Genomic DNA, 120,379 nt, shown 5'->3' on the forward strand with positions numbered 1-120,379 from the left:
ACACGATTTAAAAGACTTAATAGACTCGAAGTACGAATCTCCTCTGGCAGATTATTCCAGAGTCTGGGTGCTGCTACTGCAAAGGCCTGATCTCCTCTATGCTTCAATCAAGACCTTAGTTGTGCTAAGAGCATCTGGCTAGAAGATCTCAGTGCTCTTTTGGGGTCATACATGTTGAGGAGTTTGTTTAAATAACAGGTGCCATATTATTTAAAACTTTAAAAGTAAGTAAAAGAATCTTAAAATCAATACAATATTTTACAGGGAGCCAGTGTAAATTTGCTAAAACTGGAGTGGAGGCATTCATACATTCTAACACCTGTTAAAAGATGTGCAGCAGCATTTTGGACTAACTGCAAGCGATGGAGAGATGAGTGTTGAAGACACAAATAGAGAGAATTGCAGTAGTCCAGTCTAGAGGTGATGAAGGCATGAATAAGTGTTTCTAGATGTCTTAGAGGAAGATAAGTGCTATGAAGTGCAATGGTTAAACGAGACCTGTGGAATTAGCATACAGAAACCTGGTATCCAGTCCAAGTGGCATATTTTATTTAAAGTCAGAAAGCCTATCCAGCCAGAATATATGAAAGTGTCTTGACTGAAAGTGCTCTGTGGTCCATGACTTTCTGCTTCAAAGAACAGAAAGAAAAACATTACATTCTGCAGTCGACCCAAATCCTGAAACACACTGTTTATAATTGGACTTCCAAAGACGGAGCTTGTTCATTATAAGTCTCAGATCTGCATTGCATTCCTTTGAACCCATGGTCTCCATTATCCGCCCAACAACCTCCCTGCTTTTGACTTTGACTATATCAAAATAATTGCATTCTTTAATCTGTGGAAAATTCACCTCAGCAGCAATTCTTGGTTTGTCTTATAGAACAGTTGGTCAAGGTGACACGACTCTTCTTGTGGGTCTTTTGGTTGCTCAGAAGCACACAGATAATGATGCTCAAAGACAACTCTGGGTAAACTACTTGATCTGTTGAAACACTGAAAGTTTTTCTGTACAATTACTCCACCATCTCATTCTAAAGAAGTTGTTATGACCCAGGAACATCTGGGTCATATATGTGTGTGTGATTCCTCTCTCTCCTCTATCTCAGGTGGGACATGGGTGTGTTTTGATCAGTGTTGGGGAGTAAAGGAATACATGTACCGGCATATTTAAAACACAAAATATGAGTATTCCATTGTAAATAACTGTAAATAGCTTTGTGAAATAGGGCATTTGTAACCCGTTCAATGTATATATTTATTATCTACTACAGCAGTCTTGTAGGAGTGAGAAGCTTTTTCTGTTGAGCTCAGTTTTCTCCTGTTTTTCAAAGTAGAAACATTAGAAAAGCAAATTGTTTTTTGGTTGACGTTTGTTTGGTAGGGAAGCTTAGGGACCTTTAGAGATAAATAATCGATTAAATAGCATTTCAAAAGAGAGAGATTGCTACAGTTTTGGCTCTTTCTTGGGTGGTGTTGGAGAGGGGGGCCACGTTTCTTGGAATGTTCAATTTACCTAAGAACATAACACAAGTATACGAGTATTACATATGATGCCTGTAAGAACTGGTGCAGTAATAAATAATGTAAAGTCTAGAATATAATTACATTTTGGTAATTTTATACGTTACGATTTCCATTTCATATGAATTGGCTTTGACCTCAATGTAATTAATTTGTATGTGTTTACTGTTACTTACAAATCTCTGTTATTTGTGCATTGAGAAAGAACAGAATTGTGTGAAATACAAATAAAATCACTTTTAAAATGAGTGACTCTCAGTCAGCCTTTAATAAAGAGCTCAGTATGACTTTGATGTAGTAGAGTAGAAGCTCTTTGGTAAATGTAAAATACAAAACTGCGACTTTGTGTGGTTTCATTCTGATTAAAAAAAAGACACAACTAAATAAAAACAGTATTTATTTATTTGGAAATATATAGAATACAAGTGTCTGTAATTCACAGAAAACAAAGGATAAAAGACAAGAATACATCAAATAAAATATTCAATACCCTCACCTTGTATAAAATTATGCAATGGAAGTTGCGGAAAATGAATAGCACCCATAGCTGCCACTGAATATGTTCTTTTGTGTCTTGATGGAAATCAGGAGTGTACAGTAGCGTACTGTATGGACTGTATATTTATGGAATTCTGATTTCTGACAAATGTCATGTTGTCAAAAAGTGTTCTCTTGCACACTGTCCTTTAGTAATTTAGTCGCCTATACTGAGAGACACAAAGAAATTCAGTGGCAGATATTGTAGAAAACTGACAAATCCTGCTCCATTGACATTTACAGCCAGAACTTTTTGCATTATAACTCAAAAAATGTTTTTGTTTTGTTTTGTTTTCAGCCCACCCCTTCCCTTTCTTATTCCCCCATGTTATCATATTGATTAAGTCCATAGGAGGCCTAGTAATGACTAAATGGTGCAGTCTCCTTCAACTCATGGTACCCCTGGTGGTTTGGCTCTGTAAAGAGACGGAGAGGGCAGTTAGGACTAGGAAGTACCACAACTCTATAACTACCTATCTATCGATGCATCTATTGATGTAAGCATAAGCCAGTGTTTTGAAAAGACTCTTTTAGAAACGTAGGCGCTCTGCTGTGGTTACATACAGGAAGACAAAAACCAGTGCAGTTTAAAACCACACAGAAAAGTTATTGTGACTTGGATTCTTTAGTTGCCACTGCTTATCAAACTGCTTCCTTAAAGTCCTGTTGGACATGACCTTCATTTCTATGCAATGAGCACTGTGAAAGACACCCTACTATATATGTAAAACATTTGTTATTCCCTTTTTAGAACCTGTGTATGTAGGTCACTTAATGATTTTCTGTACATCCCAAATGACGTAGACAAAAATAGCCACTAGCAGAAGGCGTTTGAGTGTGTAGATAAGTGTTACGGTACCGAGACTCATGTTCTCCTCCACCAGAGGCCTCTTCTCATTGCAGTTCACCACTCTTCCCTGTGCTGCTCCCAGAATAGTCATGATGTCCACTAAGTTGAGTTTCCCTTCCTCCCTGGCCTCCCCAACTTCCTCAGCAAGCTCCTTTGCTGCCTCTTCACGCTCCTCTATTTCCTCTTGGGTCAGCATTGCATGTAAACCTTGTTGTGCTGTGGTGTTTCCCACCTGTGGGGGTGCCAGAGAACACAAAGCCCTCACCTGCCCATAGGACTTCAAGTGAGCTATATTGGCACGTAAGAAGAGCAAGAGGACATTGAGGTCGTTCAGTGGGCAACCTAGCCGTCGTCTGTTGATGAGGTCCAGCGCTGGGAGGACCTCATAGATAGAAATGAAGGTGGTATCCCAAACAAAGAGTCGAAGGAGGCTGAAGAGGACGATAGGTGCCAATAGGATATAGATGGCACCATTAGCAACACTTATCACCTGAAAGACTAACTGGCCAATCATTTTACACTGAACCAATTCAGGGATCCAGTTCTGATCTCGCAGCATCCCTGTGCGTACGAAGCAGCTAAACTCATCCTGCAGGAAGGCAGACAGATGGAAGTAGGCCAGGTACAGGCAGGCAGCAGTCATGAAGATCAGGAGGAGGAAGCCCCGCAAGAAAAGCATGCTAACAAGAAAGTACGAGTTTTGTTTGCACTGCATGTGTCTCTCCAGAAGGGGGTACTCAAAGTACCGTTTCTTTTTGGCCCTGCAATGACACAAGAACAAACTCAGCATTATAACCATAGTCGTACTGCTACAAATACACACAGCTGCCACCCAACACAACCACAATGTTCTACTTTTGGCTCCTAGCAGTTCCTGACCACAATACCAACAGTACTGAGACTGCTGGTAGCTAAGTGCTTTGCTTAAGGGTATAACAAAGGTAGTTGCTGTGGGAGAGGAAGCGATTCCTCTTAGCTTTCCTAGTTTATCAAGAGACAGAATAGCATCACTTTTGTATCCTCTGAATGATAGATACTTTTTACTGCTGCTGCAATGACCTAGTTTTATCACAGGAGTCCTTGGAGATTTATACAACTAGACATGTGAGTGAATCAATATTCATACGCTGAAGCTACTCAAAGCGTATGAACACTTGTGTTTACAAACTAACAATCATAAGTCCCTTACCGCTGCAACTCAGCCTGAAACGTCAGCGGGTTCTTAGTGTTCTGGCGCATATCCAGAATGTTTTGGGCCATTCGGACTGAGCGGTTGTAGGACTTGTCTAGTTCATCAATTATGAAGAGCAGGTCTGATCCCAGTGTGGGCATGACAAGCTGGCGCCAGATTAGAGCTGGGAGGTACATCAGCACGGCCATGGCCAGAAGAGAGTAAGGGAACATCTGGACAGACAATGACAACAGAAATTAGGAATAAATGGAGAAGAAACACCCAATCATATAGATGAAACAAAAAAACAGCCAGTCTCACTACTCATCTTTTATTAATAAGTCAGTATTACAGATGAAGAAGCATGAATGATTTGTAAAGGGTTTTTAGAAAAAACTAAACTAAATCAATCCTTAACTCAGAAATGTGGTGCACTGACATTTTTGACTGAAAATTTTCAGCGGTTTATCATCCACTCTAGGCAGGAATAACATTCAAGAGTGCTTGATCAGAATCTTTGAACTCACTTTGTGTACCCAGAGGGAGCGCTCCTCGAAGTTCCCATCACTGTCAAACTCATGATGCATGAGAGAGTCCCAGCAGTATGTGTCTACATAGCTGGCCTGCTTCACAGTGAAGTTACTGGGAGGAAAACAGCTGATCTGAGGCCCTGCAGAATATACAAATATTGATCTATAACCTGATGTGAAAATGTGGAAATTTACTTCATGCAACATCAGTTGATTCTGTTTTGTCTGTATGCCTGTAAGCCACTGCACAGTAGCAATCTCTCTCTCACACACACACACACACACACACACACACACACACACACACACACACACACACACACACACACACACACACACACACACACACACACACACAGAGTTTTCCATCCTAAAAGTCCAATGCTAGACACATGCTGTACATCTGAGGTGCTGCATGCCCTTTCCCTTTCACTGGAATAGATCTCTGTAGAAATCATATGTTTCCAAGTGGCAACATGGCATTTAAAGGAAAAAGAAAAACTCTGGGTGACTGTGTTCCAAATTTATGCTCACCCACCTTATATTTAGTTCACCTTTATATTACCACATATCGTCCACCCACACCCATCTGTCATTTCTCAAGGGTGCTCCACCCTTAAACAGAGAGCTAGAGTTAGAAGACATCAAAGTGTGCCCCACCTACTTGCAGCTTTGCAAGAGAAACGGTCTGTTTTATCCTTGCACCCTCCACATTTGGCCAGCTCTCTATAAGTACAAATATGCTGCCACTACTCTACTGCCAGGATATAATTTCTCTCACCACTCCACCTCACAATATAGTGCATGGCCCACTTATCTCATGGGTGTGCATATTTTTGTAATGTATTTCAGTCCTAGTTAAGTGCTAAAATTAAGAACCCAAGCAGACATGGGGAGAACATGCTCCACACAGCCACATGGTGGATTAGAACCCAGGAGTTTTTCAATTCAGTTCAATACAGTGTTATTTATACAGCGCCAAATCACAACAACAGTCACCTCAAGATACTTTATATTGTAAGGTAGACCCTACAATAATGCATACAGAGAAAAACCCAACAATCATTCGACCAGGTATGAGCAAGCACTTTGGCGACAGTGGGAAAGACAAACTCCCTTTTAACAGGAATAAACCTCCGGCAGGACCAAGCTCAGGGTGAAGCAGCCATCTGCCACGACCGGTTGGGGAAAGAGAAGGAAGACTGGATAAAAGACATGCTGTGAAGGCATTATTATAATTATTATTATTATTTACTAACCATGCCAATTATGGTTTCATGCAGCTTGTTACATATTGCTAAATAATTCCTAAATAAAAAAAATATATAAACAAAAACAACAGAGCATGCCTTCTCATGAAGTCTTGTAACAATAGTTTCCCCTTCAGTTCCCTACCTGTGCAAGCCATTTGATAAAATGAGGGAGTTGAAAAAAGTTCTGTCCCTGCTTCTATCACCTCCTTTCAATCCTCACTTAATATTGGGAGATCGCCTCCACATTTGTGCTTTAAACAAGGCTTCTTGGCTAGGAGCAAGGGGACAAGTAAACCAGGCTCCAGACAACAATACACTCAGGCACTGTTGTGAAACTGACAAGCCAGCAGATAAGCAGCCAAGATGCAGCAGATGAGCTGTGAATCTCAGGACCATGTCATGTCCTACACACACACACTCCCCATCCCCTCCTCTGGTTAATCAACACATCCTCTCATTTGACTTAAATAGAGGGGAGCTGCTAGAGAAAAACTTTGGCTGGTAATTACAGCTTGCCACCGTTAGTGAACACTCCTCTCAATCATCCCCTGTTTCAATTAGTATCAGGCGCATCAGGCTGATTGCACACCGGCTCTGTAGAGAAGACGTTTCGTTCAAGGTCAAGGCAGTCAGTCTCTGCAGCAATACACTTGTGGACCTGCCAAGTATATTTATGATTGTCAGCTGTGCTCTTTTTGTTATGAATGGCCGGGGATATAGTATCTGTGTGCTTGTTCCACTTAAATTATTTTTTTATTCTATTTTCCCATCTGACAGCAGAAGAAATGGCAGTAAAAACAATAAAGTGCTGAATGGAGTTTTAAACCCTTTGTTATTTCTTGTTTTCAGTAATTTCATGATGTCTTGTTAATGTTGTATAACATGTACTGTTGAGGCTTTGAGGGGGTCTTAATGGAGTCAGCCGTTACAGTCCTCCTTTTATGACAGATGTTTAAATCTTTCCTCTTCCTTGACTGAGTAATTAATATCTTTGTTTTACAGTTCTTTATATTAAATTTCCTTGTATACGTATTGTAAGAGGGAATGTGGGATAAAACTCTGTTTTATCAGAGATTAAAAAAGTTAAGAACCCTATTAAGGAGGGGGAGGGTAGTTTGAAGAGCAGCAGAACTATTAGTAATATTAGAAATATTAGGTCTATTTCGCTAAGTATGAGACTCATCCTTATCATGAATTCAGCTAAATGCAAATGAATAAAAAGACATTTAGGAACAAAAAGTACAAGATTAGTGTACAAGGAGGACTATTAACAATGCTAAAACAAGGACCACAAAATCCAATAAGAGCATGGAGAAAAAAAGACCTATAATATTCATGAGGGTATAATTAAGGGCAAAAGCAAATGGAATACAAAACAAATGTCCTGACATAGTATTTAAAAAACAGTTGCTCACCCAGGGAGATTTCACGGGCAAATGCCATGCACACCAGCATCAGCGGAAGGCCCACAGACACAAACTTGATGACCTTGTCAAGAGGAAGCTCCAGTTCCAGGTGGCTGATACGGTGTATCCCAGAGTCATCCCGCAGCAGGGCATCAGATAGCATGGCCTTGGCCGCTGCCTGGGCAATTGACATTTTGAACACCTAAGCAAGAAAAAAAGATGACGTTTTTTTTGTTTTGTTTGGTTGTTTTGTTTTGTTGTTTTTTTTACCTCATATATGACTGCTTTCCTTAATCTTATGTTCACTGCTGTTCTTCACTACATGTGACAAAATACAGCAATAATTCTGATAAATCTTTAGTAATAAAAGAAATCCTCTAGAGTAACAAATCAGAAATGGAATTAACATTAACCAAAGTATATTATCCAAAGACATCTGATGAAAGCTGTTACCACCTTACCTCAAGTCTTTCTGCTTGCTCTGCTGATGTTATTTGAAAATGTCGTTGCAGAGAATTTCCATAAAAATCTGCACGGTGCTGGAAAGCAGCTTAAATAGTCAGGGAGGGTCTCAGCCTGGACCAGCCCAAGATCCAGCCTCTCATTTACTGACTCTAACTGTAATTACAGAGGGGACATCTGGGAGCATGTACTCTCCCATGGCACTGACTACAGCAGACCTCCAGTTCTCAACAGCGGGTCTTACAGCTGGTGTGTGTGTGTGTGTGTGTGTGTGTGTGTGTGTGTGTGTGTGTGTGCGTGTATTTCTACACTGGCTGTAGCCCACTTCAAACAAGTGAACCATCACCAGTGGCTTTTTCAGCCTCTATCATTCAGATTCTATTTTTTACTGCACTTCAGCCCAAGAGCTACTGCTAAGATACTGTTGCAAATAACACACCAGATGGCTTGTTTCTGTCCCTGGCAAGCTGTACATGCTGTACATTGTGCAAAACTTCTATTTGACTCCATGGAAGTGACAAGAACACTGTGATAGGGTTTTGTACTCTAAATGTAAGAAAGCAACAATGCTTTTATTTTACTATAGATGATTTGCTCAAGTGGTTCACAATTCTGGCACAAAATTCCCATAACCACACACAAAGCAGCTTTGGTCATATGTTTGAATTCCTTAAGCATGTGCTAAGCTTTAAATGTTTGTTCTATCATGCAAGCCCACTGCTAGAATTCAGCAATGAAGGTTGGTATGTGTTAAAGCTCTATTATAACTGAAATCCTTTTTTTTTTATTTCATACTTTATTTAAACTAAGTTCTTCAATAATTTCAGTTCAATTCAATTTTATTCATATACATCACAACAACAGTCACCTCAAGGTGATATGATCAAGCACTTTGGCAACAGTGGGAAGCAAAAATTCCCTTTTAATAGGAAGAAACCTCTGACAGAACCAGGTTTAGGGAGAAGCAGCCATCTGCTGTGACCAGTGATGACGGTGATGAAGGGAGAAAGACAATAAACATACTATGGAAGACAGCCAGAAAGTAATGCTAACATGTGGTGAGTGAAAAGAGTTCAGAAGAGGAGAAACGTTTAGTGCATCATGGGAAGCCCCCAGCAGCCTAACTCTATTGCAGCTAACTAAGGGTGGCTTCAGGATCACCTAACTACAGGTTCTGTCAAAAAGGACAAATCCAAATCCAAGCTGGGACCTAGTTCCACTGAAGAGGGGGCTGAAAGCTGAAGGCTCTGCTTTCCATTCTACTTTTAAATATCCTAGGGACCACAACTAAGCCTACAGTCTGAGTGCTCCACTGGGGTGATGCAGTGCTGTAGGGGCTTTAAGATAAGATGGGGCCTGAGGAGAAGAATTTTATATTTGATTCTGAACTTAATGGGGAGGCACTGAAGAGTAGTAGTAGTAGTTGTTGTTGTTGTTGTTGTTGTCAGTAGCCTACAAATAATGAATACATGAACTAATTTTTCAGACAAGGTATTTATAATTTTAGAGGTATTGTGCAAATAGGATAAAGCAGCCCTACATATTTAGTATGCACACTGAATGACATATCCTAATCAGACACCATATTTCTAAGATTTATAAGGAGAAAATTAGAGGTCATCTGAAATTAGTTTTACACCAGATATAACAGGATGCATATCTTCCAAGAAGTTCAGCTTCATGTCTTGACATTTTCACAGAATATTGTCCCAAAAATCTTGTGAATAATCAAGATGTTGTTTTTGGTCATCAGTGGTTTTCTCCTTGGAGCTCTCCCATGGATGCCATTTTTACATGGTTTCTTTTGATTGTTGGATCATGATTCAACAATCATTCAAGTGAGGCCTGCAATTCTTTAGAAGTTGTTCTGGGTTCTTTGGTGAGCTCCTGGTTTTCAGTGTGTTGATGCAGTAATTTTGGTATGCCAGCTACTCGGCAGAAGGTCCACCACTATTCCAAGTAGGGATGGGTACCGGTATCCGGTGCCATGATGGCACCGGTTCTGACATAAACGGTAGTAACCAGACCGAAAAGCAGCGCACATTTCGGTGCTTCATTTCGGTGCTTTTTTTTTCTGAGATGCCATACACTTTGAATTCTAGCCAATCATTTTACGTTTCCGAGGATAGTAGGCGGGCCCAGGTACGTACGTACTTTTAGAGCAGAGCTACAGATTAAAAATGCCCAAGACGAAGCGGTCAAAAGTCTGGCTGTACTTCACAGCAAAATATGCAAACTCAGCAGCCTGCAACAAGTGCTTTAAGCTGATACTGTGATACTGTCAAAGGAGGTAACACCTCAAATCCGATGAAACACCTGGCGACGCATAGTGGTTTTTTTTAAAGCAGAAAAATGCGCCGTATTTGATAGCTTGCTGCGAGACCTCACACCGAGCGCATCTACTGCGGGTGTGGTGGTGACGGATGATGATGGCAGCAGCAGCCGTTCTTCTCTGCGTGAGTAGCTTCATGTTGTTCGTGTGCAATTTACGTTGAATAGGCTAACCACGTTATTACATTAATGCATGTAACGTGAACTAGCAAACACTGTCGTAGTTACATGCAGCTGTCTTCTTGTTTGATGGCAGATACTCCCTTCACCCTGGCCAAAAAGGCTAAAATGACCAAAGAAAAAGTGGAAAACAGTTAAACATGAGAGGTTTTTGGACAAAGTTTGTTTTTTCCATTGTTTAAGCACTGCTTCCAGCCAAGAGTGATATCATATATGCCCTATAGCTGCAGAAAAGGCTAACATTGTTATCTTTTTACAATAAAAACAGCTGAACATGAGAGGTTTTTGGACCAATTTTGTGTTCTCCATTCTTTAAGCACCGGTTTGAGCACCGTTTAAGCACCGGCACCGTTTCAAAAGTACCAGTTTGGCACCGGTATCGGATAAAACCTAAACGATACCCATCCCTAATTCCAAGTTTTTTGTTTTTTGTTTCATTTGTGGATAATTGTATTCATTACATTTTGCTGGAACCCCAAAACTTTAAAACCGGCTTTGTAACCCTTTCAAGCCTGATCGGATTTACTAGCTTTGTTTCTTATCTGGTTTTGAGTTTCTTTAGAGCACGGAATAATGTGTTCCTCTTTGAGATCTCTTAGCCTGTTTCACTTTATCAGATAGATTCTATGTAGCTGTTGATGATCTAAAACATTTAAGTGTGACAGATATCAAAGAAAGCTAAGAAATTAAGAAGGTGGCAAATACTTTTTCATAACACTGTAACTGAGACTCATAAGTAAATAAGTGATGTTGATATGAAGTTAATTCACACGTTTCACAAGTTGTAAAAAATATCTTCAAATTATCCATATGTGTCACTTTAAAATATTGGACATTTAACTGGTGTTGTTCCAAAAGGCATAAAACATTCTCATACCCCCTCTGTGAATCGCTACCTTATCTGGATGGCTTTGTGTGTTCCAGGGATCCAAGGTGTTATGTTGTTAGGGGGTTTCCCATGGCAAATTGGTCCTGGGTGAGGGAGCAGACAAAAAGCAAATCAGAAGACGCCTATGAGTAAAAAGTCTAGGGAATAGTTCATCCTGCCTGAATAGGGTTACTAGGGCTCTGCCCTGGAGCTGGGCCTTGGAAAGGTGCCCAAGGGCGAGCGCCTGGGCCCCTTTAGGCAATGGGGCCCAGGCTGGCGCAAGAAGAAGGGACATGGGCCCACACTCCTGTAATCCTGAGGCGCTGTAGGGGTCAAATACAGTGTGTGCCAGGCAGCAGCCAAGGGGGAAGACCGTAGCAGGCTGATCCCGGCTACTGAGGGTAGCGACTGGGATGTGGAATAATTCTGGGACCAGTCTCCTAGAGACTGCTGCATGTACATTCAGGAATGGTTCCGGTGGCTGTATGTTCTGGATACTCGGTGAAGAAAGGGGCTGAGGTGTTAACTGATCACTATCTGCTGGTGAGTTGGATCAGGTGGTGGAGAAGGATGCTGGACAGACCTAGCTCACCTAAATGTATATTGAGGGTGCACTGGGAATGTCTGGTAGAGGCCTTGGTCTGTGAGATCTTCAACTCCCACCTTTAGCAGAGCTAAGACTGCATTTCATGGGAGAATGGGGACATTGAGTATGAATGGACCATTTTTACTCTGAGTCATGGCCAAAAGCTGGTTGGTACCGACAGGCCAAGCGGAACGTGGCTTGAGCAGTGGCTGAAGCAAAAACTCGGGTGTGGGAGGAGTTTAAAGAGTCTATGGAAAAAGACTGTAGGACTGCGTCGATGAGTTTCTGGCAAACCCTCAGGTGACTCAGGAGGGGAAAGCGGTGTTCTACCTGCACAATGTATGGTACAGGTGGACCGTTGCTTACTTCAACTGAGGATATTGTCAGGGAGTGGAAGGAATACTTTGAAGACCTCGATCCCACTGACACGTCTTCTGTAGGGAAAGCAAAGTCTGGGGACAAAGGGGACAACACATCCATCACTGGCGATGAGGTCACTGAAGAAGGTAAATAACTCTTTGGTGTATGAGGTTTGCCCTGAGTTCCTAAAGATGCTGGATGCTATAGCCTGTCAAGGTTGACACGCCTCTATAATGTTGCGTCGAGATCAAGGGCGGTATCTTATGGTTGGTGGTTCCCCTCTTCGCGAAGGGGGGCCAGAGGCGTGTGCTTCAACTACAAGGGGATCACACTCCTTAGTCTCCCCGCCCGTTATTTGAACCTCAGATACAGGAGGGTAGGTGCAAAACACTGCACCAGCTCTTTACCCTTATGAGGGTACTTGAGCATGAATGGGAGTTTGCCCAACTAGTCAACATGTGTTTTGTGGACTTGGGGTAGGCATTCGACGCTTGGAGAATTCAGTGAGAGATGCTTCGGGAGTATGGTGGTTGGTACCGACAGGTGTCTGTCAGGGCGGTTGCTCCGAGCCATTGGATCCTTATACAACTGTTGCAAGAGCTTGGTACACATAGGAAGTAATTAGCCACACTTGTTCCCGGTGGGTGTTGGACTCTGCCAGGACTGCCCTTTGTTCATAAAAATTCTGAAGAATTGGTGACAGAATTTGGTGAATGGCTGCCACTTGGGTGGTCTCAGAATCTCACCTCTACAGAACTACATCATCTGCAAAAAGCACAAATCAGGTGGTGGCCTCCAGCTCACTGGAGTGGTTCACAGCCGAGTGTGAAGCGGAGAGAGGGCTGAAGGTAAAAGTGAAGCTCTTGACTTACCAGTAAATCTATGCCCTGGTCACCTATGGTCACCAGCTTTAGGTAGTGACGAAAAGAACAAGATTGTGGATACAAGAGGTGGAAATGAGCTTTCCCTGAAGGGTGGATGGGGGAGTTCAGCCATCTTGTAGGGGCTATAAGTAGAGCCGCTACTCCTTCCACATTGAAAGGAGCCAGTTGAGGTGGTCCGTCATCTGATATTCCATGCCATGTAAGGGAGGTGGCTAACAAATGCACCATTCTGTAGTCAGTATCTAAGCCATTCTTATTAATGATCTTACTGAAGAGGGAGGCCTATGCAGAACAACAGTGGGGGTAGAGCACTTCTTGTTCCTTGTCATTTGATGGTGACTTGTGTTATAGGCTTGAAGTCCGCCTCTAGTGTTGTTTGCCACATCCCCATTGAAATCCTGATACTCTAAGAGTCCTGTTGATTTTCTATACTTCTAAATGTTCCCGAATCCATGTATGTGCATTGAGTTGTAGTTGAGACTTTCTTGTAGTCAATCTAGGCAGTGCACAGGTTGGTCAGTCTGGTCTTACAGTCTCAACCAACTGCTCACTCTACCAGTTGCTGATGTTTTGCTCCTCTTGCATTTCTGCCAATTCTCTTCTGTGTCTTGTATTAGTATTGACCCATGTGCCAGTTCAACTTAGCCACTATGATGGCTGAAAGGAGCTTCCATGTTGTGCTGAGACAGGTCCCTTCTGGGGAACCTTAGGGATCAGGACTTTTGGGCTTTTGGTTAGCAAAGGCCCAACACTTAGCAGCTGGTTCATTTATCCATGGAGAAGGAGAATATGTAATTTACTCATTGGAAGGTTAGCGGTTCAATTGCTAGCTGCTCAAGTCTGCGTGCCAAATATCCTTGGGCAAGATACTAATCCACTACAAGAGAGTAGAAAAGTGCTATATAAGAATCAGTCAATTTACCATTACACCCAGATTGGATGATTGATTTGCATATATGGACTGTTACAGGCTTTCACCGCATATACACTATACTATGCATATACTTCTACTGTAGCTATATCCATCCATTCTATGATAAATTCAAATGAATCTATCCATACATACTATATGGATAGATTCTTAAATACACATTTGATTCCACTTGCTCTCAAATTGGTATTTGCACTGTTCAGAAAAGACCTCTGGCTATTGTACTCATCTAATGTGTTGCGCATGAACTCCATGCAGAATAATTATTGAACAAATGCTATAATGTCTGAAGCACTTTTTTATTAGACCACTTGTGTAAATATGGCTGTGTCTTCCCTCCCACATATTCCCTCTCCCATGCATTTTGACCATTGCTTCCTCAAAAAAAGAAAAGTCAAGTAGCTAATCATCTCACTACATGTTACCTCTGCTAAGTAGGTCCTATGTGACTGCTATAGTTCACATTTCTCGTGCCATAAAATATGGCTAAAGGTGGAGTAACAAAGGTGAACAATAACAGAGATTTAAGTGATGCAATTAGAGTTTGACCTTCTATGGCGAGGTTGAAAACAATGCAGGAAGGCAATTACATATATAAGCCATGTCAAAAAAAAAAGCAATACAGTGATTTACTCAAAGAGGCCACAATTCAGGAGATTGTGGGTTTGTTTATGGTAGCTGGCTGAGAAGATGGGCGAGCATTTGGGTGGGCATTTTCCAGCGAGTTAAATCACAGGCTTGAGATATAACGAGTGGGTGGAAGGCTATACATGATAGGACAGGCAAGTGGGAGAAGTTAACCAATAATTAGACTACTAAATTTGTAATCTGGAAATTATTGTGAGGATGGTGAAGAAATGTTATACTCTCTTTTGTAAAAATGATTTACATGTTATTGTATCAAAATATTAATGAATCAAACTGCCTCCCTCTATGAAAAGTCAGAGCCCTGCATGTGTTTGCTCAGCTCAAACAAATGCAGAACTTCCACGAGTCAAAATCAGTACCTTTACATGTTTAATTATTAAAAGTGATCTATTGAAACACAATAGATTATGACAACAACAAAGTTTACAAATGAAACAGAAATATTCCCCTAGTCTGTTGCTTGCTCTGGAAGATTCATTTAAAACTTTTTAAAAAGTTTAAAAAAAAAAAGAAGAATAACAGGAAACATACTTCACAATGAACACTCAGAACATTCAATATAACAGTTTTTTTCTTTTTCTAGACATCTTCACATTAGAGATGAGTGATTCCATTTGTTTTAATACAAAACAGGGGGCTGAAATCGATTCACAGCTTCTTTAAAAGCCTTCACATAAAATGGAAAGATAGGTTACTACTGAGTCTCTTCCCTTTTTTATGTTTTTTCTCAAAAATGTCTTCCATCAAAAAGAAGTCAGTTCAGTACATGACATTTTTTTCCAAAGTCACTAGGCATCTCTGCGTGATTTCTCTCAGTGTTGAGTCTGTATGACCGGCACGCTCTTGATCTCTGACAGAACTGATCAAGGTCACAGAAATACGCAAGTAGTTTTCAAAGAGTTGGTGGTTGGAGTTAGGTACATATGTGCATGGCCACCTGCTTTTTCAACACCCTTATCCAGAAAATGTCATGGACAACATGAAGTCTGAAGCTACACACAAAAAATTGAATAAATATGCAAACCCTCAACACCAGAATACAAACATAGGAAAAATCCAATATACATACTATATGTGCAGTCAGTATACACTGGTTTAGTACAGCTGTTTTTGCTCATGGGAAGAGAGAAAATAAACCAAGAGTGTTGTAAAAGTCATGCGGCAGCAGTAAGTCAAGTGTTTTGCTGATGAGGAAGAAACATGTCAGATGAGAGTGCTGTTAAACCTGAGAACCTATGAGTCATTTAAAACGTGTGAATGATGTCCCAGAGTGGAAGCCAGCAGTCACTTCAACAAATATTTGAAATGTATTACACACACATCCTTTCTCCTTTATTTTGTCTTCTCACTCTTATTTTAGGAAGTGAAATGACACATTAGCTGCAAAGTGAAACTGTGGTCTGTCAATTGAAAACAAAGGGCACTTTCAGATGAAAAAAAAACTGATAAAAACGGCTGCAGCCCTTTTAGTAACTAATTTCAGATGACAAAATATTACATTCAATTAAGTAGTTGCTAAAACATACAGTCAAAAGAGATTTTCAGTTCTTTAATGCATGTAATGCTTTTCCTCATTGTTTGTTTAAAAGAATATAAGGATCAGTTCCTGTAAAAGCACCAAACATCTTTAAATGCTGCTTTTAAACGTACTCAATTTCAAACCTTTTAGTTCCTGTGTCATTCCTCTCCATAAATAACCAGAGCTATAAAAATGTGCTACTCTCCAGAAAGTTCATGAGTTCACTACATAGGAACATACTGTGTTAAAATGCAATAACACAATTCAGCATTAAACTAATATTTTTCCTATAAACATGATGGTCATTGTGTTTGATTAGAGTCTGTGGTAAAGAACTAATACGTGCGTATATGCTCTCTAGAGTCACTCAGCATTAGAGGCGTACTATTTGAGTTTCAATGAGGCTGTATTAAGTTCACAACTGAGATCAGCGTTCATAAAGTCTGTCAGTTGCCCCTGACAGACTACTCCAGTTCCTCTCTGTGCTCCATGCTAAGATCTCTCCTTCCCACTCCCTGGCTGGACAGCTGCCTCCCCCTGTCATCTTCCTCCTCTCCATCCTCTTCCTCATCGTCCTCCTCTATGCCTTCTTCCTCCTCTTCCTCCTCCTCTTCATCCTCTTCCTCAGTGCCGTCCATTGAGTCATCGGCTCCGAGCATGGCTTGCTGCATGGCCAGGGTGGCTGAATCTGAGGATAGTGACTGGAGACTGTCCATACTCAGTGGGTCTGAAGCGAGGCCAGAAAGAGGGTAGGGAGAAGAGGGGTTATAATGTGACAAATACATTTAAAAAATAATAATGTAGGCAGAGGAAGATAGACCTTTTTATTTGTCTGTGCATGCTTCAGTATTATTTAGAAATTTCACTTAGCCAATATTCAGAGTGGCTACAGGGCCAGAGACTCAATTTTGGGAGCCACCTGTAAATGGTCTTTTCAAGGAGCTGCAAGCTTATACCATCCCATATGGAAAAGATATATATATATCTTATAAAGTTTGTATCTGTCTTGTGTGAAACTTGTATGAAAAGCATACAAGAGTGAAAACAGATATAAGATCCATTGAAAAATTATATAAATGAAACTTGTATGTTTTGGATACTTACTAAAACAATATCTGAAAGTAATGAGAAAGTGGTCACTTTCATGAGTAAATTATATAAGCCTTATATAAGATTCACTATATGAAGTAAGCCAAATCTTATGCAAGTCTTTTATAAGTTTTTTCTATTGCTTTTCCATATGGGATCCTACACACCAGTTTGATCAATTTTACCTTGCAAAACTTTACGTAGACTTTGTCTGCCACTGAAATTAATTCTTACCCTGCCTTTTATCTATATTTGCACTCCAGTAGGTAAGCTTTCTTTTACTTGTGTATACTCGTACCAGCTGCAGTACTGTGACAGGAGATAACAAATTGCATCAGTAACTGAGGTCTACAACCTACCATGTAGCAGTAAAAGAAAATCTAGGCAGTCCTCGTTTTCTTTTTCTAACTATTCCCAAGAGACTTGTTTGTACACATGAGTGCAGGCTGAGCTATTGATTGATTTAGGACACGTTTTTAAAGAAACTGATAGTCTAAAAAAAAAATTAAACAAAAGAGTGGTAATAGTGCCACCTAGTGGTTTGGATTCAAGCAGACACGCTTTTAGTTTGTTTATTTTTTTGTACAATGTGTACAATTTTACCGTTTATCAATATTCCCTCCAAATTCAAGTACATATCATAGCTATAGTGATCACTGTAGGACAAACACATCATAGTCAAGCAAGCAAAATCACAGACATTAAATTTAGACTGTATCCCATAACAGCCACAGTTGACGGCTGCTGTGTTTCTGCTGTTTGTTTTTACTGTTTCTACGACTATAATTGATTGATTGTGTATAAAAATATTTTTCCAAACACTATATTTCAACTATATTTTAAGAGATGACATGTAAAATTTTAAATGTTCATGTAAAGCTAGAAAGAGCTATTTGTGATCTTTAAATTACAAGTAAGCATCTATGGCTGGTAAATGGTAAATAGTTCTTATATGGCACTTTTCTACTCTCTTGGAGCACTCAAAGTGCTTTACAAAACAAAAATCAAGAAGACATTAAAGAAAAATTAAAAATTAAAGGATTATTTAATGCCCAAAGAAAGCTGTTTGCTTTTCTTTTCTTGGAAAATGTAACTGTTGGCATACTGTCTGAGTTGCTTCCTGTCTGAGATCTGTGCGTCTGCAATACACCAGCCACAATAGAGTCGGGCCAAAAGCGCTGTGTTGGACGATGCTGGGACTTCATCTTCTTCGCTTTAGGAGCCGGGTCAGGATTACTGGCATCTAACATAGGCTGAAGGATACGTCGACGAGCATTGATGAACCTGTGAAAAGACCAAAGAAGTCATATTAGGAAAAGTAACACCTATGAATCCAACTTAATTACTCTGCATGTCTTTCACATATCTAATTAGTTGTACTAAAAAGTACCGAGATTTAAGGAAGACATAAAATGAAAAACAAGTACATACAAAACATTGAATATGACCATCAACACTTCAAAATGTTATCATTTGATTAAACCATACCCTAGTGAAAATTTTTAATGCATTTTTATATCAAATTGTCTTTATTTTTTTCTCTCTTTCTCTCTCTCTCTCTCTCTCTAAGGATAGACTGAAAGTCAACAGTATCATGGGAAGATAGAAGTGGCTGACACTGTGAAATTCTTCTCTAATTCAGAAAGCTGGACTGAAAGATAGCACTAATCATGGCAGCACAGGAACAAGTTCTAAGCACAAGAGCCATAGAGGCTGGGGTCTATCACACCAGAAAAGACCCCAGGTGGAGGTGTAAAGATGCTCCTGAGACAATTCTGGACATAACAGCAGGGTGTAAGATACTACTAGGTAGAGTATACATGAAATGCCATAACTAAGTGGCTGGCATTGTATAGTTGTACATTTGTGCTGAGTATGGACTCCTCTATATCTTAGAAGGTTGAGCAAAGATCCTGCGGGATTTCCAGATACAGACACACTGGTAATGACAGCTGTAGTGATAGATATAGCGATGCCAAGTGGTAGCAGTATCAGGAAAAAGGAACACAAGAAACAAGAAGAGAGAGAGGGAGAGAGAGGGAGAGGTTGTTCCACATGTACTTGGTGTATACAACCAGGAGATGGTGCCACTGTATCAATGATGTACTCGGATATGCCAGCATAGTCAAGTTCAATTTAAAGCTTAACATTCATGCTCTGTAGAAGAAGGGCCAAAGTTTGTTTGATCTGATGTGCAGGCTGAGGTCTTTTAGTGTATGTAGGACCTTTTATGACACAGTGATTGCTACTCCAAGCTTTTATATGGTTGTCTGCTGGGGAGAAACAGTACATGGATTAAAACACTGATGAAGAGAGCCAGTGCGCTAGACTCCACAGAGGAAGTGGGTGAGAGGAGGATGTTAGTCAAGTTGATATCTATTATGGACAATACTTCTAAAAGACTGTGGGGACCCTGAACAGGTCCCTCAGCAGTAGGACAGATCACTGTCACAGGTCCTTCATCCTGACAGCAGTCAGACTATATAATACCCACACAGGATAAATACTGTTTAAAAAATGCATATGTATACATTATCACTTCCACTGCTTTTTAGCTATATATATAAATGTGTGCATATAATAGCATTTTGGCTTTTTTTGTACACTATTTTTCATATATTTCGATTAATAATTTTCTAAAATATCTCTAAAATATCTTCACAAAACAAATTTCCCTTGTGTCGGATTAATAAAGTGTATATGCCTATGTCTAAAGAAAACTTTGTCTCACTTTTTTTTAAATAGGAATATGAAGCCGTGTTTTGCTTTTACACATGCACATGAGGCCTTTTTTGGGTTACAAAATCTTACCAGTTGTTTACTTGCAAGAGAGTCAGACTTGTTTGTGCTGCAATCTGTCTTTTCTCATCTTCTGTTGGATATGGGTGCTGCAAGAAGTAGGAAACGACATTTCAGTTTTCAAGCAGTTTCCAGCTGTTAAAATGGAATGTGCCGCACCATAATTATGTTAAACACTGAAAAGTCTTGCCCTCAAACACAGTGTAAATGTCTGCCTGCGTCTCACCATGAGATGCTGGAAGAGCCAGGAGCGCATGATGTTGGTGGCGTGTTTGGGCAGGACTCCCCTCTTATTCTTAGACTTCTTGTCTTCACTGTCCAACAAGGAGGACAGGTCCACATTTACCTTTATTCACAGACAACATAAAGAAAAGAAAGAGGAGGAAAAGAAAAAAGGGAAAAGACCATAGGGCTTAGTTATTGTTGCCACGGAAACAAACTCAGACTACCAATTACCTTTTTTTTCCCTATGGCAAGGGCAGAAACACCTCCTCAAGTGTCACCATGGTAACTGAATTTGAGTAATGATACTTAAAATATAAAGAAGCAGTACCCGTGACTAGTCTGTTATATGTGTGGTGCTTGGACTTTGAGTTTCACAGTTTGGCGTCGGTGAGCTAGAGTGACGCTGATGCAGAGTGGGCCTGTGTTTGCTTGGATTTTCATTGGTGTTGACCTGTAGTACACCAGCCTTTGTGTTCAGTGAGAAATCATTATTCAGATGTTACTGTTTGGAGTGTGAGTGCTGAAGGACGAGATGCTCTCAGACTATTGACAGTCTTTGACAGCCTGCATATGGATGTGTGTGAGTATGTGAGTTCATGTCTGGCTGAGACAACTAACTGCAAATATTTTTAACTGTTGTAAGAACATTTAGGTTTGCTATTTGGCGAAGAAATCATTTTTATCACAGTCATGCTTAAGATAAAGTTTGCACATGGCTTATTAGATAGTAAAGGGAAAACATCTAGTGATAATTTTCATTATTATGTTCTAATTAATGATAACTAATTCGCTATTTCTAATTAAAGCATAACTTATATTGTTTTGTGTTTTTTCTTTTTTTTCCCCCGTGGTAATTTGGGGCTTTTTAATAATTTCTTTGAACTGTTTTATTTATTTTTTTGTTTTTTGTTAGTTTTTTTTTTTCAGGATGACTGCACAGCATATAAAAAACAAGTATTTAATATTTAGGCTCAAACATTTACATACATTCACTTAAATCTTAAAAAGTGGTGCTCAGGGTTCCATCCATCCATCTTCATCCGCTTTATCCGGGGCCGGGTCGCGGGGGCAGCAGCCTAAGCAGAGAAGCCCAGACCTCCCTCTCCCCAGCCACCTCCTCCAGCTTATCCGGGGGAACACCAAGGCGTTCCCAGGCCAGCCGAGAGATATAATCTCTCCAGCGTGTCCTGGGTCTGCCCCGGGGCCTCCTCCCGGTGGGGCATGCCCGGAACACCAACCACAGGAGGCGCCCAGGAGGCATCCTTGTCAGATGCCCGAACAACCTCAGCTGGCTCCTTTCGATGTGGAGGAGCAGCAGCTCTACTCTGAGCCCTTCCCGGATGGCCCAACTTCTCACCCTATCTCTAAGGGAGAGGCCAGCCACCCTTCGGAGGAAGCTCATTTCTGCCGCTTGTATCTGCGATCTCGTTTTTTCGGTCACTACCCACAGCTCTTGCCCATAGGTGACGGTAGGGACGTAGATCGACCGGTAAATTGAGAGCTTCGCTTTTACACTCAGCTCCCTCTTCACCACGACGGACCGGTGCAGCGTCCGCATCACTCCAGCCGCCGCACCAATCCGTCTGTCGATCTCCGGCTCCGTTCTCCCATCACTCGCAAAAAAGACCCCGAGATACTTGAACTCCCCCACTTGGGGCAGGAACTCATCCCCGACCCGGAGTGGGCACTCCACCCTTTTCCGGCTGAGAACCATGGCCTCAGATTTGGAGGTGCTGATCCTCATTCCCGCTGCTTCACACTCGGCTGTGAACCGTTCCTGTGCGAGCTGGAGGCCCTCACCCGATGAAGCCAACAGAACCACATCATCCACGAAAAGCAGAGATGAGATTCTGAGGCCACCAAAGTGAAAGCCCTCCGCCCCTTGGCTGCGCCTAGAAATCCTGTCCATAAAAATTATGAACAGAATCGGTGACAAAGGGCAGCCCTGGCGGAGCCCATCACCCACCGAACACCCACTCAACAAGTCCAACCTATTGCCGGCAATGCGAACCAAGCTCTTGCAACGGTTGTATAGGGATCGAATGGCCCGTAGCAATGGGCCAGACACCCCATACTCCCGCAACACCTCCCACAGGACACCCCGAGGGACACGGTCGAATGCCTTCTCCAAGTCCACAAAACACATGTAGACTGGTTGGGCAAACTCCCATGCACCCTCAAGTATCCTTGAGAGGATAAAGAGCTGGTCCAGTGTTCCGCGACCAGGATGAAAACCGCATTGTTCCTCCTGTATCCAAGGTTCGACTAGCAGATGAACTCTCCCTTCCAGTCCCACAGGTTAACCAAGCCCGATAGGACTCCTTCTTCAGCCTGGTGGCTCCCCTCACCTCTGGTGTCCACCATTTCATTCGGGGATTACCACCACGGCAGGCACCAACCACCTTGCGGCCACAGCTCAATGCAGCAGCTTCGGCAATGGAGACGCTGAACATGGTCCATTCGGACTCAATGTCCCCAGCTCTGCTGGAGGTGTGCGTTGAAGATCTCGAGGACTGGGGCCTCTGCTAGACGTTCCCAGCACACCCTCACTACGCGTTTAGGTGCAGTAGGTCTGTCCAGCGTCCTCCCGTGCCACCTGATCCAACTCACCACCAAGTTGACAGCTCAGCCCCTCTGGACCCATGTCCCCTTTACGGGCTGTGCCCAGCCGGGCCCCATGGACTAAGGCCCGGCCACCAAACGCTCGCCCTCGGGCACCCTCCCTGCCCTGGCTCCAGGGCAGGGCCCCGGTAACCCTATCCCGGGCAGGGTAAACTGTTCCCTCGATGTTTTTTTAATAAGGGTCTTCTGAATCACTCTTTGTCTGGTCCCTCATCCAGGACCAATTTGCCATGGGAGACCCTACCAGGGGGCAAAAGCCCCCAGACAACATAGCCCCTGGGATCCCTGGGACACACAAACCCCTCCACCACGATAAGGTAGTGATTCATGAAGAGGAGCTCAGGATTCTACAGTGTATTTTAACTTAACAAGGCCAAGGTCATTTGGGGGGATTTATTTGACAGCAATAAATAAAGAATTGTAGATTTACACAAGTTGGAAGGCCTCCTGGGGTCATTAGGTTATTAATACAAATTATTTAGATCTATCAAATGAGAGGAAATTGGCTAGGATGTTCAGAAATAACACAAAACCCATGAATGCTCAAGTATACCATGAACTGAAAGCATCCCCAGAGCCAAAATGATTGATCATTGCTCTGGAGCTATTTTGCTGCTAGTGCTACATTGCACTTTGGAATAATGAAGTACTAGGACTACCGCCAAATTCTAAACTTCACCCCAAAGGAACAGTTGGATGGTTAAAACTTGGGCACAGTTGGCTTTTCTAATAGAACAATAATCCTAAAGATAGATCAAAACTGGTTTTGAAATACATGCAGTAGCTAACATTAAACTTCTGGAATGGCCTGCCCCAAACCCTATTCAAATCTTGTGGACTGTGCCTAAAAGCTCAGTCAGTGCCAAGAAATCAACCAACCATTTTCCTAGTATCATTCATTCCTACTATTTGGAGCCGTTTCAGTCCCCAAGACAGAGTATATTTTGTATATAAATGGGACATTGCTTGTTTTTTTCTATTAATAAATCTAACACCCCCCATGGGTTAATTCCTCCTGATTAGGTCCCCTCATTGGTCCTCTAGTTTCATGTAAGTTGTATATTTTGTTGGAGGGAAATCATTATGCCCCACTATTATTAGGTTCCACGCAGAATAGTGTGGAAAGAATCCACAGACACGGAGATGCTGACCCTCACCCACCTACAACCCACATAATGCCCATAAATAGGCATTCACACAGATCCCCCCTCATTCTCCCAACACAAAACAAGACTCATTACAGTTGCAGCTGTGTGTCACGTGGCTCCTTCTGTCCTGGGAGTGTGTGTGTTCCAGGAGAAAGCGAGGTTAAATTAATTGGCAGCACCGAGCCTCAGAGTGTGATTACTCGGGGCTTGTCGGCAAAGTGGCGAAGGGGCTGTGTTCAATTCCCAGCACGCATGTAGAACTCGGCACCAGCTGGGTCACTGTTACTGTCACAGAATTACATGAAACTGAGCCGCTCTTCAAACCAACACAGAACACTGTTAAATTTCTCTGCCCCATTTCTTTTCTTTTTCCCCCATTCAGAAAAGGCAAGTGTACAGCCTGTTGATTGGCTCTGCTTGGAGCCTTGGTTCCAGCATGGAGCTGTTCTTTGTCATAAATTTGTTTGAAATCTCCACAACAACAGAGTGGGTGGAGATTGTTAAAGTAAACCTTAAATTCCAAACACAATGAATTTGTAATAATTAAACTGCTGTTCATACAGATCAATATATAGCCTCTTACATCCACAACAACAATCCATAACTAGAGTTATGCTATGAAATCATAATCAAGGTTAGATTACTGCTAATGCCAGATACACAATTTATTAAGAAACCACATTTTTTTGTTCATGTTTTTATGTTCATCCAAATTTCATCCAATATATTTTGTCTGTTCTTCAGCTGTTGGTGTCTTAGGTCTTTGTTGTGACTGTATCTTGTACATAGAAGTGCCTGATGCTCTATGCTTTAGAGGAGCCTTTGTACTCCTTCCCAAACTGAGGTGAGGTGCTACACAACAAAAGAAAAGTCATAAAGGTTTGAAAAGGTGATAGTCCTCTCTTACGTAAACCACTCAAAAATTAGTCCCTGGGTATCACTCCTACAGTAAAATTATGATGATAAAGTATTTTTGCATATATAAAGACTATTTTAAAAGTCTTAGAGAAAAACAAAATGTTATACAGTATGAGTAATTTGCCAGCTTGTAGGAAGGCTGATACTGAAGGCTACTAAAGAACCTAATACTGAATGTCCTAGTCTTTTATATACGTCATAGTCAGTGGCTTTAGTAGTAGTAGTAATACTGTCATACTGTCTGCTTTGTTTATAACTACTTTGGTTAATTTCTTGTGCCTCTCTGTATTTTTTCTTGTATATTATGTGCTTCTGTGTCTATTTTTGTAGTTGTCATTATGTTCTGTCTTATTTTGATACTTTTCTTGAAACCATTTTGTTATTTTGCCTTCAGGCCTTGCCTGTTTTCTCTCTTTGAGTGTTCTCTAATTGTTGCCCTGAATTTAAGAACAGTAATATATTACTGGCAAATGTTAGGATATTCCTTTCTCAGAATGATTTGTTGATTCAAATGCTACGGTGAGGGTACTGACAGAGACTAAAAAGAGAAATCATTGTTAACTTGTTAAAGCAAATATCTAGTCAGCCATACACTCAGTGGCAGCAACTCAGTGCATTTAGGCATTTGCATTTGGGTATGGTTGTGGAACTTGTACAATTGTTTCACACTTGAACAATTTCTCAAGGCGTTCCAACTTGTAGAAATCTGCAATTATCACATTACTGATTCAATGTGAGGTAGATAATAAGTGTTTTGTGACTTGTAGACTAAACTGACTTCCAAGGTGCACACAGAGTCGAAAGAGGCTAAAGCTTTGGCAAATTTAAAACAATTTAAAAAATCATCAGAGTAAAAAACAAATTTTTAAATAATACATTTTAAATAAGGCTAAAAAATAAGATATCCCTAACACAAACATAAAGGAACCTATAATATACATTTGCACGAGCCCTTCTTGTCTAAAATACTTTATCTATTAATCGCAAGGCGTTTTGTCCTAAACATACAGTTTGGCTAACTAATTTGACACATTGTCTGTATTATTCTTATGTTATTTACTGTGCATAACAGCAAGCTTCACTGTTAATATTCCATATGATATTCATCACTATTACTGTGTGGATCATCTGTTCACTTTTTGGCATTCACTTTTGAGTCAACACACCCTTTTTTTGAAGGTTCTGTTGCCTTCAGAGTAATGATTTTCTAAAATAAGTATCCTCATATTTACAACAAACCAACAGTCACAGAGCAGGCATACAGCAAATGTCCCAGCTATTCTAAACAATCCCAGAAGCTTTTTGACAATCTAAATTGAACTAAAATACTAAAACCAGAAATCTGTCCCTGTGCAATAAAAAAACCCAACAAATTCAGTCATTCATACGAGTTTCTAAATCTTTTGGCGATAAAACATTTGTGATCCTAATATTTCCTGTTCATAAAAATTCTGAAATATTTTACTTCTGTTCTGTTCACATCTCATCTCAAATGTCCTGCACTTTTTGTTTTTAACAAAAGGTTTTTGAACAATGAAAAATGAATGACTAAATGAATTAGTCTTTTGTATGAGATCCGAGATTTATTTCTTGTATCTACCTAAATCACATCATCCACAAATTTGTCTTTAACTGATATAAGTCCTCGTGCGATTTTCATCTGCAGTGGCATGGTATCACAAAGGCTCCCCAAACATCAGGGGAATAAACAATTTCTATTTTGTTTAGCAGCAGGGGGCTATGTTCAGACAGACAATGAAAAGACCCACTGGGGAGGTCTGAGAGATGTAAAGAACAAATTGAGACCATAGGTGGTGAGGGCACAAGGAGGAGTGACAACGTTGGGCAGAAAGCATTGTGGTTCAGACAGCTTTACCTGTGAGTTCTGGATCTGAATGGTTCCCGGAGGCAGCGCCTGAGTTAACACTTGCCCTTGCGATGTCACCATGGCAACTGGCTGGTACAGGGTCCCACCTGAGGGGATAATTTGCTGCCATGAGTATCAAGTGTCTTCAGCAGCTACTAGAAGCCACATCCTACACTAGCACCAGAGCTTATTAACTGCTTGTCAGCCTTGCAATCAAACACACAGCAAACAAGAGACTAAATGATAAATTCAAAGTGCATTACTGCCCTTTAACCCAGAAAAAAACCACAGAGAACAAGGAGAAGGAGGAGTGTGTTTTTGCTGCTGGCTTAATTAGCCTTGATCAAGACACTCTTATCACATTCTGTTTGAGCTCTTCAGTATGTCGTGATCAAAGGGAGAGACATTGATTTATTTTGGGTTAAAAGGGTTTTCCAGAGGGCAGGATTAACATTTCACTGTACAGGCTTGACATTACAAGAACCTGCCAGCCAAGCTCTCTGTGATGGATACTTATCATGACCCTCTGATACCAGCTATACAAAACACAGCCACAAACATGTAGCTAATGATATGTGTATATAATAGCACATGCGGCCACATGCGTGTATACTGATTGATCAAAAGCATGCTAATGACTATTTTTATTTGTCATTATGCTCAACAAACAATTGAGTTTTATACTAATAATATGAAAATGCTTTATAATGATAACCCCAAAATGACGCAAAGAAAAAAGATCAAAGTCAAACTGATAAACACAATGCAAATAATAAGAAAAGTATTCATTTGAATATGATTAAAATAGTTATTAAAAGTCGGGAAATGGTGCTTTGGATAGCTGGTGTCAAATATTTCCTCTGATCAGAACGAGAGAGAAAATGTGGAGTACTATTTGAAATTGTTGAGAGTGATTGGGCTAAGGCTCAGGTAAGTGTGCAGAAAACAACAGAACCACCTATGCGATTTTATTTATTTATCATTAGCTGTATGTCACTGACTGTCCCAAAATCTATGGAGAGCCTATTTAGAGGTGGTAGTTTACTGAATAAGTTACACTGAGTTTTACATTTTTGTAGCGCCTCTTCTTCACACATTGGGTCATAGAGCCATATCGAAAAAAAAAGGTCCATAGTGTCAGGCCAAATTTTGTTTTATAGTGCTCATGTGAATTGACACGCTTACCCGAGACCACTTGAGAGTTGATGGTGGTCATGGCGACATTCCCCTGTTGCAGCCCTCCAGCAGGCACCACAATCCCTGAAGGGTTAACAGAGCTGGAGACAGAGGTCATGGATGGAGAGGAGGTCTGAATTAGTTCCTGGGGGATAACAGAGGGAGACACTGGTGAGCAACTCTAAGGGGGGGAAAGCTATTGCTTGTGTGTGATAACCAACAGCAAAATTTACCTGGTGATGAATGGCGTATCAAGGGAAACACTACATTACTGCATTATTACGCTAGGTACCGTTAAGGAACTCTAAGCTCCACGGTGGGTCCATCACTGACCTGCTGCATGCTGAGACTGGTGTGTGACGGAGAATAGGGCCCTCCGAGGTCATTACGGAGGAGGTTGTCGCTGTGCATCTTGGTCTTGAGACAAGTGATGTAACGGTTGCAGAAGTCCTTACAAAGCTCATTGACCTTCTCTAGTTCGAGTAGGTGGATTCGCAACACCTGAATGGCCTTTACCATCTGAGAGCAGCAAAGACAAAATATGAAACAGATCACATTCACCTTCTAAAACACTGATGACTTTTAGCGAACGCCTTACTTTTAAAACACCAGGTTAACAACCATGAACAGAAGAATACGTTTGATGTTGGTCTCCTGGATATTGCTGGTATTTGGTTTTATTGCAATTTATGTTACAAAGATCTGTAACGTCTAATGTCAAAATCAAAAATCATTGGTAATGGTATTTACAGCTGCAGACTGCTGGCTGACCTGCATCACTGATCCATATATATATTAATACATTTTGGAATAAATGCAAATCTTCTGGTTTCTTGTTGTAATTATTTAACTTCTGGTACCCATCCGTAATGCTGGGTAATGTCTTTAAAACTGAGTCCAGGTAACAGATTAAAAATCCTTAATACGGAAGACCCACGGGGCACCTGAGTGACTCGATAAACATTTGGGAAGTGCATCACATTCAGTAAAACAAACTAAAAAACATCTGGAGCCTTTCCACTCAATGTCTGTGGACTACAAAGGTTTTTACGTTAAACATAATCATCACAGTAGTGTGTGAGTGAAGTGTATGTGTTAAGGCTGTCAAGGTTTTGTTCTAATTAGATTAGTTAACAAGCTGCCATGTTCTTCGTGCTCTTCTAATTTTACCAAGACATGCACCAGTATCAAAGTGCATACTGCACTCTGGCTGTAAGATTAAGTTTTTCTTGGTCTGCAACTTTGCATTACATTCCTATACAGGGTTCTAGTGGCTGCGCTTTTAAGATTACATCTCCTGGCTAAGTCATTCACCAGTGTCTTGGCAGTTGTTTTGGGGTCTTTATACACATCTCACTATTTGTCTTTTCAGACTCTTTCACTTGCTAACTCTGTCATGTTTGGTCTGTAATTTCTTGATGACACATCTCACTCCAATCCTTGGCACTTGGAAATGCTGTGATAACGTTGTATATCCATTTCTTCCTTTGTGAGCAACTATTTTCTCAACTGTGAACTCATTTTGTTTGTTTTTTGTTTTCCTTGTCAGGTGACAGTTCAAACCCTTGCTGAAGTTTTTATACTGTGTATGATTTGGAAGATAACCCTCGGGTTTAACTCGATTTTACAGCATTACAAATTTAAAGTGCACGGTGGTTGGTGCTTAGTTTTTCAGGGTACTCATAATATCGACCCAGCTAAATTTTTGTTTTTAAATAGTTATATTAATCTATGCAAGTAGAAATACTGTATGCTTTGTAAAGAAAATAATTATATTTAGACGTTCTATAAGAAGTATAAGACTTTGAAAGTCATTTACACAGTTTTCAATAGACCAGTGTCTAATATTTAACAACTCCAATTCGTTGCAGTTGTGTTGCTAAGGAACAGCCTATTAAAGGATAAACTGCTGACAGCTACTGACAAGAAATGAGAAACATGTTTTTTGTTTTGCGTTGTTTTTCTACTAAGTTATGATCTGTCATTGAGTGAAATTTGGTTTGTTGGTTTGGCTGAAGTGACAACAGGAATCACTGACAATATATATATCATCAGCTGCCTGGCTTTTCTTCACTCTGTGTGATACAAGATGGCACACCTTCAAAGTTGCCACCCAAGGTCAACAGAATGGTCAGAAAAGTACTTGGCCAAGGAGGAGATAAATCAGCTAATTAAACTGCACTTGCTTAATCAAGGGACCAGTAACTCTTGTCCTCATCGCAGCCAGTCAGGCCCAGCGTAGCATTACTGCCCTATGGAAGAGTTAGTGTCCTCTGGCAGAGACGCCTATTCCCATTACCTCATAAAACACACAGATGCAGGGTTAATTGACTGTTCAGCACTTGTCAGCCTGCCATCCCAAGTACTGTAATGAGAAGAGTGCACTTTTTTTCCTAATTCCTTGTCTGTGTCTTTGTGTCTGTCTGGCCTCAACTCCTCCCCCTCTTTTGTCATAGAAGATTATCAGCTTCCTCCTTCTCTTAATTTATAATTATTTTTAGCTGTTGTGCACAGAGAAGATCGGAAAATTGCTTTAAAAAGGACTGAATACTTGGGAATAGCAAAAATGGGATTCAATGCAGACAACACAGAGCCACATCTGTTAAGATTTATGTTACAAAAAAGAGGTTCAGGAACAGAAAAGTTGGCTGCCAGTAGGAAGACAGGCAGTAGTTGCTTGAAAATACTTAATTTTAGTGAAGTTTTTTATTAGTTTTAGTATTAGTTTGAGTCTTTAAATTTTATTGTATGATTTAGAAAAATCAGTAGAGGCCTTAGAATACATTTTTGTTGCAAAACAACAATACAAGTTGTTGACTCAGTCTTGTAGACATCCAAAGTCTCAGTTAACACACCCATTAATGCCTCATCAGGCAAGCTGTAATACAATTTTTACCAAAATAACAAAAAAAAGAGAAAGAGAATTTTTTCTCTTTATTTTTATATTTCACAAAATCATTTCATTTAGTTCTAGTTTTATTTGAGTTAAATAAAATGTTTTTTTGAGTTTTTAGTTTAGTTTTAGTTAAATAAAATAACCTTGGTTATGGCATCAGTCTGCACTCTGTTTAAAAGGAAAAGAAATGGGTAAATTCAAAAATATATTCACAGACTATTCATACAAAAGCATACAAAACACAACAAGACAGAATAGCTGTGGAAGTGACAAACTAAAGTATTCTTAAAAGAAGTGGAGGACTCGTCGGTGTGTGAGGGAGGAAAGGTTCCAGTTAATGTGTGTTCTGTCGCATGGTTCATATAATACTGTAGCTGTATGTTTGTGATAGGTTTTTAAATCACCTCTGTTGAGTTTTCTGAACTTTTTTAAGAGTTTTTTTTCTTTTTACTTCCATTGTTCTTTATTCAACCTTTATTGTGAGCATCTTTCCATTTGCTGGTGTTTCCTGAAGTTGCAGTACATGCAGTGTATGACCTCTTAGGGCTACTGCAGTTATAGTTGTATATAAAAATATAAAAGGCAGCTGTGGCTAAGAAGGTAAAATAGCTCATGTACTTATTAAGGATAATAAAAAAAACTGTACTCAGAAGGTAAGAAACAGTAGAAATTACTGGATTATGTATTAATTACTGTTACATACTCATTTGCAAGAGCAAGAGCATCGGTACTAACGGTGCCATCTTCAGACACGCAACTTCACACAGCAGGCACACTGACCTTCCCCTCATTAGGAGCTGTTTCTCACAATAACACCTTGTGAGTAATTTTGAGAGGTCACTAAAGCTCCCATTTGAACAATATTAAAGTTTGACCAGCATATACACTAATGTTAGCTTTTTAAACTATTAGCAATTACCTGATAGCAACCTTAGCCATCTGTTATCATTAAAATAGCAGCTAGCAACTGGCTAATAATAAAACCTTAACATTAGTCTGCAATGTTAAAACACTGTGTTAGTTTAACAGGATAACACCATTATTTGTATCTAAAAAGTTCAACATCAACTGAGAAAAGTTTATCAGATACTCCAACAGCCTACTTTATACATGCTATTGGATCTGGACCTGGATCATCATCTGGATCAGCAATGTAATATACATAAATATATATAAAATATAAAAGCCACCACGATCGTGGCTCAAGAATTGGCAGTTCGTCTTGTAGTCTCAGTCGTTGTGTCCTTGGGTAAGACCGTTGCCTACTGGTGGTGGTCAGAGGGCCCGATGGCGCCAGTGTCCGGCAGCCTCACCTTTGTCAGTGCACCCCAGGGTGGCTGTGGCTACAATGTAGCTTGCCATCACCAGTGTGTGAATGTGTGAGTGAATGGGTGAATGTAGTGTAAAGCACTTTGGGGTCCTTAGGGACTACGTAAAGCGCTATACAAATACAGGTCATTCACCATTTACAGTGTATAAGGCAAAAATAGAGTCTGTACAAATAGTATAGTGAGCTTGAAAATTAATATTTGGAATGACAACCTTTATTTTTCAACGCAGTCTTTGGTTAACTTTCTTGTACTTAAGGAATTGTTCCCCAGGTTCTAAAGTTCTTCTTCATGCTTCAGTAATGTTGAGTGCTGAATTCAGAGGACACCGATTCATGACTGATGCCATTCCACGGTGTCTTCTTTTTTTCCCCCAGTACTGTATAAACCTCACAGTTACACATCATCTCATGCTAAAAATGAAGCTGTTCCCAAATCAGACACTTTCCAGACAGTATTGCATGGTGGATCAAAATTTGATGAGATTGTTTCTGCATTCATAATTAAATCAGTTATGACAGGATCCCTAACAACACTTATCAAAATTCAACCCTAAAGCATGTCAGTACCTCCACCATCTTTTAGAGATAGCTGTCGACATTCACTATTTTACCACTATTTTGCAGAAATGAAGGATGGCGCAACACTTTTGTAAATTACTGTATACACAGTTATGCTGTGTGTTAATTTGATTTAACACATGTGATATGTTGACTTACCAAGTTGTCCAATTCTGGATCTTCGCTAAAGAAGGGTTTATGTTCTCGTTCCTGCTGGTGCACAAAGTTTTCTATGTCCACATCAAAGCTGGCTGACGTGATGCATTCAGATCCCTGTGTGGCCTGTTCACATTTCTCAAACAGCAATGCTAGCAGGGGAAACAATGGATGCCTGAGGAAAAAAGATAAAGAGGCACAGTAGGTGTCAGTTTCTAAAATTGTTAATATTATCTTTTCTGCTGTGAACAGAATCTTTCTATAAAGATCAATATAATTGCTTGAAGGTGAGGTCAGTGCTAAAGAGACTCTCATTTCTACCACTCTAGTTGTTAAGGATGTCTTAACTACATAAAAAAAACAACTCTAATCTTCACTTAGTCCATCATTCAATCAAATTTCAACTCAATTTAACCTATATAACGCCAAATCATACCAACAATCACCACAAGGCACTTTATATTGTAAGATAAAGATCCTATGATAATAAAGCGAAACCCCCAACAAATAAATAACTCCCTCTGAGCAAACATATGGTGATAGTGGAATGGAAAAACTCCCTTTTAACAGGAATGGACCTTGCAAAATTTTAGACCTTTAACTTTAAACAAAGTGCTTCTGCTATTTTGCTTGTACTTCAGCTACTCCAGGCTTAGCCACATGACAGCTGTGTGGTCACCATGCTCATTCTCACGTTCCTCCAAACTGCAACAAATTATCTGTGATTCATTGCTTTTGCTCTGATGAAGATAACTGTTTTAGTTACAACACCAACAGCATGGTTTAATTTTAGAACCGACTTACACAACAGCACCTGCATAATACAATTGAAAAATTCAATTTGTGTTAATTTCAGTCACTTTATCTTACATCAGCTTGATAAAGACGTTTTCCAGTCAGAATGCGGACAACTATCAGTTGTAACACCTACAAGTTTGTCCCAATTCAGCCCCATGCCCCATAAAATAAATCACCCCCTGTTATAATCTCTTACATTGAGTGTACTACTGCCAGCTCCTCCATAATCTCAAACTCTTTTGTTATCCCTCATACAAACATAAGTGACAGGGTTGTGTCACAGACATAACAGCCTGTGTTCAGAGTCAGGAAGTCTTGCTCTGACTTGATTTTGACTGAGTACCAGTGTGAGGGTGTATACTGGGTGTATTTCTAGGTTGACCCACGGAGACTGATTTAGGTGCTTTCAGTTGGATATATGTTGAAGTCAGTACCCTGGATTTCAAACACCATACCTTTCCAGGTGTGGCTTAGATTTAATGACTAAATCACAATCTGAGAAAAAAATTTACATTTAACATTTAACATGAAATGTTGTCACAGCACAGCACAAGCTGCATATAAAACATTACTTTAAAAAAATAATTTGCTGCACTGTACGCTTTGACAACAACATTATGAATGAGGAAATGAATAATCAGCTAGTTCAGGTGCAGCAGGAGAGAAGGAGTTCGAGAAAAACTTAAAGAATATCTGACAATCAGTAGGTTTTTGTAGAGTCTGCTACCTCAGTAACTGACATAAATTGAAGTTAAATGTCTTTCTATAGCAGAAAACCTGGAGTTGCCCTCAGCCCTGGGCAAACAAACTCTGTGTTGTTTGCTAATCCTACTTCCTGGAATAGGGCCCAAGTGTAACCCAACTAGAAAATTGTTCTTTTTCATAACGTCATATTGTTTTTCATGTTTCATAATCATAATATTTTCATAATGATAACTGTGTGCAACAAGTAGAGGTAAGGCATTAATTTGGCACACCAATGGAAAATAGTTTTCAGTAAGATATGCCCATGCTTCTTTGCTCATAGCTACTCCAGGGTGAGGTGGCAGCACATTGGAGCACCGTAACATTAAAGACATGGAAGTCACTTTAGTTTATCATCAACAGGTAAGAAGAGACCAATCAAATCTCCAGAAATTAACATTACAATTTCTAAAAGATCCCTCAGACCTCTGCAGGGAGCGTAGGAGAGTTTTTCAGCCACGAGTTTTGTCTTTTTCTAATGTCCATCAGTAACAAATATGGATTTTTAGATTTTTTTTTTCTGTTGGTAGCACCTATGTTTTAGAAGAATGCTTGTTCAATCACTAAAATTTCACTTTGATCTGCAAAAGCTAAAGCGATTTATATGTCTTCTATATTTTGCAATGGGACAGTATGTTTTCATGTTTAAATGGATCCAGTTTAAAGTGTCATAGTTCTAATGTGCAGCATCACTGCTGAAAGAAACAGCGACACTGATAGTGATATGCACAGTGATGTACTGGAATTTAAAAAAAGGTTTATTTTATCGGTCTGTGCACTTTTGTTCTATTTACAACAGTGTTACATTTAAATGTATGTTTTTTTATGTTCTTCACAGATTTTTAATCAGCATTTCATAACATCTCTGGAGTAGGTGATTCATTTTCTGTGTAAGAATAGTCTGTAAAATCCTTTTAAAATTGATTTTACATCCTGTAAAATTGATTAGACTGTAGATTGCTAAGTGGTTAGTTATATTGTATATTGTTATAAGACCATACAATAATACAGAGAAACCCCCAACCCAACACATGACCCCCTAAGAGCAAGCATTTAGCAATCTGCACAAACAACGCTAATGCAACTAGAAGCGCAGAACCCAAGAGTGATGTCAAAGCTAAGTCTGTCCTGACTGTAGCCAAGCAGCTAGAGCTTCCACTTCAACAGAGGACATCACTACTATCATTGCAATAGTAGTCATGCTTGATTTATTTCAGCCTCCATTTCTATCTGTAACTGGTTCTACAAAAGACTAAATAGTCTGGTTCTTATATAGTGAGCATTCAAAGCACTTTATACAACTTACATCATTCACACATGTGTTTTCTAACATTCACACTATGAATGCATCAGAGAGCAACTTGGGGTTCAGTATCTTACCGGAGGATACTTAGAGCAGGTCTTCTATGAATTGCAAGGTTGGCGAATCAATATCTGCTCCTGTTTACAGTCTGCAAACCTCTCTTCTAAGCTACAGTCAGCATGGCCACTACAGTTTTCTGCGATGTGCTCTTTGATGAAGTTTACAGGTTTACACTGTTAAACGGTAATTACATGACATCTCAGGTCATGTTACAATGTCCCCCAAAAAGGATGTATGCAGCAGTGTGACCTGGGCTCATGGCCAACTAACTCAAATGGCAATTAGTCAATGGTACCGTGAACAATTTGCCACTCGATACCACATACGCACACATTAGACTTGTCAATAGGGACAAGAATTTAAAATATATTGTAATATAAGCTGTACTCCAAGGACTCCTAATGCCCTTGTCCTACTTTTAACAGTGTGGTAGCTCTGTGAAGTACTTGTAGTGGACAGGATATGGTCCAGTAACGGCACAGGGCTTCAGAGAGTTATCCAAATTGTTCCATTCTGTCTTTCACAGAGAGCGACATTTGGATACTGTACAAGGATCTATAGCGTGCTGCTGTATACAGTACATGTTGCATTATTGAACACATCCACTCGCCCCACTTTGATTCCAGGGGTACTTGGGAAGACAAATGGATTATAACAAAAATTTTGTGTAGCTAATTATACAATCCTGAAAGCTGCTTACACACGACATATTTTATATTCATATTCCATGGCTTTAAATGTACAACATATATGTGAAGGCTTGGAGGAATGGTGATGCGTTTATCGTTTTAAAATACGAAAAGGCATTGATTTGATTGATGGTGTCTTGTATTTACTACATGCATAATAAATACTGCTTGGAGCTAAAAGCCACATTTAGGAGGGAAGAACTTTCATTCTTACATTTAAGCACATTTATGTAGAATCTGAATGTGGCTGTATAACTTTTAAATGAATACTGATTGCATAAAGTTTTGTTTCATAAAGACACAATGATGGTGAAAATTGATGCAGTATACTTTTTAATTCCATTCAACTGTAAACCATACAGGCAAACATATAAATCACAGATCCTATCAGCTTTCACATAATGATGTAAATGTTGATGTCCCTCTGGGGACAAGTGGCAAAATTTGGGTGGAGACATCTAATATGTTATTTTTAGTATTTTCTTGATTCATACCACAACAAGCAACTACTCGGGAAACTTTATAACAGATATGCAAGTTATAAAAAGTTTTCATTTTAAGCATCATCAGCAATGTTATAGATAAAGTTGTAAAACAATAGTAATGGGATTAGTTATTGTTGCATTTGACTTAGGAGATGCTAATATGCAAAGTGGTTCACTGCTATGACTTACAGAAGCACTTAATCACACTCATTCACTGTCTGTATAAGTCCATCATACTTCCTGTGTTAGCTTCTTTTGGTTTACTTTTATACTTTCTCCCTTCTTTTCCTATCATTGTATAAATGACTGTATTCAATATTTTCTCTCCGTTCTAATACAATTTGCAAATTCTGATCAATTTAATAAATGTTTTAATCTGAAAAAATATACAAACACACCGTTCGGCCTTAAAGGTGAAGTTGTTAATGTTTTGTTTTTTAACCATCACTGGTTGAAAAGTAATAACTCTTGAGAATTAGAATTCAGTGTCCTTAGCCAAGGAGCCTCATACTGGAAATGTTTAATGTATTTCTATCTGCCATTGAGAATCACACAAAACTGGCACTCCACATGGAGTTCCTCTGGAGTCAATTAGTGGTCGTTTGTTGTTTACTTTCAATATAGAACTCAGGATTGCGGTTTCACCAACAAAATACATTATGGGACTGTTCTTCATGAAAGTCTGAGTTGATGGATTAGTGGAACATACCAAGATAGAGGTATGTAAGTCTGATGTCATTAGCCGTTTCTGGGTCCAAACTCCTCTTCAGCTCTGAAAGTCAAACGAACACTGCGGCATCACTGAGAATTACAAACTGTCTAAATTCTTTCATCTTTAATAAAGTGATCAGTGTGGCTGCTCTACCAGGTGTAACAATTAAGTTTAAAATCCAGGTATCCATGAAAACGGAATTTATGAAATTTATGAGTTAGAAGTTAGCTCACTACTTTCCACCTAAACATAATATAGCATGTTCTGACTGAGGGATTTCTGAAAAAATTAAAACGTACAGCTCTGCTATCACTTCTGACATAAACGATGACAGGAAACTAAACAGCAGTGACGTTTGTAGGGTTACTGAAGTTGAGCTAGCTGGTATATAATGATGTGGTACACGGTGGCTAGCTACACACCTATAGTTAGCATGGCTGCCCCACATATTAGCATAGTGAAGCTGGAGGATGAACGCTAACTTTTTTCCACTCAATAAAAGTAAACGCGAGGTTTCCCGATGGTTAGGGACAAATGCAATTGTATGGTAGGATACTGTAAACGGACCAAACTTCACTCAGCAGAACAAATGAGATCATCCAGACACAATACGAGGTTAGTTATTAATTTACTGCTGTTACATTGTAAGGTTTTAAAAAATGAGCTTTAAAATTAATAGTGGTAATAAAAACCGAGAGAGGCCGACAGTGATCACTGATGCTTTTAGAACAAAATGCCACATATTTCTGGCAGAAACACACGCATATATACACATTATTGTGTAACTGGAGTGCAAGTGTGGAGCAAGCCTTCAACTGAATACACCTCCAGGCTGGTCCCCCTGGTGGATACACAAGACATTACCACTAGTATTCCTAAATGCTGCTTAGGGGCGTTACTACTCATGGTTGCATCGTCCATGTCACAGGCGGGTCATCTATCAGCCGGCAATCGATCAGGATTCCACTAGGCATCCATCATTGTCCTGTCAGGGATGAGGCAACTATTTTAAGTGACTGTAACTGTAAATCTCAAAACAAGGTGACTGTTTCTGGTGAACACTGTGAACCTTTCAAACAATAAATGAACTGATTCTTACATATCGCTTTTCTACTCTTCCATAGCACTCAAAGCCCTTTATACAACATGCCACATTCACACCCCTTCACAAAAGCACTTTCTTAAGTGCTTTTCAGTGCTTCCCAGCTAACATTCACACTCTGATGGCTGCATTGGAGAGCAACTTGGGGTTAATATCTTACCCAAGTATACTTGGCGTGCAGACCAGGATCAAACCACAAACCTTCCAATCAGTAGATGACCTGCTCTACCTCCTGAGCTACAGCCAAGTTAATAGGATTTTAGTTCAGTGAGTGAGAACAAATGCAGTCAAACACAAAGCTTCTTTATATAAAGATTCTACAGTTCCAGTTAACTGGATAGCAAGCTAACCCACGAGTTTTGATGAGAATGTCCAGACTGATTCGAAGACTGCACTTTTGTTGCATTTCATTTGCCTTGGAAACTGGATGACAGATCTGGGAGTGATGCTACTCCTTGCTAAGCATGTTCCAGTAGTAAAGTCAGAAAGGCAAAGAAAAACAGGATTTGTTTTGCTCATTAGCAAGGCAGAGACATTCATACATCACTAGCAATACAACACTGCCAAAAGAAAAACCTTAAACGCAGCACTGCAGCACATTCACAGACAAAGCTGTGCACAAATACACAGTAGTCGCAGTGTAGATTACAAGTTCTTCAGTTTTACTAATGTTTACACACACACACACACACACACACACACACACACACACACACAGAAGATGAAACAACTTTTGGTTTCATACTATCTTATTAATAAATATGACTTGTTTTTCTGATTGTCTATTTGACTTTTACAATTCCTTGGCTGGTTCTTTGCTTAATATTTATTGCTATTATTTTTCACTTTCATTCTATAGACTATAAACGGTAAATCGACTGGAACTTACGTAGTGCTTTTCTACTCTAACTGAATGCTTTGAGCACTTTTAAAATTATGGTAGGGAATTGTGGTGGTATGGACCCTACTCAGGCTCTAACCCATGGCTCTCATTTCTAGCCCTTAATAGTCAACTATATTATACTCTAATCTCCCTGATCCCAATTTAATACTGCTCCCTCAGCCTACGTGCCAGGAATATTAAACAGGACGGTCACGTGCACACTGGAGAGATGCTGCATTTTTTGTCTGATATCTGCTTGAGTTGGGTTGGAGAAGAATCCAGGTGGGGGAGAGAGAGGGGTTTATTTAGTCTTAGATGTAGTGTTATTTTTATTACACAATCTGATCAATTTTGACAATTTTCTGAGTTTATTTAAACTCATATTTTTACTAAGCTCCGATATCTACTCAAAGATAACGCAAATGACATATTAGCCCACAAGTGTCAGCAAACTGATACTTTCCTTGTCTTATTAGACATGCCGTGTGATTTATAAACATCAGACACAGAAAAAAATACTTGACTGCATCTATTAGCACAGTGCTGTCAAGGAGATCTGGCCTTACGGGGCTTAAAGCCTCAGGAGCATTGTGGCGAGAGCTAGAGAGTACACAACACCTTTAGTGGCTGGTAAATAAACAGGCAAATTGAAAGAAGTGATAACAGTAGGCAAGCTAAAAACAAAGCAAGCACGCCACTTAAAAGTGTTAACCAGATGACAGCTGAATTTCTTGCATGTCCAAGACAAGAAATTTAAATCACTTTGAATCAAGCTAGTTCTTCACATAACTTTAATACGATAACATGAGAGAAATGTTTGATTTTGATCTCTTTCTATCGGTGAATACTTTAATAACAACTAGAATGTGATTATGTTTTTGTAAGGAGCTAAAAAAAATAATTGTGTCAGTACCCAAAACTATAAGCGGTGTTCCATCAGGAAAAGGAAAGCAAGCAATGCCTGCCTTATCAGATCTAAAAACAGACATATTGTTTTAACTGACATTAAAACGTATCACAGCCTTTCATTTCTTAAAGCTCCTAACCTGTTTGCATCCATCATTAAAATTACTGTAATCTTGTGACTGCAGCTGGCTATTATTACTGAAAGCTCCGTTGTTTTGTACTCAAAAGAATGTAGTAGCTGTCTCCATCTCTTGTTCGCAATGACCGGGGTGAGCAAGCTAAGAGGCCAGCAGCTTTTTTCTGGTGGTTTTGCGCATGAGCATTGTGGATAAACCTTTGGTCTCTCTGGTAAACTGATAGCAGGCAAGCAAGGCAGAACAGTACAAATGCAGACCACAAAGTGGTACTACCACTTTGTACTGTGTACAAAGTGGTCTGGAAACAAAATGGTGTGGAAACAGAGCAAGCACTCAGTTATTTATCATTGTAACAGATCAGTTTCGTCTTGCTTAACCACCTTGGCCAACATATGTCATGATAAATAAAACTAATAAAACAGGGAAGTTAAACAGAAATTATTAATTTGTTTTAATATATCTGTTTTAGACCAAGGCCTCATGAAGAGCTTTTTCAGAGACCTCTGTTAATTTGGGGGAATATTTTTCTGCAGAATAATTCTTTTTATTTTCGATACTTTATGCACTTTTCATTGCTTCAGTTTTATGTGCAATGAGAGCGTTTTCATAATGTTTTATGGCTTCTTCTCTTAAATTAGTGGTTTGAAAATGTCCTTGCCACTGTCAGCTAGTAGTTAATTTTGTTTTTAGTAATATAATAGAATATAATAGATTTACATGTCTTCAGTCAGGAAGGAGTCCTACGGCAGCACAAACGGTATGTTTTAATAAATACAGGTGAAACAAACAATAAACAAACTTGCCAATTTGTACAGTAATTACATTTCATCTGAATAATGTGACATGTTTTGTTTTACTATTCATGCCATGTACTGTAATTTTCAGTGACATTTGTAGTGAATGACCAATAAAAAGCTCACTTGCATGTTAAAAAAGAAAACAGAGAGAAATCTTTAACTGTACAGCTTTTATAGCTGATGATGCAAGCTATAGATTGAGACGTTTCATTTATCTGTTCTTCCTGCTGTTTGCATGTCATGTTTAATGACACTGACTCTAATTAGGATTCGCAAACAGTAAAGTTCATTAAACTGTTATACAACAGACTTTGTTGAGCTACAGTGATAATGAAATCTAGAAACAACTTGTTTATGTATATGGTGAGATCTATATCTAGACAACAACAGCTTTGTAAAACCCATCCATTTGCATTCATTATATTTCATTTGCATTTAATTTTTCGTATATTTTCTTTGCCTGGCTTCTTGGCTTTAAACCACATTTCATATTGTTTAAATAAACACTTTTGTAGAAATCAAATGTTAGAAATTTCAGTCTACCATTTTGCAGTGTTTTTGGCAAAACAGATCATATAAAGTCTTTTGTTAAAGCAAACTACATCTGTGCGTTCTCTTGTGTAAAATCAAGTTCAGTGGATATGACAAAGTAATTATGGGTTTTTAGATTACTTTGGGAAATTCTAAGCTAATCGTTGCTGTCAGCAGTTCAATGCTGGTATATTCCAAAATCATGTAAAAGCCTAAAACTATCAAGGCACTATTGGTCTGCATGAGGAAGTCTGTCTCTGATGATGTTACCCAATTGCACGCTGTTGGAGCTCACCAACTTTGAGTGAGGTCAAAACACCACCCTTCGGCACTTTCTATGACCTTTACACAGGAAGTTGGGATTAAGGTAGATGGGGTGTGAAAAGGCATGCATTTATATGAATGTGAACATATGTATGTGTGTGCCCGTGTGTAGTCACACAGTGTGTGCTTTCCAGTCTCCCACTACCTCCTCCAGCCATCTTGAGCACCCTCATGTTGACTGCCAGAAGCAGCGGTTCCTATCTGCAGTGCGACGGAATCGAGATTGCTGGCTGGGGGATCATTATGAGGGCCATAAAAGAGCGATTTACAGGACGGCCAGTGAGTGGAGTCATCACCAACCCCCCCACCTCACCCCAACACACATACACACACACACACACACACACACTTTTTTCCTGCACTGCACCATGCTGGATCACCAACGAAAAGCCCAAAATGGAGAATCAGAGGCGAGCGGAGAGCATGATGACTTAAACATGAAGGTGAGGGACGTGGCAGCTTTAGTGGAATCTGCTTTATGACCTGTGGATCTAAGCAAGGGAATAAGGTGCCAGTACATTTTTGATCAGATAACAGAACGCTACAAAAGGTAGAGCACTTTCAAACAGCACAAAAAATGTCTTGTCTTAAATTGAAAAACACATACAGTATGTGGTACTTTTTTTTTACATTTATTATTATTTCTTTGGGGTTTTCTGTTGTTGTTGTTGTATTTTCACACATATCCATAGCCCTGAACCCCTTAATCATCACAACCTGTGTTTAAATTATGATCATTTTAACCAATTATAAAATGTGTAATACTAGTCCTAGTTTTTAACAGAAAAAATGACCTTGTTGATATATATTGTTTTAAACCACAGTTTTCACGTGATGTCAGATCTACTAGGACAATATAGTGGACACGCCCACCTGGCAGGCATTTATCTAACTGTATTAAATAGTTTTTCATTACACTTTTGCACTGTTTTCAGCAGTTATTCTATGAATTAAGCTTATGATTTCAACATTTTAATGACAAGTATTGCAACATTTTTCTAATTAAATATTTAACCTTAGCTAACTATTTGGAAAATCCCTTCATTACATTTAGTTACTTTTACTTCAACCATTTGAGCTCTACTTTTAACTTTTTTTCATTGCTTCAGCTGTCTACCACAGGTATGGTATGTGATATTGTAACTGTGTTATCACAACATCAATCTAGTATTCATAACAGAATCCTTTACTTATTGCTTGCTAGTGCTATATTTGGTCATATATAAATAAAGCAGAATTATTATTATTCACTATATTGTTAAAAGTATTCACTCACCTATCCAAATCATTGAAGTCAGGTGTTTTAATCACTTCCATGCCTACAGAAATATAAAATCAAGCACCTAAGTATGTAGAGTGCTTCTTCAAGCATTTGTAAAAGAATGGGTAATTTTCAAGAGCATGGTACCATGATAGCCACTTTGTGATATTTCCTTGCTACTAAATATTCCACGGACAACTTTCAATGGGAATGACAGCAACTCAGCCACAAAGTGATAGCCCTCCTAAAATAATAGAGTGGTAGTACTCCGAGGTCACCAACCTTCTGCTGAGTCAATCACTACAGACATCCAAATTCCATGGTCCCTAGAAATTAGCTCAACAACAGTGTGTAGAAAACTTCATTGAATGGGTTTCCATGACTGAGCAGCTCAAGCCTTACATATGCAAGCACGATATAATTCGGCAGATGCAATGCTGTAATCACCAATGGCCACCATCGGACTCAATAGAAGTGGAGATGTGTGGCAGTTGCCAGGAGAACGGTACTTGTCTGCATTGTGACAAGTACTGTGTAAAGTGTAAAGTTTGGTGGAGGGGGGATTATGGTGTGGGGTTGTTTTCAGATGTTGGGTTCGGCCTCTTAGTTCCAATGAAAGGAACTCTTACTGCTTCAGCATATTCTGGATAATTTCATGCTTCCAACTTTGTTAGAACAGTTTGGTGTTGTCCCTTTCTGTTCCATCATGAGTGCAGGCTAGTGCACAAAGCAAGGTCCATGAAGACATGGATGAGTGAACTTGGTGTGAGAGAACTTGCACAGAATTCTGACCTGAACCCGATAGAACACCTTTGGGATGATTTATAGCAGAGACTGCAAACCAGGCCTTCTGGTCCAACATCAGCATCTGACATTACAAACATCTGGAAGAATGGTCAAAATTCCCAGTTCTAGATGCAGTGAAGCATCCCCACAGCATAATCCTTCCACCACCATGTTTAACTGTGGAGAAAGTGTTCTTTGGCTTGTAGACCTCTTTCTTTCTCCAAACATAAGCAGTGTCGCTACTGCCAAAGATATATACTTTTACCTCATCTGGCCAAAGGATGCATTTTTAGTATGTTCAAAAAGTCATTTTAAACAAAAAGATCACAAATGTCCGGACATGTACACTCTATTCAGATTTGAAACTGGTAAACAGAAACAGGGAAAGTGAGGTACTCAGAAGAGGACTTTTGAACATCCACTATTCCATCACATGTTTAAGTACAAATCCATCTGCCGAGGAAGACTGTGTTATATAACTGGAAGCTCCAGGAGAGCTACTGAATGGAAATGTGGTGAGAGGTTCACTGTCTTTCAAGGAAAATAAAAGAAATGTCAATCCCAGTTGAAAATATTCTTTACATTTGAGTTTTAGCACTTAAATCTACCAAGTTGTCTACAGCTTATCAAAAACATTAAACCTGCAGATGAAGAGCAGCGCATGAAAACAAGCATAAATCAAAGCAGCGTAGTCATCTAAGGAACCAGTCATGTTTGCCTGCATTTGCAATAATCTGTTAGGCCACCAAGGGGGTACAGAAAGACGACGGGGTGGGGTATGAAGGTACCGCTGTGTGTTTTTGCGTGAGGATGCGTGTGAGTTGGAGAGAGAGAGGAAGAGACAGAGGTCCTCCTCTCTCTCTCTGCTCCCCACTGTTTGCCAGTCTAATCAGGCCGGCTGTACCCCTGTATATTAGAAGCCAGTTTGTGGTGAGCCCTGCTGTGTGTGCTCCCAACAAGGCCCCATTTCCCCAGGCTACATGTCTGAAGCACACCCTGTGTTAGAGAAAGGAGTGTGTCACACATTCACACACATACACACAAAGAACCTGCAGCATTATCTGAAAAAATCCAGTCTCCTTTTCTCTACTTCTCAATATTGCCTTTTATTCTCATGTCTGGTCTTGAAACCCTTCAACCAATATGTCATTTGTATTTAAACAGTTTATCTTCCATTTCACTTTGTATCCCTGTGTGTATGAACCTCCTTTCTGATTATCCTGCATTGGCAGATGTTCTTTACTTGCGCTTTTGGCAATACACACACACACACACACACACGCACATATATATACATATACATATATACATACATACATATATATACATATATACATGTACATATATACACATATATACATACATATATACATGTATACATACATACATATATACATATATACATGTATACATACATACATATATACATATATACATATACATATATATATATATATATATATATGTATATGTATATATATATATATATGTATATGTATATATGTATATATATATATATATATATGTATATATATATATATATATATATATATATATATATATATATATATATATATATATATATATATATATATATATATATATATGTATACATGTATATGTATATATGTATGTATGTATACATGTATATATGTATGTATGTATACATGTATATATGTATATACGTAGATATATGTATGTATATATGTATATGTATATATATGTGCGTGTGTGTGTGTATTGCCAAAAGCGCAAGTAAAGAACATCTGCCAATAATATATATATATATATATATATATATATATATACGCTTTTTAAAAAAGCTGACAAAATACGTGACTTCGCCTACATTCTGTAAAAAGCTACTGTTATTTTCAATAAAGAAATAAAGATAAAAATTGAGGCTGACTGAATGAATGTTGTCTTTGCACAGAGTGTGGGTTAGCAGCTGTGAAGTGTAAATTATGTCCTATTCTGTGTTTGCTGTAGGCCACTCGTGCTAACAAAAGATAACACGGACCGCTAAGTTGTCCAAGTAAGAAATTAAAAAAGGGAAAAATTTGGACTTTCATTCTCAACTAAAGTCAAGCGGAAGGCTACTCATAAAAATGAATATCTTAAAGAAACAGCCAATAAAGCCACTTGAGTTTTGACACAGTTTCTTGCATTCAGAAGCAGCTGAACACCAACACATGCTGACCCGGTAAATGGAAAAAAGCACGGCCTGTTTTAAGCCCATTAAATGGTGAGAGACTTTGGGTTGCTGGAATAGCAGCACAGTGGTGGAGAACGCATTGATGCATTGTGGCAGTGAGGATAAATAGACTTTATGGTGCATTAGAGACTCACACAAACATAGAGGCTATAACAAAATGTGTCAATCCTAGGATGTATCAAATTAAAAGTAGTCTCCTCCTGTGTATATTGTTATGTTGTAATGTTGTCAACAACAACTGCATATAGAGGCTGAATAACTCGCTTTAGCTTTGTGAATTAAGGAACTAGCAGCATGGCTAACCGCTAACCTTTCCACAAACACAAAGAAACCCCATCAATTCAAAATACAGGGGCCAGGACCAGCATGAGAAGGGCTTTCAGCAAAGATCCACTATGGAGGCATGTCAGTGGTAATGTGCACCACATACAGTTCTGCATTTGTGCGGCTGTCAAAGACAAGAAGGAATCTAATTTTATTTCTATTTTTTTCAGATTTTTTGAAACGTATAAAATGACAATGACTACTTCTCGTAAGACAAAAATGTGTTTATTTGATTTTAGAGATTTATGAAATAACGTGTAGAGCAACTAAATGTAGCATATGCTTCCATTTAATGTATACAGCAGATGTATGATACAGCCTGTGAGCACTTTTGAAAAGCACATTCACCCTGTTGTTTATCATTGATTCTCTACTCCAAGTTCTCTTCATGTAAAGTAAGTGAGCTGTTAAGTCAAGCATAAAAGTGTCACCTTAAAAGAGCGCATTGGTAAACACATCTCTTCTACCCGGGCTGGTTCTGAGAATTACAAGGACATTTCTGTTGAAAACAGAAACGACTATTATGATGTCTCTTTCAATTAAGCCCGTGTTTCCATCTCAGCCGCAAATTCTACATTCGCAACCTAAAAAACAAAAGACTCACCCGCTTTTTAATAAGATGCAGAGAATCCAGAAGGATCTTTATAGTAAATGCCACAACTCATTAGGCTAATTACCCTATCACACATTTACTCTGCTGCTAATAACAAAGTAGGCAGAGAGACAGAGAGACGGAGAGAGAAAAGCACACATCTCCTCATAAAATTGGCATTCCAGCAATTAGTGAAAAGAAACATTAAAGCCTGCACAGGCTTCCTGAGCAAAATAATTAAAGAAAAATGGCAGAGATGCTGATTCTCACTGCTCTTCTCCTTTCAAAGTCTACAGCCCCCATATGAGCACAGCACAGAAGCATAAAAACAAAGTGCTATTTGTGTCTTTTTGCATAATTTCACTCACTGTGGGAGACGGAAGTGAAGTCAAATTTAATTGTGTTTATAACAAGGTGCGTTTAGTCATTAGTTCCTCACAAGGGCAACAGTCAAGCCAAAAATTCTAATCTGCTCAGCACTTCTTTGAGTGCTTAAACACAACTATTTCAATAGGAGATTTTAAACAGCACATGCTGGTGAATTCTTAGGGCTGCCTCCAAGAGCTAATTACTGCATTTTAATGACGGGCCATTATACATATTAACTGACTCATTCGACATTATATTCTCCATAGTACCATTTACTCTCATCTCAATTTACCCTTTACCCCACTGCTTTTTTATCACATAAAGACACTGATCATCTACAGCTACGTTTGTCTGTAACACTACGTTTCACAGACCCTGCCATTCTGTGAAGGTTCATAGTTGGAAAGGAGATATCTCAAATGGAAACCTTTTCTCAATTTAATGATCATTTTTTAAATTTTAATCCACTTATAGGCATCTGCATGTGTCCCATTCACTCAGTGAAGCAATAGGGAACTACCAATCCAGCACCCGGGGAGCAGTGTGTATAAAAGGGTACCTTCCTTAAGGGTACCTCAGGATAACTGTTCGGTGGATTCAAACCCTCTACCTACTGACCCATCCCACCCCTAGGAAGACTCCTAACAGAGTAAAATGACTAAATATTTACTGAGAACTACTAAAGAAGTTCCACTCTCTGAACTTTCACTTTCATTTGGGGAACTACAAGACAGACGCTGCCAGTTTTCCACCATAAGCAGTTACTTTTTATGCACTCATGCAGGTTTCTGTTTTTTAACTACACTTCTACCATCTAGCTATTTATTATTAATAAGTGCCATTAAAGTTTATGAGAGTGTTTAATTTCAGTATACATGTAAAGTATCAACAGACTGCTAGTGTTTTTGTTCGCAACTTATTAGCTATACTGTGTTTGTGAAAACTAAAATAAAATCTGGAATATTCTTGCCCAGAAACAAGTGTAAAAGATTACTTTATGAGGATTGTAAAGATTAGTTCCTTTGTGCAAGCAAAATCAAAACTGCAGAGAGAAGAGCAGATGCAAATATCAGAGCTAAACAATACAGGTTCTTCCCATCACTGTCTGTTTGGTTTTAATCACTGCTACCTATACTCTGGAATACCTGATTCTAATCTAACCTGATGGACTGGAAATTATAGTCAATGCAGGGGTGCAAGTCAAATGGGATGCACATATTTTGTCTTTATATTCAATTCAATTCAATTCAATTTTATTTATATAGCGCCAAATCACAACAAATGTCGCCTCAAGGCGCTTCATAGATACAGAGAAAAGCCCAACAATCATATGACCCCCTATGAGCAAGCACTTTGGCGACAGTGGGAAGGAAAAACTCCCTTTTAACAGGAAGAAACCTCCGGCAGAACCAGGCTCAGGGAGGGGCGGCCATCTGCTGCGACCGGTTGGGGTGAGAGAAGGAAGACAGGATAAAAGACATGCTGTGGAAGAGAGACAGAGATTAATAACAGGTATGATTCAATGCAGAGAGGTCTATTAACACATAGTGAGTGAGAAAGGTGACTGGAAAGGAAAAACTCAATGCATCATGGGAATCCCCCGGCAGCCTACATCTATTGCAGCATAACTAAGGGAGGATTCAGGGTCACCTGGTCCAGCCCTAACTATATGCTTTAGCAAAAAGGAAAGTTTTAAGCCTAATCTTAAAAGTAGAGATAGTGTCTGTCTCCCGAATCCAAACTGGAAGCTGGTTCCACAGAAGAGGGGCCTGAAAACTGAAGGCTCTCCCTCCCATTCTACTTTTAAATACTCTAGGAACAACAAGTAGGCCTGCAGAGCGAGAGCGAAGTGCTCTAATAGGGAAATATGGTACTACAAGGTCATTAAGATAAGATGGGGCCTGATTATTTAAGACTTTGTATGTGTGTATGTCTTTATATGATTTAAGTGCCAGTTTAGGACAGTCAGTTCATATAATGCAAGTCTATTCTTGTCAGCTGTAGCTTTTAGCTTAATAATAAAAGCAAGTAGTCAACAAACAGGTTTTATAACTGAGATCGCATTTTAATAATTTCAAACATTCTATATGTCACAGCTAGAATTAGAAATTCGTATTGTATATGTGGTTGAGAACTGTTAAAGGAGGAAACCAAGATCCAAAACTCCCCAGAGGAAATGGAAGAGGGGCTGATTCCACCACCACAAATACACCCGGAGCTGCTCCAAACATGGTGCCTCACATCAAAGACAGCCTTGTATCTATCTGGTTGACAGTGGATCAACCAAGGACTTTACAGTGGCTTGCCTCAGGTCTGCACATGGGGGGGACTCACATCTCCAGCAGTGGCAGATACACCGTAGGTGGGACCCTAATACCATACAGTGCTGGGCAGCCTTCACTCAACAAATCAAGTTAGTTGCTGATATTCTGGCAACACCAGGAGATCAGCCAGCTTGATTAAAAATGCCTGTATATTTTGAATAATTTACTTCATAAATAGATAATATAAACTCATTATAAGGGTTTATCAATATTCTAGTGATGAGCTGAGAGAAGAGGGAGGTGTAATTTGTATCTTTTTTTGCTGGCATTTTGGGTTTTCCCCAAGCAGTGATTTTCTTATATATATATATATATATATATATATATATATATATATATATATATATATATATATATATATATATATATATATATATATATATATATATATTGACTGTATTTCGATTTGATTGTGTCGCCCAGTAAAACCTTTTACATTTAAAAAAATTGCTTTTTGGGGCAAATTTTCTTGTGCTATTAAAGTGCAATTATATATATATATATATATATATATACATATATATATATATATATGTGTGTGTGTGTGTGTGTGTGTGTGTGTGTGTGTGTATGTGTGTGTGTGTAATGAATAAATCTAGATTAATTGCACTTTAATATCACAAGAAAATTTGCCCCAAAAAGCAATATATATATTGATATATTGATATATTGATATATATATGTGTATGTGTGTGTGTGTGTGTGTGTGTGTGTGTGTGTGTGTGTGTGTAATGAATAAATCTAGATTAATTGCACTTTAATAGCACAAGAAAATTTGCCCCAAAAAGCAATATATATATTGATATATTGATATATTGATATATATATGTGTATGTGTGTGTGTGTGTGTGTGTGTGTGTGTGTGTGTGTGTGTGTGTGTGTGTGTGTAGAGAGAGAGAGAGAGAGATGTAGACTTTTAAATAAAAGATTAGTCAAATGGTACTGAAAGTGTGACTTGAGATTTATTTGCTGATCGTATGATTAATTTGAAATACAAAATACAGAACTTCCACACAATCTGAAAATGTAAAAAAGAAATTCACTACACAGCATAAATGTCAACTTAATATATCTACCAGTCGTGGGCAGCTAATATAAAAACATAACCTAAGCAACTGTGGTAACTACTTTCTTTATTTCCTGTAAACAGTATAACCTTTTTCTTTTGTAATATTGCTGCACTTTACACAGACATTGGCCAGAACATAAAGTAAAAGCCTGTAAAATAAGTATTACGAGTAATTGTGACACATGATGAAATCCGTTTTCACAAACATCTCTATTATCTCTATTAGTGTGGTTCATGTGTTTCTACTTAAATGAACATCTATTCACAAGTGTGATTCCAAAAGAAGCTCTCTTTCATCTGAAGAGTGATGCTTACCTTTGAAAATGGCTGTTGGCGTGAAAGAGAAATAAATTATGTTTTACAATGTTGATCTGGAGTCAAGCTAAAACCTCACACAAAACAAATGGCCAATAAAATTTCAAATATCACTTTCAACAGCAAATAAACAAATGATTTAAATTTCTTTTTTGTCCTCTTCTGGTCTGCTTTATTTTTGTTGGCTGTTTGTAATTCAAAACAGTGAGTTTGTAATGAGTGATAATTATAACAATTTAGAGCCCACCTCATTATACAGACAACTGCTGCACTATGAGATGCTTTTTTTAAAAGTCTTGTAACATTTACACAGTTCAAAGCAGAGAAAACTGAACTGCCTATGATGAGTCAAGGAACAAAGGTGCTCTTTGGTTTATGAATGACATCTGAAGAAAGCCCCTTCAAGTATAATTCCAAAAGCTTTTATGTCATGGCTAGTTTGAGAGAATGCATTAAAAACAACACTAGTGCCTGTGTCCTTCATCGGTGAGTAACACATCAAGTTAATTTACTAGAGTCTCTTAAAGTCAGCATGAAATGAAACATTTCTTCAAAGGGGAACAATTGAAATGTAATTCAAAAGCAGAAGGGTGCACACTGCCAAACTTCATGACACAAACACATGGCTAAATAATCAAAACAAAAAACCACTGATAAACAACATGGTCTTTCTCTGCTTCTTGTCCCTGGTCATCTTTACATATTTATGTTTTCAGACTGGCTTATAGCCCTTACAGTAAGAGATGTCTCATAAAAAATGTAACCAACCTGTAAACAGCCCTCTTGTCAGATTCAAGCTGGGCCTGGGGGTCAAGGGTCACACTGACAGAGCTATTTGGTGCTGCGGAGGCTGCTGGGATGTGGACCTGTGGGGTCTTGGTGTTCTGTTGAGTCGTGCCCGTCATCTGGTGATATTTAAAATAATCACAAAATGGCTTAATGACAAATTTATGTTCTTTTTTTTCTTACATTGGCAATTATGACTTTGAAATATTGCTTTTGTTTTAGTATCATCTGTGATGTTGCATATATACGGTGATTTAGGATGCTAATACGCTCACAGTAACACTCCTAACACGGCAGTGCTAAGATTTAATGGTTATCATTAATTTAAAGCATGCTGACATGCTCATATTTGGTAATTACCACTAATTAAGTACTTTTAAAATGCTACATCATCTCAAGTTATCGCAGTTTCATTGCGATAACTTGACGACGATTTTCAGAAAACTTGACCTCTGACCTCTAACCTTGAGGTCTAGGTCACTAGATCACTGAGATTTGAACTTGTTCGTTTTAAGTATGTGGCCCTTTGGTATCAATTTAGAAATCCTAGGTTATCACACTCACAAACTTGGGTGTCCATGTTGACTGCCAACCCACCCACCTGGCAGGGTGATGACAGCCCCTCATATATATATAAAAGTCATTTTTTAAAAGTAATTCTTGTAATTGCTTTTCGAAGCAAGTAAGGCCACAACATGCACTGAATTCTGTGAGACGCCAAATGAGGATGTCGCTGGCATGAATCATTATGGCTCGGCGGGTCAGTGGCCTGATGATGCTGTTAAGCAAATGAATTGTGAGTGAATGAGTGAGTTAGGACAGGTTGAGTAATTGAACAAGACACTTACATATCATATAGACTGCTGTTAAATGATAAATATCCAGTTTGGAACAAGAAACTGAACAGTGAATTAATCAGAATATAGAAAAGGAGTACAAATATTTCGACTGCCTCTGTCAGTAAATGTTTAGATTTTATATATGTCTTATAAGATGCACAAGTCTCATAAGATGTTTTTGCTTCTTTTGAAGGTATTTGTGTTGTGGGTGAGAAAGAGGGCTAACGTGTTTTACAAACATGACCACTCGTCTCCTTGATTATCTTCTTCCTTCATTCCACTTTTCTCTCTCATTCGTTTTTTATGAGGATATGAATGTAAAAAAAAAACCATCCCCCTTCTGTTTTTTTTCAGCAGGGTGGGGTGGAAGGAAGCTTCAAGTCTTAATCCCAGCACCAAATGGGAAATAAATTAGGTTCTTCACACTTAACTAGCTCTAATTTGCATTTGCCGAGCACACAGGCTGCAGCTCGGGAGCTCTCCCCTGGCACTAATCCTCTGGCGAAAGCAGACAGAGGTGCTATGAACAACAAGCAGGGTTAGATGGTCAGATGAACCTACTCTATTCCACCATCACAGGATGTCTGTGGCGCTGAACAAAATATTCTCTATTCTAATATTTCTGTACTATTATGTATTATTCTTTCTGGTGATCACTCGGTATAAGCTGTGTATTTTTACACAGATATCACTGTATCTGTAAGTTATTATTTAAAGCTAATGTTCAGCCAGGAATTCTCTTTATGTGCTTTATCATCTTTTATGACAGCATCTTTTTTCATGTTCACCCTTAATAATTCTCATAAACTTAAAGAAAAGTTACAAACAGATATGATTTTGAATAGTAGATTTAGAGGCTGGTTCACTACAAATAGCTACACATTTGTTTTACATCTATGAATGGTGCTGTACTTTAGTTCTCACAAAGGATCACCCATCCAAAATTCTATACAAGTCTGTTTAGAACATATCCTTGTAAAGAACATCAGTACATCTGCCCAAGAGCATGGCTTGTGAGTTTGCCAAACTATCAATCAGCCCACAACACAACAAGCTAGCTCCACACTAGTTCCACTTTATATGTTTTAGGCTTTGTGCTAACACCTGGAGGCCAGAGAGCAAGTGTGGCCTTAGTAGGTTGGAACTGATTGGGCTAACGGGTGAGTAGACAGGACCAAAGGCAGGTCATGATATCATTGAGTATATGGTTTAGATTGTATGTCATAGAATATGAAATGATTTGTAATTTAACAAAACATTTTATGTCATTTTCATTTAGTTAGTTTCTGTGTTCTCACAAAAATCAAAACAAATTCAAAACCTCAGCTCCTGTTGAAAAGAACAGCCTAATGCATACTGAAAAGATAGCTAGATAAAAAACAAGGGCATAAATCCACTGTCAACAAAACCCCAAATGTTAAACGTTACTTTCATTTTTTTTATTTTTTGTTTAACCTCCTAGGACCTGACGTCCACATATGTGGACATCACATTTTGGGTTATTTAGACAAAAATACTCAATTTTGCTCTTCAAGGGCCTGATATCCACTTACGAGGACATTATATTGCTACTGTTCTATCAAAATTTTAAACAAATATCCTCATATGTGGCTCTGATTTTTCATAAAAAGAAAAATAAGGTAAAAAAAAAAAAATCTGGTAATTCTTTGTTTTTACATTTATCAGGTTCCAATATGCCCAAATATCAAAGAGAAATTAAAATTGCATGCCGTGGAGGAGTTCGGGTCTTAGGAGGTTAACTCCAGAAGTTGTTTAAAATGACACTATGTTTGAATCATGAGAGGCTGTTCTTAAATGTGTACTACAAATCATCTTAGAAATTCAACTATAAAACAGTAAAAGTTTCAGTTTGGGTAAAAATTCGAAATGATTATTTTTCAAATCTTTAACCGTCAATCCTTCTCATCAGATCCGGATTTATGCTTGTTGGCACATCCCCAGTTAAGTAAGAGCTCAGATAACACAGAAAACCTCCATAAGCCAAGCTGTGTGTTCACATTAGACACAATAATCCAGGGGTTACTGTACAGAGGTTTGTACCATATGACAAGTCTTTAAGTTGGCGCTCTAACCTGTTGGCTCTCCTGGTACGATGGCGGAGGAGCGCTCTGGGTGGCCATCATTGTCACTGCAGATGCTGGGGACACATGTTGCATCATGGGATAGTTTCACATTGAGACTGGGAAAGAAACAGACAAGAAAGAAAAAAATCATAAATCCAGTGCAAGCAAGCAGTGATTGCAAATTCTATGACAGCAGCCACCACCAGGTGCTGCTATGATTAAATCATACGAGATGGGTTTCTCAAACACCTCTCTCATCTCACACTTCTATCCCTTCTGCACTTACTAATTTATTTCTTTGCTATATTTCTCTTCAGTCTACTTCTGCACGTGTTGCATAGAGCTCACAGAACAGTCAGTATTAACACTGAGTGATCTAACAATGCTGACAAGCAAAAAGAAAACAACCTGATTAAGTGTGTGCAGCCCTTTTAAAGAAATACTTTACATAGCAGCAGGTTCATAAGGATACCACAAATAAAGCCCACTACTTGTTTACCATTTACAGAGAACTATGCTTGTTTGCTAATTACAGATGGCTTTACATGCATTGTGGCGGAGTCACCTTGGTCGTCTCTATGTTTTGGCTGCTGATGTTGTTGCTGTGCTGTAACTAAGCCAATCAAGCGGGCTAATTAGGGCTCTTGTTGGTAGGCTAATTGCTATTGGCCAAGACCCCACAGGGCTGAGGGCCGTACCCTGTGGAACTCTGTTGTAACCATTGCCCCCACCCCCACTGAAGGAAGCTAATTGGTTTGCAGAGACACACATACACACACACAGCACAGCTGGATCTCTTTCCTTACGTTACATTTAACCTATGTATATACTGCATGAAAACGCCTTGTTAATGTGACCTGATGGCAGAAAATGTGTTTTAGATAAAGGTGTGGTTAAACTTTATTAAACTTTTTGTGAGATTTCAACTTTTTAAAAAAATCAGGCTCTTTAAGCTCTGATCTCACATATCATCTGATCTCACATATCATGTGAGATCAGACACATGTGGGGTTTCAATCTGTCACTTTAAACAATCCGTTTGCTCGGTACCCTGAGCTGGGAGAGTTATTGGAAAAATGCACTCTAATGCCACATAAAGCCATGCGTGGTTGTGAAAGACAGGCAGCAGTTACAATGGACTGGTGCACTTGGACTGAATGGTATTGACCTGGAGGAAAAGCACTTGATTACCAGCTAGTGAAACGAAACTGGAACATCTGAGCAAAATCTCTGTACCGCTTGCAACATCCGCTCAGGAGATACTGTCTCAGGAAAGTGGAGCAAATCCACCAGACTGTTAAAGCCAAGGGTTTGCAGTATTTGACAGTGAAGTTACAGACTATAATAATCATATAACACTGTTTACATGATAGTATAAATGAGGATCTTGGACAGACTACAAAAGAAAGACTGCAAAAATATGTAATGAATAAGTATATGAGACACAACAAGTTGGACTATTACAGAAACATTAATGACATTATGTTTGAGTATTATGCGGCATTCCTCCTTCCAGCACTATAAAATCTCCTCCTATGGCCTCCTGTGTGTTGAGCTGAGTGAACAAAAAGGCTCCTTTTGGGTAGACTTCAGTATCTTCAGGAGAAAGACGGGAAGCAGCAAGAGCAACTTTTTTCTCCTCTCTACTCTGGGATGTTACATGACAGACATTTCACTGCCAGTCAGCTCATCACCCACTGAGACTCAGACCCTGACAATGTCTCTGAATGGAAAAGTCAGAGAAAAGACAACCAGAGTAGACCTTTCTCTGTTTGAGTGGCACCCCTATCCACCACCGCTGCCAGCATTTTGATTTCAAATGGTGATTTGGTTTCTAATTTGGGGTTTCAGCTGTAAATCTGCATGTTTTATTGTGTCATTCTGTTTCAGTGTGTATGTATTCAGTGCACCCATATATAAGCAGGACTGTTTGCTCTGCGTGCGTTCACACTTGTTTGTGTGCCATGCGCATGTCTCAGTGAGTCGTGTTGTGTACCGATTGTGTCTTCTGGTTTCTGTTCTCATTCCAACTGGTATCAGCTGAAAGGCATCTTCTCTGTTATCAGTCCTCATTTTAATTGCAAATGAAGCGAGCGTGTTAGTGATTAAATGGAAAATTGCACATTAATTGATGAGACTGAAGATAAAGCAATTCCAATTACCACACAGTATTTTACGCAGCCTCTCAAGTTTTGCCATCCCTCAAAGGAACAAGCCACCAAATGGTAAATTTGAGCAGGCAATGGTGCATCCATAAATATACACACACTGAAACATAACTTGTGCACAAACACATGCTATACCAAGGCTGCTGAGGCGTGAATGTACATACAAGAGCAGACAAGAACACTGGGGGAAAAAACCCAGAAGAACACCAACAAGATATTTAATTTCAACCCAGCAAAAAAAAATTCTCTCATGAATTTGAAAGTACAATTTTTGAAGACAATAGCCATCTGTCACCAACCCTTTCCAAAGTCACCAAAGGTGTGTGGTTACACAATTAGTTGAGAAATTAATTTCGGGAATAAATGACATGTTTGTTCCTCAACAAGGCCCTTTCAATTATTGCAAAGTTCATAATGCATATCAATTGAAAAGTGCCTGTAGTCACAATCAAAATTCAAGAGCAAGCATAAAATAAAAAATGAGAAGTAGGCATAAAATTATTTCAACAAACATCAAAGGGTTTTGTGAATTTGGATTGGAGGCAGACGTTCTCTTTCATCGGATTGTGTGCAATAAGGAATATTTCTATTCAGCATTCAATTTTCCAACAATTCTCAGGCATAGAATGGGCCTGTGCTCTATTGATGCAAGGTTAGGCTGCAGTGTAGCTGCGGTTTCACCCCGTTTACCTCCGGCATTGAATAAATATTCATATCTAGTCACACATGATGTGATCACTGCCTGTGGACTTCACAGTTCAGCTATGTCTGAAGTGTTTTTTCCCTGCTTTGGTTTAAAGGTGAATTTCTTACAAAGTGTCCAGCTTCTATTATACATGGGACGAGAGTTTTTCGTGCCACTGACTACGGTGATAAAAAGAAACTTTGCGATTTAAACACACAAAGCAGCACCCTGGAGAACACTTCTTGCATGCCAAACTGTGACCTGGTAGGGGGCTTACACTGGTTCATTAATAAAAACAAGCCTGTTGTAGACAGAGATGCGGTATTCTCTCATGTTGACTTATCAACACTTCACAGCAAAGAAGTGAACAGAGGTGATGGTGTTGACAGTCACACAAACTGTGGAGTACAGGTAATGTGAGTCCTCACATGTAAAACTGAAAATAACCATGTTGCTGAATTGGTGGTTTGATGTGAGGCTGTGATGTTCAGATTTTTATAGCACTCTTGAATTCAGTCTCCAACCAGATTAAAGCTGAATGTTAACATTAGCATGCATTAGCGTGCTGTATATGCATACCTATATATATATATAATGTAAAAAAGTGACCAAGTTAAATATGTTTTGTTAGCATGTTTGCTCCATAATATTATCCGTTATCATCTCATTTATTTTAGTCTAGCATGTTAGCCCCACAAGCCAACAACACGGCATAATCTTACATTACCAAGTTAACCGTGACACTTTCTATCACTTGACGCTGTACACATGTAGACTCCACAGTATCAACCATTACCATCCATCAATCCACTTTTTTCCACTTATCTGAAGCCACTTTCTCTAGCTTATCCGGGGGAACACTGAGGTATTCCCAGACCAGCCAAGAGACATAATCCATCCATCCATCTTCTTCCGCTTTATCCAGGGCCGGGTCGCGGGGGCAGCAGCCTAAGCTGAGAAGCCCAGACCTCCCTCTCCCCAGCTACCTCCTCCAGCTTATCCGGGGGAACACCAAGGCGTTCCCAGGCCAGCCAAGAGATATAATCTCTCCAGTGTGTCCTGGGTCTGCCCCGGGGCCTCCTCCCGGTGGGACATGCCCGAAACGCCAACCCCAGGAGGCGCCCAGGAGGCATCCTTGTCAGATGCCCGAACCACCTCAGCTGGCTCCTTTCGATGTGGAGGAGCAGCGGCTCTACTCTGAGCCCTTCCTGGATGACCGAACTTCTCACCCTATCTCTAAGGGAGAGGCCAGCCACCCTTCGGAGGAAGCTCATTTCTGCCGCTTGTATCCGCGATCTTGTTCTTTCGGTCACTACCCACAGCTCGTGGCCATAGGTGAGGGTAGGGACGTAGATCGACCAGTAAATTGAGAGCTTCGCTTTTACACTCAGCTCCCTCTTCACCACGACGGACCGGTGCAGCGTCCGCATCACTGCAGCCGCCGCACCAATCCGTCTGTCGATCTCCAGCTCCCTTCTCCCATCACTTGCGAACAAGACCCTGAGGTACTTGAACTCCTCCAGATATAATCTCTCCAGCATATCCTGGGTCAGCCGCAGGAGCCTCTCCCGGTGGGACATGCCTGGAATACCCCAGCCAGGAGAAAGCATCCATGTCATGGCTGGACCACCTCAACTGGCTCCTTTCGATGTGGAGGAGTAGCGGCTCTACTCTGAGCCCCTCCCAGATGGCCAAACTCCTCACCCCATCTGTAAGGGAGAGGCCAGCCACCTAAAAGGTGAGGGCTGGAACAAACATTGACCGGTAAATCAAGAGCTTTGGTTTTACGCTCAGCTCTCTTTTCACCACGACAGACCAGTAGTGCATCCGCATCACTGCAGCCACAGCATCAATCCATCTGTTGATCTTCCGCTCTCCTCTCTCATAAACAAGAGTGAACAGCCAGTACCCATTTAATTATATTACTTTAGCATATCAACTCTATAATTTAGCTTATTAGCTTCTTATACTAGATATACATGGCACATGTAGTGGCATTTACATAACCTTCAGATCAGAAAATAAATGTAATAATCTGCAATCTTTGTAATACCCATTAGCAGTTTACTTCACTAGTTCCACCTTATACTACCTCAGTAAACAAATGTACAGAAAATGTATGGTCTTAATAAAATGAAGACCTTTAATTTTATTGAATTCATATCTTCTTCACTACAGCATGATTCCAATAGAAGTCAATGTGTTTAGTGTTCCCTTCAAAAGCTAAGACTGTTGCGGCCAATTACCAAACTAAGGAAAGATGAGTTAAGTGGCCAACTCACCTGTAAAAGTCATTACAATTAATCTTGAGGATGTGAATGTTTGTTTGAAATGCCATGAAATTCCTCTATCAAAATCTATATGGCCCTGTGTGAAAAAGTGTCTCATGTCAGTCTGGAAAGGCAATCTCTAAAGCTGTGGGACTCCAGTGAACTATAGCGAGAGCCATTTTTTTTACATATGACAATAACGTGGAACAGTGGTGAACCTTCCCAGGAGTGGCCAGCCAACCAAATTTACCCCAAGAGTGCAGTAACAACTTGTCCAAGAGGTCACACAAAACCCCAGAACAACATCCAAAGAACTGCAGGCCTCACTAGCGTCAGCTAAGTTCAGTGTTCATGACTCGACCATAGGGAAGAGCTGAGCAAAAATGGCCTGCATAGCAGAGTTCAAAGATGCAAGCCAATGCATCTCGAAGGCTTGACTCAGTTTTGACGGAAAACATCTTGATGATCCCCAAGACTTTTGGGAAAATACTCTGTGGACTGACAAGACAAAGGTTGGACCTTTTGGAAGGTGTGTGCTCATCTACGTCTGGCTAACATAGCATTTCAGAGAAAGGACCATCATACAAATAGTAAAATACGGCGGTGTTAATCTGATGTTGATCTGGGGCTATTTTGTTGCCTCAGGACCTTGAAGACTTGCTGTGGTAAATGGAACCATGAATTCTGCCCTCTACTAAAACCTCCTGAAGGAGAATCGCCTCAAGCTGAAGCACACTTGGGTTCTGCAGCAAGACAATGATCCAAAACACACCAGCCACTCCACCACTGAATAGCTTAAGAAAAATAAAATGAAAACTGTTAAGTGCTCTAGTCCAAGTCCTGACCTGGATCTGATTGAGATGCTGTGGCATGACCTTAAAAAGGTGGTTTGTGCTCAAAAACTCTCCAATGTGGCTGAATTACAAAATTCTGCAAAGATTAGTGGGTCAAAATTCCTCCACAGCCCTGTGAAAGCCTCATTGCCAGTTATCACAAACGCTTGATTGCAGGCAATCACTTTTTCACACAGGGCCAGTAGGCTTGGATTGTTTTCCCCTTATTAATAAACACCTTCTTTCAGAAACTACATTTTGTGTTTACTTGTCTTATCTTTGTCTAATATTTCAATTTGTTTGATGATCTGAAACATTTAAGTGTATCCAAAAAATAGGAAATCAGGAAGGGGGCAAGCCCTTTTTCACATATATTTGTTCACTTATATGATCAGCATTGATTAACCAATGAACCAAACAAAAATCCTTATGTCATTTTCAACAGACTTGTAGAGGCCTATCAAATACACATACGACAGTCTTATTTGCTTTCATTATCAACAGAAATAATGAAATAATCTCACAAGGGCAGGATGCAATTGGAAGAGAAATTAGCCCAGTCCCCATGATGCCACTTTCTTAAAAACCCAAAATAACAACATCACTCAAGTTTGACTGACTTAAATAGTCCAGTACAATTGGACCTGCTTTTAGTATCCAGCAAATTTTCAGACATAATATCTTGTGCATATTGATGAAAATAGGGACAGTGTGCCACAGTTTTACACCAGAGGATAGCTTCTAAGCCACTTACACATAGATTGCAACACTTTAACATAGTCTGATATCTGAACTGGTACTGTATGTACATGCATCAAAGAGGCAGTCCTTCCATGCATATCCTGTCATAAAAATCTCATTTAATCTGTCTTGGGTTTGTTGGTGAAAAGGTTGACCTGCAAAAGCAATGAATAACATTTGGAAGTGGGTATGTCACCTTGGTCAGATATTATGCATCTTGATGCCCTGCAAGGGGGGGAGATGAATAAATAAATAAGATGTTTTTGAATACGAGTAGGATCAAATCATTGCCTTATTGTCAGGCCTGATTTACAATGCAAACACCAGGAGGCAAGGCCTTGATGGCGTTGAGTAAAACGATGGAGGGAAGGGTGGAATGGTAATGAGATTTGGGGCCAGAGATGGGGGATGCTATGTACACATTTGTAGTTGGACTCGATGCACAAAATCACAAAACACACAGATCCAAGTGCAAATACACCGCATGCAAGCAGGAATGGGTACGCATGCAAACACAGGCATGTATATTAATGCACAAATTCCAACACTAAACACAGAGATCTCAAAGCTTCAACCAGAGTCATCCTGAGGGCAATATTACAATCACTGTCTTCCAGCATACCACCATACAAGCACGCATACATCTGTATACACACACACACACACACACACTCACACTCAAAGGCTTGAGTGGATACACGGCCTGAGGCAAAAAGAGTCTAACCAGTGGTCTTAGGGCTACAAATCCCCCCCAGGCTAAAGTGAACTCCATGCATACTGCAGTCAGGACCCGGTCCATGCTCCCAGACCACCTCATTAACCCGATCCAGCAGCAGTTCCCTCCACCCAGCCAACCTCACAACTTTGCTCTTCAACAGTCCAGACTTACCATTCATACTAGTATCATTTATTCATCTGCTCTTGTTGATTGGGCTCATCCTCGCCTGCATGATAAATAAGGCATGGATTTGTAGTTTACTGAAGGATGTGACAGCAGTGTTGTGGTCAGTGCGAGGATTTAGCTAAGATCAAAATGTCAAAATGACAAGGCGTAGAGGGGCTGACGATGTGGGACTCTTGGGTCAACAGGGAAGTATTGGTATGTAATTCTGCATTTCTGCAGTGTCGGGGAAGTTGCTCAGTCTTGCCTCACCGCAGACAGTGTGGAGAGGGACAGAGAAAGATGTTCTGTTGCTGAAATAAAACGTGCAAAAGAAGGAGAACATGGTCCAGTGGACACTGACTGAAGATGTTTGCAATAAAAATAGGTTATATAGGTATTGGCTACGATATGTAGTCATTTCATTTTAATTAAATCACTAAGCTGCATCATAATTATCAACAAGATGCTTCTTATCATTAAGTCTTCTCCCTCTCTTTACTCACTTCACTCCAAAGGTTCCTCTGACTTTCAATTTCCAATGACATTTTGTGCTTGAATTTAAATGTCTAACCTTTCCAGTTTATTCTTTCATGCTGAACTTGATGAATGTCCTTCACAAATTCAAATATACCCCACAATCTTAATGAAGACTTGGGATTTCCTGTGGGTGTGACAGTTTGCATGATTCGCCACTTTCTTTGAATGTGGTGAACAATGGCGCCAGCGCTCCACACTGACTGCAATTCTTTTCTTTGAATTTATGCAAATGTTTGTTTGGATATTACAGATTCCAGTTTGATTCCATTGCTTCCTGCTTTTAAAATTAGATTAAAAAACACAGACTAAAATGGATGGTGGTGAAACTACAGTGCAGTGGAAACATTTTTGGAATCCCCCGTAGGCAGGTGGTTTGCATGCAAATAGCCTTATTAACATAGCTAAAAACCCTTCTTGTAATGAGGTGAATTTTTAATCTAAAGAGACTGAACACATAAGACAAAGAATATTCTTGCAGCAGGTAAGTCATTCTACCATCGTAAATTCAATTCAATTTTATTCATATTGTGCCATTTCACAGGTACAGTCACCTGTACATTGTAAAATAAAGACCCTGCAATATTAGAAAGAAATCCCAACAATCCCACAACCCACTCCAGGAAGATCAGCCATCCAGGACAGTGAGTTTAAGGTGAGGGTCTAGAACTAGTCTAGAAGAGTATTTATTGTAAGTTTCAACTTTTGCTGTGGTTTGGATAATGGAAGGTGGATAAACGAAGGTTTTGTGATAGACAAAAGCCGAGGCTTCTGATTAAGTATTAGAAAATTAATTAATTATTTCCATGAGGCTTTAAAATGTCATAGTAACATATTTGGCTATAACTCAAATGTGTTAGTGTAAAGGTTTGTTTCGACGCAATAGGCTCCAGTGCACACCTCAATCTTCCATCAAAATAATCATAAGACGAACATGGATATTCTCTACTACATATACAACACACACGAGAAACATGGCATGAGGCCACCAAATGGTTGGCGGGCCGACTTCAGCAAACTTATTTTTGTTTCAGCTGTGTCGTGGATAAATTTACACAAACTGGCTCTGCATCATTTCCTAAAACAAACATATACACAGGCACACACACTCCTGGGAAGAGTGGGTGGGTTGGGTGGAGAGTGCCAACAATGTGCTCCCCTCCATCAACAGAAATAGCAGTGCAACAGCGTCTTTCTAGTGGAAAAAGCTCAGAGAACCAGAGATAAAATGATGGTTGGTGGATTTCAAAGCAAATTCATTAAATGACAGCTGTGATATTCTGTACCTTCTTGTTTGTATATAGGACCAAAGCCAAGCGCGCTTCCGCCAAGTGGGATCGATATCACATGTTTCTGTGGCATAGAGCTCAATGAAACAATAGCTTTGCACCATGGTATTCAAGAAAATACTAAAAATCACTGAAATATATGAATGAATACCCTCATCATTCATTATTGTCTGCAAATTTAAATTAAACTAGTTTGATGAAGTGAAACTTTTTAACTTCACATAAACAGTGCAGGGGAGTAACAGAATACATGTACCGCCGTTACGTATTTAAAATATAAAATATGAGTAACTGTATTCCGTTACAGTTACCATTTAAAAAGGTGGTATTTAGAATACAGTTACTTTGTTGAAATAAAGGGATTACACGGCGGTGTTTTCCTGTTTCATATGTTAGGCTATGCCCTCTCTATTTTTGGTAATTCCACACCGGTGGAAACCCAAACAAAACACGCATTAAGAGGCTCAAATGCCTGCGTCTCAATGTCACTTCTCATAATGACGGGAAATTTTTTTTTAAAATGATTTAATATGAAGGCAACAGGCAGAGTGTTACAGGCATCGCCCTAAAGAATGTAGCCTCATGGGCAGTGTAGTCCGTGCTGCAGGGAGAATGGACTGCCATATCCGTTATTTGTCCGTGAGCGTGAGGGAGGGAGAAAAAGGAGAGTGGAAAAGTACGAGCTGTCACCGAGCAGAAACGGGAGCTGGAAGCATGTAAATATAATAATAACCACTGCAGCCAAAAAGAGTGCCTGACGAGCCCAGTTGTAAGTAAGCTATTAAGACTTGACTGTACACTGTGTTCGTGTTTTCCTGTGAAACAATAAGCTCCATTGGAGCAGCCTTTCAACGTCTCTCTCTGTTCCTGCATGGAAAGTTGACCCAGACAACAAAGTAAAGCAAGTTTTCAGCTACGAACCCGACACGAACCCGACGTATTAGCCAGAGGTCCCTTTATTACGGTTCGGAGTCGCGGACTTGTTTTATATACGCACGGAATAGTTGTCTATACGAGATCGCTGCAAAAAGTGCAGCCTTACCTAATGTCCACACTACTGTTACTGATTTTATATTAAGATTTAAAAATGTAGTTGGTATTGGTATGGCGAGTAACCCTCAGTAATAGTAATAAATCACACAGTAATAGGACATTCATGTTGTTTTAAAAAAGCATGATAATATATTAAGTAATCCAAAGTATTCAGAATACGTTACTCTCATTGAGTAACGTAATGGAATACGTTACAAAATACATTTTGGGGCATGTATTCTGTAATCTGTAGTGGAATACATTTTAAAAGTAACCTTCCCAACACTGCACATAAAGAAAAAGCGCAGAACTCCACCTAAATGTACAGATCTTAGTAGCTGTCATTTCATTTGATGCCTCTAGTGAATGCCATAAGTGGATGAGAGATTATTTATTTTTATTATTATATAGTGTATGTCACTGCAAAATGAAAATTGCTTGATTGCATACCCATTTTCCCAGTAGCTACTGATAGCGTTTCATTAGGTCAAATAGCTGTCAAGCAGTTATTCTTTAAACCAACTCACTTTAAATATAAATCAAACAAATTCATTTCTTGCTTAAATGTATGAAATTTGGGTCAGCTATGTGGTAGACTGAACTCTTGTGTGTTGCTCTTTACGTCTCAAGTTTTTCTTCTTTAGCTACTGTTCTGGGCCTGTGTAGGGCAGAATTCATGAGACATTCAACTCAGGACAACATTTTTGAGGAATGCAGAACATGTTATGTCACACTCTCCAAGGGTTTCAGCTTGGACCAGGGTGGTAAACCAAAAACATTGTCTCACTTCCTTTTAACTTACCAAAAGAAACATTGTATTTACGATTTATGCACGAGCGACATTTATTTGTTTAAACTGAAACGCGTAAGCTGGGCATGCAAATCACGTCTGTGAAACAGTTCCAAAATAATCAAAAAAGGAAATTCAGAAACCTTTACGATGGAATGACTAGAAAGTATAAAACCCTGATGGCAATATTCTAAAGTTAGAGGGAATGATGAAGGCAATATGAGGCCATCTAACTGAGTTCCTTTACCTTCTTATTGATACATTTGGGTTACTTAAATAATCATCCAATAGTAATTATGTTAACAACTCCCCTCAAGTCCTGACTTTGAGCTTAACAAAGTTATTCATAGAGGTTTTAGTATGAAACATACATATACAAATACATTTGTGCCATTGAGCTGTTTTCCAAGAAGAGCATCTGAGGCATTCTGATGTTGAAAGGTGTTGCGTGGCCGAGTGTCTGCACTTGACACGCAGATGCACATATGGGAGCAAGATTTCCTCTGCTAGCTGATAACCATCAGAACACTGAAGGTAGAAAATTCAAGCTTAAATTGGAATGCCCAAGCTTGTGTAAATGTAATCTACAAGACTTTCCCCACTGAATCCTTCCCCAACACTATGCTTGTCTTCTCTCCTCCTCCACCACCACCACCAACATCTTTTCACTCACTCCTCCTCATCCTCCACTGTCATGTTTTCTGGCACATACATTGTGTAGATTATCTGCCATTGCGTCTGTCAAGTTCTTTTTTTCATGGATACCTCCCTATCAGTGAGGGGAGCCATCTGTGTAATCCTAGAACAAGTTTAGATACTGGCAGTGTAACGCGGCTGATTAATAAATTGTACAGGATGCATGGCCACTGATTTGTTTAAAAACTTAATTGGCTACAGAAAAAACTATGTATATGTGTAATGCAATGTAATGTAAGTTGACCACTAAAAACAAGAATGGGTGGAATAAAAGTTCTATTACAATAACTATTTTTTCTGGTATTAATCATAAGTAGAGCTTGCTAAACCGAACAGATAGAGCGGTTGGTTATTTGACAATATTGATTATTACTTACAGCAGGCACTAGAAAATATTTTGACAATTTTCTCTAAATTTCTCCACTGCTAAATATCCATTGAGACTAAGTAGCGAGCTACTTTTGGGTCTGAATAATAAAGTCAGTCCAGAAGTGCCAGAAAAAATTCAGTTCTTAGTTATGTTTATATCTTTACCCACCATTTTAGCAAAGGATCGAAAATGAGGGTTTTGCCGTCAATACATGGTTGCAATACCCTCAGCATAGTGCGTGCATTCTCTGGATTAAGTAGTTTAGACCATTACTTTTTCAAATAAATAGCTATGGTGTTCTTGCACACATTGTGAATGTTGACTCATTGGCTCATTCACAATGTTTCGATCTCCCTCTGACTCTTGTACCTTATATATCTTGTTAGCTAGAGAGAACTATGAGGAGCTTGCACTTGTAATTGTTTCTGCTACTGTCTCCAACAATGTTGTTGGATCTAACTTCAGTATTGGCACTGACATTGTCCTTAAAACTGTAACTAGTTTAGTTAGGACAAGTTTGTCTTTGACTGAAGAAAATATAAGAGCATCCTTGAACATATGCAGCATGGTGGAAAAACCAGACAGGAATTTTGCCACAAAGATTGGGATAAAATCTGCTGACAAGCTGAAGGAATGCTACAGACATGGTTACATCTTTGCCAACTCTCATCTCAAGATGAGGCCTGTGACATGAGAAAGATGGCTTTGGTTTTCCAGCCTCTGGCAGAATTGGTAGAACAGACTGATATCGAACATCATATTCCAAAGGCCCATCTTGAAAATCATGGACAAGTACAAAGTCAGCCTGGATACCTCTAAAAAGGGCCACAATGGAATATGTTATCAAAATGAGAGATTTAGTTCATCAGTAATTTATATATGTCATTATTTATTGATCAGGCGTGGTCTGATGACCTGAGTGCCTTCTCTGAAAACACTTTGTAAACAGGGTGTCTTTGGTTCATGAGGTAGAGCAGGTCATCTATTAATTGGAAGCCAGCGAAAAAGAAGTTGTTGATTTCTTCAGTCTACATGCCAAAGCCAAAGTATCCCGTTATATAAAAACTAGCGCTGTCAGCATTAATCTCGTTAAAATGAAGTTAACGCCATAACTGCATTAAGGGTGGTCAACATATTTTCCCACTAACCTTTAATAAAGCCGGTCGCGTAGACTCGCTGAGATTGCCGATTATACGAGTGGTTATGCAAGCCGATGGTATGGTGTTCCGGGGTTCAAATAGTGGGTTCGCGCGCGCTTGAAAGGTCACGTGAACTGCATTATTTTTTGTTTGTTTTTTTGTTATTGTGAAACACTATAGGCTGCCTGGAGTTGGCCATAAATGTCTGTATATACATATATATGTATTGTAGGAATACAGCTGGAAATAAGCTGAGGGGAAAAGAGTGTTTGGTAAAAGAAATAATAAAGAGATGACTATTATGCCTAGTGGGAGGGGCTATGGGGTATAAAAGAAGGCTGTCAGGGCCTACCTGGGGTTTTTTCAGTGAGATGTTACAGAGAGGGTAACATGCAGACTGTGTTTTGTATATAGATGTTTGTTTTGTGTTGACTTAAGTTAGTTTTCTATTTTCTTTGTAAATAATCTTTTGTGCACCTGGGAGGCCGGCAGAATAAACTATCCACCTGAATGCTTCCTGACTACGCCTGCATTTGTTCAGAAGAAGTTTAGGAGAGGACCCCACGACACGCGGCAAATCTCCGTTAGCGAGTTATCGCGGATCACCATGGGCATGGGTCTGCACAGCATCAACGCGTTAGCGCAGTTAGCTCGTTAACGTGTTAGTGCCGTCGAGCCCCATGGATGGGGCAATCCACGATTACTCGCTAACGGAGATTTGCCGCGTTAATACGGTTATGCCGTTAACTTCATTGTAACGAGATTAACGCTGACAGCGCTAATAAAAATTAGTCAGCTACTAAATTACCAGCTCTCTGTTTGTGTCATTGAGCATGCTTAGGTCAGCTAGTGTGATGACAGAGAAGATGGCCTTGTGTAAATATTTGCATATTTATTCTGTGTCTACAGGTGATAATGAAGTGTATGTCAGCAAGACTTTAGGGTCATAAATTCAAACTGATAGTAAACATGGTTTCTTTTAGCCATGGTCATTAACAACTCCAATCACATGTATAACTAAGCTCCTAAAGGTCATGTCAGAATGTAGAGGCAACCTTTATAATTTTTAAAGTCAAGGACTTGCTGTCCTATTATTTACTAATTACTAATATATGTTCTATCAGTATAAAAGTTTCCAGCTCTTTATCCTCTCAAGGATACTTGATGATGTGGTTCTGTTGGCTTCATCGGGTGATGGCCTCCAGCTCGCACTGGAACGGTTCGCAGCCGAGTGTGAAGCAGCGGGAATGAGGATCAGCACCTCCAAATCTGAGGCCATGGTTCTCAGCCGGAAAAGGGTGGAGTGCCCACTCTGGGTCGGGGATGAGTTCCTGCCCCAAGTGGAGGAGTTCAAGTATCTCGGGGTCTTGTTCATGAGTGATGGGAGAAGGGAGCCGGAGATCGACAGATGGATTGGTGCGGCGGCTGCAGTGATGCAGACGCTGTACCGGTCCGTCGTGGTGAAGAAGGAGCTGAGTGTAATAGCGAAGCTCTCAATTTACCGGTCGATCTACGTCCCTACCCTCACCTATGGCCACGAGCTGTGGGTAGTGACCGAAAGAACGAGATTGCGTATACAAGCGGCGGAAATGAGCTTCCTCCGAAGGGTGGCTGGCCTCTCCCTTAGAGACAGGGTGAGAAGTTCAGCCATCCGGGAGGGGCTCAGAGTAGAGCCGCTGCTCCTCCAAGTCGAAAGGAGCCAGCTGAGGTGGTTCGGGCATCTGACAAGGATGCCTACTGGGTGAGGTGTTCCGGGCATGTCCCACCAGGAGGAGGCCGGAAGAAGATGGATGGATGGCACTACACAAATGTAAATTTTTATTATTATTACAGTTTTCAAGGCTTAATGAAGGCCATTCAAAGTTGTCTTTGGGACACAGGCTGCTTCTTCACTCATTTTCAGTCCCTGTACTTGACCATTTTCAGGAGACAGTTTTTTTCTTTGTGCTAACACCAAACTATTAATCGACAGATGAGCTACGGTTGTGCCCACAAATAATAACAACTTACCAAAGAACTAATTATGAATATATTTTTAGCACTTTGTTACTAACAGCTGGTCACAAAAACACTAATGATTTGTTCTTATTTCTGTTGTTAGGTATAAAGTAGCATTTTTGCACCAATAAGGTGATTCCTAGAACGCTATAAGCTCAAAACCTGTCAGAATGGTGTGCAGTGTGTGGACAACTAGAGGACCAAAGAGGAAGTGACATCTCAGATAAACTGTATCTGACCTAAGAAATCATAAAAAACAAAATGAACAAAGACTTGACACGGGACCTGAGAGATGGATCTGGCTCTTCATTTGAGTGTTTACCAAAACCTCATTAGAAACAAAAGCACTCAGAGAGTGCAAAAGGGCAAGGGCTGTACTAAAACTATGATATTTTATTCTGTATTCTGTATTTTTTATTCTTTATTTTATCAGCATTGGTAATATGGAAACCTCAGTAATGATATCTGCATTGTTTTTGTAGATCACTTGTGTTGATGTCAGCATTTTTAATATGAAAAGGTAGTGTAGTACATTAATGTTTTTGTTTCATTGTGAGGTCAATTATTTCTTGTATTGAAAAAAGAATCTTTTAAAGGGATATATTGGTTTAAAGTACGATTCAATGGAAACTAAATTGTTTCCTAATTCATGTGAGCCTGACCTTTGACGTATGACCTTGAAGCATTACATACTAAGATGGTGAATTTTATCATCCTTCTCCATATCATTGGAGCAGCACTGGATGAAATCTTTGGCGTCTATAAACTGTAAATGATATATTCATGCAGTGTATACTTGGTGGCCTCATTGTGATGTCAAGTACAGCTCTCTCATTCCCCTTATGATACATTACTTTATTATTATTATTTAAGTTAATTTTGAACTTGGGATCTAACAGTGAAGGTCAACATCAAATACTCATGTCCCCCAAGGCCTAGTATATTGTTGTGAAGTTTGAAGACAAGCCATACAAAACTGTGCAGAGTAGGATCATTTTAACAGACACCAAAATAAAAGGCAGTCAACACTGAAAAAAGAACGTTTTCATTCTACTCAAAGAAATTACAAGAACGGTTGCCTAAATTTGCGTACACACTGTGCGTGATTCGCTTCTCACACATTGCTATGAAGCTGCCAGCTGGTTGCTTGTAGACGTTCCAGGCTCCGGTTGCTTGGTGGTCACTACATTGCTGCAAACTGTTTGCAGTGTGTACAGAGCTTACGACAGTTCAGGCGGTGTTGAAGAATAATGGTTTATGACAAAAGCAGTATTTAAAATCATGTATATTTACACATTTCAATAAATTATTCCACTGTTCCTAGTAAAATATAAGGAAATGAGGGATGTCTCACAGCTTTTGCACAATGCTCTTTTTGTGTAATAGTGCACAGATTATTTAGTTATTTTCTCCCACATGTCATTTAATTTTGAGTACTGCAATCTAATACTTGTGATACCAGCTGTGGGCAAATGAGCAATGAGCACGTTTGACTAATTATAATGTAATGTGTTTGTAATCTACAAAAACTGACTTTAGTATGAAAACTGTGAAGTCAATTTTAATTGAAGATTTTAAAAATTTAGTTGAGGTTAATCATTTTTTTCTAGCTTCCACCTCCATAGATGCTGTAAAACCTTCAAAAAAAGTTCTAGTTTCCATGAACTAGCACTGATATCTTTATTTTGTTAAGGAAATGTGTGGACTCAACCATACAGAAAACAATGGAAAATAAAATAGGTAGCTGATTATTACTGGTCCTGAACACCAGACTCTTCTGAGAGGCTCAGCTAATGTTTGAAAGTGAAATTTAATGAATGGAGCCACCTGCAGAAGGCCCTGTTGCACAACCTCACCACCCCCACAATATACACACACAAACGCCCTAACAATGAGATCAGCAGAAGGGAATATTTGAGGAGACTAGTGGGGGATTAATGAGAAGGGGATTAGAAGGTGGGTGGCTCTCTCTCTATGTATTTGTGTGTGTGTCTGTAGTGTTAGCCACTTGAGTGTCAGCATAGCTCTGGTTAGGGACAGGATTGTTTTGAGTTTGTCTTAGCGGGACAAGGCTAGCAAGCAGTCAGAAAGGCAGGAGTAGGTTTAAAGAGAGCTGTTGGTGGCCAGACTGAACTAGAGACTGAGATGAGTGAGCAGACTGGTATGTATGACAGCTCTGCACTGAGAAGCCCAGCCAGAGTAATGACAGGTCATACTCTCTGAGCATGCAAAGCAGAGAGTGGAGCGAAGGCAACTGGGATCTTGGTTTGGTAAACCTGTTTTTATTTTATTTTTTTCAACAGTAAGCCAGTTCTGTATTTCATGTAGTAGTAGATTGTAGCAGATAAGAGCTTTGATTTCAATGTGAATTTACTTTGACTCATGTAGATAAAAAGGAAGTGATAAAAAGTACACAGTGTATTTAAGATTGGATTTTTGTTTGAAAATGAAAACATTGGGGAAAAAACTTTTAAAGTACAAAAAAACAATACAACAAGAATTGGAAAAGTTAATTATCTCCTATGAGAAGGTCTGACGACACAGAATATATTTTAACTGAAGCAGAAGTGAGAATAAAGCTTAGTTATGGGAAATCATTTTTAAACTCGATACTTAAATCTAAACCTAAATCCGCTAAATTCTAAACAAATGTGGATTCCAAGAAATTCAGCTGAATTAATTTTAAGTGATTTTAATTCATTTCCAACAACAGTCACAGAAGAAAATGCTCATTAATACTTAGTGGTAAGTAAACCACTGTTTTTCTCTAGCTGAGCACCCAAAGCACTTTCCCACACAGTGGATGTATGAATGGGTGAATGAGGAAAGTTGTGTAATGTCATACAAGCACAAACAGTCTGTCCAGCCAAACATTCGTACACATTCATACTATGATGGATGCATTGGGGAGCGACTTGGGGATAGCATCTTGCCCAAGGATATTTGGCATGCAGACTGGAGCAGACAGGGATCAAACCACCAACCTTCCAATTAGTAGGTGACCTGCTCTAGCTCCTGAGCTACAACCGCCCCACAACACCCCACTGTTAAATGTCAAAATAAACAAGAGAAGGTAGACATTATATCACTGAAATAATTTCAATCAGGCTTCCATGCTTTGATGTGAGGAAGGTTACTTTGCTCAACACTTCACAAATCTAATGTTTTCATTGTCTTTTTAACATTTCTCTCTCTCCAGAGTGCAAGCTTCAGTGCATCACACATTTATCTTAGATCATTTAAGTGTATTTCCATTGGACTTTTCATCAGGTTTCATTACTTCCAGTTGGGAGCTTTTAAGTGCAAAGTGAAGAAGGGAACAGTGGGGTGATTGAAACTTCATAGTTTTATTTTTCTTAAACACTGGATTAAGTATATAGTGAGATGGGGGAGAACATTTAAAAGAAAACTGCAAGGCGCTCATGTTTTGCACTTTTGGGGCAGTCATTTTGTATTTAAGTTTGAACATTTCCAACTGAATAACACAGGGTATCAGGGTACCACAAGCGTATCAGAGCTTCAAGTAAAAATAACAGCTGCACATCATCAGTGAAGCATTACTACTCACTGCGCAACAACTCTGATAAAAACTAATGGAAAGCAGAGGATGAACATCCTGTTTACATCCTAAGAAGGTAACATATGAAGCTGTTTTTAATGTGCAGCAAAACTGTCTTACATGCACTTTATAAACTGTAAATACCATATGGATGTCATCTAATTCCTTTCACAGACCAGCTCACATAAGACATGCAGGTGCAAGTAGATCTAAAACTGAAGCTATGCTCATAAGAAGGGAACAAACAGAAAATGAAGTGCTGTTGGATTCATCTGAAATGTGAAGACCAAATAATGAAGCCAACACCAGCAGTGTTTGCTGCTCTTGGCTGGACAGGCTCTGTTTGTCTTAGTGTCGGGGGGCAAAGAGAGCTGGCAGCTGAATGGAATTCTTCGAAACACCAAATAAACCCATATTAAATTTCCTCTGCAATGCTTCAGGGAGAGGGCTGAATATGACAGGGAGGACGGACAGAAAGGAGGACAGCAGGAGCTCATTGTGTAGAGGCGAAGGTACACTGCAAAGTAGGTAGGTAAAGAGCTCAAAATATAGAGATGGGAAGGTGAGAAGAGACTGAGAAAGATGTTTGCAGGCTGTGAAGGGAGGATAGGGAAAAGGTCCAGAGGGAAATGGAGAGTGCAAGGTCGCAAAGGATGTAGCTGTGAAAAAGGTGAAAAAGAAAAGAATAAGTAGAAAGTCATGGTAGAAAGACACGCCGAACAGATGAAAGTCACTATGTAGGCCCCAAACTGGATTCCTACCAGAAGAGAGGCACTCTGGGCATTTACCAGTCATAGTCATAGCCCTGCTTTTGTAATGCTTAACGTTACTGTGCACAGGTCTGAAATGAAGTTGAGTATCACACAGCTTTTTGTGGCCACTGCTGCAAAAAGTGAATATCTCATTCATGCAGAACAGATGGTGTGAAGTCTACATACATCACAGTTTTGGCAAAGTGCAGTGCTGTGAAAAAACAATTGCCCTGTTTCCTGTTATAGTTGTCACATGTGCATGTTTCAGATGATCGAACAAATGTTAGATTTAATATCAGACACAGATCATCTGAGGTTATGATGATTACATTTATTAATTTGGCTGCTCAAATGTACTTTGCCCTACGTGAAAAAGTAATTGAATTAACTACAATTAACAACATTTGCTAGAAACCTTAGTTCAGTCTTACCGGCCACACCCAGTCCTAATTCCTGCCAGACCCACTGAATCAAGATATAAAAGTAGACTAAAAAGCAACAAGTCACGTCACGATCTAAAGACACTCAAGAACAGATGAGAAACAATATAACAATAACACATCCAGGAGGTGAAGAACCCAAAACATCATCTAAAGTAGTTAAAGATACGTGTGGAAGTCTGACAATCTGGAGCTGCTTTGCTACTTAAGGACCGGGACAACTTGCTGTAATTGATGAAACCATGAATTCTGCTCTATACTGGAAAATCCTGAGAGAGAATGTCTGGCCATCAGTTTGTTCCCTGGAGCTCAAGAAAACTAGGGTTGTGCAGCAGGATAATAACTGGAACACATCAGCAAATCCACCTCTGAACAGCTCAAAAAAAAGAAGGTTTGGCCTGTCAGATTGGGATGCTTTGGCATGAACTTAAACATCTTCTTCATACTTAAAAAAACAAACAAAAAAAACCCTTTAATGTAGTTAAATTAAAACAATTCTGCAAAATTTCTTCAGAGTAATGTGAAATTCACATTGCCAGTTATCGCAGGTACTCCATAGTCCCCTCAAAGCATGCATGGGGTTAGGTTTGTTTGGTGATTCTAAACTGACTGTTGATGTGACTGGTTGTCTCTATGTGTTAACCCTGTCCCAGACTTGCTGACACGTCCATGGTGTATCGTGCCTGTGGCCTTTATTGGATAGGCAGAAGAAAATTGATATATGGATCTGAAACATGTAGCTGTGACTAACATGTAAAGAAATCAGAAAATACTTTTTCACAGCATTGTAAAAGTGAAACCTAATACATAGATGTTGGAAAAGACTTGTTACAGTTGAATTCTCCAGGTGTGATATTTAAAAATGAGAGCAGATTAACTCTCACAGTTAGTGAGTTGTAAAATAAGGTTTCCATGGACCCGTCCATCCATTGGACCAGTGGACCCCGGGGGACTTTGCAGAGAGTGTGATAGAGTAGACTGAGGAACCTGGTCATTCAAGAGGGCCCAGAGTATAGCTGCTGCTCCCTCTGCACTGAAAAGAGCCAGTTGAGGTGGTTCAGACGTCTAATTAGGATGTCTGCTGGACACCTCTTAGGTGAGGTGTTTCCAACATTGACTGGAGTCTCCAAAGCAGACCCAGGACACTCTGAAGGGATTTTTGGCTGACAGGCAATGCCTCCGTTTCACCACAGAAGAGCACGAGGAGGTGGTTGGGAAAAGTCTGTGCTTAGAATGTGTCGCCCACAACCCTGCCCCAGTTAAGATATCAAATACAAGGATGGATGGAAAACTCAGAAACTTCTCCAAAAACTGCACTCATTAAAATCAGCAACCAAAACAAGAGTACCACATGAGCACTGTGTTAAATAACTGTCACAGTTCCACAACACCCCCCCTACCCCTACCCCCTTAGCAACTATATACTTAGCTCTTTGTCTGCTGATGACATGGGAAGGAAACAAAGCTAAAGACAAAAAATGATATATGTAATCACTATTACTTTGAAATGAAACAACAGCACAAAGCCCCAGGTGCACCGGCAAGAATCCCCCCAAACCAGAGCTATAGGCTGTAAGACAGCTAGAGGTCTGCTTTGAGGATTATAGCCTCCAATTCTCTCTCTGCCCCCCTCTCACTTCTCTCTCTCTGTCTCTCTTTCTTTCAGCCGAAGGGACATCTGGAGTGCATTAAAGCGTTGAGGACATTGGATCTCCCCAGAGCGCTCAACTGGATGGGTGGCCCACCGTAGCCCCTTTTCAGCAGCAGGACCCAACCCTTCCTGATTGATAGAGGGAGCCCCACATGCACACTTAACACTCACACACATCTTACATGGCTGACATACACCATAGACCACTGAAACACTGGTAGTGCTGCTAACGTGAATTAATTTGAACACATGTTTTTGCTCCTTTCAGTGTGTGCAATTTGGCCTATCAATCATCCATTGATACATTTTATGTGCTGAACATTCCTGCAGATTTAGGCCATATATTAGTGAAGCGACTTTGAAGCAAGCATGTCGACACTAAACACAAACCAGCTTGGTTTAATGGAAGCTGCTGACATGTGGAAGTAATATAGGAACACGGATACTCTGATCCTCACTGACAACATGCAGTGACTAAGGCTTTTTACAGCGATCCTCGACACCTCATTCACAGACATAATGAAGCAAATCAAAACCCAGAATTGTACTTTCTCATTAAAGTACAGGATGGACCATTCTATAAGAGTCGTTCCTACACACGATTAGAAAACACAAACTTTCCCAAAGAGGGAAAGTTCAAAGAAGCTCCTCATTTCCAGTAAATTGCTTTGCCTGATTTGCCATTTCAAATAAATTGCAGCGTTGGCCAAAATTTGCAATTCACTGGAAGTCGTCCCCTCAGCCACACAGAAGAGGTTAATCCATATTTCGCGTTTGAATATAAGACGGAAAAAGAGAAAAAGGGAAGATAGGTAACTCTTTGCCAGGAGATGGGGAGCTGAGGGGAGGGGAGTAGTGAGAGAAACTGTGGGAGTGGAGGAAAAGGCGAGAGAATGGGAAGAAACAGGCGTCATTTAGAGTAAATGGCATCCAAACACCCTCTCCAATTATCTTTGCCTACCATGCCAGTGAGACTGACTTAATTAAAATGACTTGAGAGGGAGGGGAGAGAAGAAGAATCTGCCAGTGATTGAGGGGGCAGGCAGGCGACGTATCTGCACTGAAACACAAAGCTCAGGCATCGCGCAGGCTGTCGACCACTCTCCCTTTTCAATTCTCGACTTCAAAAGTGAATAAAGAAATACTAATAAAAAGAGAGGGGCTCTCACCATTTGCAGCCATGTAATTGCGCTATTTAAATCCTACATTTTTTATCATTGTTGGAATATTGGTCGGGAGGGGGGTTGAGTGTATAAAAATGGATAGTGAAACAGCCCCATACCCTCACCACCTATAATCCTCGTGCCTTCTTTCTCAGAAAATCCTCTGACAGTGACCTTTTCGCACGAGGTGTGTTTCTATGGAAACAACGTCCAGCCCATCTACGTTTGGTGTTTTCCTGTCACCAGTCTGCCAGAACTGGCCCACTTGTGACTAAGAAGAAGAATGTGGCACATTTCAAGATCCGTCTCCTGTTTGTTGTTTCCACTGGTGTGCAGCCACAGGCCTGGGAAGCAGCACGGAGCATCTGCTATGGTAAACACACGTGTGTGATGTCTGAAGCCTAAAATGTTGCAGTCCTGTGGATGTGAAATCATCCAAATTTCATGTTTTATGATGATTTCATGTCTGTTTTTTGTGCATCACACTGCAGCAGAAATTTTGAGTTATTATAAAAGTATTTTCCAAAACAACAATTACCAAAAAAATGGATACTAAAGATATCCAGGTTGACAAAGATATAGTGACATAGTTACTCTAGCAGCTTTACAAATAGATCCCTCAGTTTATTATTTCAACTCTACGTCTTAGACTTACTGTGGGTTACCCACTTTTCCTTTCTTGTCTTTATTTTTGCAGCCAGCTGGGGTTGTATATGTGATTTATTTGAAGTGGCAGTTCATCTTATCAGTGTAAATCTAAAATAAAGCCAACGTTTTGCAGTTGTTACCACAGATATAACATACAGAAGAACAAGACGTCATTGTAAGAAGCCATTTGAAATCTGATACAGGTATCACCAACAAGGTGCACTGCAGAAATACTACTTAGCTTATTCCGGTATTATTAAAACTATTATGACATTTACTAACGAAATGTCTGTTTTTACACACGTTCACACTTAGCATTAACATGTGCCATGGATAATTGGTAGACAAATCTAATGTGTCTGTTTAGGAAGTGCAGTCACAAGCATTTTCGATAGCTCTGTGTAAATGGATCTCATCTTTCTCTTTTGGTTTGCAAAGACTAATTATTCTCTTTTCAACTGTCAGAAGGCAACAATTCAACTTCTGTTACCATTTTGTCAAAAGAAAACGAAGAAGCATACATCCATATGTATGCTTCCTCGCCCAGACCTTCGCCCAGACCTCCCTCTTCTCAGCCACCTCCTCCAGCTGGTCCAGGGGAACACCAAAGTGTTCCCAGGCCAGCAGAGAGATATAATCTCTCCAGTGTGTCCTGGGTCTGCCCCATGCCTTTAAAATATTATTTTTTCAATACAAGAAATAATTGACCTCACAATGAAACAAAAACATGTACTACACTACCTTTTCATATTAAAAATGCTGACATCAACACAAGTGATCTACAAAAACAATGCAGATATCATTATTGAGGTTTCCATATTACCAATGCTGATAAAATAAAGAATAAAACATACCGAATACAGAATAAAATATCATAGTTTTAGTACAGCCCTTGCCCTTTTGGTAGGGAGTTGCACTCTCTGAGTGCAGCCTAAGCCGAGAAGCCCAGACCTCCCTCTCCCCAGTCACCTCCTCCAGCTTATCCGGGGGAACACCAAGGCGTTCCCAGGCCAGCCGAGAGATATAATCTCTCCAGTGTGTCCTGGGTCTGCCCCGGGGCCTCCTCTTGGTGGGACATGCCCAGAACACATTACCCAGAAAGCATCCTTGTCAGATGCCCGAACCACCTCAACTGGCTCCTTTCGATGTGGAGGAGCAGCAGCCCTACTCTGAGCCCCTCCTAGATGTCTGAACTTCTCACCATATCTATAAGGGAGAGGCCAGCCACCCTTCGGAGGAAGCTAATTTCCGCCACTTGTATCCGCGATCTCATTCTTTCAGTCACTACCGACAGCTTGTGACAATAGGTGAAGGTAGGTCGACTGGTAAATTGAGAGCTCTGCTTTTACACTCAGCTCTCTAGAAGAAGAAGCAATCCAGTTGATTGATTTGAACACGCAATCAAAACAATATAATTCATTATAAAATTGTTGGCATATCACTGAGTACTTCAACTAATACACTGTACATCAAAGGGTTAGGCAGAACATTAACACAGCCCATGATACATTAATATACACTCTAAATAGTAACCTGCAGGCTTCAAAAATTAATAGCAAAACTGCACTTTCCATAATGGCCATTGCTTAAAAAATGCTAAGAGTACAGTGGGTGTTTTTTTTCTCCTTATAGCCCGTGCACTGGAATGTTGGTGTCTGCTAGGCCTCAGCTCTCCATGTCAACGCAGTTTATTATAGAAGATTAATGAGCATATCAGCTTTGGGCATTGCCAAATAATAAAAGATTTGCTCTTTTAGATTTCATGAAGTATCTTTTGTCCATCCTATAGACATTCTAGACTTTGCACCTTTATCAAGAAAATACAGCTAGTGTGCTGTGGCAGCTGCTCTTTTGGAATTTAAGGCTCAGTTTGCTTGCCAGCAGATTCAGACACACTCTGGCTGATGAAACAAGGTCGTTTTGTGGTGTAGTATACACTGGGGATACGTAGCAATGTTAAAAACAATGTAAAAGCTGATTTGAACAATATGTTCTCTTTACGTGTTGTCTTGTTCAAGTGACATTAAATGCTTTAAACACGTTTGTCACAGCAACTGTAGAAATTTCCATTTAAACATGAACATTGTGCCATTTCAGTCTAAAATGTGCTTCTCTTCATAAGTTGCTGGCTTAAAAAAAGGAAGCAAAGAAAGAAAAAGTGAAGTAAATTGAAATTCATTTTGCACCAAAGTACAGTATGTGCTGCCAGTGTCAATAAAAAAAAAGCACTTCTCTGTCACAAATACACACACATTCACAGAGACACACACACACACTCCTCTCACACCTTGATCAGCCAATACACAATACTGCTCATGTGTCACAGCTAACACCTGTTACTGTGCTTTTGCCTTGTGAGCTTATTGTAACGGACTGTACAGAATCTTCCACTGAACACAATACAAACTCGCACCTGTCTCAACAAATGTGTTTGCACAGAAGGTTGGTGGGCGCTATAATTTCAAGTTAAAGTGCCAGGATGCACTGTATAGGATAATTGCCAAGACTCAGCAACCACTGTATCAATATACATTGACTGGAGTGGGCACAGACAGCTTGGATATAAATCAAAGCGTAGAGGAAAAAGACACAAACACACACACACACACACACAGCAGTGACTAAAACTTTGAAATCACCTCTTGGAGCATTTGTGTAAAAGTTAGTGCATTTTCAAGTCAATGCAAAACATGACATTTTAGCAAACAGAAAAAGAAGAAAGAACTCTTGACAACAAACTAATCTAAGGCAATATACTTGTTTCCACTTATAGTAAAAGATTCATTCTTAAAGGTATAGTAAGTGATTAGATAATGTCTGAGAGCTCTGAGGCCCGGAGATGAAGGAGCACCTCAGTTTATGTGAAACAGAAAGGGAGCAAAGGGGGTGGAGTTAGCATGACAACTGCTATTTTGATGGGGCCAAAGCCAAGTACCTTCATTGTCCATCCCCCTGCTTTTCCATCTCCAGAGCCCTCTCATCTCCTCTCCTCTGCATCCCCTTGTTTTCTTTCTCATTCTCGCCAATATTCTCTCTTCATTCTTCTCTAAATTCACATCTTCCTCTTTCCACTGCTTTTCTCCTCCCCCATTTTCTCTATTCCTCCCATTCTCAGTATCTTGGTCTTAGAGAGCTTCACATTCCCTTATGTTGAGAAACAGAGGGAGAGACCGAATATTAATCATCCCTGTGTGGTTTCAGCGGGCTTGTTTGTTGTTTTTTTAGGGGAAGGAAATTTTACACTTCATGAACTCTGTTGACCTCATTCCATATCATCTTAGGGAAACATTTGATGATCGTTATATTAAAGGTGGTACTGAAAAAAGTAAGGAACAGCTCGGCACCTTTACCTCCTTAAAACTCACATGTACCGCATGCACAAACACACAGACACACATACAAGACCGCAGTCAGTCTCAGCTCTGGTTGCCAGGGAGACCGCCATACCAGGGCTCTGACCCAGGAGGTTTGGGACTGTTTTTCAGCCTCCCCACTGGCACCTCCCCCTCTGAAGCAGAAGAGATGGCAGCTGTAGGACAGCTGTTCCTACCAGGATCGAGCCTGAAACCACAACCACCATCCCACCATGAGCTCAGCCAGGACAACATATCAGGGGACAAAAAACACTGAAAAGGCCCAAACGATTACACACATCTGTTTGTTTCACGATAAGTCTGTGCAAAAGATTCACACTGAATTTATTCTATATTTCAGTATAACTTTTTTCTATCTGGAAAATGATCCTTTTACCTTTTGTTTACATTGTTAGTCACTATATTATTATATAAATAATGTAACCTGGTAGCTCAGCTGACTGTGAAACTTTAGGACATAGTTATATTTCTGTCATTACTGCATTATCCTAAACTGGCATCAGTTCACATGTCGCTTTAGATTTGGTACCGGTAAGTACTTTAACCCTTACCATGGGCCTTTTGCTGGGCCCATTTTACAAGCTTTATTTAACTGGCTGTAACTCCATTAGTGTTTGTTGTAGAGACAAAATTCACATGGTTTTGCAAGAAGAAGATGAGTTTCATGGGGATATTTAATGTATCATAGTCACACAAGGCATTCACGAGGTACTGCTGTCTGAACACAGACAGAGTTTACCATCTGTGCTTCACATTACCTTACTCCTGAAACATTTTGACCTAGAGAGAAACTTCTAATTGCTACTGGAAGATGAGAATTTTTTATTTTAAAGCAAAAGTAAAAGTAAAGTAAGTCCATTAGCTTGTGTGAATCTTTGTTAATAAAGAGATAAGAATAAAAAGTATAACAGAGTAGTATAATTTTCAACTTTGGCAGGTTCTGTTCTCAACTGTTTTCTTAGTATTATTATTATTATTGTCGATTACTGTTTACCTGATAATATACAGTAAAGTGCCTTGAGACAGCTGTTAGGTAAAACTGAATGAGAAAAGAATAATTTAGGCAATAAGTTTGACTGAGGCAGATGAGGCACTCATGATTTTCCTTATATTGTGGCTGTTCAGACTAATACAGGATGGATTCCTAGATCAAAAATATGAAATAGTAAGAAAATAGTGCTTATTGCTTGAAATGTCAGAAATGAAGGTCTGGCTTTGGAGTAAATCACATTTTTCTCTATGGGCTTTATGCCATTTTTAGAATTAAACATGTATTTAAACAACATTTTTTTAAAAAAAGGACAATTCTGAAGCTTTTTGTTATAGCAAATTTATCAAGTTGAGAACAGGAATTCTTCCCAGCACTTGAAATTGGCAGATTTATAAACCTCTTGGAGGAAAACGGGTCATATGAATATATGTGTGACGAGCTGAGGATACATATTTGATGAAGTGTTTGAGAATCTAGAAGGGTTTTGTCAGATAATCAGATCAGATATTTTAACCTTAAGTCTATTAGCTGTAAGCTACATTTAAGCCTAAAGTCTAGAGAACAAAAACACAAGGATCGATGTATTTTACTAAAAATGTTCATTTTATTGTAGCTTCTATGGAACAAATTAAATTATGGTGGTTTATAAACCTGCCTGGTGATTCTTTTGTCCATGGCACAATAATAAAACCAACCAATTCAGTTTAGTATGAGCAGACTTCTTCGCAATGTATTAACACAGGTTTAGTCCATCATTACTTGATTATGCTTGCTCTGACTTAAAAACACCTTGGGTATATGTCACACCTGTCGGTATATATAGGCAGTACACCTGTAGAACTTAAAAACACATGATTCATTATTTAATATGTCAGTTTTAAACTAAACATTATGTTCTTAAAATGAAATAAAGTCAACATTGTATTGTTAAAAAATGAAATAAAAACTCAATTTGACCTTTCTGGAATCCACAGCAGATCTAGCTTCTGGATAATTGGCCTTATTTCCACTGTGTCCACATATACTTTGCAATTCTTCACCACTATTTATATCACTGAATTTCCCTGGATAGCGGTTCTGGGATTCATATTTGCATGTTGTCGAAAGAAGAGATACATTTGCATTGTCTCTGATCTAAAACAAGATAAAATTTAAAAAAAAGAAACAGTCGACCAGTTGACAGCAGATCTTTCAAGAATTGCTCGTATGTCTCAGTGCAGCACTCACAACCCCACTATAAAGTTTATGCTGCATAATGTTGGATTTGTTTTGTAATTGTCTTTTTTCAGAAAAATAATGAAAAACATAATAATTACCCCTGCCTGACCCACACACACAAACACAAAAGAACCTCAGAAATTAAAAAAAATGTTTCTATTGTGTAAAACTAAGAAATCAATTGAACCAATAAATTCATCAAGATAATGTTTAACAAGGTTACAGATAACATTAGCTGAAGAGATGTTTTTATATGGATTTCCACACAACTGGACTTTTTTCCAACCAGAGGAGAGGTGAATTATTGGTTAATTCTCATAAACCTGGAATTTATCAACTAAAAATACATTGGAGGGGGGCACTGGTTTTTGAAAGCTGCCATGTTGCTCGACCATCTTGAATACAGTGACTCAGATGGATATTGCAATTCTACCTAATCAGGTTGACGTGTCAAATATGTATTACATTAAAGACAGAGAAGAGAACTTGTAGGCGATCACGTGCCGTGGAGGCACATTTGAATTTGTTTCTGCACTTTCCAAGACAACATATCAAGGATCATATCTACGATTAGTCATTTGTAATTGAGGTCCTTTTTACCAAAGCAAACACGTGAAGGAAAGAAACAGCATGACCAGTATCATCTTCTTCCATACATAGGTGCATTCTTCAGGAGGAAGATGCGGGAGACACATCTATTCTGATATTTAGAAAGCGTATCTATGCACTTCTATATGTAAAAATGATAAAGAATGCCCGAGAGACTTACTGCATTTTATTATATGTTGAACTGTTACCTGTTTCCCCCAAATGTAGAGATTTTAACCACTACATTGATGCAGAAAAAGGAGTTGCAGTAAAAATCCTCAGAATGTAGGAAATAGTGTTTGATCTTTAACGTTTCTTGGTAAAGGACTTCTAAGACCAACTTAATGTACATTCTCCAATGATGAAGTGAAACCTGCACCCAAGTACATATGTTTACAACAATACATCATAAGATAATCACAATACCAGCTCTGAAATATTATGCGTGCCCTCTCTAGTTTCTGGTTTCGTGATTTAACTTGTATGCAGATTTACAGTATTGCTTTGGTCTCATAACATGGTTTTGTGTGCATGCTATGCATTCGCATCTTTCTCTGTGAGAATAACGTGTGAAAAATGTGGGAGGACTTGACCTCGACGTTCTAGTCTATCCACAAATATATCATTTATATATACGATGTTACTTCGCCAATAAAGAAACAGTTGCCTTGAGACTGTTTCCAACAGCCTGAGATACATAAAATTGCTGCTTTTTATGATCAACTGGACAACCAGAGAAATGATGCGCACTTATCTCTTTAGCAGCGTCTGTTTTTTCATTGTAAGGCACTGTGCAGTTTTCAGTAGCATTGTATTTCTCTATAATTAGGTAGTATTCGTGTGCAAGAAGAGTAACCTGTTCTTTTTTGTCATCGGAGTGCCATGGAAAGGAGCAAGCTAAGTTAGTGTGGTGGTGATTTGGTTCTCCCCCTCCATCTGTTTTGTTTTCCTTCCATCTCCCTCTTTTTGATGAGCTGGGTCTTCAGTCCCCCTTATAAAATCCCATTAGATCTTAATGAAGTCAGGCTCCTAGCCTCTCGGCCTCACCTCATTTAGCACGATTGTCTGGCGGCCATTAGCATGGAGGCAATTACAGCCGCACGACAAGAGTAATTGGAAATGCCGACAGGGACCCTGAGAAATTGGAATAAATAAATATAAAAAAAATATTCAAACTAATAAGCTTCCATTCAGATGGCAGGGAGGGAGCCGCATGTGTCTAAGTTAAATCAACGTAATTACAATTAGGGTTGGTAGGGTAAAGAGCCCGGGTGAGGGAGAAATGGATATGGATGGATTGGAGGATGTTGGTTAAGCACAGAGGTAGCAAATGTGATGGAGGGGAAAGCATAGTGAGGATATTAATGAAGAACTTAAGTATCAAACACATTCAAGTCACAGAAGTTTGGAAGAAAATATCTATCTGAAGGTGAATTTTGTATTTTGTTGCCCAACTAGTACCTAAAATCATTTCATTACTTCTTAAAATATCAGCATTATTATTTGTAGTCTGTTGTGAAAGCTACAGTGCACATATACAGCTTCAGATCTGTCAAAAGCAACCAGCTAAACGACATGAGGTATACCTGTAATAGATACAGCGTTACCATTTGTCCTTTTTTCCCCCAGTTACAGTAACTGTAGTTATAAAGTAGATATGTATAATATGCACTGTCTATTAGCATCTCCATGGTAGTTTAACTAAACCAGCAACAATCTACAAGCACCTAATTCATAATAAATATGTTGGGCTACTGAGAATGACTTACACCAAGGGATAATTATTAATAGTATAATATTTTTTTGGAAAAGAATGGCCAAAAAAAACCATCTAGATTTGCTAGGCTGCAATAAAAAGCCTCTGGCCATCATAGCAAATCCAACGTTGGCAATAACCAACATGGATTTTTCTTTGAGTCCACTGAACTGCACTGATTGTGTTCTTTCAATCATAGAGAAGATATGTACCTTATTGTGCAGGAACTTTAAGAAAAAAATAAACTGACCAAAAAGGACTGCTTGAGTCTGAGAGGCTCTGAGACTACTGAAACAGCAGTGGGCTGCAGGACCTGAGCCAGATTGCCATGGCATCTCTCCTGTGCTGCCACCCCCCAAGTCCATCCCCAACCCTCTCACTCCACACCACCCACTAGCAATCTTGCCCCCTTTCCTGCCTCCTAAACTGAATGACAGGTGGCAGAAATCCGATCAGCATGGGCCTTCATCAAGGAAGCACTCACATCTGAAACGGGCACATTGCCCACTCGCCCACCCGAGGGCCACAGCACACATGTGAGGCTGTTTGGTGTGTATGTGCATGTGCATAAATCAGACAGAGGATGGGGGAGCAGGGCTACAATGGACACAGAGGCATCAGAGGGAGAAGATGGGGGAGTGTTAGGGGTATAATGGACTTCTTGGCCAGGGAGCCAAGCGGCGAAGCTGGCACTAGGTGTCCGGGACTCAAACGGGAAACAGGAGGTTGGCTCCCACTATAGTCATTGCAAGAGTCCCATTGGGTCATCCACAATAGCAGGGCAACCGGCGGCTGTCAACAATGACCTCCAAGGCCTCACTGCTTGAACTGAGAGAGTCCCACCCTTCAGCACTTCCCTTTTAGCACTCCAATGCAGCTAAGCAGGGATTATTATTAGGGACATGTATTTGCAACATGTGTGCATGGCTGTGATGACCTGTCACTTGGAGTTGCTTTAAAGCTTTGGCTACTGTGCTTCAAAATATGGCTGAAGAACAGCAGTACTGAAGTTAATACACAAAAACTGCCACTTCTATTGTATTGCAGCTCATCTTTTCCTGCCCTTACAAACCCAATCAAATTTGGAAAAACTCCCACTGTCCTGTTCCTCATAAAAAAAAGTTTATTTGTCTAAAATGAGCACAATCTCCATGGGCAGCAGTCATAGTAAGTGGAAGGGGGGTAATGTAAAGGGAGGTAGGGGGTCTCCTCCAACCAGGAGGAGATTTAATTAGTGAAATCTCATTAAGTCTAACAAAATTAAGCGTAAAACAATCCTTGGTGGGGAATCGTGGTGGAGGTTCTGGGTGTAGAGGGTAGGAGGTGGGGGACACTTAGGGGCTGAGAGGACATGAAGACTGGCTGTGCGATTAGTCTTGCCTGTGTGTACGAGGAGACAAATGGCTTAGTATAACCAGACACCGCTTGGCAAAAAACTAGATTGCCATGTGTGTACAGCTCCTCCATTGTTCTAGTTCTTAACTCTTAACTTCTTAACTAAGCTCTTCCTAGGGAAGGTACATTTATAGAAATTGATACATAGAGTAGCTACAATATAGAATCAGACATTTCAAACTGGAGGCTTGATGAACGATATCAAGAGTGACTCTGAAACTTTCCTTTGGTGGAATACAGGTGGCTGGAGAGGATATCATCTGGACAGCCTGCCAATCTGACATACAACTAACACTTAGAGACAGGCATTCATTCACATTCACATTCACAGCTGTAGCCAATTCCCAGTACATGTGACAGAGAACATACTGACTCCATAGAGAAGGGCCCCTGGGTCAATCTCTTCTTGACTTGAGCATATAGTTCTACCCACCATAACAACATGCAACCCCCAGATACTACAATCCTATCCTTATATGGACTATGACTTTCACCATTTGCTTCACAAACATTTTAGAGTGAAATAGCACTAAACTACTGCTGTACTGGGTAGCAGTAGTACAGCTGTAACGTAATGCTGTAGCATGCTCAAATCAAATCAAATCACTTTTATTGTCACATCACATGTGCAGGTACACTGGTACAGTACATGTGAGTGAAATTCTTGTGTGCGAGCTTCACAAGCAACAGAGTCGTGCAAAAATACAATAACGTAAAACAAGCAAAATATAAGAACGGCTAAATCTGAGACTAATGTGTGGTGCTTTGTGATCATTTCCATTCTTCCAACATATGAAACTGACAAACCAAAACACCAGTTAGTGTATTTTTTACATCAAAGAGAGAGATAGAATCTGAAATTATTCCAAGGGCAAAGTAACTTAAGCCACTGGTAAATGTAGCCTACTAGCCAAAGAAATAATGTTACAGCTCAAAGCGTTGTTACCCATTATGGCAACATTGTTGATTGTTGGCTTTTTTTTCCAAGATGTACATGTCTGCTCTGTTTTAAAACCATGAAAGTTCAACTTCTTCGTTATAGGAAGTACCTTCACAGCACAAATAGGCAAAACATAGTCTTTACCTGCCTACCAATGTACTATACTGGCTTTGGTGTTATGCTACTGAGTTTTTCCATTTTCCTCAAATAATTCTAAAATAGCTAATTGGAAAATAACCTAACCTGTTTTTTTCTCCCAACAACCCCTTTGATATCAATGTCCCCAGTGAAAAACTATATAAATGAACTCTACACTAATGAGTGCCTATAATTTACTAAAAGTGGAACGCTACAATTTTACTTTGCTGTCTCAATGACTCGGCAGCAAACTAAGTGTTTTGTGGGAAGAAGTTCCAGTCATGAGGATCTAAAAAACAATTTGAGGGCATTAATGGGTTGTTTTGTCATGTAAATGTAATATAGAACCACTATCCAGACCAAAGTAACATTCAAAAGCCAGACAATTGTTTCTTAGAAACCAATGAAGTGCCCTATTCTTGGTCTCCGGGAGGTCCAGGTATCATTAGAAAGTAATGGTCTTTTTAAAGATGGTGGTTTCCATCGCCACATAATTTCTGCTCAACATTACAAACAACATACAGAAAATATATGTTTTTCCATCACCTGATTTTTCTAGTTTATCATTCATGACTAGGACACTTTAACACACTTTATATTTAACTAGTACAACTTTAAAGAAAATGAAGTCACATTTTTACATGAGATTGCTAATATAAGCCTGACCTCACCAGTAAAATAACAAGAGCAATAACTAATTGTGGTAAATGGCTACTCCTCAGGTGACCTCTGGCTGTCTTCTTAGTGCTCACGCACCTAGGATGGTATGTCTCAAAAGCCTGACAGAGGAGGCTAATAAGTGGGTAATTTAAGTAAAACTATCTGTTCCTAAACTTCCTAGTTTTGTTAAGTAACACTAACTAAACAGTAGCTAAAGACAACAGTAATAAACAAAAAAGGAAAGAACATGGAATAAGTGAGTTACCTAAGGTAAACCCAGGTCTTCTTTTGTGTGGATTTGTCATTGGTAACTGACTCTATTGTTTACTTGTAACATGTGCACAAACAGTTCATTTACTAAAGGGTTAATCATGATAATCAACAACTTCAAAAAACAGAACCACAGACTGAAACTACAGCAAGAAGCGAGTGAACATAACAATTCAGGGGTTGAAGAAATAGGGATAAAGTTTGCTCAGGTGATTGAAATTCAACTGGTTAAACTGAACTTCAGCAGGGTAATCATTCACAGTGTACCCAAAAACAATATGCCACCATGTGTAAAGTATGAATTACATGTGACTCTGTGCTCCTAAATTATTACAAGAACTGATCTTGATGCCGCTTTCTCAACATTTTTCTACAAAACAAAACCGCACATAGATTTGCTTCTGATACTTATAATAATATCCAACATCACACAACAGGAAAATGGCACCTTACAATTAGCTTGCCCACAACAACGCAGCACCTTGTTGTATTATCTTCTGTCTGTCTGTCCTCCACTCCCAGCCTATTGAGACATTATAGAATTATTAAACATTTAGCAAAAGTTATTATTAATACGGAAACACTATTAAATAATAGGAGCAGGAATGCAACTGGTCAATCGTTTGTTTAAGAAGGATATAAAGTTGTCGTTCAAACCAGATTTAACCTCTTAAAACCAGTCTGCATCATATACTGTCACATTAAAATAATAAAGCCAGATTCTAGATCGACTTCTACGAAAACTGGTCTAAAACAAGTTGTCCTTTTTATAACTAGTGAAACTATATTGCATCCAAGATGGCCGACTTCTAAATGGCCACCATGGTCACCACCCATCTTGAGGAGTTTGCCCCCTCACATATACTAATGTGCCACAAACAGGACTTTAATATCACCAACCATTCCCATTTTATTACGGTGTATCCATATAAATGGCCCACCCTGTACAAATGTGATTATAATTTTGAAGAGGTGAAAACAGGGAGGTCAGTAAATGGCTGTGGTTAAAATTCCATTGAACAGTTGACTGGCTGGCTGTGACTGATCCACACGGAGCATTTCTGGTGCACATGTAAAAGATTTAAGTTCAATCAGGCATTCAGGCCTGGACACCTGATCTTTCACTTAAAGCTCCCCCAGAACAGTGGGAGTGTGGTTGGGCCTCACAGCAGGCCACCTACCTCCAGCAATCTGTGAACACAGAGCTTCTTAAGGGATGGTATTTATCCAGTTCTACACAGCTCAGTCGGGAGTACTCTGTGTGGTATGCAGGTACCACCCTATGAGTAGGGAGGACTGGTATAAAATCTGCTGATGCCTGAGCCCAGACACTTTTCTCACTTATCGGTCTCAATAAGAAAATGGAAAGAGATTTTTTTTTTTTTTTTTTTTTTTTTGAGGATGCAAACAAAGTGGTTAATTTAATTTAACATTTAATTTTACTGGGCGAATTGCTATGTCATCCAAAACCCATTTCATTTCCATAATCCATCTAGTTTATCGCTACCTATGACGATTCAAAAAGAAAGAAAATCCTGATTATTATTATTGTTGTTGTTGTTTTAAATTGTATAGAACTTGTTATTTCTATTAGCTCTTTCTCAACTTGAAAATGTCAAGCCTGTTAATGTGAAAAGGACAATGTGGGGATGGGCTGTGATATAGATATAGGCATAGGGCCACTCCAGTGATAAAATACATCAAAATAAGTTGAACACATTTACTTTTTATACAGGAAAATGAAGCAGCAAGACTTTAATAATGCTGCGGCCTTCTTTTTTCAGCTGCTCCCGTTGGGGGAACATGTGCCTCCATCTCACAATCTCTCTACTATCCTTGTCCTTCTTCACTGCATCCTTGAATATTTTCTGTGGTGGTTTTCTTTTCCTTCTGCTTGGCACCTCAAGCTACATAAAATCATCCCTCCTCTGCACGGCCATACCATTTTAGCCTTGCATCTCTAATTTTTTCTGATATACACTCAACCTTAGCGGCCCCTCTGTTAGACTCATTTCTAGTCTTGTCCAGTTTTGCCTTTCTTTTGGTTAATGTTCCTGTAGGTAAATGGACTGGTTCTTATATAGCACTTTTCTACTCATCTGAGCACTCAAAGCGCTTTACACAACTTGTGCATTCACCCATTCAGACCCATTCGCACAAGCACATCTTTCTAAGTGCTTTTATAGCTAACATTCACACACATTCATACTCCGATGGATGCATCGGAGAGCAATTTGGGGTTAGTATCTTGCCCAAGGATATTTGGCATGCAGACTGGGGAAGCCAGGAATCGAACCACCAACCTTCCAATCAGTAGATGACCTGCTCTACCACCTGAGCTACAGCCACCCCACCCCGGTCTCGCTGCCATCTTATAAACCTTTGCTTTTGCTCTTCCTGCTGTCCTTTTGTCACATAACACTCCTGACGCTTCACTGCATTTTCTTCTACACCTTTGACAATGTTACTGTTGTTACTGCGCCAAATGTTATTTTCAACAAAAGTCAACTTCGATCATTTATAAATTTCAAAACTGTGTGTCATTGAGTATCAAGTTTTGGGGGTTTTTTTTGCTTCTGAAAACAGAGATAGTAAAGGAAAACTTAAATCTGGGGGGAAACAAATATGTTGAGGATGTACAGTGCCAAGAAAAAGTGATTTCCCCTCCCCCTGATTTCTTTGGTTTTTGCATATTTGTAACATTTAAATGTGTCGTATCATCAAACAAATTTTATTATTTTGCAAAAATAACTTGTGTAAATACAAAATGTAGTTTTTCAATGACACTCTCATTCATTAGGAAAAAATATGTAAAAAAGTAATTGCTGCCATATTAAAACTGCATTTTATATTTACATGGTGGCAGATATTTTTCACTAATATTAAAATTTGTTTGCTGAAACATATAAATGTGACAAATAGTGAAAATTTGAAGAACTCAAGGGAGGAGCAAATATTTATTCCCAGTACTATAGGTTGAGTTTTGCTGTGAAGCAGCCACTTCAGACCAGAGATTTGGGTAAGAGCATTTCTTAGGTTTCCTTCAGCCACAAAGAAAACATTTTAGCCTCACGGTAATCCTTCCCAGAGCCCTCCCTAAGCTCAATGGCTCTTCCTGCCTAGGTGATCCCTCTGGCCCCTGTGTGTGATCCTAGAGGGGAATCTCTTTATACCAAAACCCACCGTGCACACCATTCCCCTCCTCTCGCTCCATGGCCCTTCTGAGACCCAGCTGACCTTCCTGTCGATGTCAAAGAAAAATCAGAGTGGAAGCTAGAGCAGCGAGGGTCTTCACCCAGGAGAGTGGAGGTCTAATCACCCTGTTCCTCACAAAATCCACAAGAGAAACATTAGCATTCCTTAATCTGCCCAGTATCAGGTACAGTCGCTGGATGTGTACTTGCGCTTTTCTACTTCCATTTTCCTCTACTGAAAATAACATTTTACTTCAGTATAAATTTATATTTCCCAAGAAAATTATTTTTGCAACCAGACATTATAAAACAGAAAAGTTTGCTCTCAGTCTTGAAGTCTTGGCTGTCTAGGCATGTAAACCAAGCAGCAAAGTGAAAATGAAGCAACACCGAACAGCCAAAAATTGTTGTTCCTCTTCCTCTCAGGGCAATTTAAGCTTGGGTCCAAAGGCAAGTTAATCCCAACAGACTCCTATGTTAAAATTCCAAAATTTACAGCAGTAAAAATCATTACATACAGCTGAAGCTCAAAGTTGGTTTGACATGTGGAGCAGCGGCAGCCAATAGCTAGGCCCCACCTCTGCTAATTCATGTTACTGAATTTCACCTGAATGTGTTTGTGCTGTATATACTTTTCGGAGAACTTTTAGTACCTTTAGTACTAATCAGCAGTTTTGTCTTGTTGTTGTCTTTTTTCTTTTTGGGGGGTGGGGGGGGGCTTTGTTTCAAGGTGTTTTTTTAGGATTAAGGAGAGCTACTAATACTACTACTACTACTACTACTTAGCTACTCCATAATGTGTGTCTGTGGATTAGTCATTAATCATATAGTAGGGGACAAATTGTTAATGCTGAGGTTTTGTCCAGAAACCAGTTGGTTACATCATGTTGGCTATGTTCATTTTTTGACGTTTTTTTCAATGAGGGAGAAGGGATAGCTCTCATTTTAAGAATTTCCAACAGGCTTGTCGCAATTTTGCAAGGAAAGTGCAGCAACACATCCTATTTTTTAATAGGATGTGTTTTAAATGTCTATTTAAATGGAACGTATAAAGTATTAAATATCCAAAGCACTAGAATTCTCACCATTCCCCTTTATCCATTATAACTGATATTCCCAATAACCAACTCAAAGCCAGAATGAAATTTAGATTGCACCTGTTTACAATTTCTGTTTGTAAGGGGCAACCAAAAAGAACTTAAAGGGCCCTTTTCGCAGATTGAATCAGATGAAATAAGGATTATTTTGAACTGGGAATCATGCAAAGCTAGTCTAGCAGAGTCAAAAAAGATAAATATGGAGTACGATTACTGTAAATATGTAAAGATTCTGACTTGCTTTCAAAAGAGTATATGTGCAAAAGCATTGTAATGCTGAACGTGTTACAAAAAGGTATTCGGTATAGTGATAGGTTCACACCTCCCCAGTCAGCTCTGCATTAAATCAAATAGTGGGAGGATGAGTCTTTGCTGTTGGTTCACGTTTCAGGGTTTATTATGACTGAAGGAGTGGGGCTCACAGAGTGCTACTCCCTGGACAAGTTGTGCTCCTTGTAAAATGATTGCTTTATTGTTGCACCGTGTACAACATTTGCTCATATCAATAATGGGATATGCTCCAATGCATCAGGCAAACCCTGGGAGAGAATGTAGCCTCATTTGGTTCATTCAATTTTCACTGTTCACTTTCATGGCAAAGCAGGTTTTGGATAGCCACAGGAATGAGTGAATATTCACAACTTCTTGACTAAACTTAATCTCTAATCATATGGAATCTCTGTACAGGGAGCAAAAAAATTCCTGATGGGCATCTTTAGGATATCTAAATCCCCCTCCGTTTGCTAGTAGGTTCTGGGGTCAAGGTGTGAAGGGAGGACCAAAAGACCTGTTTCCCACAATCCCTCCACAGCTATAGCCCCCCAGCTGTTCGAGGGCTTTCATAACAACAGCTGCGCAGAGGTTTAGTGGTTCATGTTGCTATGACAACAGCAGGATCAATTGGCATGCACAGACTCTCGGTGCTAATAGCAAAAGTGACATTATGGCATAATTTCATTTCAATAAAACACAGACAGCATTTTTGGTGCACAGAGATTCAGGGGCACATAAAAGGATAATGGGAAATAATTAATTTTGCACGACAATTCTAGCAGCTCGTATGTACAAAACTTACAAGAATCTCCCACACATATTGACAAGCCAGCAACATCTCATTTCAAAAACATTCTTCTGCGTTAAAGATAAGCTCAGTACAGAGCATGACTGTGTCCAAAGTCATACAATAGAGGCTAAATATGTCTTCATGCCCGGCAGCTGTATTTGCCACAGATCGCTAACCGGCAGGATGTGCAACAATCAGAAATATTTCTGTTCTCCTGACAAACAGGATATCAGGTCACTTGGCCTCCTCAACAGTGAGGAATCTGATTGTATGGGGAGATTAAAGTATTGCGCAGAGTCAAGAACCAGCCCCAGTTCTACTTGAGGTTTACCAATGGAGGACATCTTTATTACTTAAATACACTTATTGTTCCTTCACATATATTCAACAGTTAGTTAGAGTTTAGTTTTTTAGCTTTAATCTGGCCAGTGAATGACAATGGTAGGTATTCCTGAGGGAGTAACCGGAGCTGGCATGGCGTCACCACGGGTTTAAGCCCAGCATTTAATGAGCATGCAGCAGATACAGGCAGCTGTGCCAGACAAAACACAGCACAGACAGCCTATTCGCACACTGATGTGAGCATGTTATCCAGCTGCTACACTGTGAAACACGAGGTTTTTTAACTTTGTATGTACACCACTAATCGTCATTCGGCTGATATTTGACATTGATTATTCCTCTCTGTCTCACAGAATATGATAGGCCTTGTGAACGGTGTGGGGAAAGCCAAACCGGAATTTACAGCTAAAAATACCCACAGTGATGAGTCAGGATGGACTGAGCAAACAAAAAGAGACCCATCTAATTTCCTACAGTCTGGCCTTTCAGTGAGTCCTTCCTAGTTAATGAGAGCAGCATTGAGAAGAGAGAAAAGATAATCTATAGACTAGTGGGATAAAAAGATTTTTTGAACAATTTCAGTTCAATTCAATGCAATTTGATTTATAGAGCACCAAATCACAACAACTGTTGCCTCAAAGCACTTTACACTGTAAGGTAAAGACCTTAAAATATTTGAGAGAAAACTCCAACAATGAAATAATCCCCTATGACCATGCAGTTGGCGACAGTGGAAAATCTCATAACAAGAAAAAAAAGAGCAGAGTTTAAGTCAAAGTTTAAAAATAATTACCCAGTTTGTTATCGTATTGTATCTAGAATTTTCAGGTGAAAATGAATTTTTGGAATAAAGCTGTAACATAGTAAAAATGTGGAACAATTTGACCTGTGAATACTTTCCAGAAGCACTGTAAAGCAGGGTATCATCTGCATAGCAATAAAGGGTGATCAGGTATAATGTAAATAGCAGTGGTCCCAGCACAGAAACTTGTAGAACTCTGTGACGAACTTCTGTGTGCGAAGACGCCTTCACATTCAACAAATCTGTTATTCTTTTGCATAGATATGATTCAAACCATAATTCCTTTAATATGGTATTCTGCTTTGTAATAAAATATTATGGTTAACAATATCAAATCACTTCACTTAGGTGAGGTTTAACATGAAATGCACAGAGATCCACTGTCAGAAACCATAAGACTGTCATTAGCAGCTGTCTGTTTTGATAATGAGCTCTGAAACTTGACTGAAATTATTAAAATAAGCTATTTCTCTGCAGATGGTCAGTTAGCTTTTTTACAACTAGTCTTTTAAGAATTTCTGAAATAACAGGAAGGTTGGAGATTGGTCTATAAATCGCTAAGACAGGAGGGTAAAGCAAAGGCTTTTTAAGTAATAGTTTAATACCACCATCTTAAAAGCCTGTGGTATGTAACCTGTTGTGGCAGGGCATGGGCTGTGGCACCGCTGCGGGGGAGGCCGACACACCTGAGAGGCATCAGCGATCACGTCTCACCGGCTTAGAATGATGAACTGGGTCCTGACTGGGTTGTTGTTGTTGTTGTGTTGTGTGTGGATGGCAGCTGAAAGGGAGCCAACAACAGGGAAATAAAAGTGTGTAAAGTGAACTATGTGGTCGGGTCCATCGCAATTTCCATTCCACCCGTTAACAGAGATAGATTGACTACTAATGGTATGACTTCTTTCAGCAGTCTAGAAGGAACTGAGTGTAATAGACACATTGATGGTTTGAAGGAAGTAATTACTGAACTAGGGTTGCCAACCGTCCCTTAAAAAACGGAATCGTCCCGTATTTAGAAACAAAAGTACACGTCCCGTATTGAGCTAATAAGGGACGCACTTTGTCCCGTAATACAGTGAGAATCAAAAGTAGTCTATAAGTTTTAATGTAATTAACGCTTTGTTTGAAAACATAATTCCCAGCCCCGCCCCTGCTTTGTGACCAATGAGCTGACAGCACACTTATGACAATTCGAGTATGACAATTCAGATTACCGCTCATCTCATTGGTTGAGGAAAGGTCGCTTGCGGAGAAAATACCGGAAGACAACAGATGACCACAACAAAAAGCATGGCCAACAGGGAAACAAACGCCGACACTGCGGTGCAAGTCTCAGACGACAGTACACCTGAAGCTGGGCAAACACTGCGATTTTCAAACTGCACGATTGGCTCGCATGGGTTATAAGTTCGTAGGTCACGATGCAGGTCTCACACTATACCGCCCGATGCTCTGATGCGACCTGAGTCACACTGTGCCTCCATAAAATGAAGGTTATAACAGAAAATCTGTCGCTCGCTCTCCCTCTTTGTCTTTCACTCACACAGACACACACCACCATCAACTTTGCTAAATTACTAATGACAAACATGATCAGGCAGCTGTGATTGAGCAGCAATGTAAATCCAACTATTTTCACGGTTGTTGTGGTCGTGATAATTTGGTGATGCCACATCGAAAAGGCTCGGATGAGCTTTCCAAAGTTCTACAAGTTGTGCCTCCATCGCTTGAGTCCAGATCACACGCTGCACAGCCGTGCTGCGCCGTCTTTTTCACCGACGTTTACGTGTTTGCGCGTGAGCAGTGTGAGCGGCTGCGGTGACACCCTCACGAGCGATTGATGATCGGGAGCTGGTCGTGAGGTGTTAATCGCTTCTCGTTACCCCACGTATACTACACGATGCACGATGAAGGCCAAAATCGGGCCGATCACCAAATTGGTCGCACGACTCAAAAATCGGCTCAAAATGGGCCAAAAATCGCACAGTGTGAGCCAGGCATTAGACCAGCAATGTTTGTTCCTCTCAGAGAAAGAAAAAAAGGCTGCAAAAGTGCAGGGAAGAATGGGAAAAGGAAAACACCTGGCTGGAAAAGTGCACGATAACATCTATAAAGCGCACTGCACTGTGTGCCGGCGCACTTTTTCCATAGGCGTGCTTCTAATGGTGGGCACATGAAGAACATGAGGGGCGTGAAAGCTCGGGGAACCCTTAACCAATTTTTGTCTACCAGGCCACGGCAGAACCAGATATGGTAAACACTGGTTTGTTTGTTTTTAAACCCTCTGGTTAAGGTTAAAATGGGCATGTGCAGTGAATATCAGCGCTATGTGGCCAGAAGTGTGATAATATAATTTATTTTGTGTAATAAACAACTGCAAGGATAGATGATTACAACAAATAGATGAGTAATACATAAAAGTAATACATAGATGAATAATGATGATGAGTTATGACGCGTAATCATGGGAACAAGTGGGTTTACAAACGGGAGCAAAAGCTGAAATAATGCCTCTGCTGAAGCCAATTGCACTAAATGCACTAAATGTGCACTGTTACAAGAATATTTTTCTTTCTATTGTTTTCTATTAATTTATATAATTTTAAGTTAAGCAGGACAGAGTTCTTTTAAAGAAAGATTTACTTTTATTATCAAAAGTTAAGCATGACAGGCTTCTGTTTAAGAAAGAGACCTGTTTTATTGTGTTAATGTTGTCATTTTGAGCTAAAAATAAATGGCTAAATGATTTTTGTTTCCCATGTGTTGATATCACAAAGAATACGCATCTACTTAAATCAAATTCAAGTCAAATGGTTAAAAAAAATAATTTCACAACAAAAAAAGAGCTAAAAAATTCACCACACTGTGAAGACAACTGGGTCGCCCGGCCCTGGCCACGAGGTGTCCCTTATTTATTTCTCAGGGAGTTGGCAACCCTATACTGAACAGAACAATCAGAGAGAGTTTAAATAAATATCAGCTGTTTTAAAAGTTTTGGATTAGCTATTGGATTAACAACTTCATTTTAAAAATCCTGCGACTATTCAAATTAGCCACACCATGGGCTGTAAGGAGCTCTCTGATTGGTTGGAGAGACACAGACTGTCTGCCTGGATTTTTCTAGCTCATAGCTTCGCCCTGCTAAGTAGCGTGTGTGCTTGTACAAAGGCCGTTCAGCCTCAGGATTTACACTCGACTTGACACGGATATGTGAAGACCCTGCAGCGAAACAGAGAGTGCAACCTCTGACTGAGTGCCTGTTTATTCAGTCTGACCACCTGTTGAAGGTAACGTGCTAACATGGCTAACGCTAGCATCACCGCACGTCGCCCCGTTATTTTAAGGTCATCTTAGCTTATGAAAATTTTACGTCGTAGCTGTACGAGCTGGCTACATGTTTTGTATGCTGTGCTCTTCACAAATAAAGCTGGAAGCAGCTCAGACTATTAGAACCAGCACTGAGCCTTGTTACATTTACACAGTGTTAGAGCAACGGCTGCAACCTACAGCCTTTAAACTAGCGTGTGCAGCTCCTGCTTTAATCTCCTAGGACCTGGCGTCCACATATGTGGACATCACATTTTCACTCATTACATCCCACGGTGTGGCTAATTTGAATAGCCGCAGGATTTTCAAAATGAAGTTGTTAATCCAACAGCTAATCCAACAGCTAATCCAAAAGTTAATCCCTGAGTGAACAGGAAAGGGAAATGGATTTTGAAATGAGGAGTGGAATCACCATTTTAAAAAGCATTGTGAAAATCACTTTATTAAAGTGCAATTCGAAAAAGGGTTTTGAAATGAAGTTTTTAAAAAGCATTTTAAAAATCAGTTTATTAAATTGGAATTCAAAAATGAATTTACAAATGCAGAATTTATTCTACAATTCATTATTTAAGCACAGAATTCTTTATTCCCATGCGCATGGCTCTTGTGGTCCTCCATATTTGTTAACCTGGCTACAGTACTGAAAAGAAACCTGGGATTATTCTTTTTTCTTCTATCAGTGATGAATTGGAAGATGTCCCAGCTTTACAGAAGGCTTTTTTTACAGAGCACAAAACTATTTTTCCAAGCCAGACAAAGGTTTTCTAAATTAGTGAAACACTATCTCCTCCTCTTCAGCTAAAGCTTATCTGCTTTAAGGTGTCCATTTGTGAGTTATACCAAGGACTTTGATCTGGAGCTTTCTTTTTTAGAAGACTCATAGTATATATGTATGTAACTCTGCTTTGTGTGCCCAACTCTGAATAATCACACAATAATTTGACGAAATTACTAGAAAAGAGAGCTGCTCCATGTAAAGTGGAATTGATGCCATTTCTCCTAAAAAGACCACATCAATTTTTTGAACATGACACAGCCAGTGGTTTAAGAAAAACATGCAGCTAAGCATGTCACTACTGTTCTGATTGGAGAGGAGCAAAGTCTGGTATTTTTTTAAATTAAAATTACACACTTTGTCAGTTTCAGTATTAATCAGTAATAATTTGAGTGACTTAATTTCAAAATTAATGCAAACAGGTGCTTTACTGCTAAAGTGAATTCCAGTCTTGCAAAATCGAATTTATTCTTAGTTGGCAGTTTTATATTTCCCTCAAGGGGGGCTACTGTGACCCCAGGAACAGAATCAACTATGGCTCCTCAAGTCTCTAGTGTTATGTTTCACAGACTAGAGTTTTTAGCTTGGCAGGTGTCTCATGAGAGGGTAAATTCAATTTGAAACATGAACAGGTTAGTGGAGTAGCAGGGGTACAGCTAACTGGGGTTATCTATCTGGGAGTCCAAAGCTACAAGTTTTATCAAAGTACCATTGATGCTAAAGGAAGCTGAGAAGTAACTAAACATTTGAAAAACTGCACAGGAGCACGCAGTTGACAAAGTTTGAGGGTGTGCTGCTGGTGCTTCATTTAAAGGTGTTTCTATAAAAGGGGCATCGTTTTTAATTCTTCTTATCACCAAACTATTCACTGAGCTGTCGTGCCTTTGGATTGGTGCCAGTCATCTCTGAAGAGACCAGACAACTTCAGAATAAAACTGCTTCATCACAAGATGAATATGTTAAATGTGATTGCCCTGAAAAACATAATATTAATTTCTGTATTTAATTTGAGAAACTTGCCTTTAAGAAACGATACTAGTAAAATGCCCCTTATCAACTGTCATTATAGGTATCAAAAGTTTATACCACTGTTCTCTCGACCTACGTCACACATCTGCTTGTCTAGTTGAGAATATAATGAAACTGATTATATCTTTACTCTTTGCTTATGTACGAGACATCAAAAGGAAGTCCGATGCCTCTTGCATATCCATGTACTTCTCCGTATACCAACATTTCAGTGCTAAAACTACATGTACATGACTCAAAACTTAAAATTTTGTTCTGAATATGGTCATGTTTTATTAGTAAGTAAATATAAAGTAAAACGTTTTTCTATAATTTATTGATATTAAGGCAAAAATGTTTTTATTTTTTTTAATACCATGATATTACTTGGCCTTGCCTCCATGTACTGGGATAAATATTTTTACTTGAGAATACATTTATGTCCGATTCAAAACTTGCCCAAAAAAGCTTATATCCCAAGGCACCAAAGTGCATCTGTTATGCGAAATGTATATCAAGATTTACATGCATTATCTTTTGAGGCAAACACACAGGTAAAAACACACTGAAAACATAAAGGATGTGTTTGCACTTCATTCCAGCTGTCAGACTGTCAGATCTAACACACAGAGACGAGACACAAGAGGCATTTCCCAGGTGGGATCCTGCCTTGATTCTCACGAAAATGAATCAAACAATCCAGACAAACAGCAGGCCAGTTAAAAGAAGTTGTATTGGCTCATATTATGCAATATCCTGCAGAGGTATCTCTATAATGTGACTGCACAAGTTTAGATATATTTTGAAAAAATATATATTTTGAAAACTCCTAACTGATGTAAGTCAGTGAAATGAATCACATCTTTAAGCTGTGGCCTCTGTGATAAATCAATGGAACTGCTGTGTTCTGTGGTAAGTACAAAGAACTGAATGGGAAGACTGAATGGATTAAACAGCCAGTGACCACAATTTACATTAGTTTATATGGGCACATTCATTGTCAGATGAAGTGATCAACTGCAGTACGAACATCACTGATTTCTGATTATCTTTTTATGAAACTACAATCAGTGTTCTGCTTGAAAACCTTTGGTTGCTGTTACTCATATCCTTTCCCAAACATATAAAGGTAGGTTTTACTACTTAAACCTATGTTAGGGACTAGAAAGGTGCTCGTGTAGTACCTTTCTAGTCAGCTGAGCATTCAAAGCACTTTCTTACTATAATCTCAACCAATGACACACACATTCATACAACACTTATTTACGCGTAAGCACTTTCTAACATTCACACTCCATTGGATGCATCCGGGGCAACTTGGATACTGCCCGATGGCAGTTGACCTTACACAGCATCAAAATGCATGTTATTGGGTGTATTGGACCAATACAAGCGCTCAATACTTTCACCCAGCTTCTCAACAAGCACATTTGATCAAGAGGTTTGCTGGAACATGCCCAATCCACAGCGCTCACAGGATCCCCTGCCAGCATCACAGTTCCAGACACTACAGGGCATGCACAGAGGTCCCAGGCCCATGCCTTAGGGCTGTTTTGGTGGCACAAAATACAACTAAAATATTAAAAGGTGCTTTTAAATTTGTTGCTAATAATGATGATGTGTAATTTCAAAAATGCATCACAAAATGACTTACAGATTCCAGATTTTCACATCTTGCACATAAATGATATAAAGCATGAAGACACGATCTGTTATTTTAATGTCCATCTTGTATAAAATGTCAGAGTCATGTGGTAGAATGAAATTTATACACTACAGTACACGCTGATGACAAAGTCGTAAATGTAGTGAAGAATGTTGATAATCTCCTCAGCCTGGTGCTGTATAGCAGTAGTAAATTTTGCACATAATCTTTCAATGTCTCTCAGACAGAAAAAAGTGCTTCCCATATGTACATTAAAGAAGATGGATGAAGGAAGCACAAAGAAAGCTTCGGTTAAAGCAGACTCATTCTCTCTGAATTTAAACAGCCAGTGTCTGCCCATTATATAAATAATGAGGCCATAGTAGGAATAAAGGTAACACTTTTTTTTTTGCTGCAAATTTAAACACTCTTTCATTGTCTGAGCATGAAACAGCTCGGGAAGGCAGAAGCACAATGGACTTGGCAGAGGCGGCAAAGGCAGAACAGACAGAGAGGAATTCCCCATCAGTGTCTGAAGCAAACTAACCTTTCTTTTTTTCTTTCTGACTCTTCCCTCCTGGTGAGAGTCCAAAGGAAGAAAGTTAACTCTTTCACTGGCACACTGAATGTCTGCTTCGGTTGTTTGTTCAGGGTGCACAGCTCCTAATAATAATTCATGACATTCCTGTGCAGAATTTACTGACACCCTGGTTCTCTCTGTAGCCTCCACAATGTTTTTCCACACATTAGAGATGCACCACTTAACCCCCCCTTCGCCACCACCATAATCCAGCTCCATATCCAGGTAGTTAAATACAAAGTACTTTCTGTCCTTTTCCCAGTACAGAAAATAGTGTCTTGAAGGTGCTTCTCTGTCTGTAAATGTCGGCTGGTGATGGTTTATAAATACCACTGACCACGGGGGAGAAGAAGAACAGTAGCATGCCGCTTCACTGAGATTGAGAGATTCACACAAAAGACTTATAAGAAAACCTCAAAACAGTAAACCGCTTTCTCAATTTCCCAGCCCTAGCTTGTACAAACACACTCTCATATCCTGGAAAGATAAGCAGGCCTGTTTTGAAGAGGGCATCAAGAAGGCAGGTGTAAGTCATCCCTCATCTCCTGTCATGGTGGGTCTCACCTTCACAGTCCAACTGACACTACGCTGCAGCCAATCCTTTCTGAGAAGCTTAACCATGCATCTCTTTTTGAGAGTGGCCCATTGCTCAACTTTGCTCTGAACAAATGGGAAAAAAAACAAGAACAAAAGCAACCACAGCTAAAATCACATGTTCCAGGTCCACATTTCCAGCAATAAGTCAGATTCATTCCCAGTAGATGCCGGACTTCACCAGGGCTGCCCTCTGTCACTGATTCTATTTACAATTTTTATTAATGCCAAGTGGTTTAAGGCTTCCACCTTGGTGGCTGCAGGATCACGTCTTTGCTTTTTGTGGATGATGTGGTTCTGCTGAATTTATTAGACTGTGGCCTCACACTGAAGTGGTTTACAGCTGAGAGTGAAGTAACGGAAATGAAAATTAGCACCTTCAAGTCTGAGTCCATGGTTCTCAGCAGAAAAAGGGTGGAGTGCCAAATATAGGTAAGGATGGATGGATGTGTTACAAATGTTCTAAAAGAAAAGTTTGATATTTTTCATATTCAAGCTAGATAAGAAGACTTATCTAGGTTACCACTAGATCTATAAGAGACTGGCAGCCAGGCACTGAACTTAGTTTGGCAAAATCTGTAAAAAGCAACTCACAACAAGTTTTTGTGTTGTTTGTGAACAAAGACTGCAGGCTTGTCGTCATCAGCTAGCAGGAGACCCAGGATCCAGGAGACCCACATGATTTTATTCTGTTTGTATGCAAGCCCAGTGTCCCAGGTGTCACATGCCAGTTTTGATGTCACATCATGTCGCCTTGGCCAGTTGTGTAGCTCTTGAGTTTTGTAACCTGGCGTGTTGCGCCACAAGACTTTGCAACAACAACAACAAAAAAAAACACTTGGCAAACTCTTTGCTTACAGTTTTGAGTTTTTCTCTTCCTATAACATCACTTATATATAGCCTGGTGCTGCTGAAGGTTTCTTCCTGTTTAAAAAAGGGAAGTTTTTTTTCCCTTTCCACTGTCACTAAGTTCTTGCTCTGTATCACTGTAGGGTCTGTCCCTTACAACATAAGGAACATCTTGGTAAGACTGTTTTTGTTGTTACTATATAACAGGTAATAACATGGAACAGAAATGATTGACCTATTGCAGAAAAACATATCTAAAAGGCTTTTTCCTAACAAAGAAACTTTTTTCAGAGGAAACATTGCAATCTAGAAAAAAAAGTCTTCCATAATGAGGCCAATTGGATTAGCAGTGGTGTGGTCTGAATCTGTGCAATTATTGTTTTAGACATAATGGCGAGTTGAAAGAGCCATACTGCCGGCTTCAGTTCTTAGAGCTTAAGGCTCATTATTGGAGGCATTAACTCGGTTATTGCTACCAACCAGAATGGTTGGGTTTTCATACACCTTGGATCAACTACAGGACTTGCTCTGGCTACTTAGTGCTTCCCCAACCAGGCCAGAGAGACATTTTTAAAAACTTCTGTGCCACCAAATCCAAATGATAAATCACTTAACAGGAGCCTTATGAGTCTATGAGACTGTTGTTGCTGAACTTGTTCTAAAAAGATAAAGACTGAGACACAGTCTCCATTTGAACCATTCGGAGAATCCCCTTACAGTCCTGGTACAAGACCAGTGTTAAAGTTCAGATGTGTGGTACTAATCACATTTAAAAACAATGTCACATACAGTAATCTTTAGGTGTGAGCACAGAGCACTAATGAAACACTGATGATTTCAGTGAGGCTGTCCAAATTACTTATCCCCTCTGAAAAGCTCTTTAAACTAAAAAAAAACAAATTTCATCCACAATCAGCACTATCAGATTTCAAATTCTCATTTGCACCACACTAACATTACAGCAATGCCAAGGCAGTGCCAGCAGGGATCCAGGCATAGACACAGCAGAGCGGTATGGAGACCTTGACCAGATGAGAGCAGCCAGGGGGAGGGGGATCTGGATAGCTTTCTTTCCTCTCCCAGACATACAGAAACACACTTGACTGTACCGTCTCCAGACTTTACCCGCCCGCCAGTTCCACAGCTGTTTATAACTCACTTTTAGCACAAAACCATCATCACTCTTTGGAGATGAACCTTTATGAAGTCACATAGTGCGTGGGAGAGCTGTGTGGGTGCGTGACTGTGTGTCATTTTTCATTCTTTTACTCAATTTCTTTTTTAGTCGCTGGTAATTAAAGTGCTCTTTCCTATGAACTCCTCTGAGGTGCTTTTTCACCTCTTAGGCTGAAAACTTCTCTGTCTGGATTGATCTCAGTGGAGTTTGTCAGATTCTAATGTTATTTTCATTTAGAAATATAATAATGTATAATAGTGTGGGTTTTATGAATGTGGAAAATAGGTGGGAAAGTTTTTCTCAGCTAAGTATTGGAAACATTGCATGTTGTACCACCCACACCCACAGACACATGCACACACAACATTTTATTACAGAGTTAATTATATCTGATAGCAGAACTCACGGTGATTTTAATTGTACAAACTCTGAAACTTTCAGGATTTTGTTTGTTTGCCTTTCTTCTTCTTTTTTGGGGATTTTTGTTAATGGGGGGGGTGTCAAATAAAGCCACTGGGCACAATATAGATATGGCTTTTTATTTTTGCTATGGCAAAATATAACTCCTTATTACGGTGTATTACAGTTTTTAGGCACTTATCAGTGACAGGTGTCAGTGCCAAAAATATTGCAGGACAAAGTATGTACCTGAAAGTATCCACAATGTCACTTTCAGCCTTGAAATACTGATTTATGAGCACATACTGACACATTAAACTTTTTGAATTAATGTAGCTGCATGTTTCCTGCATTTAAATACATAAAACTATTTTAATACCGTAAACGAAACAGTCAAAATTTAGGCTCGATGATGGTTTCTCTGCAGAGTAGTGACATCACCTGTATTTTAAGTTCACCTTTTTTTCTCTGTTTATTTACATGACAGGCACTGCATTTTAATAACACTTTTTGAAAATTGGACTTTAATTGAGTAGTAAACCTTGTAGCTATTGCATTTTCACAAATCCCAGTGTCTGCCGTCCTGATTGGCTCCCCTCATTAAATAATAGCTGAACTGTTTCCAAGCGGGCAGCATTAAACTAGGATGCATCCAGCAGCAGGTTTACTTATTTCAATTGAAAGAGTTGCTGCTGTTCATGACTAACAGCTGTATCACAACGTTATTTTTTAATTAGCCTTTGACTGACTTTCATTTATTTGTAAAAGGCAGGATAAGTAATGTTGTATTATAATGGAAGCTTGTCTTAAGACAACCTACAAATATTCTGAAAATGTGAAGAAGTTTAAGAAATATTAAATGCCTATTATATTAACAGCACACTATAACCTACTTACTGAAAGCTTGACTGAAGTGCTGCACATCTGTCCTTTGGACTGAACAAGATCTATACAGCAGACTGCTGCCAAAGTCAAGCATTTACAGTAGTCTCCATTTTCCTGCCATGTCTTTTTGCATCTTACGCATATTAACTACTCTCTGTGTGAAACCTGGAGTCCAAGATAACATTACTTCTTATGAGAAATGTACCTGAAATGTGAGTGCAAACACACACAGAGAAAATAAATAGACACTTTATAGAGTGATCTTCCAATATTTCAGTTCTTTCTGCATTTCTCACTTTTCAGGAATGTCTTGAACAATAGCCTCTTTGAGAGAGCGAACCTCTTATCGTGGCACATATCCTAACATGCTAATTACCCACACAGTTTGAGTTCATTTATTATGCATGAAATAATCTAATATGATGACTGTGATAATTATGCGCACATAGATAAGATAAAAGAGTAGTAACCAATTATGGCACGGGAGTTGGGAAAAGTAATTATTCTTTGTAGTGGAAAGAAGTCTCGGTAGAGAAAAAGGGGGTTCGGTCTGTTTTTCTTTTTTTTTTACTTAGTACTGCAATTAACATGTGAAATCATGTCTACACTCCCAGATAATGTTTAAGGGATATTTTCGTGATTTAAAGTCTTATTTTTTAGCAGGCATTTCATTGACCAAAATGAAAAAGTACAACTGCAGTAGACCAGAATTTGCTTTAGCTGCTGATATATCCACTTACAGTGATGTTTCTGTTATAATTGCACACGTTCACACCCCCCCCACACACACACACACACACACACACACCCCCGGCAAACTCCATAAATCTGACATGTTTACATTACGACTTGAAAGGCAAAGCAACTAAATGTCTTGGTTTTCATCGGCAGTAGCAAATCAGAAAGGACACCAAAAGGAAGGAGTGGTGCTCAGAGTCAAGTACTCACAAATCAGACGGGTGTTGTAGAGTCATTAAATATTACCACTTCTAAAATCAGAGCTGGCATGCGGTTAGCCCGCACCACTGTACAAACACACTTAACACAGTGCAGCTTTCTTTGACAAATTATGTGCCTGCCACCACAAATCACAGGAAACAGAGACTGAGCAGTAATTTTGTTTCTCTGTGACTGTTTTGGCTCAAATCTTCTTATGAATTAAACTTTTATGTAACGGAATGTGGCAGCCTGGAAACGGTGCTGAATGTGGATTAATGTGTCGGCATGCTCACACAGACAGAGAAAGAAATGTTTTACAGTTGCTCGTAATGTATTTAAATGAGAACCAAACTTGACTGAGTCACGGCTGCAGGCCAAAATAAGGAGATACGGGAACGATGATTAAATGGGGGCAAAAGAGACATTTTAAAACAGGTGCTAATGCAAAATTTGTGCTATGTAAAGGAGGACTATTGTCTCTGACCTCAAACTAAAACCCAACTTAAAGTGACTCAGAAGTGCACACGTCATGGTCACACTCATCAACCGTGTCCCGGACCAAGTCTCCTGTGGACTCCTGTAGCTGACTCATAATTATTTGCAGAGTCCAAGCTTCAGGCCAAACACGAGTCCAGAACCATCCAGAAGACAGCTTTTAAAAACAATACTGCATCAATTTCGACAGGTTTTTCAAATCAGCTCAATTTCCATTTCCATCTGTGTCGATCCCGCCCTGTTTCAACTACACACAGGTCTGAACAAAGGGACTGGCTCTCTGTGTGTGCTCTGTCACTTTAAACTGGAGGTTAATGTCAGTGGTGCTCATGTTTCCTTACACACTCAGCAAAGTCATAATGTTCTAAATGCAATGAAGTGAGGAAAGGAGAAAGCAAGGACGATGGATACGGCTAAGACAGAAGCTACTGCATATCATGCATTTCATATGAACAGCTGATGTTTGGAAAACATTTTCATGGATTTTTTGATGGATATTTTTTAGGGGCATTAATCCATGTTATTACAAGCTTGCAGTGAAAAAGAAGATTACTTCAGCTCTCTAAAAACAGGTCATTCTCTGGTCCCAATTAAACAAGAAAGACGTATGGACTATAAAGCCAGTTTTAACTGCTGCCTTGAGTTAAAGTTCAACAGGAGTATGAATAGACTGTTCTTGGTTGACTTCACTAAATCATTGATCATCTCTTAGACATCAGCTTCAATATACTGCCAGGAATAAGTTCACCAACATGTTTTCAATATGTAATTTTAGAATAAGGCTGTTGTAAATGCTTGGGGTGTGTAAAGGACAATTTGACACTAGATCTATCATATTGGTTCCCAAGTGTGGTGGGGTTTAGGTCCCAAAAGCTCTGGTTAATATTAGGAAAGATGCAGGTTTCCACATTAATAAATAGACTTGTCCTTTCCAAGTTATTCTTGGACTCTTTGATAAGTTCGCAAAAACCAGATCTTTCTAATCTGCATGTTTTTCTCCAAAACATAACCACCAAAATGAATATTTTATCATGGAAAGGAGATTACACTCATGTTTTGTCATTGTCACTGGACAGTGGTAATCAAGGAAGTGCTTAATGCAGTATGCAATGTGTGTTTAGCATTGTAAAACTATGTACTTTTATTCAAACTGTGGTCTTTCCTTCTATAGCCGAAAAAGCTATTTTGGTGCCTAAACCCAACCAAGCAGAAAAAGAAAGAATGTGGAGTTAAAAACAAAAGTGCAAAACCAGCAGAACAGAAGAGTTTCCCAGGAGAACTCCTGTCTGGCTGTTTTCTTCTCTTTAGAGGGTGTGTAATTATGTCATCCAGCGCCCCACCTAACACAGACTTTGTAGGTTTTTATTGTTTTCCATGTTGAAAGCTGAACGCTAAAGAGTTATCCCAATGCATCAGAATTGAGGCTAAGTGAGGGTGAGTTAAAAAACAAATTAAAGTGAGACAGGTTTTTACATCTACACATTTCCCACATATCTAACACTCTGACTAATAAGACTCCATTAATTATTTTCACACCCAACTTGTTTAGTCCCGACTTTGAGAATTTCCACGTTGATATCAACCAAAAATGAAGTGTGAGACCTCAGTAGACTGAGAAGTGGATCATGGTCAAATGTTGGTGGCTCCCAAATCAAACTCATCCATGATTTATTATTTTTCTTTTGATGTTTCAGCCTTTCACCAATTACAGGACGTTACAGCAGGCTATTGTTAGACTTGGAAAAAAGAAGCACAAGAGCAGAGGATGGAAACAAGTTTTATTTGAAATATGGTCTGATGCTGGTGGGGGGAAAATGGTGAATTGATCGATGAGATGGACACTTGGTTTTGTGGGGGGTTTTTTGTTTTGGTTTTTTTTTTGGTTTTTTGGTTGTTGAAGACGGATAACAGTTGGGCTGCAGCTTATTATTATCTTATTATTATTATTTTAGCAACTGAATATTCTGTTGATTATTCCATAGGTGAATCGAGTAATCGGATATGTTCTCAGTGGTTTCCATTTTAAAAACTTTAAGGTTTTTAATAGTTTATCTGCAAACAACATCTGTCAAAAAACTAAAGCTTTTCATTGTCTTTATGTAAGCTGTTAATTTTCTTAAATGCAAAAATAAATAAATCATCTTAAGTGAAGTAATGTTGCATCTTTTTGATGTCCGTGTGTGTGTGTGTGTGTGTGTGTGTGTGTGTGTGTGTGTGTGTGTGTGCGTGTGTGTGTGTGTGTGTGCGTGTATGTGTGTTACTGAAAACAGAGGCTCTGATGATTAATCTTAATAACAATTCTGTGTCCACCCTAACAATAATAGGTCACAGGCTCAGAGTATTACTGGTACAGGTACATTTTTATCAGCCTGTGAAAAACCACTTTTAATTCTATATTTTAAGATATTTTTGTTTATTTTAAATATGAAAAAAAATGATGTAAAAGCCTTAAATACGGTTTAGTACACCCCAGCTTGCTGCTGGTATCACTACAATAGAAAGCATGACGCCTGTAGTCGGCCTTCAGCGAGCTAATTTAAATATCGTATAGATATTGGAGCTTGCTAAAGATGTGGTTTGATAACGGACTCCTGCTGACTGTTTCTAGTAAAGTTTTTAATAACTATTTCCATTGTGACAACTAAATGCTACAGAGCCTTGGATTAAACAAAGCATGAAGCAAAGAGTTTTCATAGAGGATTTTTTTAATAGTCAAATTATTCAAGTTACTGGATGAATCACTGCAATCCTGGAATAGAAAAAAATATCTGAATGACAGAACAGCTAAATCAGACATGTCTGTCTACAAAACGAGTCAATATTAGCATGTATAGTGTTGATGACAGAATGCAGTATTTCACTCATATGTATATAGTTAATAATTTAACATAATGCATTTTATGAATGTAGTTGCTAGGGGACTGGCCATTTTGTTAGGTTACCGTGTAGTTATATATATAAAATGTTATTTCTACTTTACCATTAGCATCCCTTTGGATGAAAAAGCTGCTGAAATTTAGCAGCAGTTCGACATCCAAGATGGCTGATGTTTAGTGAAATATAATACAGGAATCAAAGAGTGTAGTGCTCCTTTCACATTTTAGGAGTGACGAGTCTTATGAAACACTGTGACAGATATAGCCTTCCTGTGGAAAATGAAATGCGCCTCGACTCAAGCCTGTACTGTCATAAAATCATGGCACTTTTATAGCAGGGTACTGGACTATGTAAAGGAAGTCATTTGCAGCTAATAAGAACGATTGCTAAAAAGCACTGGGACAAATCATTGTGTCCTTGCCACTGCATAATGTCTTTACTTGTCTTACTAGTCTGCTGATAAGTCACAGTTTTAACTAACAACGTGTGCATTAACAAGAATTTCCCCGGGTGCCTTCAAAGACCTCTTAGAGATTAACAGCAAGGTATACAAATGGATTTGAAGAGACGACTGCTATTGTTCAACTCTAATGCCAAGAATAAAGGAACAGCTATAGACTGAGTAAAAATATTGTCCTTCAGATCAATGGTGTCCTAGAGTGCAGTAGGCTGAAACATTCAGATGAGTGGCAGAAAGAGCAACACACTTGAATAATATCTTTGGAGAGGACTGTGGAAAATGGAAGTGTACTCCAGTAAATAGCCATTTGGAGGTCACAGATTTAGCGTTGGTGTATTTCTATTCACAGCGCAGCAGACTTCAATGAGCTGCTGTGCCAATAATCAAAGGAAGCTGATATCTAAACATCGTCAACCACCATTTCAAAAAGGCTAATTTCCTCATCTTCTTGCCTATTGCCTTGTATTTCAATGTGTTGTTGTTTTTTTCATCTGTATATTAATTTAGCTGTAAAAAACAACAACAACAACAGTGATTTGAGATAGCTTAGTGCTCACAGAAACAGCCTGAATTCTTGTGTGCCTGGTTGTAAAACTAATAAAAGCAGATCTGCATCACATAGAGGAGACAACGCTTTTCTTAATGGCAACTGCACTGCAGTGCCGGAAACCAGCTGGAGCTCTACCTGCAGTAAAAAGACTGGAGTTTCAATAAAAACAGCAATTTTTGAAGCAACATCAATATAGTTGCATAAAGCTAATTGAAGCTCCTGCCTCTGTATCAGTGCATGGTGTGACGATGGCTTTATCAAAATAAGTAACAGTTCTGAGGAAACTTAAATATGTTTTATAGAACATTGCAGTGTGTGGAATTCTCAAAAGTGGCAACAGCATTTTGACCAATGCATTTATTCATGTATTCATTCTCAATATGCAGCCACATAGTACTTGGTCGGATTTACTCTGCTGTGATCTACTGTTGAATTCAAATCAAATATTTTGAACCTCACCCAGCTCAGCTGTTACCAGGACTCTGAAATATAATAAATTCAGGATTTGCTGGCAGGATTCACATTTCTCTGTGAGAAGCTCTACTCATTTATTCGGATTATCTACATTCCACCAGAGATAAGAAGCAAAGGCACAATGAGGTTCAGAGTCTTGCTAAAGGTCTTCAAATGCAGAATCTATAATGTGCTGTAGCTAATTTGATTGCACGCTTGATCTTTGAATAGTAAGCACCAATGTCTAAAAATATTATGTTTTAATTGTTTTCACTGCAAAAATAATGACATCAAAAGCAGCTGATATTAACACTACTGAATACTGACGACGTGAGAGAGAGGCCGCAGCCTGTTTCTGAAGAATCTTTTAAATACTTTTCACCCCCCAGTAAACAATGCACATGCATCCTGCTGCTGGTGGAAAAACTAAGCTGTATTGGACTTTCCATTCTAAGCCACAACTTTGACTCATTTTAGGGAATGTGTCCCTGCTGGGCTTTCATTTCCTCTGTCTGAAAAAAGGAATGCAATCAGAGAACCGATGCTAAAATCATTATCTAATGACTAAAGCCCTTATTTGACTCCTTCCATGCTGTCGTGTTCACCGCTCAAGCACACATCTGTGATTGTTATGTGAAGAAGAGTATTTCTAAAAGTTTAAGAACGATCTGCAGGGTAAACTGAATGTGCTACACACTATCATTCAGTGAATAGCAGTCTGGAGGCAGACATGGATTTTTCTTACTTTTTTTCCAGCTGGAGATGAGCAGTGCTGAACTGAGAGAACATTGTAATAACATTTTGTGGAGTAAAACAACACAAGAAAAAAAGAGTAGCCTGTGTCGTGTAGACAAGTATGTAATCCTCCACATGCTCATGTGCAATGGAATCACTTTTAGTTCTTTTTTTTTTTTTTTTTAATAAACGAAGCAAAACAATCTATGCATTTAAATAGTCATTAGGAATACTGTTTTACATCAAGACTTGTAAGTAATGTAATGACTGTCTTAAAAAAGTGACTATGAAGTGTAAATGGTATCAAATATATATTAATTCATATTTTCTCACTAAGTTTATCTTAAAAATGCTTCCTTATTGTTTGCTTTTGCATTGTAGTTATTTGTAAATTCTACAAGACATACATCTGGAAACACTCATTGCTCAGGCACTAAGAGGATGTCTGTTGTTATACCGATCACCAACTGGCACTGGGGAGGAAGCAGCTAAATGTACTGCTGTTTGCTATTTTAATAAAAATGAAAATAAATATAATTGTTCTCAGATGCAATTATGGGGCAAAAATGTTAAATTACATATAAATACCAGTCAAAATGTTATTGATTACCATGGGGTTATATACCACTATTCAGACTACATCATTTATTTATTGTTATTAAAGTAAAATATTTTAATCGCTTTTTCTGCCTCACGCTCTTTTCATTGTTGAGCGTTTATATTAAAATACATTTCAGCAGTACTGTATGCCGTTACTGCCTGATTCCCTTTTTAAGTTAAATTACAGTTCTAATCAACATGCCTATTCATTATAGTTTGTTTATGTCTTTCCAGAAACAAAGCCTGTAATGTTGACAGTATATGGAGAATCGCTAAATTTGCCTGCTGTTCCTCTTGAAGCATAAATCAAGCCAATCCATCTCTCTCCGAAGCCCACTCCCCGGTGGCTTACTTAGAGCCGTGCCAGCACAGCACTGGCTGTGGAATGAGCATGGGTAAGCATGCAAGGGCTGTCCTTAACCTGTGCTATCTGACGATATAAAAAGGTCTCTGCCTCCTCCTGAGAGCAATAGGGATCAAGCGGGCTTAGTGGGCATGACCTACGAGGGCCCAGACAGGACCAAAACATGCAGCGCAACACAATTGTCTAAAGAACTGCCGCGCTATCGAACATGAGAAAACTAGACTACATCACTTTGCTCATGGGCCAGAACAGGAGCTATATTCACTTCGCTGAGGATACCCAGCAGACTAAAACCCTATGAATAATTCAAAACATCCGCTGTTTTTCCAGCCTGATTTTAAAAAGCCAGGCCCTCAAAAAAAACAACAAATTAGATATTTCACAATCTGATTGCTAGAAAAAAAGACTCCTGCAAAGTAAGCCCTATTAGTCTTACAAGAAACCCTGTGAAAAAAAGAGAAAGAAAGGAAAAAGACTGTCTCCAAAAACGATTCCAATGGCACCATGCAGGGAGGAATTAGCAGCAAAGGCGAAGAAAATGACAAGACATTCGCTCATTGTTTAATTTCCTCAATTGCTTTATGGCCATACATAAATGCTTAAATTGGTTTGTAACATATGCTCTCCTCGCTCTGTTTACTTCCTTCATTTAGTGTGACTGACTCACTTTATTAGTGATTATCCCCCAAAAAGCTGTAGGAATGCACAGCATCACATCTCATCATGTAATTTACCCATATAGTAAGAATGGGAATATGCAAATGGTGCCGGAGTATTGTGCAGCCCTAAATGTGCCCCTGGGCTGCTTGTCCAATGACACAAATCATCAATTAAGATCTCAGCAGGGTTTGGTGGATAAACTAAATTGGCATTATCGCCTTTTGACAATATGTAGAGCTGCGTGGGGTACATAACAACAAAGAACAAACATCTCTGAGGGTGACTGGTAGTGATGCGTATCAACTCGTGTGCTTGCGTATTTGTGTACGCCGTCTCGATCCATTCGCAGGTAAATCATCTACTGACAAAGGGTGATTTGAACGGTGTAAAAGCTAAAAGGGCTTCTCTTGCTCTTTTAACAGCAATTCACAGAACAACAGCGGTATCTTACAAAGTGTTTACTTTCACAGTGGGTGCAAATTTAGCCCCTCGTGGGATTTCATGCTCAGCATTTTGCACCTGGTGAATGTGTCTGACAAAGGGACCTAAAGTGGTCCAAATCGCCATCGTGATTTCTCAGGGAAGCAGATGATTAGTAAACAAATGGTTCAGGCATATTTAATTAAGCTAATGTACTCTTGATGCTCACACTATGGCCTTAGTTATTAGGCCCTCAGTTAGCTTTGTATAGCCAGAGCATTTTACCACTGAGAGACAACAACTGTGTCAGTTGTCAGTTTGAATTTTATATCAAGAAAAGCGTTTCTGTTTTTAAGTCACATGTGTTTATCAAATCTGCACCTGCCTATATGAAATACTGCCCAAAGGAACGCAGGAGTTGGCTGAATTTGACTTGAAAAAACGACTAAGACAGAGCAAATGACCAGCAAATCTGGGCCTCTCTAACTCAAGGATGTAAGTCAAATCATACAGGCTAGCAGTGCTGAAAACTAGCTGTCTCGCAGACTGTTTTGTGCCAGTCAAACATCTACGGTGAGCAAAACCGTCATTCAAGCAATTGTGGAATAAACAAGTCATCTGAAATAGAAAGTGGTGAGCGGCACACAAAGAGGGCCAGTGTTCAGACTAGGGAGGTTTTTGCAGGGCTGGGTAGGCTGAGTGTAAACTTTAGAGCTCACTTCAGTCAAACATTGATTGAGAAAATAAGAAGTCAAGCATGCCCCCATATGAGGGCAACTTAAATTACTACATGTAATATTTTAGCTTTATATATTGTTTGTTTTTTGTTTTACTTTAAAATACTGCTGCTACACTAATTTCACTGAAAAGCTTGGGTACTTTTGTAAGTCATCAGCAAAAAATTATCATTTTAAAGGTAACTATAGTTCACTTTTTTCAGTTTGAGATTGAAAAACATGCAAACGTCTATTTTTCCTGCAAACCAAAATAATTACACACGCAAAACTGGCGAGCATTAAGAAAAATAATAATAAAATTCAGTGAATTACATCAAATTGCAAGTGTGCAACATGACACCCCCCATTTACACCTCACCTAACTCGGTCAGTCAAAATAAAAGCCTTTTTAACAGCGCAACAACGAAACTTCAACATCAAGAAAATTGCATTACATTACAACACAACACGCCTTTTGCACGTTACAGACACGCCGTAAAATGAAGTGTTCATTTGCGATTAATTAGAATGGGATGACGCGTTCCGAAGCTTTTTGACAAAGAAATCAAAGCAAACAGAACGCCAGTTTCCTGCACGCTTTACTGCTTTTATTCTCTTTAAACTATTACATTTGCACTAAAACATCCGCTTTATACATTAAAAAAAACCCGAGATAACCGATCACAAACATTACCGCGACAATTTCAAAAATCCAAATGCCGCATCAAGCAAAGGAAAAAAAATCCACTGGTCTTTGAGTCCAGCACAAAAATGCTTCTCCTCTCCTTTCCCTCTCTCTTTTTTCACCCCCTCCTCTAGGCCCCCTCCCTTCCCTCAGTCTCTCGCTCTCTCTTTTTTTCTTCTTTCTCCCTCCCTCACTCTCTCTCTGTCTCTCTTTCCCTCCCTATCTCTCTCTCCCTCACTCTGGCCTGGCTGGCTGTCTGACTGTATGAATAATGTCCTGCCTTTTGTAATGAAGGGGGGGAAAGGGGGAAAAAGGACGCTGGAGTGCTGAAGCCCTGCTCCCATGCACTGACATTGAAAATGAATGACAGCTTACCTGCATGCCAATCTTCATCAGACTGACACTGGGCTGACAGCACAGCCTATACTCCTCCACACAGTCGCTGACGTCAGTCATGTCAGGCCCCTCCCACCTCCATCTTCATCTCCGCTCCCCGTTTTCCCAACACCGGGCTGCTGATGCCTTCCAGTGTCCATGGGAAATACCGCAATCAGGTGTAGGGCTCCAAACACACGAAACCTCCAAGAAGAGCGCATTGACATTTGCGGTCGAGTTACAGTGGTGCAACTCGTTTAGAACAATCACAGTAACAACAACAGCAAACAACAGTTCATTTCAATAAAAAAAAATCTAAAGAATTTAGTTGATTTTGAATCAAGAGAATCAGTCTGGACCAGTTTAAAACGCATAAATGTGAACATTTAAATGACATTTTGAAATGATTTAATATATGAACACATTCATTGAGCTCGGGTGGACTCAGTTATAAACCTGAAAAGTAAAGTAACCTACATCTGTTCAGTCATCCTCTTTGCTTTTGGTCTTTATACAAACATAATGTGACAACCTTTGTCAGGAAAGTGTGTCCAGTTACAGGCAAGCTTGAACCTTTTTAGTATAAGAAACCTAATTCACTGCGTGTTGATTTCCTGCTGTTCTAATCCCTACAGGAATCCCCAGTTTTATATTCACTTTATTGGCTGCCCGTGCATTTTAGGATCCATTTTAAACTGCTTTTATTTGTCTTTAAGTGTTTGTCAAATGCTGCCCCTCTGTATCTCTCTGAGCGTCTTCATCCATACATAACTTCCCGGTCCCTCAGGTCGGCAGACCAGCTCCTCCTGAGCGTGCCCAGGACAAAATGGTATGCTCAGAGGGGATCGGGCGTTTGCTGTGGCAGCACCAAAATTGTGGAATGAGTTGCCTTTACATGTTAGACAGGCACCTTCATTATCTGTTTTTAAATCACGTCTTAAAACATATCTATTTACCTTGGCTCAGCACAGCAGGACTTGTTGATGTCTCTTAATATGTTTCTAATTAATTATATTATTTTTTCATTTTAAGATATTTTATATGTAATTTAAACTGTTTTCTCTTTGTTTTATATTTGTAGCACTTTGGCCAACATTGTTGGATGTAAAGTGCGTTATAAATAAAGATGCTATGCTATGCTACAGCTGTGGGTAGCTGCTTCAATGTTAAACGTCTCAGTTGTAGTCACCACAGCACCACTTATCCTCATTCTTTTTGTTATATCCTCACTTGTTCAGGTTTACCACTGATTACAGTTCTTTGTTCAAACAGAAGAGACCTGAGTTTAGATCTTCTTTATCGGGAATGTTCAAGCACCCCTGAATTTGGACATAGAACCCCTAAAAAAATGTTCTGTCATCATTGTCTAATTTTTCATTTATATTCCCACCTGGTCTGCTGGAGACAGTGCAGGTTATAACAAGCGCAGATTTAGATATCCAGTGTTCTTAATGTCATGATGTTACAGTGCACTCATACATGCTTCAACATCAACAGTGTGGATTTTTATTAATAGGTAAGATTTGTGTTATTTTGACAGAAAGAAGATGAAGAGGTCATTCCACGACACCACTCACTTGTGAAGATTGAAAACACACATTACCTAAATATGTAAACATGCAAGGAAAAGTGTAAATTGTCCTGATAAAACAGGGTCATTACCATCAAAAATGTTAATGTAGGCTAGATTGTTGGAGTCTATTAGCTAATTTTAGCTTTCTGAGCCTTAGGTCTGCTGGTATAAAGCATGTGCTTTATCAATTTCCTTTTTCTGTTCTGGTGAAAGGCCTCTAGACAGAGAGAAAACAGCTAAGAGTGAATATGTAGTGAAAGCCAACAAAGTTACAAAGCAATGGTAGCTTCTGCTTTGCTCACATTCATTAATAATGATTTCACATTCTAAATAGAACATATTAATTGATACGAACTGAATAGGATTCCCATCGGTAAACATGGCTTGAACAGGATGGATGCCATTACAAATCTATTCTCCACTCTTGGATCAGGGGACCTGATATCATGTGTCCTGCAGAATAAATGAAGGGTTTGCATGAATTTGGAAACTTTAGTGTAAAATAAACTC

At 39.4% G+C, this 120,379-nt stretch overlaps 2 protein-coding genes across 5 annotated transcripts; both read right to left on the reverse strand.

The window, feature by feature from the left end:
- Window positions 1–1,898: 1,898 nt before the first annotated feature.
- LOC146509312 (pannexin-3-like) lies at window positions 1,899–8,138 on the reverse strand. Of its 2 annotated transcripts, XM_085174423.1 has the most exons (6): window positions 7,733–8,134; window positions 7,281–7,473; window positions 4,610–4,752; window positions 4,101–4,315; window positions 2,921–3,672; window positions 1,902–2,477 (listed from the first exon to the last, which is right to left on the reverse strand). In XM_085174423.1, exons 2-6 carry the CDS (start codon window positions 7,462–7,464, stop codon window positions 2,419–2,421), a joined length of 1,353 nt encoding a protein of 450 aa, XP_085030549.1. In that variant the 5' UTR covers window positions 7,465–7,473; window positions 7,733–8,134; the 3' UTR covers window positions 1,902–2,418. The 2 variants fall into 2 exon arrangements, with proteins under 2 accessions (XP_085030548.1, XP_085030549.1); XM_085174422.1 differs by having other exon boundaries at window positions 1,899–3,672; window positions 7,733–8,138.
- A 4,255-nt stretch (window positions 8,139–12,393) lies between these two features.
- On the reverse strand, window positions 12,394–118,402 carry LOC146509313 (homeobox protein PKNOX2-like). Of its 3 annotated transcripts, XM_085174419.1 has the most exons (12): window positions 118,297–118,402; window positions 55,269–55,375; window positions 52,319–52,455; window positions 51,551–51,562; window positions 32,828–32,999; window positions 28,218–28,403; window positions 27,894–28,029; window positions 26,718–26,815; window positions 20,155–20,274; window positions 19,941–20,017; window positions 18,235–18,413; window positions 12,394–16,767 (listed from the first exon to the last, which is right to left on the reverse strand). In XM_085174419.1, the coding sequence occupies exons 2-12, from the start codon at window positions 55,353–55,355 to the stop codon at window positions 16,505–16,507; spliced, it is 1,467 nt and encodes a 488-aa protein (XP_085030545.1). In that variant the 5' UTR covers window positions 55,356–55,375; window positions 118,297–118,402; the 3' UTR covers window positions 12,394–16,504. The 3 variants fall into 3 exon arrangements, with proteins under 3 accessions (XP_085030545.1, XP_085030546.1, XP_085030547.1); XM_085174420.1 differs by lacking the exon at window positions 51,551–51,562; XM_085174421.1 differs by lacking the exon at window positions 118,297–118,402 and having other exon boundaries at window positions 55,237–55,351.
- Window positions 118,403–120,379: the final 1,977 nt, after the last annotated feature.

This window comes from Neolamprologus multifasciatus, chromosome 10, assembly GCF_963576455.1.
Source record: "Neolamprologus multifasciatus chromosome 10, fNeoMul1.2, whole genome shotgun sequence".
Lineage (NCBI taxonomy): Eukaryota > Metazoa > Chordata > Actinopteri > Cichliformes > Cichlidae > Neolamprologus > Neolamprologus multifasciatus.

What these genes read in the sequence shown, in the direction of transcription:
- LOC146509312 (XM_085174422.1), bottom strand. Translation starts at nt 7,464, where the DNA reads ATGTCAATTGCCCAGGCAGCGGCCAAGGCCATGCTATCTGATGCCCTG. An exon ending in TGCCCGTGAAATCTCCCTGG is followed by an intron (nt 4,753 to 7,280) that starts GTGAGCAACTGT and finishes TATATTCTGCAG; the next exon opens with GGCCTCAGATCAGCTGTTTT. An exon ending in GCTCCCTCTGGGTACACAAA is followed by an intron (nt 4,316 to 4,609) that starts GTGAGTTCAAAG and finishes TTGTCTGTCCAG; the next exon opens with ATGTTCCCTTACTCTCTTCT.
- LOC146509313 (XM_085174419.1), bottom strand. Translation starts at nt 55,355, where the DNA reads ATGATGCAACATGTGTCCCCAGCATCTGCAGTGACAATGATGGCCACC. An exon ending in CCAGTCTCAGCATGCAGCAG is followed by an intron (nt 28,030 to 28,217) that starts GTCAGTGATGGA and finishes GTTATCCCCCAG; the next exon opens with GAACTAATTCAGACCTCCTC. An exon ending in GACAGGAAGCAACTCAGACA is followed by an intron (nt 16,768 to 18,234) that starts GTATGCCAACAG and finishes GCCTCGCTTCAG; the next exon opens with ACCCACTGAGTATGGACAGT.